The sequence below is a fragment of the Bos grunniens genome, chromosome 7 (genome assembly GCF_055505025.1).
Source record: "Bos grunniens cultivar Pamir isolate PY7600 chromosome 7, Bosgru_T2T1.0, whole genome shotgun sequence".
NCBI lineage: Eukaryota > Metazoa > Chordata > Mammalia > Artiodactyla > Bovidae > Bos > Bos grunniens.
In genome coordinates, this window is record NC_141171.1 from 101,253,522 (window position 1) to 101,397,700 (window position 144,179).

The 144,179-nt window shown below is 38.7% G+C and overlaps 1 protein-coding gene across 15 annotated transcripts; it reads right to left on the reverse strand.

Moving 5' to 3' along the window:
* Window positions 1-31,676: 31,676 nt before the first annotated feature.
* Window positions 31,677-116,680, reverse strand: SLCO4C1 (solute carrier organic anion transporter family member 4C1). Of its 15 annotated transcripts, none has more exons than XM_086413269.1 (14): window positions 116,615-116,680; window positions 116,001-116,383; window positions 110,797-111,060; window positions 62,220-62,402; window positions 56,429-56,525; window positions 54,712-54,833; window positions 53,624-53,736; window positions 50,366-50,510; window positions 49,429-49,624; window positions 43,377-43,530; window positions 38,891-39,081; window positions 37,214-37,278; window positions 34,357-34,494; window positions 31,677-31,974 (listed from the first exon to the last, which is right to left on the reverse strand). In XM_086413269.1, exons 2-14 carry the CDS (start codon window positions 116,350-116,352, stop codon window positions 31,814-31,816), a joined length of 2,181 nt encoding a protein of 726 aa, XP_086269395.1. In that variant the 5' UTR covers window positions 116,353-116,383; window positions 116,615-116,680; the 3' UTR covers window positions 31,677-31,813. The 15 variants fall into 15 exon arrangements, 12 of the variants coding, with proteins under 12 accessions (XP_086269395.1, XP_086269402.1, XP_086269396.1 ...); XM_086413276.1 differs by lacking the exon at window positions 116,615-116,680 and adding an exon at window positions 93,540-93,666 and having other exon boundaries at window positions 116,031-116,439; XR_015168346.1 differs by lacking the exon at window positions 116,615-116,680 and having other exon boundaries at window positions 50,366-50,476; window positions 116,031-116,561.
* Between the last annotated feature and the right edge of the window lie 27,499 nt (window positions 116,681-144,179).

Consider the following 144,179-nt stretch of genomic DNA (forward strand, 5'->3'; position numbering starts at 1 on the left):
GAGAGAAAGCTAAGCATAGGAACTTTGTGACTGGTGGTAAAATGTGGCAACCGTGAACCCCAATAGTAAGTTTTAGCACAGTGCCCTGTTAAATTAATTAAACAAGAGGCTGTTAGACTGAAGGGGCTTAATGCCCTGGCTTCCTGTGTAAGCAAATCAAATTCTAAACCTAGACGGACAGGGAAGCCTGGGATGCAACAATGCATGTGGTCGCAAAGAGTGGGACACAACTGAGCAACTGAACTGAACTGATAAGCACCTCAAGGTTACAAAACTGAAACTTAAGGACAACCAATCACAAACAGAAAATAGGCTTTAAGCTATAGATAATCAGTAATTTCTTTTCTTTGTGTTCACCTTTATAAAAACCTCTCCCCGAAATCCTGTCACTGGAACACTCCTAACCATTTCTGGTTTGGAGCTGCCCAGTTGGAATTGATTTTTACTCAAATAAAGTCCTGAAAATTTTCATTATGCCTCCATTTATGTTTTAACACCTGAAACATCCATGGATCAACCATGGTCACTAACTCAAGGAATATATGGGACTAGTCACCCCACAAGAGACTAGAGAAAGTCAAGAGAAAAACCACTTGATTCCACAGAACTCGTCTCCTGAATCACCATGAGGTCACATAAGCCCAACATTGTGCATATCAGAAGGCATCTTGGCAAACAGCTGAAAATGATTAAAAAAAAAAAATTGAAATATCAATTCATCTCAAAGAAAATGTTACCAGATTATATAAAGAAACTGTGGAAGAAGGTGAGGGTGGGATGATTTGAGAGAATAGCATTGAAACATGTATATTACCATATGTGAAATAAATCGCCAGTCCAGGTCCAATGCATGATACAGGGTGCTCGGGGCTGGTGCACTGGGATGACCCAGAGGGATGGGATGGGGAGAGAGGTGGGAGGTGGATTCAGGATGGGGAACACAGGTATACCCATGACTGATTCATGTCAATGTATGGCAAAAACCACCACAATATTGTAAAGTAATTAGCCTCCAATTAAAATAAATGAATTAATTTTTTTAAAAAAAGAAACTTCAAATTGCTGAATTTGAATGAATTTACTGTAAGAGCTGCCCAGGTGGCGCTAGTGGTAAAGAATCTGGCTGTCAATGCAGGAAACAAAAGAGATGTGGGTTCAGTCCCTGGGTCGGGAAGATCCCCTGGAGGAGGAAACAGCAACTCACTCCAGTGTTCTTGCCTGGGAAATCCCATGGACAGAGGAGCATGGTGAGCTACAGTCCATGGGGCCATAAGTCAAAGTGAAAACGTTAGTCACTCAGTCTTGTCCCACTCTTTGTGACCCCATAGACTGTAGCCCTCCAGGCTCCTCTGTCCATGGAATTCTCCAGACAAGAATGCTGGAGTGGGTTGTCACTTGCTCCTCCAGGGGATCTTCCTGGCCTAGGGATTGAACCTAGGTCTCCCATATTACGGGCAAGACTCTTTACCAGCTGAGCCACCAGGGGAGACCTATGGAGCCATAATAGTCAGATACAACTGAGTGACTGAGCACACAGCACACACACACAGGCACTGTTACTGTAAACAAATATAATAAGGGAGGGGAAGGCGGACCCAAGACCTCTGTTCTACCTATAGTCAAGGCATTGCAAGGAAAGTCAGGCAAATTATAGCAAGTAAAGAAACATTTTTAGTTGAGCAGATCAGTATCAAAAATAAATATTCAACCCTATTACACAATTTCATACAAGGTATTTCTTAGTCCTTGAAAATTTATTTTGTGAAAAAAGGATGTTAGTTCAATTCGTATCTTCATCCTTCCTGTGTGTGTATGTGTGTGTGTGTGTGTTTGTGTGTGTGTGGGTTTTCAGTCATGTCTGACTCTTTGCAACCCCATGGATTATAGTCTGCCAGGCTCATCTGTCCATGGGATTTTCCAGGCAAGACTACTGGAGTGGGTTGCCATTTCCTTCTCCAGGGGGTCTTCCTGACCCAGGGATTGAACCTCTGTCTCTTGTGTCTCCTGCAATTGGCAAGTGCACTCTTTACCACTGAGCCACCTGGGAAGCTCCCAAAATAGAAAAATAATCCCTATGCAAATTTTCATCCTTAGGTCAAAGACTGATCAAGGCTTAGACTCTGACAGGAGGAGAAAAATTGAACAAATAATACAGTCCCACAGAAGAAGAAAAAAATATTCAAATAGCTTGATATACTTTCAAACTTAGGGATCTGCTTTACTTTTAATACAAGCTTCTCCGTTCTAAATTTCCAATGATAAAATGCAAATTCAGGAATATTGGGAAGGTCAAAAGGATTTTTTAAGCACTTGATTCTAATCAAAGCTAGACGACAATTAAACTGAAAGAGAAAGTTTGATTTGGCAAAGTAGCTTTTCTGTTCGCAGGAGGCTGCTCCTTGCCTTTATGACACTGGTGCGCTTCCTGCTGAACTAAGAAGGCATTTGATTTCTGCTTTAGATTAAGCAACTCTCGTCCTTGTTCCTGACAGCTCTCCATGTCATTGTACCACAGTGATGTTATGGAAGAAAACACCAAGTCATATCATTCTAAAAGCAATCTTTAATTATTAACTGATGGGCCAGTTTCTAACTGAAGATAGAAATCAAGATCCAGCCCCAAGCTTCCTGTATCCTGCATCGAACCTGGACTGTCGATTCGTTTCTTATATGGTATTATACATGTTTTAATGCCATTCTGGGATGACCCAGAGGGATGGTATGGGGAGGGAGGTGGGAGCAGGGTGCAGGATGGGGAACACGTGTACACCCATGGCGGATGCATGTTGATGTATGGCAAAACCAATACAATATTGTAAAGTAAAAAAATAATTAATAAAATAAAATAAATAAATTTAAATTAATTAAAAATTAAAAAAAAAGAAATCAAGATCCATTTTCCTGATGACTTCCAAATGTCAATGATAGAGATAAGCAACAAGAAGTATGGCAATGCTTTACAGCTAGAATTTTTTATTTTTTTTAAATTTTTTCCTTATTTCTGAGGCTTCTCTATTAAGATGTTCCTTTAGGGCTTCGCTGTTGGCTCCGTGGTAAAGAATCCACCTGCCAACGCAGAAGAAACGGGTTTGATCCCTGGTCCGGGAAGATCCCATATATGATGGAGCGACGAAGCCATAAGTCTCATCTACTGAGCCTGAGCTCTAGCGCCTGGGAGCCGCAACTGTTGAGCCCACGCACCGCAGCTTCTGAAACTCAGGAGCCCTAGAGCTTGCGCTCGGCGACAAGAGGAGCCATGGCAACGGGAAGTCTGCACACCGCGGCTACAGAGCAGCCCCTGCTCATCACAACTGGAGAAAAGCCCGCACAGCAACAAAGACCAGCGCAACTAAAAATAAGTAGATAAAAGTTTGTTTTTTAAAAAGACGTTCCTTTAAAGGCTTAGTCGATGATGTCACAAACATTCCTGAAACCCCACACTCTTTTTGCAAAGACTCCTGCTATTTATTTATTTGCTATATGAAGAGAAGACCCATTCCTGAAAGCAGACATTCTGACTTGATTTTTCTAAGCCATCAGGATATTGTGAAAAATAAAAAGAATAGATCCCTGGATCCCTTAAGTGACAGATAACTAATAGTATATGAAGGAAACAGGGCCAAATATTCAAAATAAAAAAATCAATACCATATTATTATGGTAATTATTATCACAGACAAAAATTACTAGTGTATTGTTATGGTAATACCATATTTAGTTACATAAATCCATATATTTTCTCACAATTTCATTCTAACTGAAGGGTGAGTGGCATGCAAGAATATATATTCTGATCTATGGCTACTCTTAACGAACCCTTTTATATCTCACCATTAAATAAATAATAAAGAATGATTTAAGAATTCATTGTATTTAAGGGCATAGTTAATTAAAAATAAAAGAATGCCCTTAACTGAGATATCCATTTCCTAATATTTATTCCTCTTAACTACCTAATTCCACAGAAAATAATGTATCTAATCACAGGAAAAGAAAGACAAATCATCAGACCTTTTAAGTTTGGAATTTTCAATTAATTTTGTTTTCAGGCATAAGATAAAGAAAAACAGGTCCTTCTCCAGTTTCAAGGTTGTAGGATATTATTCCTAGGAGATATTTGCAGGGTAAGAAAACAGAATCTTGTTCAACTCAAGTCTTTCCTCTTTTCTTTGAAAAATGTCAGCCTATGAAGAAATTATCTTAAAGTGAGATGATTTGAGAAAAGAGCCAAATCTTCCAGAGGATTACAACCCTCAATGTTGGAAAGTGGTATACTGAGAAGCAAACCTAAGGGAAAAGAAGTCAAAATTAATGCCATTTTCTTCTCTCTGAGAAGACAACATCCTACAGAGTACCTCTAAGAATTTTCAGCATTTTCCAACACTTCATGTTTGTCTTCAGTTCAGTTCAGTTCAGTCGCTCAGTCGTGTCCGACTCTTTGCGACCCCATGAATCGCAGCACACCAGGCCTCCCTGTCCATCACCAACTCCCAGAGTTCACTCAGACTCACGTCCGTTGAGTCAGTGATGCCATCCAGCCATCTCATCCTCTGTCGTCCCCTTCTCCTCCTGCCCCCAATCCCTCGCAGCATCAGAGTCTTTTCCAATGAGTCAACTCTTCGCATGAGGTGGCCAAAGTACTGGAGTTTCAGCCTTAGCATCATTCCTTCCAAAGAACACACAGGACTGATCTCCTTCAGAATGGACTGGTTGGATCTCCTTGCAGTCCAAGGGACTCTCAAGAGTCTTCTCCAACACCACAGTTCAAAAGCATCAATTCTTCAGCGCTTATCTTTCTTCACAGTCCAACTCTCACATCCACACATGACTACTGGAAAAACCATAGCCTTGACTAGATGGACCTTTGTTGGCAAAGTAATGTCTCTGCTTTTGAATATGCTATCTAGGTTGGTCATAACTTTCCTTCCAAGGAGTAAGCGTCTTTTAATTTCATGGCTGTAGTCACCAGCTGTAGTGATTTTGGAGCCCAAAAAATAAAGTCTGACACTGTTTCCACTGTCTCCCCATCTATTTGCCATGAAGTGATGGGACCAGATGCCATGATCTTCGTTTTCTGAATGTTGAGCTTTAAGCCAACTTTTTCACTCTCCACTTTCACTTTCATCAAGAGGCTTTTGAGTTCCTCTTCACTTTCTGCCATAAGGGTGGTGTCATCTGCATAGCTGATATTACTGATATTTCTCCCAGCAATCTTGATTCCAGCTTGTGCTTCTTCCAGTCCAGTGTTTCTCATGATGTACTCTGCACATAAATTAAATAAGCAGGGTGACAATATACAGCCTTGACGGACTCCTTTTCCTATTTGGAACCAGTCTATTGTTCCATGTCCAGTTCTAACTGTTGCTTCTTGACCTGCATATAGGTTTCTCAAGAGGCAGGTCAGGTGGTCTGGTATTCCCATCTCTTTCAGAATTTTCTACAGTTTATTGTGATCCACACAGTCAAAGGCTTTGGCATAGTCAATAAAGCACAAATAGATATTTTTCTGGAACTCTCTTGCTTTTTCCATGATCCAGTGGATGTTGGCAATTTGATCTCTGGTTCCTCTGCCTTTTCTAGAACCAGCTTGAACATCTGGAAGTTCACAGTTCACGTATTGCTGAAGCCTGGCTTGGAGAATTTTGAGCATTACTTTACTAACGTGTGAGATGAGTGCAATTGTGCAGTGGTTTGAGCATTGTTTGGCATTGCCTTTCTTTGGGATTGGAATGAAAACTGACCTTTTCCAGTCCTGTGGCCACTGCTGAGTTTTCCAAATTTGCTGGCATATTGAGTACAGCACTTTCACAGCATCATCTTTCAGGATTTGAAAGAGCTCAACTGGAATTCCATCACCTCCACTAGCTTTGTTCATAGTGATGCTTTCTAAGGCCCACTTGACTTCACATTCCAGGATGTCTGGCTCTAGGTCAGTAATCACACCATCATGATTATCTGGGTCATGAAGATCTTTCTTCTGTGTATTCTTGCCACCTCTTCTTAATATCTTCTGCTTCTGTTAGGTCCATACCATTTCTGTCCTTATCGAGCCCATCTTTGCATGAAATGTTACTTTGGTATCTCTAATTTTCTTGAAGAGATCTCTCGTCTTTCCTATTCTGTTGTTTTCCTCTATTTCTTTGCTTTGATCGCTGAGGAAGGCTTTCTTATCTTTCCTTGCTATTCTTTGGAACTCTGCATTCAGATGCTTATACCTTTCCTTTTCTCCTTTGCTTTTCGTGTCTCTTCTTTTCACAGCTATTTGTAAGGCCTCCCCAGACAGTCATGTGAAGTGATAAATCAAGAGAATGGATTGAGAGGGTGGGGAGGTCAACTGGAGATTGGGGGAAGATGAAAAGGTTTCTGGCAGGGAAGCTCACATTCCTATTTCCATTCTAAGTCCCCTGACTGGGGCCATGCTGGGTTATTTATCTTCAATGACATACAACTTCATTATCGATTAGTTTTATGAAGAGAACCAAAAGTTATGACAGGCAAATAGTCGTTATAATTGATGTACTTCATGTTGCTGTTTCTTTCAGGTTATCGGGGTTGGGGGGGAGAAGCCAAATGTTGCAAAATAATCTAAATGATTTCCTATATTCTTCTACTTACCCAGGGTTTCTGTTGGTATGCAGTAAATTTTATGATGTATGCTATTATGTCTAAGTTTTGAAACTCATTTCCTGAAACATGCTTAGTTATAGAGCTGACCAGAATTATTATTTACTGGGTTTAAGGCTGCCCGGTAAAAGATACCTTTTATGTGTATTGTATGCAAGAAAGAGACAGTGAGGTCTTCATGTTACTATGCCAACATAGCTCTAGAGTGTGTTCATTCATTTCTTTTATAGTGGTTAGTTTGAATAACAGTCATTTAATCCTCTCAAATCTCCATTTCTTCATTTATTAAACCTGTCCCAAAAGGTTGCCTGGACTAAAGAAGTTCATATATGTGAAGACACTTGGTTTCAGGAACATACGGGTTCTAAATTTTTCTAAACTTTACTGATTCATGAAGTAGCAGCTATGAGATAAGTGACTTGAATCAATGCAAAGATATACATGACGTGTTCTCTACCCTAAATTTCTGAGGTACATTCATGACTAGGTCAGTAATAGAACTTAAAGCATGCGACCCCGTGCACTGCAGCCTATCAGGCTCCTCCACCCACGGGATTTTCCAGGCAAGAGTACTGGAGTGGGCGCCATCGCCTTCTCCAAATAGACTGAGCCCACAGTAGTGTTCTGTCTCTGACAGTGATTTTTAAGCGGTCTTTTATGTACTTCCTGCCGGGGTTATGGGGACACTTTCTGCCAGGAGCTCAGAACTCTTTCAGCACTGACTGCCCAGCAACAGCAGTGCTCTCTCTGCACAGGACGACCCCAGATGCCCTGGGCTGCGAGTCTGTGCAAGGCGCCGTCACTGAGTTTCCCCATGCTTCCCTTCTCTCCACTCGTGGTACTCCATCATCATTCTAGTCACCACCTGGCTTTCCTGCTTAGGAAAAGATTACTAACCGGCCATAGATAAACTCTACAGAAAACAGCAAGCTCGTAATAAAGATGTCATAGAACAAAATGATCGGCAGACAACACCCTGGTATGGGAAGCCGAAGGATAGGGGAGCTACACGCTGGATCTGTGTGATGAGAAGTGCAATTTTTATGACTGAAGGCAGAAATTTTCACATCTTCTTTAACAAGAATGGATCATATGATCCAAGACATACATATGTTATGCTAGGACTATGAGGACACTTGCACATTTCACTTTCTGACAAATGTTTTGCAAATTTCTAATATTTCCATAAATCGGTAGCTGAGTATATAAAATTGTGATTATCTAGTCTCTGCAAAATCAAATGAAAACTTCTTTAGGTGACTAACTTCAGGATTTTCAAAGTATGCATTTTTCATAAATTTTAGTTTCAATTATAAGCAATCAATCCCCGGGTACTTCCAGCCTGCTCCATAACTGAGTCAGACTTGCTCCATGATCAGCAAGGAAGACAATGGACAGTAGGTAAGCTTCTCACGGAGGCTGAAGGAAGGGGCTGGGTGCTGACTGTATCCTGGCACAGTAATGGAGTCTGTGCCTTAAGATGATTTGAATTTGTGTGATTTGAAGCAAATGACGGAATAAGTATGGTCAGAAAGAAGAGTATGTGTGGACTCTTAACCCAGTTTTAATCACACCGGGTATGTGATGGTAATGGAACATTTGAAAATGTGTGGATGGGACTTGAGAACTGATGTGGCTGAGTCTGATACAGCATAAACCAGAAGACAGGCTGAGGGGAATCCCCTGGCAGTCCAGTGGCTAGGACTCCATGCTCTCACTGCCAAGGGCCCAGGTTCTATCCCTGGTTGAAGAACTAAATATGCCAAATGCCGGGTGGCACAGCCAAAAAAAAAAACAAATGTCTGGAGCAAGAGAAAAGTTGGCATCTAGGAGGCAAGAAGAGCCACCTTCCCCCACCCCCAGAAAAAAGAGCAGGCTTAAAGGTTGAGGAGGAACCGGATACTAATGAATTGGCATTGAACTTATAGTACTATGCCAGTTTTACAATTTTAGAATTTTTTATCCAAAATAATTTGCTTCTAACATTAATTTGGAGAGGTACTGAAAGTTTTGATTCTACAATATTAAATTTCATTCATCACTGATGCAGGATTATCTATAAGAGGAAATGTACAGACTAATTTTTACAAAAGTAGACATTGTTTCCTGAGACTTCAGTTTTCGAATGCTGCTGAATAAATACTTCTTCAACTTTCAGAAACCATACCCTCAGGAAAGCCTGAGAACAATGTGAAAAACTCAAGTCAAAACTACGTTGTATTTTAGTTCATTCCAAGTGATTGTAAATATGGAATTTTGCTGAAAGCTAGTTTGTAAACTTAGTTATTGTATTCATTATCATATACCCCATGATAACAGAGTCATTTCGTCCAAATGACTTTCCCTCATTTTGGTTTAATAAAAATGCTGTTCCAGTTGCTCCTGCTGCAAAACCCGCCTGTATAACTCTGCCACTGCAAGCTCAGCCACTGCTGGAATTGCAAAGCTTGCTCTCCTGGCCAGGATCAAGCTTCAAGTCCAGATGCATCGCATTTCTGTGACTGGAAAATAGATGATGCAGTCAAAGCATGTCAGAAATGTACCAGCAGAAGGAAAGAGAAACAAGACCAGGAAGTTCTTTCAGGAAGATTCTTTAGGCTTATTATCTCTCGTGATAGTATCTTAACAGCATAATGAACTGTTTTCTTCTTATTAGTTTAATGATAAAACTTCCGATATCTAGATATTACATGAACTCAGTGGTTATTTTACTAGATTCTAATTTTCTCAGTGTTATATAGCTTAAGGGTGCTTATCAGTAACAAAGAAAAATGATTACTTTGATTTTCAGAGTATGTTAAAGTCATACACATTTCTTTTATTAACAAAGCTGTGAACACGTAACTTTAAGGCACTCAGTGGCTACAATTTACCCCATGTGAATGAATCACAGAGCTTGCCTTTCTCACCAACCCTGATTATTGTCATGCCCTAAGCTGCCAGTATTAGGTTTTCAATCAAATGAATTTAAAGTTGTGCCCGTAAGCATACAAATGAAATATTGTATTTCTGTGGACTTCTATTACTGTGGTCAAGAAGCTTTTTTAAAACTCAGGATTCGACTGTGAGTAAACATGTGTGTGTGTGTGCACGCGTGTGTGTGTGTGTGCAGTGCAAAAAAAGCTTGGAGGTCTATTTAACCATTCCATAGCAAATGTATTTAAAACATGTTAGTATAAATGATTTCAGTAGAAAGCACTGAATTGGTATCTATACAAGATGGAAAAACCCTGGCAATGAACCAAGACTTTGCACATTCCCTTGACTAAATTCTTCCCTTTTTAGCTGATTATTCTGGCATCCTGTGCAGACACAGGTGTCTATTACAAATTTTTAGACAAATAACACATTTCATAAAATCTTCGCTCCGTTTGTTTTACTTTGAGATCCATCAGTCTCTGTACATCTTTTTCATAAAAACATGGGCCAGTAGAATGAAGAAGGATATACTGTGAAAGGTCTACCGAAGTTTAGATAATTGTACAGAAGGAAAATTTTAGACCTTGCACTGAAAAACCCACAAAACTCTTTGTAAGTCCATGTTTTTGCAAAAATAATCCATTTTCCTATATGAATCAAAAGGTTTTAAACTTTAATCTTTGTATAAATAATATACACAGAGAGTTTGAAATGTCAAACAGCGCTGAAAACTTAATAAAAGCAAGTTTTTTGAAATGTCAAAGACAGAAGCTGTATGATTTCAGTTATGTGAGGAAAATAAAAAACAAATGAACAGACATAACAAAATGAAGTCATAGATACAGAAAACAATCAGGAGTTTTGCCAGAGGGGAGGAAGTTGGGAGGAGAGAAAAAGATGAGGGGAATTAACTGTAATCTAGTTCCAAAATAAATGAATCATGGGTAGGAAAAAATGCACAGTTGGGGAAGATAGTCAATAAGTATGTAATATCTTTGTATGGTGACAGATGATAACTAGCCTTATCATGGTTATTATTTTAAAATATATAGAAACATCAAATCACTGTGTATAACAGGAATGAACACAGTGTTGTAGGTCACTTATACTTCAAAAACAAACAAGCAAGCAAACTCGTAGAAAAAGAGATCAGACTTGTGGTTACCAAAGGCATGGGGTGGTAGGAGGGGGAACTGGGGAAAGGTGGTCGAAAGGTACAAGTTGTAAGATGTATCAGTTATAACTGGATAAATACCAGGGCTGTAATGTACAACAAGGTATATATAATCAACATACAGCTGCATGTTATATTTAAATATTAAGACAGGGAATTCTGAGTTCTTGACACAAAAAATTCTTTTCACACTTCTTTATTTCTGTTTCTATATGAGATGCTTGTTTACTAAACTTAGTGTGATAATCATTTTATGATGTATGTAAGTCAAATCATTATGGAGTCCCATCTATGTTATGTTTTTTAAAATGCCTTGAATTTGGCAAACACTGTCCGGCAAGAAAGTATCTTTCATGCTTTTTAAATATTAGTATGTTCTTCCATGATTACTACTGGATGATTTTCAAATGCTGCTAGTTCATCTTCATTCCATTGTAATCTCATCCTCTGAACGTTCTGCTTAAAATTTGTTATTCGTTAGAAATTTTTCTAAGATATCAATCTCAGGTCTATTAAGTTGGATGACATGGTTTCAAAACTATTAAAAATAAAACGTTTTATTTTCTTTTGATTTCCTTCATTTTCATGTTCTGAAATCACTTTATGTTCTAAAGTATCACATCTACCAGTTTAGGCTGTATTGTATATCTTCAGGTACAATTGTTTATCTCATAGTAACTGATAGACTCATCAAATTCATCTCTGATGTCCAATGCATCTTGTATTGCACTCAAACCCATTTAAAAATACTGACCTGTCATATTATTAATATTCTATATTATGGAAAGAAAGAGTAAATTAATCATGATAGTCACACATCAGAAATCTGTAACAGTGTTCAAAAAATCTAATAGGTTAGATCTATCTAGAGAGACAGTGACTTTGCCCATGATATAGTTAAAAAAAAAAAAAAAATGGGGGGAAGTTGCTTTAGAGTTTTATAAAATAAAATAAACAAATGAATAAGTAAGAAAACTCTCTGCGAATGTGTGTGTGTGTGACTACACGTAAGAAAAAATTTGAAAGCCTAATGCACTTTCACAGCAGTTAATTAAGGGAGTTGAATCACGAGATGTGGAAAGACTGAGCAAAGAATGGTGAAGGGATGAAAAAATTATTTGATTTGTGTCGATAGTCACATAAAAACGTTATAATTTAAACTATTACAGAAAATATTAAGTATAGTCTCCTGAAAAGAAAATTCCAGAAACTTTTTTGAACCTGGTATCACCAACTCAATGGACATGAGTTTGAGTAAGCTCCGGGAGTTGGTGATGGACAGGGAGGCCTGGCGTGCTGCAGTCCATGGGGTCACAAAGAGTCAGACATGACTGTGTGACTGAACTGAACTGAACTTGGACCTGAGTTCTGATGTCTTACATAGTTTAACACACAGGAAGATTTTTTTGTCATAATTTAACCATATGTCTTCTTTGCTAGTCATTAAAAAAAAAAAAACCTTCTTTCATGAAGCTGTGTAAAGTATAATGATATATTGAAATTTAGGTATTGAGTTGGACTGTTGGGCAAGCCACAAATGTGAAACGATGGTTATCATACTCATCCTAGGTACAAACCTTGTACCTTTTCTGGCAACTAATGTCATCCTTGTTAGATTCCCCTTTGTCTCTAAAATGACTTTTTTTTTTAAATAAGTGTGATATCTCCCTTCTAACTTATAGAAGGTTGTGGTAATGTATGGGATACGAATTAACTAACATATAAAACAGTGAAAATGTCTGTAAGTATAAATCAGTAATAATAACTTGTAATACTTGAATCAGGTCAAAAATGGCAGATTACAAACTTTGCATCTAACTAAGCAGAGAGAAAAACTCTTAGGGAATATAATTAAAAGCAAAATCTCCTCCATACAGGAGGAGACAGAAGGAAGTTACGAGTTCGACTTTCAAAGGCCCAGTGGAATATTTAAAGTTTTTAGGAAAACACAGCACTACTCAGTATCTGTTGTACTCTGTACAAACTGTTAGCTTGAGAAATTCAAAAAGTCTTAATATTTGATTGTACTATATTCCTTTACATGATGACATATCCTTGCAAAGCTGGGTTTTCAGCAGTCACTATTAAAGAGCAGAGATATCATTTTGCCCACAAAGTTCTGTACGGTCAAAATATGGTTTTTCCAGTAGTACAGATGTGAGAGCTGGACCATAAAGAAGGCTGAGCACCTAGGAATTGATGTTTTCAAACTGTGGTGCTGGAGAAAACTCCTGAGAGTCCTTTGGATAGCAAGGAGATCCAACCAGTCCATCCTAAAGGAAATCAACCATGAATATTCATTGGAAGGGCTGAAACAGAAGCTGAAGCTCCAATACTTTGGCCTCTTGATGCAAAGAACCAACTCATCAGAAAAGACCCTGATGCTGGGAAAGATTGAGGGCAGGAGGAGAAGGGGATGACAGAGGATGAGATGGTTGGATGGCATCACCCACTCAGTGGACATGAGTTTGAGCAAGCTCCAGGAGATGTGAAAGACAGGGAAGCCTGGCGTGCTGCAGTCCATGGGGTCCCAAAGAGTCTGAAATGACTGAGCAACCGAACAACAACAACAATGATAATAAAGCAAGTACCTGTGAAAAGCAAAGTAGGAAAGGAAACAAGAATTGCAGTTTCCAATCAAGAATTGATGCTTTTGAACTGTGGTGTTGGAGAAGACTCTTGAGAGTCCCTTGGACTGCAAGGAGATCCAACCAGTCCATTCTGAAGGAGATCAGCCCTGGGATTTCTTTGGAAGGAATGATGCTAAAGCTGAAACTCCAGTACTTTGGCCACCTCATGCGAAGAGTTGACTTATTGGAAAAGACTCTGATGCTGGGAAAGATTGAGGGCAGGAGGAAAAGGGGACGACAGAGGATGAGATGGCTGGATGGCATCATTGACTCGATGGACGTGAGTCTGAGTGAACTCTGGGAGTTGGTGATGGACAGGGAGGCCTGGTGTGCTGTGATTCATGGGGTCGCAAAGAGTCAGACACGACTGAGCGACTGAACTGAACTGAACTGAATCCAATCCTAAGCTTTAGGAAGATGTGCCCAACAGGTGTGTATATTAGTAATTCTGATTACTGAAGAATGAAATAAAAATATAATTTTTCTTTCAATTTATGTATGCTTTTTTTCAAATAACTATTTTTAAATATCTATTTATTTGGCTGTGCCGGGTCTTAGTTGCAGCACATGAAATCTTCGCTGCAGCATGCAGGATCTTTGGTTGAAGTACATGAACTCTTAGTTGCAGCGTGTGGGATCTAGTTCCTTGACTGGGGACCAAACCCAGGCCCCTTACATTTTTAGCATAGCATCTCAGCCACTGGAACACCAAGGAAGTCCCCAAAAAGCTGTTAAATTTATAGGAAATAAATATTTATTAAATTTTGTATCTGTCCAGTTAATAAACACAACTGTTAGCTGTTTCTCTGGATCTAGATGTGCCATGAAAAATTTACTGAGATGATAAGTTGGTTATGAACCATGAAAGCTCGGGACCTTCTGGATCAGCACCCAATCTCTGAAAAACTACTGTGCTATGTATAGGAGTACAGTAAAGTCACCTCAGTCTGTGCCTCTTTTCCTGACACTCAAGTGCATATTCATTAAAATGGGAATAATTCTAAGACTATCTTTTTGGGTTTTTTTTTTTTCAATATTTTTCCAGTAGTCATATATGGATGTGAAAGTTGAACTATAAAGAAAGCTGAATGCCAAAGAACTGATGCTTTTTAACTGTGGTGTTAGAGAAGACTCCTGAGAGTCCCTTGGACTGCAAGGAGATCCAACCAGTCCATCCTAAAGGAGATCAGTCCAGAATATTGATTGGAAGGACTGATGTCGAAGCTGAAACCCCAATACTTTGGCCACCTGATACAAAGAGTTGCCTCATTTGAAAAGACCCTGATGTTGGGTGCCGGGGACCAGCCCTGGCTGATCCAGGGTACTCGAAGCGGGGACGGCGTCGGCGACCTATTTATTTAAATATTTTATCAAAGATATAAAGAGTAATAGGATGAGGATACTCAGTAGGAAAATTCAGCGGAGAAAAGAGGCTGAGTAGCTTGGTTTACGCGGGAGACCAATAAAACTTCAAGACAAGAAGTTTGCACCACTTACGTAGGCCGCAGGCGTCCTTCCGTTCTCCTGAAGGAGAGGAGACACTGAGGCCTCCCCGGTCAGATCTTAGAAGCCCAGGCATAATTAGCAAGCATGGCGGGTTCCGCATTCCGGATGGAGACTCAGCCAGAATTTGGGAGACTGAGCGACATGGGGAGACCAAGTTTCGGTGAACAAGGCCCTCACTTTATTTTCCAAAGTAGTTTTTATACCTTAAGTTGTGCATAGAGGATAATGGGGGAAGGGGTGGAGTCATGCAAGGACAGCAGCTCCTGGTCCTAATCGAAGCCAGGCTTTCAAACTTATCATATGCAAAAGTTCAGGTGAATTACATCATCTTCTGGCCAGGAGGCCTGTTGACATTTTAAGAAACTTATCTTTTTCTAAAGGTGATTATTCCAAAATCAGGCACCAGCCTCCAAAAAAGCATTGGACAAAGCTGTATTCCTATAGGGCAAAGGTGAGGTGGGCTCAGTCAAGAAAAGAATTAACTCAAGGGTCCAAGGTTACAAACATTGAGGCTACTACTTACATTTCTATACACCCATTATATCAATCAATACACGGCCAAGGACACAGTAGGTAAGGAGTATGGAGACTTAGCAGCAAACATTGGCCCAATAAGTGAAAAACCCTTCACCAATACAATTTCTAATCAATCTTTTAACTACTCAAAGGAATCTGTGTTTAGACAGTTTAGAACATCTCCTGCCTCTCACAGTTGGGAGGCTCTGAACAATCACATGTGGCCAGAAAAACCTATTCAGGCAGGCTAGAGGATTTCCAAGGGAGTTTGTAGGTTGAAACACTGTCACACCCAGGAATTATTAACTGGAGCTGTAAGCTAACTCTTTTTTCAGAGAGAGGTAGTGGGGGACAGCCCCCGTAAAGTCAGAGGTGTGGGTGAAAGCACAAAGCAGAAAGTAGGCAGACTCTGGTTTTGGGGGTAGATGCTCGAGAATTTCCAGGGAGACTCCTGAGGCTTGATCCTGCCTTTGCATATGCCGAGCCTCCTTCCTCATGACCTTTGCCATGGGCAGAGCTCGCTCCCTGCAGTTGGGAAAGATTGAAGGCAGGAGGAGAAGGGGACAACAGAGGATGAGATGGCTGGATGGCATCACTGACTCGATGGATATGAGTCTGAGTGAACTCCAGGAGTTGGTGATGGACAGGGAGGCCTGGTGTGCTGCCGTCCATGGGGTCACAAAGAGCAAGACACGACTGAGCGACTGAACTGAACTGAACTGGTCTTTTTGTTTAGGACACCACATTTAAGTTTTGTTTCCCCTCTCTAATGACCAGGTCCACTGCTATCTTTTTATCTTTTTGTGCGTGTGAATTTATATATATATATATATATATATATATATATATCCTCTTTTCTGGGGCGGGGGGGAAACACTCTGCACCCACAGCATACAGGATCTTATGATCCTGTATGATCAGGGATCCTTATGATCCTGTATGATTTGAACCAGGGATCAAACCCATGCTACATGCTGTGGAAGAGTAGAGTCCTAACCACTGAACCACCAGGGAAGTGCCACCGTGTCTTTTCATAAGAATCAGATCAGATCAGATCAGTCGCTCAGTCGTGTCCGACTTTTTGCGACCCCATGAATCGCAGCACGCCAGGCCTCCCTGTCCATCACCAACTCCCGGAGTTCACTCAGACTCACGTCCATCGAGTCAGTGATGCCATCCAGCCATCTCATCCTCTGTCATCCCCTTCTCCTCCTGCCCCCAATCCCTCCCAGCATCAGAGTCTTCCAATGAGTCAACTCTTCGCCTGAGGTGGCCAAAGTACTGGAGTAAAGCATATTATTCAGATTTATATGTGCATAGGAATGAATTAATAAAAAAAAAGTTATTTTCCACCAAAACTCAGACATCTACCCAACAGAGGGCCTAACTTCCTGGGCCTGACAATTCATTGAAAATTGAGAAAACAACCCTGCTCTGACAACCCATCATTTCATTACTTCAGTTCAGTTCAGTTGCTCAGTCGTGTCCAACTCTTTGCGACCCCATAAACCACCAGGCCTCCCGGAGTCCACCCAAACTCATGTCCATGAGTCGGTGATGCCATCCAACCAGCTCATCCTCTGTCATCCCCTTCTCCTCCTGCCCTCAATCTTTCCCAGCATCCAGGTCTTTTCCAATGAGTCAGCTCTTCGCATCAGGTGGCCAAAGTATTGGAGTTTCAGCTTCAGCATCAGTCCTTCCACTGAACACTCAGGACTGATCTCCTTACTTAAATAGCTATTGATGTGCACATCCAGCAGTGTTTTGATTGATAAAGAAAGAGGACATGACATTGGGCAAGTCCTGTCTTCAGCTCACAGTGTCTCTATTCTTTGAGGCTTCACATTTACAGAATTGTATATCTGCAATGTAATTAATTATCTTAAGCATTAAAGAGAACAGAAAAATCAAAGAAACAAAGGCAAAAAAAAAAAAGCTAACCTGTATACCACCCATGTGTCTTATGTTCTATAAATACTGGATTCACGAACCATTGCCAAAGCAGGTCATTCATTTCAACTGGAATGAAACACGATAGCAATGTAATTTTCTTAATCTCCTGTACGGCTTTCCTTCCACGCATTACATTTCCATCCCTCATTTCTTTTGTCTCATTTCATGTCTTCTATTATACTGGCTTTAATATGCTTACTCCCCAATCTCTTATTGGCCCACATTCAAACCATTTTCTGTAAGTAATTAGCTTTAGTGTGTCTGAGCCTGTGTTATCTCTGCCTGCTCTGTTCACAGCAGTCTTTTATATGTAGTCTTCTCATATTAGAATTTTAAAGAGTCAGAATAGGATCAATGTTTGCTGAGGATATTATACAGTTTTGAGGAACTAATTGCTCCACAACTCTTTGAGTAAAAACACAAATCCATTGACAGATGTATCATTTAATTAAAAAAACAAAAGGTTAAATTAGACTAGAATTTATGAAAGGTTATTACTATATCACAGAGTCCCTAAATTCAAAATAAAATATCAAGTGTTGGATTTAAAAAAGAAAGGTACAATGTGAGAGCTGGGAGTAAAGTTTTATTTGGGGCAAAATGAAAAGACCCTGATGCTAGGAAAGATTGAAGGCAGGAGGAGAAGGGGACGACAGAGGATGAGATGGCTGGATGGCATCACCAACTCAATGGAGATGAGTTTGAGTGAACTCCAGGAGTTGGTGATGGACAGGGAGGCCCGGCATGCTTCAGCCCATGGAGTCGCAAAGAGTCGGACACAACTGAGCGACTGGACTGAACTGAACTGACTGAAGACTACAGCCCAGAAGACAGCACCTCAAACAACTCTGAGAAACTACTCCAAAGAGGTAGCAGGGGAAGGTCAGTTCCTATGTGACTTTGGTGAAGGTGGGAGAACGTGCAATCAAGCACGTTTATTTTTTAGAAGGTGTCCGCTGGCCTCATGAGGCCTCTGCTTGTCACGAGAAACAGTTGTCACCATGAAGGACTTCAGTGCTTTTCTAGATCTGAGGAGATTCAAGAATTGGGCTCATAAAATCAGCTCCTGAGAATACCTAACTACCTGAAGACCTGTCATGCAGGTTCCCCCCTACCCCCACCCCAATCCTGAACAGGAGGCTGCATTTCTGCTCTCCACTCTGCACTCCTTTCAGGGGGCGTTGGAGGTCACCAGCTGCAGGGCACATGATATAATCCTTGTAGAGGTAGACAGCAAGTGCCTGAAGATGGCAAGTACCAATCTGTAGTTGGCACAAGCAACCATAAAAACATCCTATATAAAAAATTGTGCTCAGACAGGGTTAAGAAAGATCGAAATAAAGTAAAAAAAAAAAAAAGAATGTGCCTCCTTTTGACTAGGACAGCTTCAACATATCCCTCAGCTTGACTGATCTTAAAAATTAAGCTTCTTCCTAATTTTAGGCCCTACCTTAGAACATTTACTTTTAGAAAATTGGTCACTGTAAATTCTTTCTCTGTTTATTTGAGATGTAAACATTTTCTTTCTTTTTTTAGTCTTTTTGCCTATTTTACAACCTAGCATTTTCTTTCTCAACGACTTGAGAAAGTCTCAACGACTTTCCCCTTAAAATGTGCTATCAAGGAAGATTCTATTCATAATGAGTTGAAGAGATGGGGTTGGTAGATAACTGTTAGAAAGGATCTCTTTCCCACTGAAATGGAATGATAAAATACGGTATTATTCATCCCTCCTTCACCCATTTCTGTGTAAGGATTGGAGCCTAACTTCAGTGGGTTCCTTGCTCTGAGTAGTAAAAGTATCTCACTCACGAAAAGACTAGAAAGTACTTTTCCTTGGGTTAAAGCCAGTTGACAAACACAGATGGCCTACAATCTCCTCCCACCCCACCTCTTACGAACCACCTTTTCTTTATGCAGAGCTGAGTTCATACTGAGTTTGGCGTCTCTTCCCTATTGCAGCAACCTTGAATAAAGTCTTCCTTCTGGTTTAACTTTGCTAGAGCAATTTTTGCTTTGATACCCTAATACCACTCCTTGATGACTCAGCTGGTAAAGAATCCGCCTGCAATGCGGGAGACCTGGCTTGATCCCTGGGTTGGGAAGATCCCCTGGAGGAGGGCACAGCTACCTACTCCAGTATTCTGGCCTGGAGAATTCCACCTTTTAAAGTTATTTTAAAATATATTTGAAATTCTCAATTTTGTTTCATATTTTTTCCCTATCTCTGGCCAATCAGCTGGGTATTGTAGAGTTGGAAAAGAGAATTCAAGAGAATAACTGTTTCCATTGATAATCTATATCAGCAAAGTAATTCATATTTCAGATATATGAATATTATATGAATAATATATAAATATTATATGAATATATATATTCATATGAATATATGAAATTATCATATATTCCTAAAAAGAAATGTTTGAGAATAAAATTAAGAAGCTAAATTTAGTATTTAACCATTCTTGGTGGTTCAAAATTCTATTGTCTCTTCACAATAACATATATTATGAAGAAATAAAATTTACTCTAGATGTAGACATGGCATTTTGTTTATTCTGCTTTCACATAGTACGATCCAACACATATTTATTGAAGAAATTTAAAACTGTTTCTAAGTTTATTATATATTTGTATGTTTCAGTTCAGTTAGGTCACTCAGTCGTGTCCGACTCTTTGCAACCCCATGGACTACAGCACGCCAGGCCTCCCTGTCCATCACCAACTCCCGGAGCTTACTCAAACCCATGTCCATTGTGTTGGTGATGCCATCCAACCATCTCATCCTCTGTCGTCCCCTTCTCCTCCCGCCTTCAATCTTTCCCAGCATCAGGGTCTTTTCAAATGAAGTCAGTCCTTCACATCAGGTGGCCAAGTATTGGAGTTTCAGCTTCAGCGTCAGTCCTTCCAATGAATATTCAGGACTGATTTCCTTTAGGATGGACTGGTTGGATCTCCTTGCAGTCCAAGGGACTCTCAGGAGTGTTCTCAGTGTTGGTGCTCAGCTGTCTTTATGGTCCAACTCTCACATCCATGCATCACTACTGGAAAAACCATAGCTTTGACTAGACATAGTCATAAGCTGTGACATACACAGCTTTGTCAGCAATGTATCTGCTTTTTAATATGCTGTCTAGGTTGGTCATAGCTTTTCTTCCAAGGAGCAAGCGTCTTTTAATTTCATGGCTGCAGTCACCACCTGCAGTAATTTTGGAGCCCAAAAATGTTTCTCACTGTTTCCATTGTTTCCCCATCTATTTGCCATGAAGTAATGGGACCAGATGCCATGATCTTAGTTTTCTGAATGTTGAGTTTTAAAGCAACTTTTTCACTTTCCTCTTTCACTTTCATCAAGAGGCTCTTTAGTTCTTCCTCAGTTTCTGCCATGAAGGTGATATCATCTGCATATCTGAGGTTATTGATATTTATATGTTTATTTCCTTGAAATTTTAGTCATTATATGCAATAGTGGTGTGTTCATAATCAATGGTAGAGATGGGAATTGTTTATGGATTTAGAATAGATGCTGAGGGGTTTAGAATGCAAAGGCAGGAGTTGTTTGGGGCTCAGCTGGATCCAGTCATTAATTAAAAAAGAGAAAACCTGACAGTTAAGAAAAGCCAGCAGGACAGGGAAGATGGTGAAATGAGCTGCTGAAAAATTAAGTTTCCAATGCCTGTGATTTAGCCCAAGGGAGGTGTCCACTAAAACTCTAAAGACTCATCAGGGCTGGACTTGGGCATTGGAAAGCATGAGGGAGACAGATAAGGTCCTATAGAAGGAGAAACACAGAACTCTTTAAATGAAAAAATGAAATGAAACAGAGAAAAATTAATATATTCCACAGAAGAGAGAGAAATAATTGAGGAATGTCCTGAGAAAGAAGATCAAGCGGTTTCAGAATGGAATGAAGTGATAGGTTAGTAGATAGGTAACTTCTAAAAAGGACCTCTTTTCCACTGAAATGGAATGAAAGAAGATAAACGTTAATTTGTAAACAGGGCATAAAGCGATGCAAATAGAAGCTGAGAACAGTCCTATTAAATAGTCTCTGTCTTCTCTGATAAGAATAAAGTACTATCACCTGTGGAAAATGAGATCGGGCTGGATAATCAGGGCTTCCAAGCGTCTGCTCCGCTATGGAGACAGCTCTAACTGAACCAGCCGGGGCACAGAGCGCTGCAGTCCGTTTGCGACTGGCATCGCTTTGCGACATAACATCAATCCGCCACCTTCCAAATCACTGATACAGCTGTCACTCCCCTGCATCAGCTACTGTGTCACTCCCATTGTGTGTTCTGGTAACAGTTTGAACACTACATTGCACTTACAGACATGTACCGACCGTAAGCTCCGGCTGGGGACTGGGGGATGTGAGGGACGGGCTATATTCCCATGTTATCAATGCTATGCCTGACACCGAACTCCCCCGCCCCACAAAACTCCTGGTAGTAAAATTGAACTGTATTTTAATATTATTGATTAAACAGTTCAATTTACAAAAGTCCACAAGCCCCTAAAGATTAAATACAGACAGAAGGGCCTGTCTCAGGAGTTCCAAGCATTGTCAATAAATGTTTCTGAAAGGTGAATATTTTGACTTTGTGTTCAAATCTTTAATTGCTTTAATGTTAACCCTTAACACACTTATTTTGCCAATTAGATTCCAACCTTTTGAGGAGAGTAACTTTAGTCACAAAACTGCATAATAAAACCTCTACTGGCTTGAAAATAAAACCTTGAGAGAGGCAGTTTTGTAAGAAAACGACATATAACATAATGCATTTCTCGGCTAGCCAAAAAGGATTTGAGAATCATAAAAACAACTGAAATCTGCTTTTCAGTTCACTTCAGTTCAGTTGCTCAGTTGTGTCCAACTCTTTGCAACCCCATGAACCGCAGAACACCAGACCTCCCTGTCCATCACCAACTCCCAGAGTTCACTCAAACCCAAGTCCATTGAGTCAGTGATGCCATTCAGCCATCTCATCCTCTGTCGTCCCCTTTTCCTCCTGCCCCCAATCCCTCCCAGCATCAGAGTCTTTTCCAATGAGTCAACTCTTCGTATGAGATGGCCAAAGTACTGGATTTTCAGCTTTAGCATCATTCCTTCCAAAGAACACACAGGACTGATCTCCTTCAGAATGGACTGGTTGGATCTCCCTGCAGTCCACAGGACTCTCAAGAGTCTTCTCCAACACCACAGTTCAAAAGCATCAATTCTACGGCACTCAGCTTTCTTTATAGTCCAACTCTCACATCCATACATGACCACAGGAAAAACCATAGCCTTGACTAGATGGACCTTTGTTGATAAAGGTCCATCTGCTTTTCAATATACTATCTAGGTTGGTCATAACTTTCCTTCCAAGGAGGAAGCGTCTTTTAATTTCATAGCTGCAATCACCATCTGCAGTGATTTTGGAGCCCAAAAAAATAAAGTCTGACACTGTTTCCACTGTTTCCCCATCTATTTCCCATGAAGTGATGGGACAAGATGCCATGATCTTAGTTTTCTGAATGTTGAGCTTTAAGCCAACTTTTTCACTCTCCTCTTTCACATTCATCAAGAGGCTTTTGAGTTCCTCTTCACTTTCTGCCATAAGGGTGGTGTCATCTGCATATCTGAGGTTATTGATATTTCTCCTGGCAATCTTGATTCCAGCTTGTGCTTCTTCCAGTCCAGCGTTTCTCATGATGTACTCTGCATATAAGTTAAATAAGCAGGGTGACAATATACCACCTTGACATAGTCCTTTTCCTATTTGGAACCAGTCTGTTGTTCCATGTCCAGTTCTAACTTGCTTCCTGACCTGCATATAGATTTCTCAAGAGGCAGGTCAGGTGGTCTGGTATTCCCATCTCTTTCAGAATTTTCTACAGTTTATTGTGATCCACACAGTCAAAGGCTTTGGCATAGTCAATAAAGCACAAATAGATGTTTTTCTGGAACTCTCTTGCTTTTTCCACAATCCAGTGGATGTTGGCAATTTGACCTCTGATTCCTCTGCCTTTTCTAGAACCAGCTTGAACATCAGGAAGTTTACAGTTCATGTATTGCTGAAGCCTGGCTTGGAGAATTTTGAGCACTACTTTACTAATGTGTGAGATGAGTGCAATTGTGCAGTGGTTTGAGCATTCTTTGGCATTGCCTTTCTTTGGGATTGGAATGAAAACTGACCTTTTCCAGTCCTGTGGCCACTGCTGAGTTTTCCAAATTTGCTGGCATATTGAGTGCAGCATTTTCACAGCATCGTATTTCAGGATTTGAAAGAGGTCAACTGGAATTCCATCACCTCCACTAGCTTTGTTTGTAGTGATGCTTCCTAAAGCCCACTTGACTTCATATTCCAGGATGTCTACCTCTAGGTGAGTGATCACACCATCATGATTATCTAGGTTGTGAAGAGCTTTTTTGTACAGTTCTTCTGTGTGTTCTTGCCACCTATTCTTAATATCTTCTGCTTCTGTTAGCTCCATACCATTTCTGTTCTTTATTGAGCCCATCTTTGCATGAATTGTTCCCTTGGTATCTCTAATTTTCTTGAAGAGATCTCTAGTCTTTCCCATTCTGTTGTTTTCCTCTATTTCTTTGCATTGTTCTCTGAGGAAGGCTTTCTTTGGAACTCTGCATTCTGATTCTTATATCTTTCCTTTTCTCTGCTTTTTGCTTCTCTTCTTTTCACAGCTATTTGTAAGGCCTCCCCAGACAGCCATTTAGCTTTTTGCATTTCTTTTCCATGGGGATGGTCTTAATCCCTGTCTCCTGTACAATGTCACGAACCTCCGTCCATAGTTGATCAGGCACTCTATCAGATCTAGTCCCTTAAATCTATTTCTCACTTGCACTGTATAATCATAAGGGATTTGAATTAGGTTTAATAGGAAATATAAAGTATGAGATCATTTTATGTTCTCATATCAGATTTGCTCTCTTTTTCATTTAATGTTGAAGAGGTCTTATCAACACTGATTGAATGAAATGTCAGCAAAAAGTAAAAAAAATGTTAATTTTAGTATGTACGGAATGCATGCTGACCAATGAAAAGACAACTTGAACAAAATTTTGAAAATTTTTTTTTATTTTGGGGTGTTTTTTCTGTTTTTAAATGATCAAATTCTTTTTATGAAAGATAATTCAGGTAGCTAGTTGGCATTTTAAAATAAAATATAGAATAATATGAAAAATTCACTCTTGGTCAGAACTTGGATAGAAAACTTATGAAATTAGAAATATGTGACATCCTATTTCTAAGCAAGTAAAATCAACACAATAAAAACTATTCTGTTGCATTCACCAAATAATTCTTGTTAGTTACTAAATAGTTTCTTTTCTAACTGGAAACCTTTCCAATGATATGTAATGAGAAAATAATTATGTAAAAATTATTAAAAGATAGGAAATGAAAAACTGTAAATGTAATTTTTATCAAAAAGTCAGAAATACTCCTCCATTAAGAAAAGATTTGAACTGTGGTGTTGGAAAAGACTATTTAGAGTCCCTTGGACTGCAAGGAGATCCAATCAGTCCATCCTAAAGGAAATCAGTCCTGAATATTCATTGGAAGGACTGATGCTCAATCTGAAACTCCAATACTTTGGCCCCTTGATGCAAAGAGCTGATTCATTTGAAAAGACCCCCATGCTGGGAAAGATTGAAGCCGGGAGGAGAGGGGGACAACAGAGGATGAGATGGTTGGATGGCATCACCGACTCAATGGACATGTAGGAGCAAACTCTGGGAGATGGTGAAGGACAGGGAAGTCTAGCGTCCTGCAATCCATGGGTTCACAGAGTTGAACAAAACTAAGCGACTGAACAGAACTGAAGGAAAGGTTCAGGACTTCCCTGCTGGGCCAGTAGTTAAGAATGTGCCTGCCAACACAGGGGGCATGGGTTCAGTCACTGGTCCAGGAAGATCCCACAGGCTGCAGAGCAACTAAGTAACTGTTCAGTTGTTACTGCAGCCCCAGCACCCTAGAACCCATGCTCTGCAACTGAAGAAAGTCCCCTGCAGCAAGGAAGACACCACAGTCAGAAATTTAAAAAAAAAAACAAAAAAAAATTCAAACAGCAAAGCACTTTTACTGCAGTAGCCAGGTCAACACTACCACCTGCTGGTCAAAACACAAATCGCAAGCCTGGAAAGGATATGAAAGGGTTTAAATTAAACACTCTCTCTGGAAAGTGAAGTGAAAGTCATCCAGTCCAGTCCGACTCTTACCAACCCCATGGACTATACGGTCCGTGGAATTTTCCAGGCCAGAATACTGGAGTTGGTAGCAGTTCCCTTCTCCACGGGATCTTCCCAAGGGATATTCCCAACACAGGGATCAAACCTGTCTCCCACATTCTTTACCCGCTGAGCCACCAGTGGAGCCCAATCCTGGAGTGGGCAGTCTATCACTTCTCCAGGGGATCTTCCCAACCCAGGAGTGCAACCGGGGTCGCCCGCACTGCAGGTGAATTCTTTACCGGCTGAGCCACCAGGGAGACCAAATTATTTTCATGTCTGTGTGCCTGAAATTTGCTTACCAACAGAAACTTCATAAAAATTTTGGAGCCAAACTTAATTCAAGTTCTAGCTCTGACCGCTTATTAGCTTTTCAGCCTTGAAAACTTAATTTCCCTCGGTGTTAGCTGTCTCACATGTGAAACAGCAGAACTGTAGTGAGTATAAACCATATGTATGTCCAGCACATACTCGAGATAATAATAACTGATATTTTCAAGCAAGAGCAGCCTCATTTTCACTAGAATTATCTGATCTCTGCTATTTTTTTAAAAAGTGTTTTCATGGGTAGTGTTATCCAATAGGTTTTGCTGCTGCTAATTTTCAGGCCTTGAAACTCCTTGTCAAAGGTCCATGATAATCATCATCATACCACTTACAGAGACAGAAAGCTAACAATAGACTTATTTAACCTAACCAAGGCAAAAGAGGGATATATATTAAACAAGGAAAAGAGAGAGAAGGGGAAAAACATTCAGACACGTTTGAATCAGTGATTCCATTTTTCCTTATCTTGGACAAGCTTCTGCTTATTTAACTTACATACAGAGTACATCATGAGAAATGCTGGGCTGGAAGAAACACAAGCTGGAATCAGAATTGCCGGGAGAAATATCAATAACCTCAGATATGTAGATGACAGCACCCTTATGGCAGAAAGTGAAGAGGAACTAAGAAGCCTCTTGATAAAAGTGAAAGAGGAGACTGAAAAAGTTGGCTTAAAGCTCAACATTCAGTAAACTAAGATCATGGCATCCAGTCCTATCACTTCATGGCAAATTGATGGGGAAACAGTGGCTGACTTTATTTTTGGGGGCTCCAAAATCACATGGATCGCAGCCATGAAATTAAAAGATGCTTATTCCTTGGAAGGAAAGTTATGACTAACCTAGACAGCATATTAAAAAGCAGAGATATTACTTTGCCAACAAAAGTCTGTCTAGTCAAAGCTATGGTTTTTCCAATAGTCATGTATGGATGTGAGAGCTGGACTATAAAGAAAGCTGAGCACTGAAGAATTGATGTTTTTGAACTGTGGTGTTGGCGAAGACTCTTGAAAATCCCTTGGACTGCAAGGAAATCCAACCAGTCCATTCTAAAGGAGATCAGTCCTGGGTGTTCTTTGGAAGGACTGATGTTGAAGCTGAAACTCCAATACTTTGGCCACCTGATGTGAAGAGCTAACTCATTGGAAAAGACCCTGAAGGTGGAAGGAGAGGGGGATGACAGAGGAGGAGATGGCTGGATGGCATCACCGACTCAATGGACATGGGTTTGAGTGAACTCCAGGAGTTGGTGATGGACAGGGAGGCCTGGTGTGCTGCAGTTCATGGGGTCGCAAAGAGTCAGACACAACTGAGCAACTGAACTGAACTGAACTGAAATGAAGCAGAGTAGGTTAAATTCCTCACTACAGACAGTCTCAAACTTAGGATGGTTCAACATAGTTTTTTCAAACCTTCGGATGGTGTAAAAGTGATGCTCGTTTAGTGGAAATTGTACTGTACATTTTGTCCTTGGATCTTTTCCTGGGTCAGTGATATGGGGCAGACATGCTCTTGCCACATGAACAGCAATGGCAACCGCTCCCAGTCAGTCACCTGGTCACAGAGGTATACCACTGATACACTTACAATCATGCTGCTGCTGCTGCTAAGTCGCTTCAGTCGTGTCCAACTCTGTGCGACCCCATAGACGGCAGCCCACCAGGCTCCGCCGTCCCTGGGATTCTCCAGGCAAGAACGCTGGAGTGGGTTGCCATTTCCTTCTCCAATGCATGAAAGTGAAAAGTGAAAGTGAAGTCGCTCAGTCGTGTCCGACCCTCAGCGACCCCACGGACTGCAGCCTACCAGGCTCCTCCGTCCATGGGGTTTTCCAGGCAAGAGGACTAGAGTGGGTGCCATTGCCTTCTCTGGCAATCATGCTAAAATACTAAAAAAAATTTTTTTTTATTTTATTTTTAAACTTTACAAATTGTTATTAGTTTTGCCAAATATCAAAATGAATCCGCCACGGAAAACGTAACCAACCTTCCCTGACCGGGAATTGAACCCGGGCCGCGGCGGTGAAAGTGCCGAATCCTAGCCACTAGACCACCAGGGAACTACTAAAATGTTTTGATCCACTTCACCAGATCTGATTCTGATTGCTTAGTTATTTTAGATCACTTACATGAAGTTCCAGTACTTTGGCCACCTGATGCAAAGAGCTGCCTCATTCATTGCGAAAGACCCTGATGCTGGGAAAGATTGAAGGCAAAAGGAGAAGGGGACGACAGAGGATGAGATGTTTGCGTGGCATCACCAACTCAGTGAACATGGGTTTGGGTGGACTCTGGGAGATAATGAAGGACAGGAAACTCTGGCATGCTGCAGTCATGACATGACTGAGTCAGACATGACTGAGTGACTGAAAAACAACACATTTAACATGTTAATGTTATTGTCTGGAGTACAAAATGCTAAAGGAACCTGAATGTGTTAAAGTGAAGGGAAAACATCATTACATCTCAAATTAATGACCAATGTGATTTCTTTAAAGATATTGTACTGAGTATTTTGATAATCCATGATGAATTAAATGTATAGCCTTTTGAAGACACATTATTTTTGGTGTCAGATACTTCAAAACAAACCATCTGTTAACACAAATCCTTATTATATCAATCGTATATATTCATCTGCCTTACATGGAAACTTTTGTGTGAAAGAATCTTAGTATATATTTCATAATGAATGGCTTATACTGAATTAAATACATCCACTGAGACAGCAGAAATCATTGCAGTGAATTACATTCGCAAGTTCAACAGGTCAGATTTTCCCTCTCCCAACCAACAAATGTGTGCGTATACATAAACAGAGATAAATCATATTTTTAAATCTGTGACTTTAATAAGATTAAACACTTAAACAAGTACAAACGTATTGATATTTTAAAATATATAGTTTTCACATAATTATTTATAATAAAAATTGAAAAAATAGAGCTAAAATTTTATTTGCATTTTCCTCCAATTTATACAGCTAAACAATTGTACAATTCCTTCCATATATAAAGGTTTTACATTTGTATTTCCTACAATTAAGAAAATTCAAATGTTAAATTTTGACATACCTTCAATTATGTACAAAAAAAATCACCAAATTACAAACTTAAAAATCATTATAAATTGTGAAAAATACATATTATAAAAAATTATGTTCTAAAAGTAGCATTATACTAATTCATATAATCTAGGTAACTTCAAAAAAATAAACAATGTTTAAAAATTATAGTAGTGTCTATATTGCCCTAGCGTAAGAGGAGGTATTCTTTGTAAATATGTATGTTATAAATGAGTCTGACTTCTTTCAGAAGTGCCAAAATTATTTTCACTTTAATCATTTTCATTACAAATTTTGTAAAATGTTTATCGTCTAATAAAATTGAGTATGCTGAACACAATGAAACCCTTTATAACTAAAAATCATTGTGAATGCCAATCATTTAGTGACTTATTCATTCAACTATTTCTATGAGTAGAGTGACTTTTTTCTTTTCTCTCAAGTGGCTTTAGACTAATACATTTTATAGTTTTTGTTTCCACTCTATAAATGAGTTCTTGAGGATTTGCCATTATTTTACATCTAGAAAATGTTTCCAATCAACTCCCAGCTTCCACATATAGGATTGCTGCTGTTTAGTCGCTAAGTAGCGCCCGACTCTTTTGTGACACCCTGGACTGTAGCCCACCAGGCTCCTCTGTCCATGGGATTTTCCAGGAAAGCATATTGGAGTGGGCTGCCATTTCCTTCTCCAGGGGATCTGCTCAACCCAGGGATCGAACCCAAGTCTCCTGCATTGGCAGGCAGATTCTTTACCACTCAGCCACTGTGGAAGCCCCACACATAGAATATAAAAAGCCTAAAATCTCCCTTTAGCCTTAGCTCTAAGAAACATTTAAAATGTGTCTGAGTGGTGCTTCCCTGGTGACTCATTGTAAAGAACCTGCCTCCCAATGCAGGTGACATGGGTTCAATCCCTGGTCCGGGAAGACCCTACATGCCACGGAGCAACTAAGCCCGCCTACCACAACTGTTGAGCCTCTGCTCTAGAGCCTAGATCTGCAGTACTTAAGTACATCCAGGTGGCCATGCTCTGCAGGAAGAGAAGCCACCCCATGAGAAGCCTGAGCACTGCCGCTGGAGAGTGGTCCCTGCCTGAGCACTGCCGCTGGAGAGTGGTCCCTGCCCCCAGCAGCTAGGGAAAAGCCTGAGCAGCAACGAAAACCCACACAGCCAAACTAAAAAAATAATCTAAAATGTGTGTGTGTGGCTGGGTAGGAGGGAGACTGCTTCTGAATTGGGAGTATCACGTGTTTGTTCCCCTGTCTACTGTGAACTGTCTCTTTGGTTGTTACGCATTTCCTGTTTCTCAAGCACCTGGGTTTTTGACCACCCATTCTGGCTTCAGCCTTTGGCGCTTACGTGTTCCTAGTTTAAGTAGATCTGTCTCTCTGATGAGTGACCCACTGCTCCTCCAATTCCCTGATATTCACGTGTGCTTGCTTGCCTCACTTCAAATTCACTCCTTGCATCTCAATCTATAAATGCTACTCAATTCTTGAATCGCCTCTGGCCACCAATTACCACAAAATATAACTCTTCAAAATTCTGTGAATTACTAGTGCTTCTGATCCTGGTCTCCTATCAGGCCTTTACCCATTTTGTTACTCAATAAAACACTGATTGTAAACAGCTAACCTAGGAAAAAGCTGATAATGAGTCTTATCAAACCAGTAACCTTATTTTATGAAATTTCAAATGGGTATGAACTTCAATAATTTTCTTAATCAGTAAAGTTCTTGACCAGGTAGAAGTTATTTCTACTGATGTTTACTGATGTATTTCCTCCACAATTCTGAGTACACAAAGTTGGCTGAAGTCTGAGCTGAAAAAATGGAATTATAATGCTATATATGTGAAATACTTAATCTTTAAATACACAGATTAGTTAAAAGTACAGTTTAATGTTTTAACCAAACAATAATACATGCCTACTATAAGCAAAGCACTGCTTATGTGCTAAGTAATGTACTAGGTGATCTGTTTTTCAAACGAGAAAAGTTGAGCTACTGAGTATATAAACACTGATCATAGTTCATGAAGAAAGCTTTTTAAAGAAAATCAATAAAATGGACATAAGCCATTTTTTTAAAAAAAAGAAATCTTTTCCTATCTAATTGGCACTTTACTGAAGCTGGCACCTTCCTCTGGAAGACATGGAACTGAATAATACTATCACAGAATAATAAAAATGTTAAAAATCAGCAATATCAACAAATCACTTCCTGGAATTCTTGAGTTAAAGTGAAGATATGTGTATAGAATGCCAATATTTCTGAATGCACTATGTACTGGGACACAAAAAAGATAAGTAACCCACACTCTAACAGTTCACTAACTGTCTATAATAAATCAAGGACAGACTAGTACATATAAATGTAAAAACAAATAATATTATTTAAATGGTTTTAAATTCATGTTCTTTCAATAATAGTTCTTGAAACTTAGACTAGATATATTTAAATTTTTACACCATGAATTTTCTTAAAAAGGCCAAACTACTGACAATGATAATTAAAATAAAACAAGTTGTAAGAGGGATAGAAACATCACTTTGGTTTTAAAATGTAAACTGTTAAGCAAACATTGGCTTTTTCTTTCTAGTATTGTTTATTAGCTGGGGATTTCATCTATGTGTGTGTGTGTGTGTGTGTGTGTGTGTTCTGACGCTTTTGATGGGCTTTGAAGGCACAGGTCTGTTTCTTATATTAAAACAAAAACAAATTCAGAGTTCATACATATAAAAGAAACACATTTAATTATAAAAAACCAGTTTCTAAAATATGATTGCCCATATTGGATAGTTAATGCTGCAGTGATAACATGAATTCTTACAAATGCAGGCCGATTTTCAATCTTCTCTTTTGCTGTTTCATCCGTCATTCCCTGCTTTGTTGAGATCACATTCTAATGAAACCGCAGTCAAAACTGCATTCTGATTTTGAAATGCCACATCTGTGACTGATGGTGGTGGTTTATACAAAAAGACTGCAAGTCCATTGAAGAAAACAGTGATAATTTTACAAATAACACCTAAATAGAAAAACAATAATTAATCATGGATTTTAGGCTTTAATTATTATAAAAATTGATCCTCATTGAAAATTCTTCATGAATAGAATCTCACTACATAAAGAAACTTTCACTTTCACGTAAAAAAAAGGCGTATACAGGCAATTAGTTTTACGTTTTTAATTTTTAAAACTTTAGTAAGAAAGGTGATAGTTTTCAATAGAACATCATCTACAAATCAATGAATGAGTATTCTTTTTTCTAAACAACGAAAATATACAATAACTATTCTATTTTTGGCTATGATTGTACATTCTTCTGGAGAAGGGCATGGCAATCCACTCCACTATTCTTGCCTGGAGAATCCATGGACAGAGGAACCTGGTGGGCTACAGTTCACAGGGTTGCAAAGAGTTGGACATGACTGAAGGGACTCAGCATAGCATAGCATACACAGTATGTACATTCTTAACCAAGGAAAGATACTGATAGCTTACATCATCATTGAACCTGAATAATCAGTTGCAACATTTTTGTGTCCATGATGAAAAGTAATTCTAAAAATAAAAAAAGCTTCAGAGTTCTTAGGAGAAAGTCTCTTTGGTAATATATAATATTCAATACTTAAAATTTACCTTTAAGCATCAACTAAAAATATGAAACATTTAGATTCACATCACAGGCTTCAATTTATTTTCAAAGAACTCTGAGAGTTCTTTGAAAGAATATCACCTTTCTTACCAAAGTTTTAAAAATTAAAAAGAGGCTCTTTCTCTTTAAAGAAACTATTTCTGGTCAGAGTACAAGCATCTAAGTGCTAACTAAATATATTAAATGACCTCACATTGTAGTTTTTGCAGTAACTAATTTGTATTAATCGTTAATATTTTACTCAAACTGGGTATTTGAGAAACAGAAATACTCATTGAGCTAAGGATTTCTAGATTTATACTAATTATAGGTACTATTATTATAATATTTTTGGAATATTTAAAGGTACATATGTTTCTGGTGGAGGAATTCTCATATTTATCACTGAGTAGAAGGCACCCCACTCCAGTACTCTTGCCTGGAAAATCCCATGGACGGAGGAGCCTGGTAGGCTGCAGTCCATGGGGTCGCTGAGGGTCGGACATGACTGAGCGACTTCACTTTCACTTTTCCTTTCATGCATTGGAGAAGGAAATGGCAACCCACTCCAGTGTTCTTGCCTGGAGAATCCCAGGGACAGGGGAGCCTGGTGGGCTGCTGTCTATGGGGTCGCAGAGACTCAGACATGACTGAAGCGACTTAGCAGCAGTAGCAGCAGGTAAAAGAAAAATTAATTATCTACATTTTTGGTCAAAAAGTATAAACATAACCACTTAAATAATTTTTTAAACATAAAAATACACTGAATAAAAAATGTTTCTTAACAGGTAAAAGTGATGGGAAGATTAATTTTGCCGATTTTAGTCAATATTTATCATCTCATTGTTTTCCTAGATTTATGTATTTATTTCTTCAGTGGATAATTTATTATTCTGTCATTATAAATTCAGACAGCATATTCTGAATTTAAACACATGTAGGAGAAATAAGGGGCTTCCCTGATAGCTCAGTTGGTAAAGAATCCACCTGCAATGCAGGAGACCCTGGTTCAATTCCTGGGCTGGGAAGTTCCCCTGGAGAATGGACAGGCTACCCATTGCAGTATTCATGGGCTTCCCTGGTGGCTCAGACAGTAAAGAATCTGCCTACAATGCAGGAGACCTGGGTTCAATCCCTGTGTTGGGAAATCCCCTTGAGGAGGGCGTGGCAACCCCCTCCAGTATTCTTGCCCTGAGAATCCCCATGGACAGAAGAGCCTGGTGGGCTACAGTCCACAGGGTCACAAAGAGTCGGACACAACTGAGCAACTAAGCACAATTTCTTAGGTTGTTTTTAAATTTTCTAATTTTATCTACTGAAGGCAAAATGGGTTAAACATCACAGCTAACCTGTTATATCATAAAAAGATCTCTTAGGAAGTACCTTAGAGCCAAGAATACATCCTGACCTAGGCTCTATGTGCTCTCCAAAGCCCAAGTGCTTAGATGACAGTCATTCCAGTTTCTCAGAATTCTCTTTTAGCTTTTTGTTATACTTTCCAAAAAAATTTGAGAAAAATTGTTAAAAGAAAATTATATAATATGTGATGCAAGGACAGCTAAAATGTTACTCCCTTCTATCTTGGACTGTGCCTCACAGACTCTAGACATGGCCTTTTAAAACATGCTTTGATAACTGTTCTCTGCTTCAAGACTAAAGGACAGTCCAACTGCATGGACCAAAACATGTCAAAACCTAAGTAAGAAACAATAAGATATCTTTTCTCTTGTCATAATCCATTTACTGCAAAGTTATCAAGAAGTCACCACTTACTTATGGCCACTAGCATATAGGCCATCCTGACGTTATTATAAATCCAGCAAGCTCCTTTATTTCCACATTCGTTAATATCCCAGAGAATACATGTGCTGTCTATTGTGCTGCCAAATATAATAGGTCCAGGTATGGTGCCTAAAATAAATCACATGTAAAATACATGAGTGAAGGTTATAGTTTACAGTAACAGGGTTTTTTACATATATTTTCTACATAAATGGGAAACAGGTATTAATCTATCCTACAAATGAATCAGTTCATGTGCATGTGATAGGAATATAAAGAAACACAGATAAAACATTCTAAAATAATTATAGATAATTATTATATATTTCTAGTCAATTCAAAATTTATTTTAATAAACATCTTATTAATCTATTTAGATTAATACATTAATAAATATTACTTTATTTATTAATTAATAAATAATAAATGATATATAATAAATAAATAATATATTATTTGCTATTAAATAAACATTAATAAATGTTAATGGGTTAATATTTAAAGAAATATTTTTGTTCATTGCTTTTCTAATAAATGTCTTTGAAATTACCTATTATATTTTTAAAAAATCAAAATAAATATCTGATGCATGGAATAAGTCTCCTAAACTTCAGCATATGTATTATGTGTATGTATATGTGTACATGTGCATGTAAAGTAATATGGGTGTGTGAGTATACATATATATATATACTGTATATACATACATACACTGACATGTATGTGCATGGGAGTGTACATGCACAAACATATTCACACTAACATGTTGAGTTCACCATTAATTGTACAACTATGGGCAAATCCCTGCATCTTTCAGGTCCTTAATTTATTCATCTAAAAAAGGGGAAAATTGGTCTAGGGGATCTCTAATGTTCCCTGCTTTTGGTTTTCATTTTTATAAACAATTGTAACATTATGTGTATCCAGGGTATTCGAAGGAGAGACAGCGTCGGCGATTTATTTAAATATTAATTGGAGATATAAAGAGTAATAGCATGAGGATAGCTCAGTAGGAAAATTCAGTGGAGAAAAGAGGCTGAGTAGCTTGGTTTACGCAGAAAATCAATATAACCTGTGACACCAGGTTAGCTCTGACCACGGAGGCCGCATAGCCTCTCGAATAGCGGAAGGTGCCCCACCTTAGACACCTTCTCGAATGGGTCTTAGGAGCCCAGGCAAATAAATGGTTGCAGAGGACCTCCACGCTCCAGTTGGAAACTTCAGACAGAAATTGAGAAAAAGAATGACATGGGGAGAACAAGCTTTGGTGAGCAAGGCCCGTAGCTTTATTTTCAACAGGGGCTTTTATACCCTAAGTTACACATAGAGGATAATAGGGGATGTGAAATAATACAAAATCAGCAGTCTTTGATCCTTATCGAAAACCAGAGTTTCTTTTCTGCAAACTTATCTTATACAAATGGTTTAGGTGATTTACATCATCTTCTGGCCAGAAGGCCTATTAACATTTTATGACTCTTGACAAAGGTTTGTCAACCATAAGACTTATTTTCTCTAAGAGTAATTATTTTAAGGTTTGGCTCCATCCTCCGAAGGTGTTAGATAAAGTTGTATTCCTATAGGGCAGAGGTGCAGTGGGTTTACAACAAAGGAAAGAATTTATTACTTTAAGGGTCTAAAGTTGCTAACACCAAGGCCACTACTTATTTTTTCTACATACCAACTATATTAATTAATACACATTCAAGGATACAATACAGGGGATGTGGAAACTTGGCAGCAAGCATTGGCTCATCAATGAAATCTTTTACTAGTTTTATTCTGACAGTTTCTATCTCTCTGAGAGGCTCTAAGCTATTTGAATATCTTAAGCTTCCCATGCCTCTCAAGGCTGGGAGATTGTAAACAATCGTATGCATAGCTGTAGGAGTCCGGGTAAACTTGTCAGGCGAGTTAGAGAACTATCTGAGGGGTTTGGATTTAAACACTCCTAATGCCCAGGAACTTATTAACTGGAGCTGTAAGTTAACTCTTTATCAGAGAGAGTGAGATGGTGGTGGGGGACAGCCCCCTGTAAAGTCAGAGGTGAGAGCACAAAGCAGTAAAGTAGGCAGACTCTGGTATTTTGGGGGTAGATGCTCGAGAATATCCAGGGGGACTCCTGAGGCTCGATTCCACCTTTGCGTATGCCGAGCCTCCTTCCTCATGACCTTTGCCATGAGTGGAGTGCCTCTCGCTGGCTCCTGGCAGTGTATAATATTATATGTAAAATTATACACACAAATAATTATGTTTCTGTCTTATTATTCTTCCTATATCTTGAATCTTACATTTTGCGGGGCTTAAGTTATTTCTTTCATCAATTTTTAACTAGACACAATATTTACAGTACAGTTTTTATTGAAACATACAAACTCATTATTTTTCACTGCTAATGCAAGAAGATTATGTCCCAAATGGAGTTAAATACAGGGAGAAAAAGGAATTACAATGGCAATAAATAAGATTTTATCATAATTTATGTTGGTAGTAGGTTTTATGTGAATAAACAAAAAATTTGTCTTTTACTGTGCTGTGTTAGAAATGTGCTGGTGATCATATGTCATATTTTAAATAAATATAATGTACTCTTTAGCATTATATTTGCAACAGAATTGGAAACAACAGGTAATCAATCAGGTAAAAAGTAAAGTCTATATCTTTTTATGTGATATATAAATACTACATCTTGAATAGTGGAAGATAGTTTTCTTCAAAGACAATTATGTAGTTGTCCACTACAAATAAACTAATTGTTTTATTGGCACATATTGTAAGTAAATAAATCAATAACAGTAAGGAATAAAAATAGTCAGCAGTTACCAATGCACTTAGAAAGATGACATACCTAATAATCGAAGCAATGTACACTGTATTCCCAATGCTAGAGATCGCTGCCTTTGATTAACACACCTGGAGATATTTAATGCATAGGAGACAAAAAATAGTTGTATAGTATATTTACTCTTTGAGAAAATTCGTTTTTATATGAGCTCAACATTTCTAGATTAAAGCAAACATTATACATAGGAAGTAAACAATTATTTATAACAGCTTATATACAGTTCAACCTTTCTGGAATTGTAAGAGAAGAAAAATTTTATCTAAACTAAAATAGTGCAAATAATACCAAAGAGAGTCAAATGAGTTTTAACAAATACACAGAATATGTAGGAATAACACCAAACATAAAGGAGAAAGGACATTCATTAACCAGACTATTTCTTCTTGACTATTTGATTATTCTGTATGTTACAAGTTACATGACTTAAGTTGCAAGCAAATAATTCTTACTCTCTTACTAACATTGAGACAGAAATTACACCTGTGAGTTAAAATTACAAATTAGAGTCAGTGTAAAACAGTTTCTGATATTTGATTTGATTCCACAATCAGTCTTTTCAGTAATAACTCTCAAAGATGGATGAGACATGATGTTGGCACACAAGAGAGTTAGACAGGAGATAAAGGAGATCAGTCTTTAAAAAACAAATATGTAGGTAAATGGTGATGTAGATAAAATAGGTGTAATATTAACAGACTACTTCATGTTTTTAGACAAAATCTCTAAAGTTTCCACTTGTCAAAAAGTATGTGGAAAGGTAGTGACTGAGTATCAAGAAACAGAGACTGAAGAGGGAAAAAAACTAGTTTGTTAGCAAATATAAAAGAAAGGCTGATGAGCTTATAAAAGGGCAAATAGGAAATATTTTATAGCTCAGATGATAAAGAATCCATGTCCCAATGCAGGAGACCTGGGTTCAATCCCTGGGTTGGGAAGATACCCTGGAGAAGGGAAAGGCAACACACTCCAGTACTCTTGCCTGGAAAATCCCATGAACAGAGGAGCCTGGGGGGCTATAGATCGTGGGGTTGCAAAGAGGAGGTTCAAGATGGAGAGGATATGTACACCTATGGCTGATTCATGTTGATGTTCAACAGAAAACAACAAAATTCTGTAAAGCAATTATCCTTTAATTAAAAAAATAAATTAATTAAAATAAAAGAGTCGGACACAACTGAATGACTAACACACACACACACACACACACAAGAAGGAAGAGGCAATGAAACTATGAAACACTGTGAAGAGCCTGGTGACAGGCAGCATTTTTACTGTTTATGGGAAGGTTTACTATAACAGCACCTACTGTATAAGGCAGAATGCCCGTCAGTCTGATTCTGACATGTGGAATGCACTGCCATTTCCATCATACTCAAATCAACTGATCATAACCACAGCTTACAACTGAAGCCTCATTACAGGAGCAGAGAAAATAGCATTGAACAGATGTCAAGTAGGTAATGTTAAGACACTTTCACAACCATGATCTCATTAAAGCCTCAAACATCTCAGGTTCAATGAGGTAGCTCTTCCAATGCCATAGAACTAATGATCTAGTGAGCGCTGAATTAGTAATGGAACCAACAGTCAATATAAACCCCAAACGCATCCCTGAGTCCATTTTCTTTTTCATTCAACATGTTGCCTTAGGGATAGCAAATTTCACAATGTAACACATACCTTAGGATGGACACAGTTATAGGAGTACCAGCCATGAAGGTAAAAACAATTGCAGCAAAGAAAACGCCAAGGAATGGGGGCAAGTTTTTACATTGACTTGAACACTTTCCAGCTTGAGCTTCAAGACTAACACTTGATGGAGTAGGTGTTATATGAATTTCCCCTTCAATACATGAACAGTTATAATATACCTAGAAATATTAGACATAAACATATGGAAAGTGCTTATCTTGAAAACATATTTTATCATTGCAAATTAAGTGATTTCTAGACATGGCAAACACTCTTACACAATCTTAATTCAAACACAACAAACAATGATAACCCTTAAGAAATTAAGCAACTGAAAACAAAGGGCCATATTTACAAAGTAGAATACTCTGTATTTGACTTATGTGTCTATGATTTTAACTTGTAACCTGTTACTGATTCATGTCTTATAAGACAAATTGACAAGAATATAACTATTAGATGATCTAGGGGGCTTCCCTGGTGGCTCAGATGGTAAAGAATCTGCCTGCAATGCTGGAGACCCAGATTCAATCCCTGGGTCAGGAAGATCCTCTGGAGAGAGAATGGCAACCCACTCCAGTATCTTTCCCTGGAGAATCCCATGGACAGAGGAGCCTGGTTGGTTACAGTCCAAGGGGTCACAAAGAGTCAGACACAGTGGAGTGCACACACACACACACACTCTAGACTGCTTTCAATAGAACTATTCAATTGCTCAAACAGTTTTCCTGCTAGTTTTCTTCTTTTCCATTATTATGATACAAAGAAAAGCATGCATTGTGACAATCTCACTATCTATGCTAGCTTGAAAGAACATTTTAAGTGTTTGCCACAGTAAAATTAAATAATACAAGAGTTTGGGGGAAAAAAATACTGCTTTCAACTGAACTTTTTACTTTAATTTTCTAAAAAAGGAAACTGTATCCATCTTAAGATGACATATTTACCATAAACAAAAAACAGAAGTTATTACATTATCCTAAAGGTTATTTTACATATAAAAATTAACTATTTAATATATGTATACACATATACAAGTATATATATACATGTATACTATAATAGCATGATATGTTGGAAAGTAAAAATGGTGGGAATGCAAACTAGTACAGCCACTATGGAGAACAGTGTGGAGATTCCTTAAAAAACTGGAAATAGAACTGCCTTATGATCCAGCAATCCCACTGCTGGGCATACACACTGTGGAAACCAGAAGGGAAAGAGACACATGTACCCCAATGTTCATCGCAGCACTGTTTATAATAGCCAGGACATGGAAGCAACCTAGATGTCCATCAGCAGATGAATGGATAAGAAAACTATGGTACATATACACAATGGAGTATTACTCAGCCATTAAAAAGAATACATTTGAATCAGTTTTAATGAGGTGGATGAAACTGGAGCCTATTATACAGAGTGAAGTAAGCCAGAAAGAAAAACACCAATACAGTATACTAACACATATATATGGAATTTTGAAACATGGTAACAATAACCCTGTGTACGAGACAGCAAAAGAGACACTGATGTATAGAACAGTCTTATGGACTCTGTGGGAGAGGGAGAGGGTGGGAAGATTTGGGAGAATGGCATTGAAACATGTAAAATATCATGTATGAAACGAGTCGCCAGTCCAGTTTGGATGCACGATACTGGATGCTTGGGGCTAGTGCACTGGGATGACCCAGAGGGATGGTATGGGGAGGGAGGAGGGAGGAGGGAGGAGGGTTCAGGATGGGGAACACATGTATACCTGTGGCGGATTCATTTTGATATTTGACAAAACTAATACAATCATGTAAAGTTTAAAAATAAAATAAAATTAAAAATTAAAAAAAAATCACAAGTATTACTTTTGTAGGAAAATAATTCAGGTGTATGAAAAGTGAGGCATAATCATTTTGCAAAGGCTTTTTACATCTCAACTTTATCCTCACTACAAATCTTTGTCTATGTTTTAGGCCACAGTAAAGTCAGAGCAGAGCTAGAGAAGTCAAGGTGAATCAGTGCTTTCATTGCCCCGAAGGCCAGAAACCACTGGGACTGATTCAGGAAACCCAGATGTGGAGGTGACACTCCTAAAATGACTGTTATGGACTCAGCAACCAGATACATCAAATAATGAAATAATGGAGCCTTTAGAAATATTAAGAAGAAAAACTGAAAGCAGTATTTTCTATCCTAATGAAATTTTACAACTCCCTTACATAAAAAATTATACAGTTGCCTATAATATAGATAGCTGTTAGTTAGCATCTGTTTCTGTCGTTTAGACCACTGGTATGAAATATATTCTATTTCTGTGAACAAATGTGTACAGTTCTTTATTACATTATTATTAATGCATTTTTGCCTATCTAAAATATTTCATTTAAAAAATCCAGTGAAAAAATGAGTTGTTACATGGATTAGCTGGGCATAAAAAAAAACCAGAACAAATAGAAAATTTGGAAGTCAAACTAACTTGCTTTTCTAAAACAATCCCTAGAAGACAATTTTACTGTTTAAAACGGTAATGATAATATATGGTGACAAATACAAATATTGAATTAACCATGTCAAAATGACCAATACCATTTCAGGTGTGCTCTGGGTATTAGAATTTTTTATTTATTTACTTATTTATTTATTCATTTATTTTGGTGTCCTTGTGCAGGATGTTATTTGTGTCTATACATTTTGATATGTGGATAAAACCCTTCCAACAATTTAATTCCTTATCATAATCTTCTAACTGAAGTTAATTAGTAGCATTTACTGATATTTTTTTGATTATTTTAATATACAGGAAAAAGCTACCTACTTATCTGCTTCTCAAAGAAACAGTTTACCTTCTAGATAGTTCTGAATCTGTGATATGCACCATGCTCACTTGTGGAATTTGATTCCTTATAACTGACACAAATACCTAATTTTTTCAACCTGTTTTGAAACTAAAGCCTCCCCAAATGTCCACAGATTTGAAGGTATGGTAAACCTCAGTTCTGGGGCTTTAAAAATCTTCCTGATGTCTTTCCTAAGTTTTTATAGGAACTTTATGGTAGTGATCTAATTAATTGGTTTTATTCCAAGGATTAAAACTGCACATGTCAATGAAGTCTATTAAACCTGCTATGATTTATCACATTTTTTTCTGCCATATTTTCAATATTCTTATACCACTATTTTTAAATCTAATAAGCAAAATTTAAACTATTTTTAAATCTAGTAAGCTCCAGGAGTTGGTGATGGACAGGGAAGCCTGTCGTGCTGCAGTTCATGGGGTTGCAGTCGGACACGACTGAGCAACTGAACTGAACTGAATTGAAGCTAGATAATATGAAAAAAATGTATACTCTTTCCCACATTCTGGTTTACCCCCAGCAGAAAAATGAAATCCTACATCTCTGCTGAGATAAATGTTCAATGTATTTATCACACACAAAATCATTAGATAGGTACACATATGCACAGACATATTTGTGTGTGTATATATGAACATATAAATATGTATAACCACACACACACAGATATCCATGTTAGTTCTAAAAGAAATATGAAGTAATTTTGTGATCTTAAACTTATCTTCATATAGGGAAAAAAAAATGCCATATCACTAATCCATATTTCAAATAACCAAGATTGTGCTGTTTTGTCATATAATTCTTATGTATCTTATTCATTGTAGTCTTTTATATCATATATTTCCCTCAGATCTTTTCAAAGTTATCACATTATCTGTTAACATATAACATAACCTATTATGTACTACTAGTAATGTGAATATTATTTTTCCCAAGGCTTTTAAATTTAATGAAGATAGAATTTTTAGATTGTAGATGTAGTACAACAAAATTCTATGGGATTTTTTTAAACGATTTAATTGAATTTAAAATAAATAATATTCAGGTAAGCTAATATGCATTCTAATCCACTACCAAAAGTAACTTTGCACTTGAGAATGGGTTAGTGATTTGTATATTTTTTAATGTGTCCATCATTTATCAATTAAAAACAAATATTTATTCAGTTTTTATTATATACAATGTACTTAGTAAGAATAAGAGAAGTTTCTTGACTTCAAGGGACATACAGTATAGTTGAAAAAAAATTTAAAAATGTAAACAGGTAAATAATATTTTGGAAGTGATGTTTAAAGATATATGTGAAGAACTGCCATGACAGTAATTGAATCTGAGGCATAAAAAATGGGAGAGGTTGGGGCCTTTTTAAAAAATTAAAGCAAGAACAACAATGAATTTTAAGTGTATAATGCATTATTATTGACTGTAGGTACAATGCTGTACAGCAGAGCTCTAGAGCTGACTCATTTCACTCAACTGAAACTTTATGCCTGGCTTCTGAATGGAGGCGGTAGGCCAGGGAAAAGAGACTGGTCATAGCATAACTCCACTGGAGGAAGACAGAAGGGCATCCAGAAATACATAAACATATTGCCTCGTACAGTAGTAAAGGAGCAAACACAAGTTACCTTTGGATGTATTTTGGAAACAGATTGTGTACAACCTGCATAGCAGGGAGAAAAATACTGGACTCCATTTCCTCCACACACGGGATAATAATACGATCGCAGGCAGTTACAGTGGGCATTACAAGGAGCCGTCAAGTTTCCCAGTTCTCCTGTCCTGTCAGCATGAAATAAAAGATGGATAAATTATCTACGTTATAACTTTTAACGAACAGATCAGAAGCAAGAATTGCTGTATTTTGCCATTCAGTCATTTATTCATTCACTTAATGCTTATTTAATTAGCAAACAAACAAAATGTCTGCCTTTTCACATAGAGCTTAACTTCTTGTGGAAGAGATGGGCAGTAGAAACGACAGCTATATAATAGAATGTCTGTCAACGTTTTAAAAAACATAGGCAGAGTAAGCAAAGCAGTTTCTCATTTGGTACCAGATAATTTTTTTTTTTTTTTTTTTGGTGGGGGTTGGGGAGGGCTGGTTCTGGGGATTTTAAGACATTCAACAGCATCCCTAACCTCTACCCACTGGATGTCAGTAGCATCCCCATAGCTATGACAACCAAAATGTTTCCAGACACTACCCTATTTCCCTAACATGAAAGACAATGAAGTCACTCGGACGTGTCCGACTCTTCGTGACCCCATAGACGGTAGCCTGCCACACTGCTCTGTCCATGGGATTTTCCAGGCAAGAATACTGGAGTGGGTTGCCATTTCCTTCTGCAGGGTATTTCCCTAGGGAACGGGTAAAATGTTGAACCTGGAAGGATGAATACAGTTATAATATTGAGCATACTCATTTTATCAATGGGAAAACTGAGGCCTAGAGAAATTAATTCCAACCTTCTCTGCCATTTAATATCCCTGGTTCCCAGGTTCACTGTTACTCCATCCAGCCTCTTAATAGGAGGCAACCTCTTTTAAAGTATAAAGGGTTACCCTCGGCAAAGATGAGCTTCCCATGTGGTGCAGTGGTAAAGACGCCGTCTGCAATGCAGGAGACACAAGAAACTGCAGGTTTGATCCCTGGGTCAGGAAGATCCCCTGGAGAAGGAAATGGCAACCCAATCCGGTATTCTTGCCTGGAAAATTCCACGGACAGAGGAGCCTGGTGGGCTACAATCTGCAGGGTTGCTAAGAGTTGGAGATGACTGAGCACACATGCATAGACAAAGGTATTTCTCCAATCCCTCATCTATTTATTCACTCAATCAATATATATTGAGCAAGTGCAAGCCGCTATCCTAGGAACTGGGACCACAGCGCTGAAAAGGTGGTTGTCATCCTCAAAGATTTCACAGTCCAGGAGCAGAGATGGACCAAATGTATACAATAATATGGTTATAGACTGTGGTTACAGGTATCAACAACATGCATTTTAGATACCTGCACTGAGGAGTGATGCTTAAAACAAGCCACAGTTTAGGTAAGAGAGTTGAAGGGCTGCTACTCGAGTCGTAAACAATGAGTCAGTTAGCTGGGTAAATGGGGAAGGCGAAAGGCACTTCAGAGAAGCTGATAAAAGGTACAAGGACGGGAAATAGCATTCTACATTCTACATTCTATATGGAGAAATATGAATGACGTCTAAGGCAGAGAGTAATAGGAAATCTAGTTGGAAAATAGTCATGGATCAGATTATTGAGTGCCTCATGAGCCTTGTTGAAAACAAAGGGCTTTAACTTATTTTGAAAAGGTAATCAAGTATTTTAGACTGAGAAATGACATTGTTAAAAGTACATTTTTAAAGAAATAACCCTAGGAGTTATACAAAGTTTCCAGTTACAATACCCCAGGCAATAAGTTATGACAATGTGTAGTAGAGAAATAGAATACTGATGAAAGAAAACAGATTTGAAAAATATTTTGGATGTAGAATCAGTAATATTCGGTGTTTGGCTGACTGGAGATAGGAACCGAATGGAAGAGTTAAGAATGACTCCTAGTGTCTAACCCGGCATTTTGGCAGAAAAGAGCTAGTTTTGGGGAAGAGACGATGGGTGTGGTTTTATAAACGCATATTGAGATTAAGAGTCCCAAATTCGGTGAAGAAATTTGGTCTGGAGCCAGGTATCTTAATATCCATCTGCATATGGATGTAGCTGAAACTATGAGAATGATAAGATCAACCATGTAAAGAGTGGGAAGAGTACAGAGAGGTCCTGGGAGTTCATGTATTTCATGAATACATAACGAGCTCCAATTATGTGCTTTAGTGGATATAGACCCAAAATAAATAAAGAGACAGAAATAAAGATAGAGAAAGAGAGAAAGGAAGGAAGGAAAAAGAATGGAAGTCAGGGTGGAATAAAATTTCCTGCAACCATGAAGCAATGTTTCTTGTACTGGGGATGAAAGACATAAATGAGTGATTTATCTAACTATTAGAAGATAGTAACTGCTATATTGCAAAAAGGTGACACTTAAAGAGTAGGTGGAAAACAAGAAGTTCATACAGGAAACAGATTAAAGAGAAGGATACAAACAGGAAGATAACCAGTGGGGAATTTGAAGGAAAGGGTGATCAAAGAGTTAATTTTAAGTAATTCATCTCCTGCTTGGAGCCTCTCCTTCAAATCTATTCTACCAGCTGCTGCTAAATTTCTTTATCAAGCATGATTCCATTCATGAAATCAAGCATTACAGTCTCTGCTCTCATCTAGTTTATAATATATATGTAGAAATAAGGTGACAGAAAAACTATCCCTGCAACTCTAGAAATAGTCTCTGCACAGTAACTTTTAAATTAAAATATTCTTATAATTCCCATATTATTGATAAATGATTACTAAGAACATCAAAGTTTAAGACAGTCATGTAAACTACCACAGAAACAAAGAAATGTAGAATATATTCCTTATTATCAAGGATTAGTCACTGTAGCCTATATATTTGTAAAGTTTTATTTCATGAAGTGAAGGGGGAACTATTATCAGGAAAACAGCCAATGTTTGTTAAGTTTATGAATTTTTTTAAATTTTTAAAATATGTAAAATATTTTATTTTAAAAAATTGAATACTTTTTAAAACCTGAATATTAAAATTTTAATATTATATTTAATATACACAAAAATACACATAACTGTGTGTTTATACATATACATATGTAGATATAAGAAACATGTTTAATCACAAATAGCTGAATTTAATCATTAATGTTTTATTTGAATCCAAAATATTATTCTATAAATATGCTTCTACAAAAAGCAAAGATTTCCCTAAATCTACTGCAACTCCTTGATGGATATGCTTCTTTAAGGTGCTGTTTCAGATAAGCAATGAAATCACAGCTTTAGGCCCTAGAAGGAAAAAATATTGTGTGTGCTTACTAAGTATAAAGTAAAATGCAAATCACCATAACCAACACTGATTACCAAAACAGACCCAAAGATCTTACAGATAGATTACCAAGTGATATAGGACAATGGCAAATTTTAATACCTACTAGAGTTCTGGAAATATCCTTTGACAATCTCCTTTCAACTGAATTTAGTGTTGTACTCATGTGTGTGTGTACTTAGTCGTGTCTGACTCTTTGAGATCCCAAGAACTCTGTCCATGGAATTTTCCAGGCAAGAAAACTACAGTGGGTTGCCCTTTCCTCCTCCAGGGGATCTTCCTGACCCAGGGATCAAACCTGCATCTCCTGTGTCTCCTGCATTGGCAGGCAGATTCTTTATCACTGCATCTCCTGGGAAGCCCAGTGTAGTGCTCATATCAAACATTTAAAAACACATTTATTTCAAATATTATGAATATTACAAATATCCCCTGAAATGATCAGTATTACTGATCTTAAGCTTTGGATATACTGTTATATAGGACTTTGAATGAACCTAACAATAAGCCTAATTCATTAATTCAGAGTTATAAAAGCTTTTTAATCATCTATGGTTACACAGCAAAGGGCAAAGATTCTTGGCATCACTCTACTAGAAATCCTGCATCTTGACAACCTCTCTTTCTCCCACTCACTAAGGAGGTATTTCTTAAGCTTCCAAGTCTGTTCTATCCATATACTTTTTCTTACGAGTGAGTTTCTTGCATAAGGTTATTATAACTAAGCTGTCCATGATATGGACATTTTAATATGCAGGGTACAGAGGTAAATTAAGAATGCAGGGCCACAGAGAAAAATGATCTGACGCTGTCACACCTCTGTTGTGGCTTGGCTTTATCTCTATATGTATGTGTGTATGTGTGTATGGGTTTTTCCAGGTGGCTCAGTGGTAAAGAACCCACCTGCCAATGCAGGAGATGCAAGAGACATGGGTTCTATCCCTGGGTTGGGAAGACCTCCTGGAGTAGGAAATGACAACCCACTCCAGTACTCTTGCCTGGAAAATTCCATGGACAGAGGAGCCTGGTGGGCTACTATCCCTGCTCTCACAAAAAGTCAGACATGACTGAGCACACATACACACACACACACACACACACGTGTATGTGTATACTCACTTTTAGTCTTTTCATCACTAAGAATGTGTATGTAATTAAGCACGATCTCTATGTCCCAGATCTTGATCTCTCTCCATGACCAGTCCCCACAGACACCTCAAACTGATACCACCTCACTTGCCCTCCCTTCTGAGTAAGCTAAGGATAACTCATTGGGTAGTGACTCTTGTTTAAGGTAGAAAACACCAGATGGACTCACATCCACATCATTTGCCAAGGTGATAGAGTAGTAAGTTTCTGTACTTCTAAAAGGAACATACAAAAAACTGTGGTTTCTTGGAGCACATCTGGGTGAAGTTTATGGGTGTCAATCACATCTGTACAACTTACCCTCTATCTACCTTTCAACCTTTCCAGGTATTCCCCTCCTATGTCCAGACACATGACTTAAGTCCCATTCAAACCAGTACCTGAACCGAGCCTTCACTTTCTAGAATGTATGCTTTGGCTTAACATATTCCTCTGCATTCCCTCTCTCCAAATCTTTCTCTCTCAAACTTTTTGTATATTTAAGAGGATATATTAGCCCTATTTCTCTATTGTGCCATGAAGCCTTACCTAAATCTAAATTAAAGAAACTGAAAAGCTCTCTTCTGAATTCCATAGCCCTTTATATTGCTCAACACCTAACACACTTTTCATTCACTGTTCTGTCTCCCAATCTATGCAGCTACCCAGGAAAATCCTTTAGAGTAGGAATTTTGCTGTAAAAGTCTACCAGAGGAAGCAGTCAATAAATGCTGAATAATGGTAATAAAGCTGAACCAAACACTGCTTTAGAAGATTCACCATTTTTCATTAATAGAATGACAGACATAAACATTAGCTACAAATCATGATAAATGTTATTGACAAATTTTTCTCTATATTTATGTTATCTGAATCTATATTAATACAGAATTATAGAGTTCCTGACCTGGTGCACCATCCCCTTCAACAGTCTCAAACACATATATTCAAACAATTAAAGCAGTATTGTGGGCTATAAAACACTCTGCTGAACAATGCCCTGATCCTCTACTTGTGGATTACAATTTCAAAGCAGAATAAACCAGGCAAAGAAAGATAAAATAGTCAAACCAGTTAAAGGCAGAAACATGTTTATAGGTCAGAAAAACGAGAACTTATTTCTTTAAAACAAACTTCTAAAGTAAATACAACAATGATTACCATCACCTAGTTCTAGCTTCATTTTAATTTCTCTCCTGCTCTATGTTAAATCTACCTAATGAAAGAATTTCATCGTAAGGAGTTTCAAAATTTAAATCAACAGGAACATATAACATGAAATTCTCCCTAGGATGTTGAATCCACTATGGACAAAGATTCTGTAATATTGATCTTTGTATCCCTGAGCATAGTACTCAGTACAGAACAGTTGTTCCTTAAGTTCTTCCTGAAAATATCCAACTTTTAATATGATATCAATTACTGAAACTAAATAGAAAAACTACATATTCTTACATAGGAAAAGCAGCCTTCCAATTTTTTTTAAGCCAATTACTCATCATTTTCTTTAAGAAAGCATACACTTGGAAATACACACACGGTTTATTACTCTGATATTGATATCAAAAAGCAATGAAATATATTTACCCATTATATGATTCAGACACACCCGCAAATGGCTCATTTTCACAGTTGGCATAAGCAAACACAAAAGTCAGTACAAGTGAAATTACAGATGTGAGCAAAGCAAACTTCATTATGTTTTTACACGTCATTTTGAATTTCGAAACAAGAACACCACCTAAAATCTGACCAAGAGCAGCTCCAGGAATTAAAACAGTCCCTAATGAGAAAAAAGATACAGACAGTGAGAAAACATACAAGTATACTCAGTAATTTATACCAAAAATTATACTATTTTAAAACTATAATTTTTATATGTGTGTGTGTTAGTCACTCAGTCGATTTTTATATAATTTTAATAAAATTTATACCATTTTAACCCAATAGAAAATGGCACCTTCTACTTCCCTCATACCAAAAATTGGAAAACATCAAAAACAAGTACTACTCTGGTTCTAACATATGAAGCATTCATGTCATTTAGAAATAATAATAGTCATATTAAAATGAGAAGTTAATAAAATTAATGCTTTGAATATTAAGATTAATATGTATATAGCCTCTGTAGCTCTCAAATTCATACAACAAATTGTCTCATATCAGAAAATCGGAAACATATCAAAGTCAGTATAAACTTCAACAAGTGGCTATCCAAAATTTTGTGCTTCCCTGGTGGCTCAGTGGTAAAGAATCTGCCTGCAATGCAGGAGACCAGGGTTCAATCCCTGTGCTGGGAAGATTCTCTGGAGAAGACATGGCAACCCACTCCAGTCTTCTTGCCTGGAGAATTCCTTGAACAGAGGAGTCTGGAGGCCTACAGTCCACAGGGTCGCACAGAGTCAGACACGACTGAAGCGACTAAGCAGCAGCAGCATCCAAAATTTTACACACGTAAAATTTAATACACATCTAATGTGGTAAAATAAAATTATTAAAGTTACAACAAAAGAAAATGTTTTACCTGCAAGAGTAGCTGCAGAGCTAGAAGACAATCCAAACTGATTTTCTATAAATTTAGGTAAAAAGGTAGCAAATCCAGTAGTAATTAAGGCTTCTGAACAAGTTGATAGAACTAAACACATAAAGACAGTATTCCTCATCAAATTCTAAAGAAAAAATACAGTTCACCAAATGAATAACTATGATTATACTGCAAAATGTAGCACTAGAATGGTAAGTTCCCTGATGAAATAGCACATTTTAAATAAATACAATTATTTCTAAAATTTCAGCATTTCCTTTAGCACAAAAATACAAATATTGATTATTGATAGCCTTGTATATAAATGTTGATAAAATTTATACATAGAGCACCTAGAAAACTGACACATAATTAATCAGTAGGGTGAATGTGCGCTGATCACAAGCAAGGGACCAGGGAAAGGAGGTGAAAGCTGGTTTGGAAAGTTCCCTTCCCCAGTCTTATTATAAATCTCCACATAATAAATCTAGGTCTTACTCAATTTTTTTATTGTGTTCTGAATTCCTATAGTCAATAAATGAACAATTGACTGTGAGCAGAGATGAGAGTGGTTCCTAAGTATCATACTTGTAGTTTCGCTCCACAAGTGAAGCAATTAGTAGTTAAGAACCTTAGTTGGGTATTTCCTTATCGCTTCAGTCGTGTCCGACTCTGTGCGACCCCATAGACGGCAGCCTACCAGGCTCCCCCATCCCTGGAATTCTCCAGGCAAGAACACTGGAGTGGGTTGCCATTTCCTTCTCCAATGCATGAAAGTGAAAAGTGAAAGTGAAGTCGCTCAGTCGTCTCTGACTCTTCGCAACCCCATGGACTTCAGCCTACCAGGCTCCTCCACCCATGGGATTTTCCAGGCAAGAGTACTGGAGTGGGTTGCCATTGCCTTCTCCATAGTTGGGTATAGAGTTAAGCAATTTTAAACAAGGGTCTATATTGCTGGTGTTCTCAGAATCTATTAATCTACCGGAGGAGAGTAGAGAGATTCACTTATTTCACCATATGTAACTATAAAGTGAAAAACTACAAAGTATAGTTCTGGAATATTCAATGCAAAAAAAAAAAAAATCCATAACTAAGCAACACACACACACAGAGGAGGCACAATAAGGCAGGATAAAAGATTCAGAAGTCAGAGCCAGATGATGCAACACAAAAATAACAAGAATGACAAAAGGGAAAAAGCACCTGAATGAAGAAATGCAATAGTTTTTTAGAATAGTAACTAGAAAATATTTAAGCTTTCAGATTGAAAAAGGTAATGGACTCCTAGTAAGCATTAATGAAAAATGATAGACTCATAGGACCTAGTAAAGTTCCTGAAATCAAAGAGAAATTCACAAATTGGCAGATGGAAAGGATAATTAAGTATCACATAAACTTGAAACTTCTCAACTCCATCATATTTAACTCGAAAGAAGCCAAACACTATCAACATACAATGAAAATTAAAGAAGTATGATCTAAAAGTATTCATACAGTTAGAAATATCATTCTGATATTCAAGGATACTTAGATGGCATCCTATCTGAGAAAACAGTGATAAAATGCTGTATCTATAGAGATTTGAATCAGAATTGAGATATTCAAGCATGAGAACATAAGGATTAAAAAAAGCATTGGTGAGTAATGAGTCTTGAGGTAATACATGTGAGAATTAATAAAAATAAATTTAAATAGAAACATATGAAATAAAACAAAACTACTATAAAAGAAAATAACAGTAGTTGGAATTTAAAATTATAAACAACCACAGCAAAACACAAGAATGTGCCTATATGGGAGGGGAGGAAGGAGAGTTAACAGGTAGGATGAATGAAGTAAAAATATTTTAAGGCTTTCATTTGAGGAAGAAAAAAAAATAATGAAAAGTAAATAACTTCAAATCTTGAAAAGGTAAAATTATAAACTCCCTTATGTACAAAACTTTTATGATGCTAAACAGAATACTCTGCCAAGTTTAATAAAATAGACCATATAACACTATTGTTTCTTTAACCTCAAATTCAAAAGAAGTAACCTCTAACTGCCACTTTTTCCACAAAGGAAAAAATACTGGTTTGGCATTCTCAAGAACAGTTACAATTCATTGGTAATTGGTCCACCCATTACATATGATATATGGGATAATGGACTACATGCTAAGGAGTAACTACTGAATATTGATATTGCCAATAAGATAACTCATGTTCTTCCAACCATTCTACTGAGGAATACTTTTCATTTACTCAAAGCACAATACAATTAAATCTGGAGAAGGCTGTATAAGAGCTAGAACTACAGTAAATAAGCAAGCAAGAATGCTTTGTGATAATACTTGTGTGTATGGGTATACTGTTTATTAACATTTGTTTTACATTTTTATCAATAACCTCAGATATGCAGATGACACCACCTTTATGGCAGAAAGTGAAGAAGAACTAAAGAGCCTCTTGATAAAAGTGAAAGAGGAGAGTGAAAAAGTTGGCTTAAAGCTCAACATTCAGAAAACTAAGATCGTGGCATGCAGTCCCATCACTTCATGGCAAATAGATGGGGAAACAGTGGAAACAGTGGCTGACTTTATTTGTCTGGACTCCAAAATCACTGCAGATGGTGATTGCAGCCATGAAATTAAAAGACGCTTACTCCTTGGAAGGAAAGTTATGACCAATCTAGACAGCATATTCAAAAGCAGAGACATTACTTTGCCAACAAAGGTCCGTCTTGTCAAGGCTATGGTTTTTCCAGTAGTCATATATGGATGTGAGACTTGGACTATAATAAAAGCTGAGTGCCGTAGAATTGATGCTTTTGAACTGTGTTGTTGGAGAAGACTCTTGAGAGTTCCTTGGACTGCAAGGAGATCAAACCAGTCCATCCTAAAGAAGATCGGTCCTGGGTGTTCATTGGTAGGACTGATGTTAAAGCTGAAACTCCAATACTTTGGCCACCAGATGTGAAGAGCTGACTCATTTGAAAAGACCCTGATGCTGGGAAAGATTGAAGGCAGGAGGAGAAGAGGACAACAGAGGATGAGATGGTTGGATGACATCACCGACTCAATGGACATGGGTTTGGGTAAACTCCAGGAGTTGGTGATGGACAGGGAGGCCTGGAGTGCTGTGGTTCATGGGGTCACAGAGAGTCGGACATGACTGAGTGACTGAACTGATACTGATACTGATATATATACACATATGTATTTGTGTGTGGAGTACGCGTGTGTGTATGAGTGTGTGTGTGTGTGTGTACACACTGTACCTTTAGAGCAGCTGGAAAATCTTTAAAACTTTGTCCAAAATTACCATCTGTAGCTTGTAAGGAACCACTCTGATGAGTTTGGGAAACTTTTCCTTCTTGAATTTTTGCTGTACCTAAAAAAGTAGTGAATATACTCACTCTATCTTCTTGCTTTCAAATGATTCTGTCTCATCATTTACACATTAAACAAAGTGAGTTAAAAGCTTTTTTCTTTTACTCTAATTCTAACACAGTTTCTAGATGAAATAATATTTACTATTATCATGTCCTTTAATTTTTAATAACAGTACTGTGAATAAAGTTGAGAAAAGTCACTATGTGGAAACAGAAGCTGAATGGCCCAGGGTAGAAAAAAATCAATGAGTCCATCAACTGCTACTCTTCCTACTTTTCTTTTGCCTGTTTCCAAACGTTAATCATCTATTCTTGTACATATAACAATAGAAACAATGAAATGTCTTCAGCCTAGAGAAAAATACTTCTATAGATATGTTTATGAACCACACAATTATAAAGAAGTAAAATCTCACAGAGAAAGGAATGGATATTTTTTCCATTAATCTTTTATTTTTGTACAAATTTTTAGTATTGAAATTTGGTGGGAAATAAGTATACTACAGCATAACTTTGGTGACAACTGAAAAAAAAAAAAGTATTTGTATTATCCTTAACCAATAACTAACATCAATAATTTAACGCAGATTGGGTCCTGAAGTAACTAACTAAATACAAACTAACAGTTTAAAAGATATTATATCTTGCATAAACATAAAACAAGATTCCTATAACACATAAGTTACAAATTTAGCAAGTATTTAATAAAAAGGTGAATATGTACAGTTTTACTAGATATTAATGAAAAAACAACAAAAGCCATGAATATTAAGATTGTTACCCAATATCTCCTAAAACAGAGGCATATTCAAAAGTTTGCATAAGCAGACAACTGACATTCTATGTGAAAAAAAAAAAACATTGAATTTTCCAGAGTTCTTACTAATTCCCAGGGTTCTTATTAATCATTTAGGAAGCACCACTTGGCCTAGCATTGGAATAAAACTCTCTGATTTTAAAGAAGACATTTTTACCTGGTAAATGTTTTGGAAAGCAAGAAAAAGGTATTATCAAAGACCAAGCAAGCAGCCAAGATATAAGAAATCCAATCCACCATGCCCCCAGCCATCGAGGGTCATCCTCAGTGATATCAATGCTGTGTGACAGAAAAACAAGAGGCAGATGTCAATTCTCTCTTGTTAATTAGAACTCAGCCCTGATAACTACATAATTTATAATTCAAATGCATATACAAAGAAACTATATTATTCAAAATTTCAAGTGGAACCATTTTGAAGAATCCCAATGGATAGCAGGCATAAATGGCCTACAAGTATTTCACATGACAAATACAACATAAAAGTTTTAGCTATTTAATAGTAAATGTAAGTATGTTAACTATTTGAAGGCATACATTGAATTTCTGAACATTCTTCAATCTTGGTTAACTTTTTCTTCTTTAAATATTATAATACGTAGATATTATAATATAGATATAGATAATATAGTACAGAACACTAAATACATCTCACAGCAAATCACCAATTTTTGTTAAAAGCCAATATACTGTGCTTCAATTGTGGCATTCATTTGAATGTAAAAATTCTGCTTAAAGTGATATACATTAACAGTTTCTTAAAATGGTTGTCACATTTTTATATCAACAGGCTTTCCCCTAAAACACACTATTCCGATAACTCATTTCACCCCACCAAAATGAAAGCCCAGCTCTCTACTCCAGGACTTCCTCTCCAAACCTTTTAGATAGTCTCTAAAAGATTAACCTAGGACTGCATACAACAGTATCGTTACATAGTACAACCTCTGAATGTTTTTATTAACCTACAGTCTCTAAAAGATTAACCTTGTCTCTAAAAGATTAACCTGGGACTAATAGCTAAAGAACAGATCATATGCTGTGACTATATTTTCTTATTCATTGTTCACAGTCACGCAAAGGACTGTGTAGTTACAGTAAAATGAGATAACATGCCCTCATCAAAGGTTACTAATTTCTCTATTCAAGAAAAGGAGAAGGTAACTCAGTGGGTAAGAAGGGGGTTTCAGAGTCAAAAAGACCTACTTCATTTCATGCCTTGGCCACTTACCCAGTTCTGTATATCAACTACCTTATAAGATAAGTAAGAGGATTAAATAAAATGGCATGTAAAACAAAGTTTTATATATATATATATTTTTATATACACAAAACCTATATTATACATATCTTATATACACAAAAATACCTATATTGTCTGAAACATAGTATGGGATAAATAAACATTATCTATTCTTATCCTCCACTGTCACAATTGTTAAAGCTGAACAACTGTTATCTCTATGGTATTATCAGAGCTACTACAGCACTTTGTCTGAGAACCATAAACTATTAAGACTCTTTCAGGCTATCTACCCACAGCAACATCTACTGAAAGCACAACTAATTTTAATTATTATTTTTGAACAATGCATAGCATCTTGGTTGTATATTTTGAAAAATAAGACCAGCTAACTATTAGTCATCCTTATTTATCATCACTTAGTCATCACTTACCAAGTGATGATGTGGCATTAATTCATGAAGCAACACAGCCAAAATACTACATAAAAATTGTGTGTATTCAGTTTTTTTCCCAGAAAAATCCCTCATGATAGTCTGAAGAAATACTATAAAAATGCTCTGTCTGTGGTACTAACATGATTAAAATAATAATATAAATCTAAATAAAAGAAAAATAGATATCGCCTTGCCTGTGTTTCAAATCAACATCAATGTACAGGGTTAGCAATTGTCCTCCCAGCACATAGCCAACAGCAGGGCCTAAAATTGACATGGCATAGCCAATTCCTAGAAAAAAGCAAAGACACTGAACATGATCATTGGGGCAATTTTGCTTTGAATGTCTGACAAGTTAAGAAAGACAAATATTTTACTATAGAAAAACAAAATGATTCAAATTATATCAAAATTACACATTTAACTAAAAAAACGCCATTTGAGTGGTATCACTGTCAAGGAGCTTCAAATACATGAATCTATATAAAATTTTTTAGACTACAATAATGACTGCAACAAATCCAATAATTATAAATATATGGAAAGCTCTATTATGTGAACTCACAGCAGGGGTAGTCTCCATCTACCATTACCCTCTGTGAACAGTGATGGTAATTATTGTCTACAATGCTCATGGAAGAAAGCAATGTGAAATGAGAAGCCTTTTATCTTCTGTGCATACATGCATGCTAAGTTGCTTCAGTCGTGTCTGACTCTTTGCGGCCCTATGGACTGTAGCCTGCTGTACACATTCCAAAAGCATTCTTTATTTTGGACTATGGCAGCTGATTTAAAACCTGGATTTGGTCATTAGTCTGCTTCTTAAAAGTAAACCAGTAAACTCTTGCTCTTAGTGAATCTCCCATTTTAACTGATATTTAAAATTTTGCCATACACAACTTATTACTTTTTATTAAAAAATTGTTCATACAAAAAATTATATCCTCATATGGCACCACCTTCTGAAATGATTAACTACTGAAATTCTCATTCCTATACATGAAAGGAAAGGAATATACCAAACACAAAGTGAAGCAGACATCAGTGGCAAAAATGATTTATGTACTAGATTAAGGCTCCAAAGTAGAGGTCATGCAAGATGATCTGAAAACATATAAGACTTTTATTTATCTATGGGCTCTCCTGGTGGCTCAGTGGTAAAGAATCCATGTGCCAATGCAGGAGATGTGGGTTCAGTCCCTGTGTAGGAAAGATCCCCTGGAGAAGGAAATGGCAACCCACTCCAGTGTTCTTGCCCAGGAAATCCCATGAATAGGGGAGCCTGGCAGGCTACAGTCCATTGGGTCACCAAAAGAGTTCAGCACGACTTAGTGACTAATATATATTTTTAAATGTAAAAAATGTGTTAGTAGAAAATTTTAAGTATATGTAAGATTCATGTTCACAAAACTTTTATGGATAGAAATACATGATTTAAAATGTTGGAAATTGATGATTCCCAAATTATCTTTAGTGATAGATCTTTTTTATAAATTAAATCCAATTGGGTTTAGATAGATACATTTATAAGAATGGTAGATGGACTAGGTAGACTAGTGTTTCCAACCAAATTGCCCACTAAGAAAAACTTTTAAAAATTATAAACATTATTTTTAAATATATACTTGAAGGCAAAGAGATAAAAATAGTGAAGGATCACTGTGTTAAGATTCTGAAGAAAAGAGATATTTAACAAAAATCAAGGCTGATTTTTTTTTTTTTTTCCTGAGTACACTGGTTGATTCTACAAGAGGCACTGGAAGGGGAAACTGTCCCTTGCTAGGCTTTAGGAAGTAGGGATACAAATGATGCAGCTCAAAGTGTATCTTGTAAAGTTTCCCTGCCCTACATTTTAAGTTGGCCCCAAGGAGGTTATACTCTAAAAGCGAGGATCAGTTAGAGGTAGACTGGTTCACAGCATAAGTGCAGCTTAGCTTCAAATAAATGCAATCCCTGAAATTAGATAAAGGGCATCGCATTTCAGTGTTCTGGCATATGAGAGAGCAGGCAATGGCACCCCACTCCAGTACTCTTGCCTGGAAAATCCCATGGATGGAGGAGCCTAAGGAAATGGCAACCCACTCCAGTGTTCTTGCCTGGAGAATCCCAGGGACAGGGGAGCCTGGTAGGCTACCGTCTATGGGGTCACACAGAGTTGGACACAACTGAAGTGACTTAGCATAGCATAGTAGGCTGCGGTCCATGGGGTCGCTAAGAATCGGACATGACTGAGCGACTTCACTTTCACTTTTCACTTTCATGCACTGAAGAAGGAAATGGCAACCCACTCCAGTGTTCTTGCCTGGAGAATCCCAGGAACGGGGGAGCCTGGTGGGCTGCTGTCTATGGGGTCGCACAGAGTCGAACACGACTGAATTGACTTAACAGCAGCAGCAGCAAGTTATTAAAAGACATGTGTAGTGATTCTCAAAAAAATTCTAGAACTATAGAGTACATCTGTCAAAACAAACATGAAAAGGATCTACAGTAGATTACTTAGAACTAAACTTGTTATTATGAAACTGGAAAATATATTATTAAATCAGTAAATATTTATCAAGACACAAGAAAAAATAAAGATAGAAAGTATAGAAAGGACATTAAAGGACAAATAATACATTAAAAAAAAAAAAAAAAGGCCTAGCATACATGTAACTGGAATAGGAGAGGAGATAATAAAGCTGAAGTTAATATATTGGAACAGTCTGCTTGTGCTGAATTCTCTTATTTTTCCATCTAAGAATGAGTATTTTCACTGGAAACAGAAGATTAACTGCCCATTAATGTTCTCTCAGTACTTTAAAAGCACTATTCTACTGTGTTCACTTCTACTCCTTTCCTATGATTATTAATATAATTTCTAACTTACTGACTTAAATTGTTCTTCAAGTTAAAGGAAAATGATTTTTAAATAAAGCACTGCTGATGCTGCTGTTGCTAAGTTGCTTCAGTTCGTGTCTGACTCTGCGACCCTATGGGCCATGACTTGCCAGGCTCCTTTGTCCATGGGATGCTCCTGGAAAGAATACTGGAGTAGGGTGCCAGGTCCTCCTCAAGCGGGTCTCCCCAACACAGGGATCGAACCCACATCTCTTACATCTCCTGCATTGGCAGGCAGGTTCTTTACCACTGGTGCCACCTAGGAATCCCAAATAAATCATTAATAATACTTATTTCAGGAGCTTAAATATAGAAGGGATCACAGGACACAGAAAGAACTGACTAAATGCTGGGACAAGAATAAAGTTCAAAGGTTTTAAGATTATGTGATGATCAGGAATGTGATAAAAGTATCAATTAACATTAGAATTTCATAAAATCAAGTTTGCATATAAGGTAATTAGTAGATGAACAATAAAAGAGCATATACCTAGGAAGTTAATAGAGCGGAGAAATAAAATATGATTTTAACACAAAATAAGATTTAATGAACTTAAAAGTTTAATTAAAGGACAAAAATTGTAAACTCCAAAAAGCATTTAAAGACAAAGACATAATGAGTGAATGGCATGGAGATGGCTGTGAGGTTAAACATGCTGTGTGACTACAATTTTCCCATCATTCTAATAGGTACCAAATTTTGACTGTTTTCATTTTCCCCATTTTTGCCTTGCTGCCTAAAACTGTTTCACATAGAGGGAGGCATCCTATCAGTAACAGATACTATTGTAAAACAAAGAAAGAATGGGGGAAGATTTTGGAAATGGGGAAATGTATAAACATTAAAAAGCTTAAGAAAGGATTTCACTCAACAAAACCTAATTATCCAATGAAAAGAATCAGTTACCTGACATTGAAAACAAATTAAATGAGTTTCCCAGTTTTATTACTTTTGTTTTTTTTTTTTTTTCTTTACTCTCAAGAATTACCATTCAGTGAATTCCTACAGTACTGAAAAGAGTTACAGTAGCAGGCTTTATGGCTGTAATCTTTAGAAAGACCGTGCTTGTGAGGTTGACCCTGGATTTGCATCTGGGATCTTAAGTGTCCAGAGGGATGCCACCATTCCCATATAAAGGTGGATCATTGTGCTGAAACTGTTTGTACAAACAATGAGGTTTTTCCAAACACATATATTCCTTCTGAGAGTCTAGAACTTTCTTATGTGCAAGGCAGAGGGTTCCTATACGGCCAATTCCCAGTAAAATCCTTGAGCATTGAATCTCTAATTAACGTAGCTGGCAGAAAACATTTCATATATGCTCTTACAACTCCTGGCTGAAGGAGTTAGTTTTGGCCTCTGTGGCTCCACTAGGGGCAAGTGGGTGCTTGAAGCTTGTGCATGGTTGTGTATGTACTTTACCTTAGGCACCTTTTCCCTTTGCTGATTCTCCTTTGTATCCTTCTGCTGTAATACACTGTAGCCCTGAAAACTGTCAGTCCCAGGGAATATAAAATCTGGGATGGTCTCTTGGGCCTTCACCCCACCCTTCCACTCTTAAACAATCTTTGAAAAACTTCGTATTTTGTGTGTTACTAAAATATAAAGATTGAAATTGTTTTATGAGAAGCACTGATTAGAAGAGGACCTCAGAGAGAAAATCTGTGAACTGGAAGACTGAAAAGCAGCACTGGTAGCTAGCTGAAATAAAAGCACTGTTAAATTAGTTAAGTGGAGTTGTACAGATCAGCCAGAATGTGTGAGAGAGCATCAGATCTTGTGCAAAGACCAAAGCAAAGCAAGCGAACAGGTAGAAGTGTAGTGGTTTCTGTATCAGAGATTCAGGGCTACACTGAACACAAGTGACTTCCAGTGACTATGGCAACAGGTCTCTTTAAACATTGAAAGTTGATGTCGCCCCAAAATTCATATGTTGAAACCCAATTCCCAATGCAGTTGCATTTGGAGGTGGGGCCTCTGGGAAGGGATTAGGTCATAAGAGTTAAGCCCTCAGAACAGGATTAGTGCCCTTAAAAGAAGGCCTCAGAGACCTCACTTGTCCCCTCTGCCACAGCTAAAAGGCAGCTGCCCACGAATCAAGAAATGGACCCTCACCAGATACTAAATCTCTGGACACCATGATCTTGTACTTGCCAACCTCCAGGACTGTGAGAAATAAATTTTTATTGTTTGTAAGCCAACTAGTCTATAGTATTCTCTTTGAGCAGTCCAAGTGGACAAAGTCCCCTACATTTGAGTATACAGATAAAGTGAAAGTGAAAGTGTCAGTCGCTCAGTTGTGTCTGACTCTTTGAGACCCCATGGACTATAGCCCGCTGGCTCCTTTGTCCCTGGAATTCTCCAGGCAAGAATACTGGAGCCATTCCAGTAAGAGAATAAGGAGTCATTCCCTTCTCCAGGGGCTCTTCCTGACCAGGAATTGTACCCAGGTCTCCTGCACTGCAGGCAGATTCTTTACCACCTGAGCCACTAGGGAAACCTCGATAAAGTGAAAACTCACATGTAAATATATTACACATTAATTTGGATGTAGGCCATGCATGGTTTAGTCAGCTCTACCTTCCAGGAACTCCAGGGATGGAATTTAAGAGAAACTTGTGCTGTCAAGAATTAGATCACAAAGGGAAAATACTGAGTCATATGTAAAAAGCATTAATCTGAAATGGACAACTCCACAGAAGTTTCTGAGTACCATTGTGTGGTTTCTTTTGTTGCTTTAGTCAATTCCATGTAGGATGAAGTAAGTCACACAGAACAGCAGAACTCTACCCCCACACCTGTGTACATTAGCCTGGGAAGCATTCCAGCAATCAAGATGACCTACTTCTTGGATGGCACTTCCAGGAAGGCTTGAAATGCCCAGCACAGGAGAGAAAGGAGGATGCCGATAAAAATCAACCACATTCAACTGAAGGACATGGTACTTCAGCAAATAGTTAAACAAAAAAAAGTAATATTGCATTTACCTAGTGTAAATACTTATGAAATCACAACTAACTTCTTAAAAAGTGTATGCTGTACATTACTTATAAATTAAATAAGCAATAACATGAAATGACACTGAGTATTAGCAGCAAACTTACCTATATAGAGAGAAGATTTGTGGATGGGCACAGAGTCATCAATAAAGGCTGTTCCCAGGGTATACAGAGGAGTTCCTCCTGTTCCCAGGAACAGTTGTCCCAAAATAAAGACATACAAGTAGTAGAAAAGTGGAGAACTTGAAGTGCTACAGCTGCCTTTATTCTTTGCTGTTAAGCAAGTATCTTTAGGGAAAAAATAAAATAAGATGGTGAATTTATCAAAATGTTAGCTAATAATATAAATTTCATAAGTTATATTTGCCTAAAGAGACTCTGATGCTGGGAGGGATTGGGGGCAGGAGGAGAAGGGGACAACAGAGGATGAAATGGCTGGATGGCATCACTGACTCGATGGACATGAATCTGAGTGAACTCCGGGAGATGGTGATGGACTGGGAGGCCTGGCGTGCTGCGATTCATGGGGTTGCAAAGAGTTGGACATGACTGAGTGACTGAACCGAACTGAACGTAACCTTCCTTCTTCACTTTATTATACTTAAAAATACTTAGAATATAATTAAGATATTTAAAAGACATATACTATTAAAGAAAATACATGAACCATTGGATGCCTGCTCAATCACTCAGGTGTGCCTGACTCCTTTGCAATCCCATGGACTGGCCTGCCAGGCTCCTCTGTCTGTGGGAGTTTTCAGGTAACAATATTAGAGTGGGTTGCCATTTCTTCCTCCAGGAGATCTTCCCAACCCAGGGATAGATCTTGGGTCTTCTGCATCTCCTGCACTGGCAAGTGGATCCTTTACCACTGAGCCACCTAGGATGCCCATATGAAACATTACAGCTTCAAAACATGACAGCATCAAAATATGTGGTCCATATATGCAATGACATATTACTCAGCCATTAAAAAGAAGGACATAATGTCATTTGTAGGCAACACAGATGGACCTAGAGACTGTGGCACTGCGTGATGTCAGACAGAGAAGAGTATCCTATGACATCCCACACATGTGGGATCTAAAAAGAAACAATACAAATGAACTTACTTACAAAACAGAAAGACACTCACAGACTTAGAAAATGAATTATGGTTGCTGGAGGGAAGGATTGAGGGAAGGTATAGTTGGGGCATTCGCGATGGACATGTACAATATTGCTATATTTAAAATGGATAACCAAAAAGGGCCTACTATATAGCACAGGGAACTCTGCTCAGTGTTACATGGCAGCCTGGATGGGACAGGAGTTTGGGGGAGAATGGTTACATGTGTATGCATGGCTGAATCCCTTCTCTGTTCAACTGAAACTTATCATAGCATTGTTAATCAGCTATACTCCAACACAAAATAAAGTTTAATATATATATATATATATATATACCTTTTTTTTTACCACAATATTGATTTTATCAATCAATATATGGTCATATGGCATTTGTCTTTCTCTGAGTTACTTCACTTAGTGCGATACTCTCTAGGTTCATCCATGTTACTACTACAGCTAACCATTGTTTCTTTCTTTTAATGGCTGAATATTATTCCATTGCATGTACGTGTGTATATGTATATTCACACACACATACACACACACCCTGCATCCTCTTTATCTTATTCACCTATTGATAGACATTTAAGTTGCTTCCCTGTCTTGGCTATTGTAAATAATGTAGATATCAACATTGGGGAGCAAGTATCTTTTCAAGTTAGAGTCTTCTCTGAATAAATGCTCAGGAGTAGACTCTGGATCAATTTAGTTTTTTAAAGAACCTCCAAACTGTCTCCACCAATTTACACTGGCTGTACCAATTTACATTCCTTCCAGCAGTGCAGGAGGGTTTCTTCTTCTCCACACTCTCTCCAGCATTTGATACTTGTAGTTCTTTTTTTTTTTTTAATGATGGCCATTTTGACCAGTATGAGGGGATACTTCATTGTAGTTTTGACTTGTATTTCTCTAATAATCAGTGATGTTGAGCATATTTCATGTGCCTATTGAACATTTATATGTTTTCTTTGGAGAAATTTAGGTCTTCTGCCCATTTTTTGATTGGGTTGTTTTCTGTTATTGAGTTGTATGAGCTATTGGTATATTTTGGAAATTAAGCCCTTGTTGTTCACATCATTTGCAACTATTTTCTCTCGGTCTATAGTTGTCTGTTTGTCTTCTTTATGGTCTTCTTTGCTATGTAAAATTTTATATGCTTGATTAGGCACCATTTGTTTATTTTCACCTTTATTTTGACTGACTTGGAGACTGACCTAAGAAAACATTGCTACACCTTATGTTAAAGAATGTCTTATCTATGTTGTCTTCTAGAAATTTTATAGTGTCATGTCTTATATTTAACTCCTTAAGCCACTAAGTTTATTTTTGTGTCAGATGTGAGGGAATGTTCTAATTTCATTGATTTACATGCAACTGTTCAGCTTTCCCAACATCTCCTACTGAAAAGATTGTCTTTTTTCCATTATATACTCTTGCCTCCTTTGTCAAAGATTAACTAACCCTATGTGTGTGTGTTTCCAAGCTCTCCATTCTGTCCATTAATCCACATCTGCTTTTCTGCCAATACCACACTGTATTGACCACTGTAGCTTTGCAATATTGTCTGAAATCTGAGAAGGTTATACCTTCAGCTTTGTTCTTTTTTGTCAAGACTGCTTTGGAAACTCTGGATCTTTTATAAAGATCCAGATCTTTTATCTCCATATAAATTTTAGAATTATTTGTTCTAGTTCTGTGAAAAATGTAATAGGGAATTTGATAGGTATCTGCATTAAATTTATAGATTGCTTTGGGTAGTATGGCCATTTTAACAATATTAATTCTTCCAATCCAAGACCATAGGATATCTTTCCATTTCTTTAAATTATCTTCTGTTTTCTTTATCAATGTTTTATAGTTCTCAAAATACAAGTCTTTTACTTCCTTTGTCAGGTTTATTTTACTTTCGCAATGAAATTTTAAAAGGGATTGTCTTTTTACTTTTCCTTTCTGATACTTCATTGTTAGTGCAAAGAAATACAACAGATTTCTGTGTGTTAAACTTGTATCCTGCTACCTTGCTGAATTCATTTATCAATTTTGGAAGTTTTTGTGTGGACTCTTTTAAGGTTTTCTACATATCATAATATATCATCTGCATAAAATGATAATTTTACCTCTTTCTTTCCAATTTGGATACCTGAAAATGGTTACCTTGAAGTTTGATTAAATAAAACCTTTTATAAAAATATTACATTTAAAGGCTAGGCATAATAAATCCATCTTTTCTAACTTCATCATGGGCTTCCCTGGTGGCCCAAACAGTAAAGAACCCACTTACAATGCAGGAGACCTGAGTTCAATTCCTGAGTCAGAAAGATCCCCTGGAGGAGAGGGAATGGCTACCCACTCCAGTATTTTTGCCTGAAAGTCCCATGGACAGAGGAGCCTGACAGGCTACGGTGCACAGGGTCACAAAGAGTCAAATATGACTGAGTGACTAACATACACACACAAACAAACTCATCATATTATATTAATGAACTAAGAGACTTGTTAAAAATATATCCCTAAACCTCTCACTTTAAATCTAGTGTAGCATCCAGGAATTTGTATTTTAACAATGACTTCAGCTAATTCTATTTTCATTTTCTTGATGTCAGATCAAGGTTTATTATTTCCAGATTGATGAGACGTACTCTTGCCTAGAAAATCCCATGGACGGAGGAGCCTGGTGGGCTGCAGTCCATGGGGTCGCTAAGAGTCGGACACGACTGAGAGATTTCACTTTCACTTTTCACTTTCATGCATTGGAGAAGGAAACGGCAACCCACTCCAGTGTTCTTGCCTAGAGAATCCCAGGGACGGGGGAGCCTGGTGGGCTGCCGTCTATGGGGTCGCACAGAGGCGGACATGACTGAAGTGACTTAGCAACAGCAGCAGCAGCAGCAGCAGGGCCCCGAAAACACCAATTCTGAATATTCTTTAACTGGTTGATAGTCATCAAATTTTCAGATGCAAATTCAATGCGTAAAAATAATTCTTAAAATTTTGTATTTAAAATATTCTCTACAATAATATTGTATATATTCATGCTATAAGAGGTTGGCGGATATTTTGGCAGGTAATCCGTATTTATAACGGGACTAACTCTGCATTATTTGTGGTATTTCCCTGGCCATGTCAAACCTTTGAATTATAATTCCTGATTTCAATATTCACTTTCCTGGAAGTAGTAGCTTAGACTATCGATCTCTTATTACCTGATACACTGCAAAATTGAACACATGTATATGCATTATTGTTTTACTGTTTTCTCCTACTTCCTTTTTTATAATAGATAAATTGCCTTTAGGAAAATATTTTGTTGTAATAATCCGGTAGACATTTTGATTATATGAGTATTCTATGGGGTTTGGTGTTTTTTTGTTTTTCCCAGAGGAAGTAATCAATGAGCTTCAACTTGCTTGTTTAAATAAATTTTCAACATGCTTGAAGAACATCAAGAAAAATATACAGGGTTAGGAGAGAAGATGGCTGAGAAATAAAAAGGCGAGATCACCTTCCTCCCCACAAATACATCAAAAATTCATCAGTATGTGGAACAATACCTACAGAATAAGTTCTGAATGCTGGCAGAACCAGCCAAGCTTTCAAAAAGGCAAGCCAATCTCCTTAGAACAAGACAAGGCAAAAGATAAAGATAATAAAAGAGACAAAGGATTTCGGGACAGGGACCTGAAGGAGGAAAAGTTTCCTCATACTAGGAAACTCTCTTGCGGGTGGGGTCAGGGGAAGCTTCAGAACCACAGAGGGGAGCACAGTGGTGGGCGCTCAGAAGGCACAACGGATGGAATCCACCACATGGACGTCACGACCAAGAAGCGGCTTGGATGTCTCCGCCTGCAGCAGAGGTTAGAGCAGGGTGTCATGGCTCAGGTGCGGGTGTTGGGCCTCAGGGAGAGGACCTGGGTTGGCTTCCACTCTCTGAGGGAGCTGGGATGACACAGTGCAGGGAGTCAGGGAAAAGACTGGGCATCTCAGAGGGGCAAGAGGTCCTTGTCACTGGGACACCCTAACTCTGCAGTCACAGACAGTGAGAGCTGAGTGAGCGCCTGCCAGCGGCCACCAAAACCAACCAAACCAGTCAGAGCCCCAAGCAGAATTACACGTGACTGCAATTTACAATTCCACAGCAGGAAATGCAAGCTACCAGACTATGGCATCTGGTGTCATCACTTCACTTCAGGGCAAAGAGTTGTGAAAAAAATGAAAACATTGACAAACTTTATTTTCTTGGGCTCCAAAATTACTGTAGATGGTGAATGCAGCCATGAAATTAAAAGATGCTTGCTCCTTGGAAAAAAATTAATAATAAACCTAGACAGTCTATTAAAAAGCAGAGACATCACTTTGCTGACAAAGGTCCTTATAGTCAAAGCTATGGTCTTTCCAGGAGTTATGTACAGATGTGAGAGTTGGACCATAAAGAAGGCTGAGCACTGAAGAACTGATGGTTTTAAATTGTGGTGCTGAAGAAGGCTCTTGAGAGTCCCTTGGACTGCAAGGAGATCAAACCAGTCCATCCTAAAGGAAATCAACCCTGAATATTCACAGGAAGGATGGATGCTGACACCGAAGCCCCAACACTTTGGCCACCTGATATGAAGAGTCGACTCATCAGAAAAGACCCTGATGCTGAGAAAGACTGAAGGCAAGAGGAGAAGGGGATGACAGAGGATGAGATGGTTGGATGGCATCACTGACTCAATAGACATGAGTTTGAGCAAACTCTGGGAGATGGTGAAGGACAGGGAAGCCTGGCGTGCCACAGTCCATGGGTCTCAAAGAGTCAGACATGACTGAGTGACAACAAGCCACTACCAAACCCAGGGAAAGTGCCTGAAACAGCAGACAAACCAGCACTGATGCTGCCCAGACCCCAGAGGTGGTGATCACCACCAGGTTGTGAGCAGACATGGGTTGCTGCCTGCACCCTGCGGAGAGGCTAAGCAGCTTGGTTCTTCCCAGGGTCCCACGGTCTGGGGCCAATTGCTCTGAGTATGCATGACCCATATCAGGCTGTAAGAACATCCAGCAGGTCTCCACTGCCACAGGCAGCCCCTAGAACTTCCCTGGTGGCTCAGACAGTAAGAAGACCTGGGTTCAATCTCTGGGTCAAGAAGATCCCCTGGAAAAGGAAATGGCAACCCACTGCAGTACTCTTGCTTGGAAAATCCCATGGGCAGAGGAGCCTGGTAGGCTACAGTCCATGGGGTCGCAAAGAATAGGACACAACTGAGCGACTTCACTTTCACTTTCACATCCCAATTGTGGCTGCCATACCCACTCCCTCTCCCCAGCCAGAGTGAGCAAGTGAGTCCTAAAAAGTCTCAGCCTTTGCCTCCTCGTGTCTAGGCAGGGAAGAGTCATGAGAGGACAACCTACAAGCAGTGCATGCGTGCGTCCTCAGTCACTTCAGTTGTGGCTGACTCTTTGCAACCCAGTGATCTGCTGTCCACCAGGTTCGTCTGTCTATGGGATTTCCCAGACAAAAAACTGGAGTGAGTTGCCATGCCTTCCTCCAGGGGATCTTCCCGACCCAGGGATCAAACCAGTGTCTCCTGCACTGCAGGATTCTTACCCACGGAGTCACCTGGGAAGCCCACCTCCAAGCCAAGGCAGACCTAAAACCAAAGCAGAACACCAGGGGCTGTGTGACCAAAGAAGAAAAAGAGACTTAGCAGCCACAGGTGCAGCAGATCAAATACCCACAATTAGCCTAAGACTGTGGACTCTAGAGACTGTGGACTTTGGGACAAAGTACAAGCCAGAGTAAGGCCAGATCTGAGACTGGGCGGACCCCACACAGCCCACAACAGGTTTAGAGAACTTGCTAGAAATATTGGAGGACTTTGGTGTGTGTTTCTCTGAGTGTTCTGGGCTGTTGAGTATTGCTTTTACCAACAGTCTTGGGGTTTTTATCTTCTATGCTGTGTGGTTTGTGAGGTTTTAGTGCCACAGTAAAGGGTTGGACTTGAACCCCTGAGGTGGGAGACCTGAGTCCAGGACTTTGAACAACCAGAGAACTCCCAACCCCATGGAATATTAATTGATGAGAGCTCTCCCAAAGGTCTCCATCTCAACACTAAGATCAAACCCTACCCTAAGGTCAGCAAGCTCCAGGGACAGATGCTCCATGGCAATCCTTCAACAAGACAGGAGCACAACCCTGCACATTAGCAGAACGGCAGCTCAAAGCATACCAAACCCACAGACACATCAAAAAGCACTGCTGGACATGGCACTGCCCTTCAGAGAGACAAGATCCAACTCCATCCACCAACCAGAAAACCTTCACAAGGCACTGGTCCAACCCCACCCACGGGGGGCAGACTCCACAATAAGAGGAACCTGACCTTCCAGCCTGCAGAAAGGAGACCCTAAACATAGCAAATTAAACAAAATGAAAAGCCAGAGAAACATGTAGCAGATAAAGGAGCATGGTAAAAACCCAAAAGACAAAACAAATGAAGAAGAAAAGGGCAGTCTACCTGGAAGAGAATTCAGAGTAATAATACTAAAGATAATCCAAAATCTTGAAAATAAAATGGAGGCATGGATAAATAGACTGTAGGCACAGATAGAGCAGATGAAAGAAATGATCAATAAGGATCTAGAAGAATTAAAGAATAGACAATCGGCAATGAACAACACAATAACTGAGATGAAAAATACACTGGAGTAAACCAATAGCAGAGTAACTAAGGCAGAGGAATGGATAAATGAGCTGGAAGATATAATGGTGGAAGTGACTGAGGCAGAGCAGACTAAAGAACAAGGACTAAAAAGAAATGAGGACAGTCTCAGAGACCTCTGGGGGGCAATATTAATCATAAAAACATTTGAATCATAGGGGTCCCAGAAGACAAAAGGAAAGGGCATGAGAAAATATGTGAGGAGATTATAGCCAAAAACTTCCCTAAAATGAGAAAGGAAATAGCCACCCAGGTCCAGAAGGCTCAGAGATTTTCATACAGGATAAACCCAAGGAAAAACATGCCAAGACACACATTAATCAATCTAACACAAAGAACAAATATTAAAAGCAGCAAGGCAAAAGCAACAAGTAACATAAAAGGGGATCCCCATAAGACTAACAGCTGATCTTTCAACAGAAACTCTGCAGATCAGAAGGGAATGATGGGATATACTTAAAAGTAATGAAAGGAAAAAACCTACAACCAAGATCACTCTATCCAGCAAGGATCTCATTCACATTCAAAGGCGCAATGAAAAGCTTTACAGATAAGCATAAGTTAAGAGAAATCAGTACCACCAAACCAGCTTAACAACAAATGTTACAGGGACTTCTCTAGACAGAAAACACAAGAGAAGGAAAAGGCCTACAAAAGCAAACCAAAAACAATAAATGATAATAGTATCATGCTACTGCTACCGCTAAGTCGCTTCAGTCATGTCGGACTCTGTGCAACCCCATAGACGGCAGCCCACCAGGCTCCCCCATCCCTGGGATTCTCCAGGCAAAAACACTGGAGTGGGTTGCCATTTCCTTCTCCAATGCATGAAAGTGAAACGTGAAAATGAAGTCGCTCAGTCGTATCCGACTCTTCGTGACTCCATGGACCGCAGCCTACCAGGCTCCTCCATCCGTGGGATTTTCCAGGCAAGAGTACTGGATTGGGGTGCCATTGCCTTCTCCGATGTATCATACATATCAATAATTACCTTAAATGTAAATGGATGAAATGCTTTAACCAAAACACACAGATTGGCTGAATACCTACAAAAACAAGACTTCTGTATATGCTGCCTACAAGAGATATGCCCGAGACCTGGGGACACATACAACTGAAAGTGAGGGAACTAGAAAAAGACATTCCATGCAAACAGAAATCAAAGAAAGCAGGAGTAGCAATACTCATATCAGATAAAATAGACTTTTAAAAAAAGACCATGACAAGAGACAAAGAAGGACACTGCATAATGATCAAGGGATCAATCCAAAAAGAAGATACGATGATTATAAATGCACCCAATATAGGAGCACCTCAATACATAAGGCAAATGCTAACAACTATTCAAGGGGAAATCAACAGTAATAACTGTGGGATATTGTAATACCCTACTCACACCAATAGACAGGTCATCCAGACAGAAAATTAATAATGAAACACAAGCTTTAAAAGATACATTGGACCAGTTGGACCTAATTCATATCTACAGGGCAATTCATCCCGAAACAGTAGATTTCACTCTTTTTCTCAAGTGCACATGGAACATTATGCAGGATAGATCACATCTTGGGTCACAAATCAAGCCTTAGCAAATTGTAGAAGACTGAAATCATTCCAAGCATCTTTTCTGACCACAACATTTTAAGATTAGCTATCAACTACAGGGGAAAAAAACAACTGTAAAATAACACAAACACATGGAGGCTAAACAATATGCTTCTGAACAGCCAAGAGATCACTGAAGAAATAAAAAAAGAATTAAAAATATACCTATAAACAAATTACAATAAAAACACAACAATTCAAGGCCTATGGGATGTGCTAAAAGCAATGCTAAGAGGGAAGTTTATAGTAATACAAACCTACCTCAAAAAGCAAGAAAAACATTGAATAAACAACCTAACCTCACACCTGAAGCAACTAGAAAAAGAATAAGAACAACAACAAAAACACCAAAGTTAGTAGAAAAAAAGAAATCATAAAGATCAAAGAAAAAATAAATTAAAAAGAAACGAATGGGACTATAGCAAAGATCAATAAAACCAAAATCTGGTTCTTTGAGAAGATAAACAAACTTGACAAACCATTATCCAGACTGACTCAAATCAATAAAATGAGAAATGAAAAAGAAGTTACAACAGACAATGCAGAAATACAAAGGATTATAAGAGACTACTATGAGCAACTATATTACATGCCAATAAAATGGACAATCTCGAAGAAATAGACAAATTCTTAGAAAAGTATAACCTTCTAAAACTGAACTAGGAAGAAACAGAAAATATGAACAGACCAATCACAAGCATAGAAATCAAAACTGTAATAAAAAAATCTTCCAACAAACAAAAGCCCAGGGCCAGATGGCTTCACAGGTGAATTCTACCAAAAGTTTAGAGGAGAGCTAACACCTATACCACTCAAACTCTTCCATAAAATTGCAGAGGAAGGACAACTCCCAAACTCAGTTTACAAAGCCACCATCACCCTGATACCAAAACCAAAGATGCCACAAAAAGAAAATTACAGCCCAATAACACTGATGAACATAGATACAAAAATCATCAACAAAATTCTAGCAAACAGAATCCAACAACACATTAAAAGGACAACAACACATCATGAACAAGTGGGCTTTTTTCCATAAATGCAAGGATTCTTCAGTATATGCAAAATAATCAATGTAACACACCATATTAACAAATCAAAAGACAAAAGCCTATGATCATCTAAATAGATTCAGAGAAAGATTTCAATAAAATTCAACACTCATTTATAATAAAAACTCTCCAAAGAGTAGACAAAGAAGGATCAAATTCAACACTCATTTATAATAAAAGACTCTCCAAAGAGTAGACATAGAAGGATCATATGTGCATGTGTATTTAGTTGCTCAGTTGTGTCTGACTTTTTGCAACCCCATGGACTATAGCCTGCCAGGATTCTCTGTCCATGGAACTCATCAGGCAAGAATACTGGAGTGAATATCCATTACCTTCTCCAAGGGATCTTTCAGACCCAGGGATCAAACTCGGGTCTCCTGCATTGCAGGCAGATTCTTTACAAACTGAGCCACCAGGGAAGTCTCTCATAGGGATCATACCTCAACATTATAAAAGCCATATACCACAAACTCACAGCAAACATTATTTTCAGTGCAGAAAAACTGAAAGCATTTCCTCTAAGATCAAGGAAATACAAGGAATAAGACAAGGGTGCCCACTCTCACCACTATTATTAAACATAGTTTTGGAAGTCCTAGACACAATAATCAGAGAAGAAAAAGAAATAAAAGGAATCCAGATTGGAAAAGAAGTAAAACTCTCACTGTTTGCATATGACATGATACTATATTTAAAACCCTAAAGATGCCACCAGAAAATTACTAGAGCTGCCCAATGAATAAAGTCACAGGTATAAAATTGATACACAGAAATCCCTTGCATTCCTACACAGTAACAATGAAAAATCAAAGCGCAATTAAGGAAACAGTCCCATTAAATACCTAAGAATAAACCTATCTAAAGAGACAAAAGATTTTTATGCAGAAAAGTACAAGACATTGATGAAAGAAATCAAAGATATACAAACAGATGGACACACATACCATGTTCTTGTATTGGAAGAATCATTTTTGTGAAAATCACTATACCACCCAAAGCAACTGACTGATTCAATTCCTATCAACTACCAATGATATTTTTCATAGAACTACAACAAAAAATTTCATAATTTTCATGGAAACACAAAGACATCAAATAGCCAAAGTAATCTTGACAAATGAAAATGGAACTGGAAGAATCAACATTCTTGACTTCAGACTAAACTACAAAACTATAGTCATCAAGACACTATGGTACTGGCACAGAAACAGAAATGCAGATGAATGGAAAAAGACAGAAAGCTCAGAGGTAAATCCACAAACCTATGTGCACCTTATGTGACAAAGGAGACAAAGTTATACAATGGAGAAAAGATAGCCTCTTCAATAAGTTGTGCTGGGAAAACTGGACAGCTATATGTAAATGGACGAAACTATAACACCTCCTAATATCATACACAAAAATAAACCAAAGTGGATTAAAGACTTAAATGTAAAGCCAGAAACTATAAAGCTTCTATAGGATAACAAAGGCAGCATACTCCTTGACATAAATCACAGCAAGATCCTCCATAACCCACCTCCTAGAATAATGGAAATAAAAACAAAAATAAACAAGTGGGACCTAATTAAACTTAAAAGCTTTTGCACAGCATAGAAAACTATAAACCAGGTGAAAAGACAAAATTCAGAATGGGAGAAAATGACAGCAAAGGAAACAACTCACAAAGCATCCATCTCCAAAACATACAAGCAGCTCATACAGCTCAATAACAAAAATACAAACAATCCAATCAAAAAACTGGCAGAAGATCTAAACAGACATTTCTCCAAAGAAGAATACAGACAGCTGATAAACATGAAAAGATGGTCAACATCTCTCATTATTCAGTTCAGTTCAGTTCAGTTGCTCAGTAGTATCCGACTCTTTGTGACCCCATGAATCGCAGCACGCCAGGCCTCCCTGTCCATCACCAACTCCCAGAGTTCACTCAAACTCATGTTCATCGAGTTGCTGATGCCATCCAGCCATCTCATCCTCTGTTGTCCTCTTCTCCTCCTGCCCCCAATCCCTCCCAGCATCAGACTTTTTCCAATGAGTCAACTCTTCACATGAGGTAGCCAAAGTATTGGAGTTTCAGCTTCAACATCAGTCCTTCCAAAGAACACTCAGGACTGATCTCCTTTAGAATGGACTGGTTGGATCTCCTTGCAGTCCAAGGGACTCTCAAGAGTCTTCTCCAACACCACAGTTCAAAAGCATCAATTCTTTGGTGCTCAGCTTTCTTCACAGTCCAAGTCTCACATCCATACATGACCACTGGAAAATCTCTCATTATTAGAGAAATTCAAATTAAAACTACAGTGAGGTATCTCCTCCTAGGGTCAGAATGGCCATCATCAAAAAAGAAAAATCTACAAACAATAAGTGCTGGAGAGGGTATGGAGAAGAGAACCCTCTTGCATTGTTGGTAGGAATGTAAATTGATATAGCCTTTAAGGAGCATAGTATGGAGATTTCCTTAAAAATCCAGGAACAGAATTACCATACGACCCAAGAGTCCCACTACTGGGCATACACTCTGAGAAAACCATAACTGAAAGAGATGCATGTATCCCAATGATAGTTGTCGCACTATTTACAATAACTAGGACATGGAAGCAACCCAGATATCCATCTACAGATGAATGGATAAAGAAGATGTGGTACATGCATACAATGGAATATTACTCAGCCATAAAAAAGAACCCATTTGAGTCAGTCCCAATGAGGTGCATGAACCTAGAGCCTATTACACAGAGTGAAGTAAGTCAGAAACAGAAAACAAATATCATTTATCAGTGCATATATATGGAATCTAAAAGATGGGACTGATGAGTCTACCTGCAGGGCAGCAATGGAGACCCAGACATAGAGAACAAACTTGTGGACACAGTGGGGGAAGAAGAGGGAGGGATGAATTGAGAGAGTGACACTGAAATGTATACATCACCATGCATAAGACAGATAACCAGTGGGAATTTGCTGTATGATGCAGGGAGCTAAAACCTGATGGCCTGTGACAACCCAGAAGGTTGGGATGGGTAGGAGGTGGGAAGGAGGTTCAAAAGGTGGGGACATATGTATACCCATGGCTGATGCTGCTGTACAGCAGATACTAACACAGTAGTGTAAAGCAATTATCCTGCAATCAAATTTCTTTTTTAAAAAAGGCAATGGAGAAAATGTTAACAATGCAAAAAAAAGAAACTCTCCCATACCTCTACTTTCCTCCACCTTATGCTCTCCCATGTCACTTAGATGGAGGCAATAGCCCCTGTCAACAGTTTCTTTGATCATTTTTCAGACATTTTCTCAGACATTCACAAGCCATATCCATTTATATTTTTATACATGATCATATTAAACATACTATTCTTGTATTCAACAACCTCCAGTTTCTACTTCTTATGTCCTAGATATCCTTGATATTAAAACTCAAAGCTATAGTTAAATTTCTTTGTTGGCAGTGTTATAATATTCCACAGAATAAATGTCTTGTGATTTATTTACCAAGTCCACAACTACTATTTAATAACTAATAATATAACATATATGGCTTCACATGTTGTTCAGCGGTAAAGAATCCACCACCTGCAAAGCAGGAGACATGGGTTTGATCCCTGGGTTGAGAAGATCCCCTGGAAAAGGAAATAGCAACACATTCCAGTATTCTTGCCTGGGAAATCCCATGGACAATTAGTCTGGCAGGCTAGTCCATGGGGGTGCAAAAGAGTTGGACACAATTTAGTGACTAGACAACAACAATATAACACAATTATTAATGTTATCATATTATGCATACATTTAGGTCAAACTAATGCCATGATGAATATTTTTAAAATTTATTTTGGCATATCTGTGCAAGCCTATCTATAGGACAAGTTACAGAAGTGGAATTTCTAGATCAGCATGTGTAAATCTTTATATTTGATTTGTCAAACTGCCTTATCAAAAAGTTATAAAAATATGCAATCCCATTAGCAATGAAGGAACACTTTACATAAAAAAAGCTTGAGTCACTACCAACCTCACATAAATAAAATATATATGGACACACACAATTTTAAAATTTCATTTGAAAAAATCAGCAAAGTAAGCATTTTTCCATATGCCTCTTGGCCACCTTCATGTTTTTCGGTGAACTAACTTTTCAAATTCACTTCAGAGCTTTTAATTTTGATATCTAGTTTATAAAAGTCTTCCTTTCTCCTTGATTATATATAAATTCATTTATGCTAGGTTTTATCCTATCATTTTTACTACTTTAATTTTTAATTCATACATGTAATATATTTTAGTGGGAAAATACAAGGGTACAGCATTCTGTCAATTAATCAAAGAATAGATCTCATTAAATTTCTTATGCGTGGTTTATTTCTTGACAATCAGTTTTATCACTGATCTTTGCAGCCCCTCTCCCCAGATCTCTTGTAAGTACTTCATCAGTCCAAGGCTTGTGGGTATTAGAAGCTCAGCCCAGCTACAAACCATTTTACATTACTACATTTAAGGCTCTGTAACAGATATTATTTTATCATTTTTCCCAAATAAACAAGGTCTATGAGTTATTTATAAAACTACTGTATCCAATATACTGGATTACTTTCTGCATTACTTCTGAATATTTCCTTCTACTACTTTTCCTAAAATTGATAAAAATTGACAGTGACATTTCAAGCCACAGAAAGGCAAAGAATCTTAAAGTGCATATTTCTAAGTGCAAGAATCCAGTTCACAAAGGATATACACGTTATAATTTTAAACATATGACAATCTGGAAAAGCAAAAGCATGACAATAGTTGCCAAGGGAAGAGGGGAGGGAAGGTTGAATATATGAAGCACCCCAGGATTTTTTAGGGTAGTGAAACTACTGGATATGTTGGCTTGATTGTGGATACAAGGCACTATGCATTTGAACATCATAGTACAAAGAGTAAAATCATTTAAAAGGCCAAAAGGCGTCAGGAGGAAATACAGAATGTGACAACAGGATCTAACTAATACAAATGCATGAAACGCCCTCACTACAAGGATGGGTCCTGAGTAACTGTGGAAATGAGTGGAGTCTTCAAGACTAAAGGCAAAAGGATCTATATATAATCTCTATACTCTCAATGATAAAGTTATTTCCCATCCTGTAATAAAGAAACCAGGGCCCATGAGAGAAACAGTTAATCCTAGAACTGGAGCAGGAAATACACAGGATGAGCCTGAAGCATCTCAGAGTGCCAGGACATAAGGAAGTTCTCAAAACAAACAAAAACATCTACAGTAATGAAGGTAAATGGAAAGGAGCCAAATGGAAAAACTCCAGGTAGACAAAGCTAGAATAATTTGAACAACAAAATAAAGTAGCATCGGATTATAACCAAAAGTATAAGATATATATCCATGTATCCACACTGAAAAGAAGTGGATTTTTACATTTTTATTTTACTTAAATAAATAAATAAATAAAAGTGGAAGAAGAGACAAATCCTAATACAGAATAATTCCAAGTAATTTATGCAGTTACTCCATCCTCAAAGAGATGGAACATAACACTCCATTTCTGAAATGCAGGGTACATTTAGTGACTTTCTTCTAAATTGTATACTATAGAAAGTAGGAAAAGAGCAACTTCACCACAAATTAACCTCAAAAATACTACCTGAGCCAAGTAATCAAGGTTATCATCAAGAGTGATAAGTGATGCTTATATCATATCCTTGATATGATGTGATGAAAATGGCATTTTGCTGTGTGGTCCTCCCCCTGGAAATCCCATTAGCCTAGTCTAATCACAGGAAAAACATCAGACAAATCCTAATTGACGGACAGTTTACAAAATATCTGCCTCAAAACTGCTAAGATTATCAAAAGAAAAGAAAGAAAAAGAAAAATCTGGGAAATTATCAAAGCCAAGAGGAGCCAGAGGGATAATGACAACTAAATGTAAAAGGCATACTGGATCAGATCATAGAACAGAAAAAGGAAGCTAGGTAGAACTAAGTTCAGTTCAGTTCATTTCAGTTACTCAGTTGTGTCTGACTCTTTCCAACCCCATGAACCGCAGCACACCAGGCCTCCCTGTCCATCATCAACTCCCAGAGTCCACCCAAACCCATATCCATTGAGTCGATGATGCCATCCAACCATCTCATCCTCTGTCATCCCCTTCTCCTCCTGCCCTCAATCTTTCCGAGCATCAGGGTCTTTTCAAATGAGTCAGCTCTTCACATCAGGTGGCCGAAGTATTGGAGTTTGAACATCCGTCCTACCAATGAACACCCAGGACTGATCTCCTTTAGGATGGACTGGTTGGATCTCCTTGCAGTCCAAGGGACTAAATCTACATAAAGTTGGGACTTCAGTTAACAAGCAGAAACATTAATAAATGATGTATCAATATGAGTTCATTAATCATAAGAAATGTAGCATACAAAGCAAGATTTTAATAACAGGAATAAATGGTTGTGGTATAAATGCAAACTATACTATCTTCACAATATTTCTGTAAATCTACACCCACATCCAAATTTATAGGCTATAACTAAAGTAGTACCATAGCAAAGCATCTCATTCAAACAAAAAAGACACTCCCCAAAGAAAGAAGTCAAAATAAGAGACATGTTAAAATAAATCACATATTAATATCAGTGAATTGCCCCAGCACTAACACTACTGGCACTAGATGAGTTTATTGTAGAATATCAATGGAGAAAATAACATACAAAAGAATATCCAGGAAAAAGAAATACGGAAAAAATCAAGCAATTAAGAAGCATCTCTAACAAAAAGCAATAAAGAATTAACAAATGAATAGACATCTGATTAATAAAATACAAAATAAGAAAAGTCACACAAAAAAATCATCTGAAATAACCAGCAAAATATATTTACTAACATAATGAAAAAGGAGAAATAACATACATACAAATAATACATGAAAAGAAGGAAATAAACTATAAAGAGAAGAAATCTTTTAAAATTCACAAGAGACTACTTAGATAAAAATTCTAGCAAATTAATTCGATCACCTAAAATGGCTAATTCCCAACCCAGTTAGTTTCAGAGATGAATTTTATCAGAACTTTATATATTAATAATAATAAGTCTAATGCTACTTAAAGTACTCCAATACATAAAACAGGACTAAAACTTACCAAAATATTTTTGACTACAAATTGATAACATGAAAAAGATTAATAATACCAAAGAAAACCATAGACCAATCTCATATGTGAATATCAATACAAAAAAGTCATAAACAAAATATTAGCAACAAAATCCAATAACATGTATAAAAAATACAGCATGACTCTATAAAGAAGTACATTCAGTTCAGTTCAGTCACTCAGTCGTGTCTTACTCTTTACAACCCCATGAATCGCAGCACGCCAGGCCTCCCTGTCCATCACCAACTCCCAGAGTTCACTCAAACTCATGTCCATAGAGTCGCTGATGCCATCCAGCCATCTGATCCTCTGTTGTCTCCTTCTCCTCCTGCCCCCAATCCCTCCCAGAATCAGAATCTTTTCCAATGAGTCAACTTTTCACATGTGGCCAAAGTACTGGAGTTTCAGCTTTAGCATCAGTCCTTCCAAAGAAATCCCAGGACTGATCTTTAGAATGGACTGGTTGGATCTCCTTGCAGTCCAAGGGACTCTCAAGAGTCTTCTCCAACACCACAGTTCAAAAGCATCATTTCTTCGGCGCTTAGCCTTCTTCACAGTCCAACTCTCACATCCATACATGACCACTGGAAAAACCATAGCCTTGACTAGACGGACCTTTGTTGGCAAAGTAATGTCTCTGCTTTTGAATATGCTATCTAGGTTGGTCATAACTTTCCTTCCAAGAAGTAAGCATCTTTTAATTTCATGGCTGCAATCACCATCTGCAGTGATTTTGGAGCCCCCCAAAATAAAGTCTGACACTGTTTCCACTGTTCCCCATCTATTTTCCATGAAGTGATGGGACCAGATGCCATGATCTTAGTTTTAGGAAGTCTATTAAAATTTAACATATTAGACCTAATTAGAAAAATCAAATGACCAGTTTCATAGATTTTAAATAGACAATTGACAAATGTCAACTAAATCATATTATTCAACATAAAACAGGAATAGGTATTTAACATAATTAAATATATAAGTGTGTATACACACACAGGTATATATACACACACATACAGACTGCTAAAATCAGGAGCTAAGACAAGGATACACACTAACTCTGCAAATTTTCATATTATACTAGAGGGAAAGAGAAAAGAACTAGAAGCCTATGAATAGGAAATCAAGAGGTAAAGCCACTCATATTTGCAGAAATTATAACTTCTTTTTGGGACACTGAATTCATTCCAGAACCAATGGAAAAACTACTAAAAACAATAAGGGAATTTAGTAAAGCAGTAAGATACAAAATTAATTAAAATAAAAAGAATATACAAAACAAAGTAAGCTTCACATGCATAAGTTAGATGACAAGAGAAAAAAAATGTATAGAAAGAAAAACACCAAGTACACTTAGAAATAAATGTGAACATCTTACAGGAAGAATACTTGTCTACCTAGCATCACTGAGAAGTCATAAAGGTGGAACAAAATAAGGAAGAATGTGTCATAAAGCTGAGGAGCCAGACAAAAATTCTAAATTTAAGCAGCAATCTTTCCGTGTGGGAAAGAAAGAAACGCTCCATGACTTATTCAGGAGGAACATCCATCTCAGCCAGAAAACAATTACCGTTTGTCCAGAACAGAGCTGCAGGCCCTCTCCTGAGTGCATGTGAAGTGAGGCAGGGCCCTAAAACGGTGCCCAGCGCTCCCAATCCTAATTCCCGGGCCTGACTATGACAACATCACACCTCTGATTATGTAACAGTGGCAAAGGGAAATCTCAGAGTAAATCCATCTTACTAATTAACTAACTTAAGGTACTAAGTTGATTTTGAATTAGTCTGAGAGATCCAAAATCACTACAGATGGTGACTGCAGCCATGAAATTAAAAGACGCTTACTTCTTGGAAGGAAAGTTATGACCAACCTAGATAGCATATTCAAAAGCAGAGACATTACTTTGCCAACAAAGGTCCGTCTAGTCAAGGCTATGGTATTTCCAGTGGTCATGTATGGATGTGAGAGTTGGACTGTGAAGAAAGCTGAGCGCCGAAGAAATGATGCTTTTGAACTGTGGTGTTGGAGAAGACTCTTGAGAGTCCCTTGGACTGCAAGGAGATCCAACCAGTCCATTCTAAAGATCAGTCCTGGGATTTCTTTGGAAGGACTGATGCTAAATCTGAAACTCCAGTACTTTGGCCACCTCATGTGAAAAGTTGACTCATTGGAAAAGACTCTGATTCTGGGAGGGATTGGGGTCAGGAGGAAAAGGGGACGACAGAGGATGAGATGGCTGGATGGCATCACCGACTCGATGGACGTGAGTTTGAGTGAACTCCGGGAGTTGGTGATGGACAGAGAGGCCTGGTGTGCTGCGATTCATGGGGTCGCAAAGAGTAAGACACGACTGAACGACTGAACTGAACTGAGAGATTAACTGACTGTGTTCAACAATCTAATCACAAAAGCAGAAGCTTTCTCTGGCGGGCAGAAGATTTAAATTAGCAAAAAGATTCTGTGAACTTTCGCTGGTTTTAAAGATGGAGAGGACCATGTGCCAAGAAAGGTGAGGAACTTCTAGAAGCTGAGAGAAACCCCCATTGACAATCATCAAGGAAATGGAAGATCATAGTTCAACAATTCTGAGAAATGGATACTTCACGACAGTTTAATAGGTTTGCAAAAGAATTCTTGTCTAGAGCCTCAAATGAGAACACAGCCAGCGGACACCCTGAGATGGAGATTCTGGGCAGAGAACTCAGAGCTGTGCCAGACTCTTGAACTATGGAGATGGTAAGATAATATATTTGTGTGTTTTCAAGTTGGTAAATTTGTGTAATACGCTATACAGCAAAAGAAAGTTAATACAAACGTCATACAAAAAGCTCTCCAAGGTAATAATTCACCTCATTCAAAATAATTTCCTCATAACCCAAAAGGAAAAGCAAATACATAACAGAACAATTACCATATTGCTAGCCTTTAAGTGATGAAAACAATTGGTTCTTAAAATCAAGAGCTGAAAACAGGGATTTAAAAAGCTCATTCATAAATGTGGTGAGATAAGGGATTTTAAAAAGAGAAAAAGTAGGCTGAAAGCTCTGGAAACACATGAAATACAAATGAAAACTACCACAGAAATAAAAGTCACACTGCAATGGGCAAGAGAGAGAAGAGAGATTGTGAGAATTACAAGGACAGAGAGAAAACACTTGAGGAAAAAAAAAAATTAAATGAACAAAAACCAAGACTTAAAAGATTAGAGAGAAAATTACAGAAATGATATCTAGACAAAGAAAATCAAACATATGCAGAATCAATCAGAAGATAAAAAAATACATATATTCAAGTAGGAAGCTTTCCTGAAATAAAGACTAATCTATAATTTTAAAAGACGTTGAACAGCCCTAGTGATTTTGATGTAGAACTTTCAACAAGACATTCCCTTATAAAGCTACTAGATTTCAATGATGAAGAAAGACTTCTTTGAACAGTCAGGAAAAAAGATAGTCACTTAGGCAGAGGGAAATTTTAAAAAAGGATTTAGCTGGACTCAGACTACTTTAAACCAAAGTTAATCCCATAAAGGCAGTAAAGGAATGACATAGAAAATCAGTGAAAGATAATGTGACTCAGAAAATTTACGCTGAGCCAAACTGTTATTCAAACAAAGATAAAAGACAAATATTTAACATATTTAAAATCTCATGGAATTAACCTTTCCTTAAAACAAACAAACAAAAATCTACTAGAGGATACATTTCAGCCTACCGTGAAACATAAGTATTTCGTTCAGAGATGCACTTTGCTGCTGCTGCTGCTAAGTCACTTCAGTCGTGTCCGACTCTGTACGACCCCATAGACACCAGCCCACCAGGGTCCCCCATCCCTAGGATTTTCCAGGCAAGAGTACTGGAGTGGGTCGGCATTGCCTTCTCCAATGCATGAAAGTGAAAAGTGAAAGTGAAGTCACTCAGTCGTGTCAAACTCTTAGCAACCCCATGGACTGCACCCTGCCAGGCTCCTCCATCCCTGGGATTTTAGGGCCCTAAAGAATACACTGACATCGTACAGGAGACAGGGATCAAGACCATCCCCATGGAAAAGACATGCAAAAAAGCAAAATGGCTGTCTGGGGAAGCCTTACAAATAGCTGTGAAAAGAAGAGAAGCGAAAAGCAAAGGAGAAAAGGAAAGATATAAACATCTGAATGCAGAGTTCCAAAGAATAGCAAGAAGAGATAAGAAAGCCTTCTTCAGCGATCAATGCAAAGAAATAGAGGAAAACAACAGAATGGGAAAGACTAGAGATCTCTTCAAGAAAATCAGAGATACCAAAGGAACATTTCATGCAAAGATGGGCTCGATCAAGGACAGCAATGGCATGGACCTAACAGAGGCAGAAGATATTAAGAAGAGATGGCAAGAATACACAGAAGAACTGTAAAAAAAAAGATCTTCACGATCCAGATAATCACAATGGTGTGATCACTGACCTAGAGCCAGACATCCTGGAATTAAGTCAAGTGGGCCTTAGAAACCATCACCACGAACAAAGCTAGTGGAGGTGATGGAATTCCAGTTGAGCTCTTCCAAATCCTGAAAGATGATGCTGTGAAAGTGCTGCATTCAATATGCCAGCAAATTTGGAAAACTCAGCAGTGGCCACAGGACTGGAAAAGGTCAGTTTTCATTCTAATCCCAAAGAAAGGCAATGCCAAAGAATGCTCAAACTACCGCACAATTGCACTCATCTCACACACTAGTAAAGTAATGCTCAAAATTCTCCAAGCCAGGCTTCAGCAATATGTGAACATGAACTTCCTGATGTTCAACCTAGTTTTAGAAAAGGCAGAGGAATCAGAGGTCAAATTGCCAACAACTGCTGGATCATGGAAAAAGCAAGAGAGTTCCAGAAAAACATCTATTTCTGCTTTATTGATGATGCCAAAGCCTTTGACTGTGTGGATCACAATAAACTGTGGAAAATTCTGAAAGAGATGAGAATACCAGACCACTTGATCTGCCTCTTGAGAAATTTGTATGCAGGTCAGGAAGCAACAGTTAGAACTGGACATGGAACAATAGACTGGTTCCAAATAGGAAAAGGAGTACGTCAAGGCTGTATATTGTCACCCTGTTTATTTAACTTCTATGCAGAGTACATCATGAGAAACGCTGGACTGGAAGAAGCACAAGCTGGAATCAAGATTGCCGGGAGAAATATCAATAACCTCAGATATGCAGATGACACCACCCTTATGGCAGAAAGTGAAGAAGAACTAAAGAACATCTTGATGAAAGTGAAAGAGGAGAGTGAAAAAGTTGGCTTAAAGCTCAACATTCAGAAAACGAAGATCATGGCATCCGGTCCCATCACTTCATGGGAAATAGATGGGGAAACAGTGGAACAGTGTCAGACTTTATTTTTTTGGGCTCCAAAGTCACTGCAGATAGTGACTGCAGCCATGAAATTAAAAGACGCTTACTTCTTGGAAGGAAAGTTATGACCAACCTAGATAGCATATTCAAAAGCAGAGACATTACTTTGCCAACAAAGGTCCGTCTAGTCAAGGCTATGGTTTTTCCAGTGGTCATGTATAGATATGAGAGTTGGACTGTGAAGAAGGCTGAGCACTGAAGAATTGATGCCTTTGAACTGTGGTGTTGGAGAAGACTCTTGAGAGTCCCTTGGACTGCAAGGAGATCCAACCAGTCCATTCTGAAGGAGATCAGTCCTGGGATTTCTTTGGAAGGAATGATGCTAAAGCTGAAACTCCAGTACTTTGGCAACCTCATGCAAAGAGTTGACTCATTGGAAAAGACTCTGATGCTGGGAGGGATTGGGGGCAAGAGGAGAAGGGGACGACAGAGAATGAGTGGCTGGATGGCATCACTGACTCGATGGCCGTGGTCTCACTGAACTCTGGGAGTTGGTGATGGACAGGGAGGCCTGGCGTGCTGCAATTCATGGGGTCGCAAAGAGTCGGACACGACTGAGCGACTGATCTGATCTGATCTGATCTGAAAGAAGACCATTCATGTTAAGTAATATCAATTTATTAAATTGCATATGTTATAATACAGCTTTACAAGATAGCTAGATTTATCTATTACATGACTTCTGTGGTATTAATAATTGAGGGAACTATCTGAACCTTGAATTTCAACTTCTGATATGAAATAAAAAAGTTTCTGACAAAATACTTTCAACGCTAAATTAAAGGTATGTGATTTGACAAAACACCACAAGAGGGAGCTTCTATGTCATTTAAGAACATAAGAGGCGTGTTGTCAAAAAAAACTTAAGGCTCAAATTTTCTTTAATGAACAAACTGGTGCCGAACTCTGCCCAGCAACACGTGCAGGAACTAAAGGCCAAAGGGCAAAAGGAAATCCATAATCCAGAATATTCAGAACTTAAATATAAAGCTCAAAGCAACCCTCAGCCTTGTCCAGAGGGCCCCAGCCTGCTCCACCCCACCACCCCACCTCCACCCTGGCGGGCATTCACCTTCAACACCTGTTAAAGGTAAAGAGGCCACCTTTTCCTCTGGCCTATCCTGCTGTCGAGCATTGGGAAGGAGTGCAATCCATTCCCCCAACCACACTTTTCTGACAGTATTTCCAGGAAGTGCCTGAAACTCCCAAGAAGCAGTTTTATGGGGAACCCCGTCTGCTTCATTTACCTGTACTCTGAGGTAGCTGACTTGGATGAAAAGCAACCTCTCTTTCTCCCCAGGGAGTGACTTTTTTTCCCAAGGCTCCACATCCCATCACCTTAGCCCTTGCCCTGAAGAAGGAGAACGAGCTGCTGCTTTTGTTTGAACTTGACCATCCCCAAGTCAAATTCCCAACATTCACTGAATCACAGAGAAAGCAAGAAAATTTAAATATATATATATATATATATACTTCTGCTTCATTGACTATGCTAAAGCCTTTTACTGTGTAGATCAAAACAAACTGTGGAAAATTCTTAAAGAGATGGAAATACCAGATCATCTTATCTGTCTCCTGAGAAACCTGTATGCAGGTCAAGAAGCAACAGTTAGAACCAGACATGAAACAACTGATGGCTCCAAACTGGGAAAGGAGTATGACAAAGCTATATCCCATCACTCTGCTTATTTAACTTACATGTAGATTATTTCCTGAGAAATGCCGGGCTGGATGAAGCACAAGCTGAAATCAAGACTGCCTGGAGAAACATCAACAACCTCAGATGTGCAGATGACACCACCCTTATGGCAGAAGAAGAACTAAAGAGCCTCTTGCTGAGGGTCAAAGAGGAGAGTGAAACAGCCGGCTTGAAACTCAACATTTCAAAAAATTAAGATCATAGCATTTAGTCCCATTGCTATGTTATGCTAAGTCACTTCAGTCGTGTCCGACTCTGTGTGACCCCATAGACGGCAGCCCACCAGGCTCCCCCGTCTTTGGAATTCTCCAAGCAAGAACACTGGAGTGGGTTGCCATTTCCTTCTCCAATGCATGAAAGTGAAAAGTCAAAGTGAAGTCGCTCAGTTGTGTCCAACTCTTAGCAACCCCATGGACTGTAGCCCACCAGGCTCCTCCGTCCATGGGATTTTCCAAGCAAGAGTACTGGAGAGGGGTGCCATTGCCTTCTCCGTTGGTCCCATTACTCCATGGCAAATAGAAAGTGAAAAAGTGGAAGCAGTGGCAGATTTTATTTTCTTGGGCTCCAAAATCACTGCAGACAGTGACTAAAGCCATGAAATTAAAAGATGTGTGCACCCTGAAAGGAAAGCTATGACCAACCTAAGACAGTGTATTAAAAAGCAGAGACATCACTGTGCCGACAAAGGTATGTGTAAGTCTAAGCTATAGTTTTTCCAGTAGCCATGTACGGATGTGAGAGTTGGACCATAAAGAAGCCTGAGCGCTGAAGAACTGATGCTTTTGAATTGTGGTGCAGAAGACTTCACAGTCCCTTGGACAGCAAGGTGTTCAAACCAGTCCATCCTAAAGAAGATCGACCCTGAATATTTACTGGAAGGACTGACGCTGAAGCAGAAGCTCCAATACTTTGCCCACCTGATGCAAAGAACTGACTCCTTGGAAAAGACCCTGATGCTGGGAAAGATTGAGGGCAGGAGGAGAAGGGGACGACAGAGGATGAGATGGTTGGATGGCATCACTGACTCAATGAACATGAGTCTGAGAAAACTCCTGGAGATAGTGAAGGACAGGGGAGCCTGGTGTGCTGCAGTTCATGGGGTTGCAAAGAGTCAGACATAACTTAGCGAATGAACAAGTCTACACAGCATCTTCTGACCTGGAGATGGTAGCTCATCCCTATCTCCCTCTTCTATAACCTCTGTTCACTTATCTTATTATCACTCTTTCAAAAATCTTTCTTACAAAACTTTAAAGGGAAGAAAAAATTATCTCTGAGTTTCACTATCTGCAATATGCATCCCTGTGAGCACAGGGATCAGGGGAGGACCCTTCTTACCCAGGCCCAATGGCAGGCAGCTGGCGGCATATTTGTGTAAGAGGAGGGGGGAAAAAATACTCTTTCTGGAGGTGGGCAGTGACACTCTGAAGTCCAAGCTTCCCGAGAGTTCCTGAAACAACTGATGGAGAAACACATGATAAGTCAGGTTGCAGCAGGGTATTCTCGGGCTGCTTTGGTTCATAAAAATAGAGCGAGTGGGTGAGGAAAGGCAGCACAGGGAATCTCACAGATGATTTAGGGCTCTGTATTTGTGGGAGCTGAAGACCTGGAGAGCCTCTGCCTGTTTGTCAACTAACCCACCTGGGATGCTGAGCTGATCACTCATCTCCCATGAGAACCTAGCTCAACCAATAAAATGATTTAAAAAAAAAAAACAAAACTATCACAGCACCTATACAAAGATGCTGTTAAGAAAAAACAGCAACATACTTTCATTCAAATTAAGATTCAGACACTGACTAAAAAACATATTTTTATGGAGCAGATGAAAACTGTGAGCACATCGTAATGGCAAAGCAGAAATGAAATAACTCAGAAAAGAAGTAGTGAGAGAAAGAGGAGATGAAGTTTGCACTGTAAAACTCCAAGAAAAAAGTAAAAGGGAATAGCCACAACTGTGTGGAAAGGAAGGTAAACCACAAGGATGAACAGGTTGAGAAAACACAGTTATGGACACATAATACAGACATTACAAAAGGGAGTAAAATGAAAGATAAAGAAAAAGGCAGAGAAAATGCAAAGGATATAAGGTGGCCAAAGAAGATTATATATACACATAATTGAAGTATCTGAGGGGGAAAAAAAAAACAACCAACTAACATCAAAGAAGAAAATACTCAGATATGTAGTTTAAGAAAATGTCCCTAAAATGTGAAAATATGCATTTAAACCTATATGTTTCAATCTGCGTAAATGGGTGCTAGGGAACCATGAAATCAATAGTCATCCTAAGACATAGCTTCAACTGGACTTTGAAGAGACTCCAAAGTGCACAGACATATGGACTCTTGAGAATATTCTTGGTAGAAAATATGAGCATTTATATTGTATATCTGGGGCTTCCTTAGTGACTCAGCTGATAAAGAATCTGCCTGCAATGCGGGAGACCTGGGTTCGATCCCTCGATTGGGAAGCTCCCTTGGAGAAGGGAATGGCAACCCACTCCAGTATTCTTGCCTGGAGAATTCCATGGACAGAGGAGCCTGACGGGCAACAGACCAGGGGATTGCAGAGTTGGACATGACTGAGTGACTAACACTATACTGGACATCCAGCGTCACACGCAGTTCTAAATGATTTCAGAATACACAGGTGGAAAAAGGCCATTAATAACTTAAATATAAGGATGAGTAAGAACTCAGGGAGTTGGTGACGGACAGGGAGGCCTGGCATGCTGCGATTCGTGGGGTCACAAAGAGTCGGACACAACTGAGCGACTGAACTGAACTGAATAAAGTCCCAAAAAGGCAAAGATCAAATTATGAACATTTTAAAAAAAAGAGAAACATTGAAATTACAAATCTGAATTACACCTTGTGCCAAATAACACTCACCTTTAACTACAATGAAATCTATCCTATTTTACTCATAATGTATTATTCCAAAGGAAAAAACTATAAGCTTTCACATACATTTCTAGCCTAATCTTTACAACATTCTGCAATCATTCTACAAATGAAGAAATTGAAGATCAAAGTCACATGCTATGAGGAGTCAGATTTTGCAACATAGCCTAATAATTGGATTCCTAGTCTTCTGATCCTCCAATACATTCTCCGTGATCTTTGGGAGCTATAATTAAATGAGCTGAGCCATTACCTAAAGAGATACAAAGCAAGATTTCCTCAAATATAATTTATGGAATCCTAGGCTTCTGAGAATTTCCATGAATGGAAGGGTGCTATGGTCAAATCAGTGTGGGAAATATTGTATTATAGTACCTCTCCTCTTAGATTAATAAGCATGCATTTATAAGTAATATGAAAGTTTTATACATTATCTGTCATACATTCAAGTGGCTTTTTTCTCCATTAATGTCTAACATCTCACAGAACTAGTGTTCCATAAAACATACTTTGGTTTGAAGTATAACGAAGGTGTCAGGTAAAACAAAACAACCCTAGGTAATTAAAAGTTTTAAATTAACTCTTGTATTGACAGACATAATTCTGAAAGGATTAGTGTTATCAGTAATCATTAGTGATTCCTAGTGCCAAGACTCTATTATTTTGGGGGGCTCCAAAATCACTGCAGATGGTGACTGCAGCCACGAAATTTTAAAAGACACTTGCTCCTTGGAAGAAAAGTTGTGACCAACCTAGACAGCTTATTGAAAAGCAGAGATATTACTTTGCCAACAAAGGTCCGTCTAGTAAAAGCTATGGTTTTTCCAGTAGTAATGTATGGATATGAGAGTTGGACTATAAAGAAAGCTGAGCACCAAAGAATTGATGCTTTTGAACTGTGGTGTTGGATAAGACTCTTGAGTCTTGGAGTCTTGCAGTTCATGGAGTCGCAAAGAGTTGGACACAACTGAGTGACTGAACTGAGTGCCAAGGCTCAAATTTTGCTTCCCATCTTTTGTCTTACAACACATCTCCTTTGAAATGAACATACAGATGTAGAAACTGTGAGGATGACTCCAAATCTCAATTTGAACTTCCAGTGTTTTATGTTCTAGAATTACACTTTTCTAAAAAAAGGAAATCTATATTTTATTTATTTAGAGTTATACTTCTAATGCCAAGCTTGTACCTCTAAATCTAAAACAAAATTCTTCACCACAAACCGAACTTCCCCACCTGATATTCCAATATCTGTTCATAACATCCATTTTCTAGTCATCAAGTCTGAAACATGAAAAGCATTCATAATATAGTCCTTGGCTATAATGACCATGTCAAGTGCTTTTTCTCCTGACACCACACCCATTGTTCAAGTCTAGTCATCTGAGTTGCCCTAAGGAGATTTTCATTTACTATTTTTTCTTTATTCAGTGACTAGGCCTGTATGACTCACTGGGCTCTTAATTACCATGCATTACTTTTATCTTATCCTCATTTATGTTAACAGCAATAAAAATAATACACACTGGGTGCTTATCTTAAGCAAGGTCCTTCAATGGCAAACATTTTCTTATCTAATCCCCAGAAAAATCCTATGAAAGTGATACTATTGCTTTCCTCATTTACAGATAAGTAAAGTCTGGTTACATTAACTTCAAAATTTCTTAAGATTTAAGAGCCTATCCTATGTATTTAAGAGATTCATCTCATGGTTAATGGTGACATAAAGTAAAATTAATGTTTCTTGAATAGTTTGGGATGTGAATTCAAAACATTTCTATAAGAGCTCCTGACTGTAAGATAAAGAGACAAAAACTTCTTAATAATAAGATTTAAAAGTTGATCTCCTGATCATCTCTAAAGTACAATAGAAACTCTGGACCTAACAGGCCATTAACCCATTAAAAGATAAGAAAACTGGAATTGCATATCATGAATATAACAGGAATGACCATAAATGCATAAAAGATTTTTTTAGCATTAGAAAAGTATATGTATAAGCATATACCAATAAATTTAAAATCTCTTAAAATAAAAATATTGACGACAAATGATATAAAATTTGAATGAACCTATTGTGGCTCAGCTGATAAAGAATCCGCCTGCAATGCGGGAGACCTGGGTTTGATCCCTGGGTTGGGAACTCACTCCAGTATTCTGGCCTAGAGAATTCCATGGACTGTATAGTCCATGGGGTCACAAAGAGTTGGACACAACTGAGTGACTTTCACTTTCACATGATTCAGGAATAAATTAAAATAGGAATCAAAAGTGTACTTCTAAAATCAACCTATCCACAATGGTTTCTCTAGAGAATGTATATCAAAGCTCCATCAACAACAATCAATCGGTATATGGTATTTAAACTGTTCCAATATAGGGAAGAAAATAAAAAGTTTCTCACTTTGTATGAAGTATTAGCACAATTGGGCTTCCCAAGTGGCTCAGCAGTAAAGAATCCACCTGTCAGTGCAGGAGACCTGGGTTCAGTCCCTGGGCGGGGAAGATCCCCTGGAGAAGGAAATGGCAACCCACTCCAGTATGCTTGCCTGGGAAATCCCATGGACAGAGAAGCTTGGCAGGCTACAGTCCATGGGATTGCAAAAGATTCCAATGTGACTTAGCGACTAAATGGCACCAACATTAGCACAATCTCACTTCAAAACAACAGCCAGTTGCAAGGATGAGCTTAAATCAAAATATTTGTTGTTAAGAGTCAAGTTAGAATACGTGTATATTTTTATATATGAGTTAAGGTTGCAGTAGGGCACAGATAAAAGAGATAACAAGCAAATTTAAGATTTTTGTATGGATGCTTTACGAGTGAATTTTTTTTTTTACAGAGGCAGTTAAAGGAAGAAACACTGGGTGCAACTGGGCAGTTACTGAAATTGCAGCAATGTGGCCTTAGGCAGAGACACATAGCAACTTTCAACCGGGAAAATAAGCAGGAGAACCCCTCCTTCCCCACATGCAAACTCCCAGTGGCTGAATCCAACTAGAAGCCACATGACAATATAGTCCATGTGGCTTATTCTAATAAATCAGACAGCTGACAAGCTTGGTAATTCTCCTTTCTGTAATCACTTCTATCATCCAGGCTGTTTCCTTACCACCTGCCTGTCTCTCAGTTGATGAGGGATTTTACAGTCTTTATAAGTCTTCAGCTGTTCTGTCTCGATTAGGTTGCCACAGGGCTCCTTTTTTTTTTTAATGAAAAGTATCAGTATATTTTTATTTATTATTTTATTATAATTAATGTAAGCATCTGATGCCAAAGAAGTGAAAGTGATTTAACAAACTCAGAATTTTGGCACATCCATGAAATTTCCATTTTATTTATAGCTTTAAATCACATTAGTTCAAATGCATTTCTCTACAACTATTCCAACATAGCTACTTCAGAACTATTTCAGTCATCCTTATCAGTTGACTTTACCAAAGACTTTGAATCTAAAATAAACATAAAATTTCCAATCGGTAACGTTTCATTACAAATGGGGTAAGTCACAAGTTGATGGCTGGGGCTGTTAATTTCCAATAAGACATTCTTTTGACATGTTTCTTCTGATACCCCTAGTATAAATGAGAACCTTCAGAAAACCAAAGGGCAGAACCAAGGTACATTAAAGAAGCCTCTGCAGCTTAAGCTTCCCACAGTCCTAGACCCCTGAGAGACACAAGGCAAAGCATCTTTCCAGCACAGTAAGTGGGTTTCCAATATTTCCATGTGGTCAGGCTTTCAGAGACAGACACTTGGGCATATCATGAGGATATACTGTCTTGGCTCTGGTTTCCTTATCTATGCCAGAAGAGGTTAATACCCACCCAAGTCCAAAGGTGGAAGAAGACATGAACAGATACGGTAATCGGCTACAGCTGACTGTAAAAGCACAGGCTGGTGCCAGCGCAGCCCCATGGCAAGCTTTCCTCCACACAGCCCAAGTAAAACATCCTGCTGAAGATAAACGGAACAAGGTCAGTCAGTGCACAGAGAGACAGAAACCTTCCACTCTGACCTTTTAAAAGGTAGATGGTACTTAGCATATTGACTTGTGTGTGCTGCTTTTAAATATGATCTAATGCTGCTCCACTTCTTCTTGCTTCTATTCTGATGTGTCATCCCAGTTGCCTATGGTATCATATTAGGAACCCCATCAGTAATTGCATAGGCTATTCCTAACTCTTCATTCATCAATTCATTAATGCTTCATTGAGCGGCTTATTGGAGAGAGGACACAACAGGAACTGCAGCAATGCCTGGTCCAAGATGCAGGGCTGTTTCTCCATCCTCTCGCTCCTGTCTGTGGAGGGCCAGACCCCTAAGCGAGCAGACACTTTGGGGAGACCACCGCGGATAGCGGCACATGTCCCTCAGCAGGGCTGCAGCGGCCAGCCGGCCACACATTATTCTCAGCAAGGTCTGGCAGCCCGCAAGTGGGCTCTGTGCACAGTCGGCCACATTCCACGGGTTTTCTTTTAACAAGTACTATTGGGTATATGAGAGTTGCACTATAAAGAAAGCTGAGACCGAAGAATTGATGCTTTTGAACTGTGGTGTTGGAGAAGACTCTTGAGAGTCCCTCGGACTGCAAGGAGATCCAACCAATCCATCCTAAAGGAGATCAGTCCTGGGTGTTCATTGGAAGGACTGATGTTGAAGCTGAAACTCCAATACTTTGGCCACCTGGTGCAAAGAGCTGACTCATTTGAAAAGACCCTGATGCTGAGAAAGGTTGAAGGTGGGAGGAGAAGGGGACAACAGAGGATGAGATGGCTGGATGGCATCACCAACTCGATGGACGTGAGTTTGAGTAAGCCCCATGAGTTGGTGATGGGCAGGGAGGCCTGGCGTGCTGCACTCCATGGGGTTGCAAAGAGTAGGACACAACAGAGCGACTGAACTGACTGGGTATGGGTATATTAACAGGAACCCTCAGTCCAAAATACACTCTGCCTTGCCAGTGATTAAAAACAACCCAATTTCCCTTCTTAACAAGGATCCATCACTTCTGCAAATTCAGTGGTCATCTTCTCTACCTGTTGATTATTTAGTATGAAGACTAAGGCTGGAAACAAATTCTGTAAGTGGATATTTAGGTACAGAACTAAAAGGCTCCAACCCACTGCCACTCCCTAGTCCAGTACCCTATGTATGCTGGCTATGGAGGTCCCAGCAACACAGAATGCATTCTGCCTCACTTAATGAATATACCATGTTCTGTAGAGAAGGAAATTTTATTCTGCAAGTTATAAGAAAACAGACACTATTCTACCAAGTCAGAGACTTCTGGGTGTTGGGGTACATAGTAAGACACACAAGTGAATTTCATGAGCAGAAGTCTGTTACTGTAATTCTGCTGCAAATGAATTTCTTCATCAGAAGTGATGCAACTTCTTCAGAAGTTAGCTATAATAATGAATTGAGTAAGTTCTAACAACATTGAGTGTTGCTAGAAGCATCACAAGTGGTAAAAATAAATTCATGTCTAGAATATGTATTTGTCTTAGGAGGACAAACTGCAACCAGGATAGATATACTCTGGCTCTCCTGGGGTATATTGGTTGCCCTAGGGAATGTTACCAAATCACTGCTCTCAGGACTAGATCCTGAAGTTGGTAAATTGGGTAATGCATCTGCAATACAGGAGTTAGACCAGTCTATGAGGAGGGAAAAATCATTTTGAACCCATGTTTAGCTTCCTTCTATACTATGTGGTCATTTTTAATATGGGTCAATTCCACAAAAAGCACAGTGACTGGGGAAAAACACTGATTGACACTCACTGGACAGACCATATTTTCTTCCTGATTGAGAGTGTCTTCTACAAAGGATGCCCTCAAGTTAACAAGTGGCAAAAAAACACCTTTACATTCTAGGCTTCAGATTCAGCATCAGTCCTTCCAATGAATATTCAGCATTGATTTCCTTTAGGACTGACTGGTTTGAACTCCCTGCTGTCCAAGGGACTCTCAAGAGTCTCCCCCAACCCCACAGTTCGAAAGCATCAATTCTTGGGCACTCAGCCTTCTATTTGATCCAACTCTCACATCTGTACATGATTACCGGAAAAACAATAGCTTTGACTAAAGATACCTTTGCCATCAAAGTAATGTCTCTGATCTTTATTAATAATATGCTGTCTAGGTTTGTCATAGCTTTCCTTCCAAGGAGCAAGCATCTTTTAACTTCATGGCTGCAGTCTACTATACATGTGTATTAACTCATAGCATACTATTAAAATTACCTTGTTAACAACTTTCATTTTTGTTTTGTTTTGTTTTCAAGCTTCTGACTGGCCAGCTTATCTATTAGAGTGTTGTGCATGGAAGAGTTAGTTGCTCAGTCATGTCCAACTCTTTTGTGACCCCATGGACTGTAGCCCACCAGACTCCTCTGTCCATGGGATTTTCCAGGCAAAAATACTGGAGTGGGTTGCCATTTTCTTCTCCAGGGGATCCTCCTGACCCAGGGATTAAACCTGGGTCTCCCACACTGCAGGAAGATTCTTTACTGTCTGAGCCACAAGGGAAGCCCAGACTGTTGTGTGTGAATCAATGAAAATCTGTACCTCAGGCCTTCTCTCCTATCAAAACAGAATTTCCACAGACGATTGGCTTTTAGGGACATGCCTGAGTGGGATTTCTCTACAAAATGTTCACCTTTGGTAGGTGCCAGCAAAAACCCTTTGTAAGCCAGGCTACACCTTTTCCTGCTCTGTTAGCCAGTCACCAGGAACTCTGTGAGATCCTTGTAATGAGGACATCTGGGGTTTTGTAGTAAAACCATGCTAACTCCTGCCTATAACAACCTTTCTCCATTGGAAAAGAGGGAAGTGCAAGTCAATAAAAAACAAGTAGGCCAGTAGTATGAGATATATGCCTATAGTTACTTGCACCTTTCAAATTTATTTTCATCTACCATTTCATTTAAAAACAAAATGTCCAACTTTCACATGTCTAATTTTATGATTTGTTCCCTTGTAGCTCAGCTAGTAAAGAATCTGCCTGCAACGGTGGAAACCCAAGTTCAATCCTGGGTCTGGAAGATCCCCTGGAGAAGGAAATGGCAACCCACCGCAGTATTCTTGCCTGGAGAATCCCCTGGACACAGGGGCCTGGTAGGCTACAGTCCACAGGGTCACAGAGTCAGACACGTCTGAGCAACTAAACCACCACCACCACAGTAGTAACATACTTTATGATGAGGAGTTCAGGTTGCACAGTGATCCTAATCCTGTTTATGTCTAATATACCAGCACTGAGGAGCAAACCAATGGTTGCTTTTCAAAAGAATAATGTAGGCAAAAAAGCTTAGCCTTACTAAAAAAAACCCAGGGGTCCTCCCTATGAAGACTTGCCAGAGGCTTCCTATATCTTCCCAGTCTGCCATCAGTTCAGTTCAGTCACTCTGTCGTATCTGACTCTTTACGACCCCATGGACTGCAACACACCAGGCCTCCCTGCCCATCACCAAATGCTGAAGCTTACTCAAACTCAGGCCCATCGCATCAGTGATGCCATCCAATCATCTCATCCTCTGTCGCCCCTTCTCCTCCTGCCTTCAATCTTTCTCAGCATCAGGGTCTTTTCTAAGGAATCAGTTCTTCCCATCAGGTGGCCAAAGTATTTGGAGCTTCAGCTTCAGGTATGGCCAACAGGTATGGACAATATTTATGACAGTGTTCTTTGGACAGTCTGCCATAAACAGTCATAAACATTGTCCATACCTGCTGCAAGAACTTTATCACGTTCCAGAACTCAGAAGGCCTTTGAGCAATACAGGTCAATTAAAATAGACTGTGGAGTAGATAAAACCATGGCCCCACTCGCTGTTAATAGCACTGAATGGATTAAGGTGACCCCAAGCAAAATACATCCCATGCCATTTGTTTTAAAACCTACTTGTTTTAATGACCTGAACTTCAAGCAAATACTTTTAATTGGAAAATAAGGCTCAGGGAAAAGTGCCAAAGGGTTTGACTCTTCCTTACTCTGATAAGCCTAACTAAGTCCAAAGAGACAAGACACAATGCAAAACTTAGAGTGTGATTATTGGCACATAAACCTGAATCATGTGAAATGATTTTCTTGGGCTCCAAAATCACTGCAGATGGTGACTGAAGCCATGAAATTAAAAGACACTTGCTCCTTGGAAGAAAAGCCATGACAAAACTAGAAACCATATTAAAAAGCAGAGACATTATTTTGCCGACAAAGGTCTGTATAGTCAAAACTATGGTTTTTCCAGTAGTCATATATGGATGTGAGTTGGACCATAAACAAGGCTGAGCGCTGAAGAATTGATGCTTTTGAACCGTGGTGCTGGAGAAGACTTTTGAGAGTCACCTGGACTGCAAGGAGATCAAACCAGTCAATCCTGAAGGAAATCAATCCTGAATAATCATTGAAGGGCCTGATGCTGAAGCTGAAGCTCCAATACTTTGGCCACCTGATCCAAGAGCTGACTCACTGGAAAAGACCCTGATGCTGGGAAAGATTGAAGGCAGGAGGAGAAGGGGACGACAGAGAACAAGATGGTTGGATGGCATCACCGACTCAATGGACATGAGTTTGAGAAAGCTCTGGGAGATGGTGAAGGACAGGAAAGCCTGGCGTGCTGCAGTCCATGGGGTCACAGAGAGTTGGACACGACTGAGGGACTAAACAATAACAATACCTGAATCAATTAGTTTCTGAACCATCTACACTATTAAATGAACCATTAGCCTCTTCTAGGAGAGATTGTGACTGAATAAATATTAAAATGACCCTCAGTTCCCTAATTTTTATAGGCAAGAAACAGGCTAATACAACTTTTAAGCATCCAAATATAGCCAGGGATAATTATAAAACAGGACCAACAGAGAAAAATGAATTGTAAAGCCCCTCCCAAGAAGCTGGAGGAGAGTTTACTCAAGGAACAAGCATGACAGCTTCCCAGTGGGATTTCAGGATTTCTCTGAAACAGTGACTCCTGGCGTGCAGTCAACATTGCAGTCTATGGGGTTGCAAAGAATCAGACAGGTCTGAACAACTAAACAATGAACAACAAATTTCTGTTTTTAAAATGTAAACAGAATGTTAACTGCAAATACAAAGAAGAGCCAAATAAATAATACAAATATAAAGAGTCATATCAACTCAAGATGTATCACAGATTTAAATGGAAAATGGAAAACTATAAACAGACTGGCTCCAAATTGGGAAAGGAGGACGTCAAGGCTGTATACTGCCACCCTGTTTATTTAACTTATACGCAGAGTATATCATGTGAAATGCCAGGCTGGATGAAGCTCAAGCTGGAATCAAGACTGCCAGGAGAAGTATCAATAACATCAGATATGCAGATGATACCACCCTAATGGCAGAAAGCAAAGAGGAACTAAAGAGTCTTTTGATGAAAGTGAAAGAGGAGAGTGAAAAAGGTGGAATAAAATTCAACATTCAAAAAAATAAGATCATGACATCTGGTCCCATTACTTCATGGCAAATAGAAGGGGAAGCAATGGAAACAGAGACAGACTATTTTCTTGGGCTCCAAAAGCACTGCAGTTGGTGACTGCAGCCATGAAATTAAGACAGTTGCTCCTTAGAAGAAAAATTATGACCAACCTAGACAGCATATTAAAAACCACAGACATTACTTTGCTGACAAAGGTCCCTCTAGTCAAAGCTATGGTTTTTACAGTAGTCACGGATGGATGTGAGAGCTGGACTATATAAACAGCTGAGCACCAAAGAATTGATGCTTCAGAACTGTGGTGTTGGAGAAGACTCCTGAGAGTCCCTTATACTGCAAGGAGATCCAACCAGTCCATCCTAAAAGAAATAAGTCCTGAATATTCATTGGAAGGACTGATGAAGCTTCAGTACTTTGGCCACCTGATGCAAAGAACTGACTCCTTAGAAAAGACCCTGATGCTGGGAAAGATTGAAGGCAGGAGGAGAAGGGGATGACAGAGGATGAGATGGTTGGATGGCATCACCAACTCAATGGACATGAGTTTGAGTGAACTCCGAGAGTTGGCGATGTACAGGGAAGCCTGACGTGCTGCAGTCCATGGGGTTGCAGAGTCAGACACAACTGAGCAACTGAACTGAACTGAACTGATAAACTTTTTGAAGAAAAGAAATAGAAAACCTTTGAGATCAAGGACTAGGAAACGAGTTCTTAGGCTTGACAACAAAAGGAAAAAGAGAGACACTGAATTTCACTCAAATTAAAATTTTTTGCTCTGTGAAAATCTCTGTTAACGATGTTGAAAAGGATAAGCTACAGACAAGATGAGAATATTTGCAACCTACCTATGTGACAAAGATCTAGTACTTGAAATACATAAGTAACTTTCAAAACTCTACAGTAAAAAAAAAAAAAAAAACAATCTAGTTAGAACATGGGCAAAAAATAAAAAAGATATTACATGAAGGACAAACAGATGGCAAAAGAGCACAAGCAAAGATGCTCAACATCATTAGCCATTAGGGAAAGGCAGATTACAAGCATAACAAGATTTCACTACAACCTATCAAAATGGGTAAAATAAAAAATACTGAGGGGGAATTCCCTAGTGGTCCAGTGGCTAGGACTCCATGCTCCCAATTCAGGGGGCCTGGTTTCCATCTTTTTTCAGGAACTAGATCCCACATGCCCCAATTAAAGAGCTCACATGCTGCAACTAAAAATTACCGCATGTCACAACAAAGATTGAATATCTCATGTGCAGCAAATAAGATCCAGCACAGCCAAATAAATAAAAATAAATACTAAAAAAAAAAAAACTTTTAAAGTAATGACAGCAAGAAATGTTGGCAAGGACGTAGATAAACTGGATCATTCATACATTGCCAATGGTACTGTCACTCTGGAAAACAGTAATAAACTAAGCAGAGAACTATCATACGACGCATCAGATTTACTCCGAGGTGTCCATCCCAGAGAATGAAAAGTATGTTCATCCGTATACAAATGCTTATAACTTAACTTGGGATAGCCAAAAAACTAAGATCAACTCAAATGCCCTTTAGCAGATAAATGGTTGAACAAAACATGGTAAATCCATACCATGAAAAACTTATTAATTAGCAATAAAAAGGAAAGAGTAATTAATAAACTCAACCCTGATGAGTCTTTACAGAATTATTCTGAATGAAAAAAGTCAATTTCAAAATGTTAAGAACTGTATAACTACCAAAGTATAGTACAATTTTTAAACATAAAAATGTTATGAGATGCTTTATTATGGAAAAGTTTTAAAATGTAATTATTTAGCTCTGTGAGAATGGTTAATATATATAATTGAATATGGTACAAGAACAAGAATGCTCATACATTGTAAACTATGAAAAATATTATACTAACTCTATAAGAGACATACACAATAAAAATATTAAGACAATCCCAAAGTTGCTCTCTTGAGGAAAGAATAATAATGAATTTTCTTCCCCTCTTTCTACTGTCTAGTTTTACTCAAACTGTCTGCCATGACCAATAGAACTTTTCTAACCAGAAAAATAAAATGCATTAATAAAAATCACAACAAAGGAGGGTCAGTTAAATAGATTATCTATAAAATGAAACAATATAAAAGCATAAATATTCTTCGTTTTGTCTTTTTAATATTTACAATATCCCACATATATTCTAAGTTAAAGAATAGATACCCATAAGTTCAAAATATTGTTTCCTTAGAATGTGCATTGGTATATATATGTGAAAATGTGATAAAAAGATATATGAATATGTATAAAGGTTAGTAAGAAGGTATGAGAATATATTAATGACTCAGTTCAGTTCAGTTGCTCAGTAGTGTCTGACTCTTTGCCACCCCATGGACTGCAGCACACCAGGCTTCCCTGTCCATCACCAACTCCTGGAGCTTACTCAAATTCATGTCCATCGAGTCAGTGATACCATCCAGCCATCCAATGACTATGGATGGATCCAATGACTATGGTATTAATGACTATGTACTGTAAAAGTGCAATTCTGCATAACTACTTGTGAATACACATATGAATATGTATATACATTAAAAGGCTGAACTACTGATAGTGTGCTATCTAGGATGTGTTATCATGCAGACTTACTTCCTTTTATTCCATATATTCTAGTTTTTCCCCTTTTATATCATTTTTTTTAAATTTTTCTATCTTCTGATTGGCTGCCAAAGGGACATATCATATTCAAAATTAGGAAAAATTTAAAACTATTTAGAAAGAGGTACCTTGGCTATTTAAAAGGCAATATTTTAGTATGTTATACTGAGTAGCCCCAATTAATTTAGCTACGGCAAATCAAGTTTCACCAGACTTTTGGATATGCTGATATCAAATGGCACTTACAAAAACATATGTATCAGACTGAAAGATTTTTAGTTGTCCATATTGTAACTACCATTGATAATAACTAAAACAAACCAAGAAAGGCAGTTTTTTACATTAAAATAGCTGTTAATTAGCATGAACAGAATTTTTATTCATTACTATTATTTGATGAGAACTTACCAATACCAGGCACTGCCTTAGCACTGTGTGTAATTTCCTATGAAGTAGCAGTTACTACTACCATCATGATTTATAGTTGAAAAAAACCTGTGCAGGATCACACAGCTCTATCATCCAGTGCTCGAGCAAAAATTTAAACTGTTTTGTCTGACCTTAATATCCCTGTTATACTACTGATACTTTCATTCAATGTAATGTGCTAATACCACTAAAATAAAAGAAAAAATACAGTAAAACACACTGGCTAATTTGTGCATTTTTAAGAACTAGTGACCAAGAAAATTGAATTTCCTCATTTTTTTCTCACCACAATTTTTACCAACCATTCTGAGGAAGCTACAAAAAGCATTGCTTAATCATTACCTCCCATATATTACATCTGGTTAGACACAACTATGCCTATGGTCCGCTTGAATGCCCTACCAGACATTTCCTTTTATTTCACACATGAAGATAACTAAGGGTAATCACTATTACAGTCTATCCAAAAACATCTGACATTTTGGTATCACTTTAGAAGTACAGTAGATAGTGAAATCAATATTTTAGCAAGCAATTTAAGATGAAAGCCAAAAATTTAATATCAATGCATTTCGCTTCTATTTCTGAATATGCTTCTCATTTTAGCTTCCTTTTTCATGTTGCAAATTTTTAAGATACCAAATCTTACCCATAAAAGTCATTTATGGCAAATAATCTTTGATAACTTATAATTCTTTCCAACTCAGTGGCCAAAAGAAGGGAAAATTATTCTTTATGGAGTAATTTCGGGTTCCATAAGGCCAAGCTAATAGAAAATGTGAACAGAGAATCCCAGACTGCCTTTATCTGCCGTAACCTACTCTTACTGCCTTCTGTGAAAGGACAAGGCATCAGACTCCTAACATGCCTCTTCTGAAGGGGTCCAGTCATTCATTTATATGTCTGATAACAAACATTTCTCGGGTACCTACTATGCATCATATGCTGTTATAGGTGCTGGCCATAATGAAGTTTCTAAATCCAATAATCTGGAGGAGAAAATGTAAAGTGAATAGTGGAAGCAGGGTAAAAGGGACAAGCATATCCATGGAGTTCTTTGGTCAATAAGTTTAGAACCATACATTTCATATACCCTAACCAAAGAGTCACACAATGCATTCACTTTTACAGTGATACAATAAGGCACGTCTTCAGCATTCATCTTTTCTCAAACTCATTGAACTAGAGGAATCCATGCTTAACATATCCCTGATACCATCAGAAACTCGGCTTGGCAGATCATATTTTGGTAAATGTAGCAACATTACTGTCTCTTGTTCAAGACCACGAACTTTAAAATTTGTATCTGTCTGCAAACTATAACTGTGGGCAGAATTGAGTTTGTGCTAACATCTCATTGACACATGCCTCCCTACTTATTTTTCTCTGTGAGTTTCCTCTATTTCAGAAGTTAGGTCATGTGAATTTCAACAAAACTGGCTACATTAAAGTAGGTAGTATTTCCTTATGCTTGTGAAACTCCTGTTTTAAAGGAAAATATAAAGCAATAATCCTGAAATGAAAAGAAACATTTATTTCTATGTCCACAGTTGATACTACTAAATAAGGAAATTCTAAACTGGACACGTATTTCCCAAAATGGACTTCTAAAATAACCAGGGTAATTTTTAAAAACATAAATTCCTGAGTTTCACTTCTTGAATTAGAATTAGGATCTCCACAGGGCATTAAATAAGGGTACCAACCGTCTAGGATAATTCATATTATCAAGACCGTGAACTTTAAAATGTGTATATGTCTGCAAACTATAACTGTGAGCAGAATTGAGTTTGTGCTATTATCTCATTGACACATGCCTCCCTACTTATTTTTCTCTGTGAGTTTCTTCTATTTCAGAAGTGAGGTCATGTGAATTTCAACAAAACTGGCTACATTAAGGTAGGTAATCTGGGAAACAGTAAAAACAGTGATGTTAAAAACAATGATAGGTTCTTCTACAGCACTGAATACCCCTAAAGTTAGCTCTAGCTCTTTTACTGTTGTATATTAAATTTAAAGATCATTTTAAATAATTCACTTTATTACACTACTATATATTTTAACCTGAGAAACCACCTGCCCTCTTTATTGCATTATAGTAAAATTTAAATCTAAGAAAAATCAAAGTGATTTTCATAAGAAAGAAGCAATATAAAGAAGGAGGAACACCCAGAGACCAAGCAAAATTAAAGCGTCCTGTATTTCACTGAAAAACTCTAAGATTTTTGGCCCTCTGTCTTTTCCATTCTAGGCAAGAATTCCATATTCAAAAAAAAAAAAAAGCTTTAAGAACACAAGACAAAGACAAAACAGTAATTAAAAATTAAGTCCAATCTTGAGTCCTGCTCTAATCATTTTCCTAATTTAACGTTTTTAGTTAGTCAGCCTGTGCAACTAAAGTCCTTTGATGCAAAATGCTCCCTGAAATACCATTTCTAAAACATTAGAAATTTAGTGATTAAGCAAATGGGAAGTGTTGAGAGCTATATATATATATATATATATTTTTTAGAGAAAAGGATATGAAAGAGAAACAAGAAAACAATACAACTTAAGAAAATGTATCCAACTATTGATCAATAGAGAAAAACAGCTTTACTGGATTTAGTAATTAGTTCTCTATAATTCTTAAGTGTTTACAAATGACTCCTGTCACAAAGTCTCAAAGACAAGAAAAGATTATTTTATTTACCAGCATTAAATTAACACTCATCCAAAGGAAATTAAAAAGTGTTTGGATGAAGACAAAATGTTATGTGGCAAAGTTTTGATTATTTATTGCATTTTAACAATATTTAAAAGCTATATTAAAATATGTTATGTTGTGTTGTTGGTCTGACCCAGGTCTTGTGCACAGCAGGCAGACACTTTACTGTCTGAGCCACCAGGGAAGCCAAAAATACAGCAAAAATGAGTGGCGAATATGATTTACTTGAAAATGGTTTATGACATTATTCTATTCTCAGGTTAACATATAAAGAAATTAGCCCTTAGAAGCATTTATTTCCCTAAAATTAATTCTTCCTTTTTTGTGTGTTTGTCTTTCCTTTTTTTTTGAAATTAATTCTTCTTTTTTTCTTGTGTTTGTCCAATAACAACAAGTAAAACTTCTCTTTGATAAATGTTATTTTTTCCATTCAAAGTTAGATAATTGCCTCTAACCCTTCAGTTCAGTTCAGTTCTAACCCTTATGTCTCCACTAAAATTTTCTTTAAGAAAATAATTTCCCAAACCTACTTAAATTTATTTTTTATAGAATAGAAAATTCAAGCTGTTTCCAAACACTTTTCTTCCTTTTTTGCTAATTCTTAACCTCCTTTTGTGTTATTCTCACACCTGTGGAAATTATACATGCTTATCATATTTCATATTTTGTTTTCTTCTACTTACCAATTATATTACATTACTTTAATCTCCTCTTACAGAGAGTATTTCATCCAAACTGCTGTTTGGTTTCCCTCAAGTTCAAAACAATACCAACAAAAAAAGCATACAAAGGAATATATTCATTTTCTCAATGTTGGTTTCAAATTAACTTAAAATGACATGTATGATTCAAATAATATGATTTCTTAATGGTATACTCTTTAGGTTATTTATTTAAAATTACCTAAGAGGATTATACATTTCCTTCTAATTTATTTCCAAAAGCTTTCAAATTCATTTGTTTTCCTTTTCTCACTTAAATCTCCAGTTTTTTTTCAACATTCTCCTTAGAGTTGGATAAATAACTCAGATTTGTGGTTACACGATCCTGTATTTACAAAAGTGGATTAATTCACTTGAGCAGACAAGTTAGTGCAGACCATTAAAACTGGCTATCTGTTACAGATGGCCCAAAAGCACACAAAAGGATGGTCAACAACACTAACTAGTATACAGATGCAAATTAAATCTACAATGAGGTATTACCACTCGCAGTTCAGAATAGTCATCATCAACAAATTTACAAACAATAAATACTGGAGAGGGTGTGGAGAAAAGGGAACCCTCCTACACTGTTCACGGCAATGTAAATTGGTAAAGCCACTATGGAGAACATGGAGGTTCCTTAAGAAACTAACAACAGAACTACCATATAATCCAGCAATCCTACTTCTGGACGTATCTATGGAGAAAACTATAATTCAAAAATAGACATCTACTCCAATGGTCATAGCAACACTGTTTACAATAGAAAGGACATGGAAGCAACCTAAATGTCCATTGACAGAGGAATGGATAAAGATGTGGTACGTGTGTACAATGGAATATTACTCAGCCACAAAAAAGAACAAAATAACACCATTTGCAACAACATGGATGGACCTAGATACTGTCATACTGAGTGAAGTAAGTCAGAGAAAGAAATATCATTTGATATTACTTACTTGTGGAATCTAAAAAAGATGAGCCTATTTACAAAACAGAAATAGTCACAGATGTAGAAAACAAACTTATGGTTACCAAGGGGCTTCTCTGACAAATCAGTTGGTAAAGAATCCACCCGCAATGAGGGAGAACTGGATTAGATCCCTGGGTTGGGAAGATCCCCTGGAGAAGGGAAAGGCTACCCACTCCAGTATTCTGGCCTGGAGAATTCCATGGGCTGTATAGTTCATGGGGTTGCAAAGAGTCAGACACAACTGAGCAACTTTCACAAGGGAGAAGGGGGAAGGGATAAGTTTGGAGACTGGAACCGACATATACACACTGCTAAATATAAAATAGGTAACTAATAAGGACCTACTGTATAGCACAGGAAACTCTATTCAATATTCTGTAATGACCTATGTGGTAAAAGAATCTAAAAAAGAGTGGATATATGTAGATGTGGGATTCTCTGGTGGCTCAGACAGTGAAGAATCTGCTGACAGGAGACCTGGGTTCAATCCCTGGGTCAGAAAGACCCCCAGAGAAGGGAATGGCAACCCACTCCAGTATTCTTGCTTGGAGAATTCCATGGGTAAAGGAGCCTGGCGGGCTATAGTCCATGGGGTCGCAAAGAGTCAGACACACTGAAAACTCACACACACACATACATGCTCCACTTGGCTGTACAGCAGAAACTAACACAACATTGCAAATCAACTTTAATAAAAATTAAAATAAAACTGGCTATATGAACTTAGGGAAGAAATGGCATAATTTCTTAAAAATGTTGTAATTATTTTATATACTTAATTAACCACCAGTAATAAATAAAAAATTTTAAAAACCTAAACAAAGCATAAAAACTAGTATTAATTTTAGCTGTTATTGACCACCTATGAAATCACCAGAAATTCACTTCACCTATTTTCCTAGGGGGTGTGTATGTGTGTGTGTGTGTGTGTGTGTGCGTGTTAGTCACTCAGTTGTATCTGACTTTTTGCAACCCCATGGATTGTAGCCCGCCAGGCTCCTCTGTCCATGGAATTCTTCAGGCAAGAATACTCCAGTGGGTTGCCATTTCCTTCTCCAGGGGATCTTCTCATTCCAGGGATAGAATCCAGGTCTTCTGAATTGCAGGTGGATTCTTTACCATCTGAGACACAAGGGAAGCCCTGTCCTAAGGTTCTTCATGGTAAAAGAAGGGATTCACAACTTCTAACATTCTTTCTATTTGCAAGTGTCCAGTTTCCTTTACATATATAATGTAATTTCAACCCTGAGTTTTTTATCTGTTACATTGTAAACACCTCCACTTACACACAAACACAGCCCAGTGACATTTCTATTAAGGAAAAGTTTCAGGAAAAAAAGAATGTAAAAATTTCAAAATAGCAACCAGGCATTTTTCATATATTGACTGCGGAAGAGTAACTGGTATATTCTTTCCTAAAAGTCAGTGTGACATTACCTATCAAAAATTAGAATAAGGAAGCCCTTCTGACCAGTGTTTTCATTTCTAGGAATGAAGACTAAAGAATGACTTGAACATTTACATAAACATTCATGTCTAGAGAGATATATTGCAACACTGGATATATAGTATGCAGTTCATACTTAAGTCCAAACCTGAATTCTTGATTTGCACTCCCAATTCTGTTCTACCCAGTCTTCCACAAGAGAGTAAATGGCTCTAGTTGGCCAAACCAAATATGAAGGAGTCATTATCCATTCTTTCTTCACAATCAATCCACTATAAAGACCCATCTCTTTTTCCTCCAAAGCAGATTGAAAATCAATCACTCCTCTAAATTTCTACTGTTACCAATCCCACCCCAACCACCTTTATTGCTCACCTGACCTATAGTGAAAATCTCCTGGGTGATTTTCTCACAAATACTCTTGTCCCTCAGAACAACAGACGCCAAATGATCATTTAAAAACATAAATAAGATCATGTAATCCCCTGTGTAAAACTCTCTCATGAATTCCCATTGCATTTAAAGACAAATCCAAATGACTCACGCTGTGGTCTGCCTGCCTCTCAAGTTTATCTCAGCTACTTTCTCCCTACCTTTGAGAATGCTGGCCAAAATTGACACTTCCTAAAATCTACCAAGCTGTCTCCTGCTCCAAAGCCTGCAATCATTTTTTCTCCTGCCTGGAAATCATCTTTCAGGACTGGCTCCTCATTATCCAGTTTTTATCACAATAGCCTTCCCTTGCCCATGTATTTTCCCTTGTGTGCACTATTACTTCATACTATTTCTTCCCTTATACACTCACCTCAATAGTGTTTGTTGCTTTATTTTGTATTTCCTCCCACTAGTATATACAATCCAGAGGGCATGAAACTGTTTCACTGCTATTATTTCGGCATCAGGTAGAGTCCATATCAATAAATATTCATCATACCAATGGCAGAATAAGGGCAAACTGAATTTTTATTTTTATTTTCCATAGAGAAATTGTTATTTAAATTATTAGTAAATTTAGAGTAAAAAATTTACAGCTCCTCCAATTCCTCTACCTAATCTACTTCAACTAAAATCATGGAAAACATCAACATGAATGTGGTGAAAACTTGCATGATATACAATAATGTACTGAAAGTTTATAATCTGGTTTCAAGAACCTTTTTGGCTTCATCTCTGGCCACACACTTCTTAATTTGTGGCAATTTCCCTTTGGGAAATAGAAATTATTCAAACTGGCTGCGACACAACGGGTGTATGGAAGAGAGGAAGCAAAGAAGATGGCTGAGGACAGATCAGGCTTTTGCACTTGGAGCAGGTGTTTATATTTTAGTTCAAAGAGTTAAAGTTGTATTTTTTTTTTTTAACAAAGTCTGTATACTTTAAGAACAGTAGGGTATCTGATCAACTGGAAAAATGAGGGATTAAAATCCGGACAAAGATCACCACCTAAAGGCTATCAATACAATACTGTTTTTGCTATCACAGAATCAGTTTTGTATTTCTTGTGACAGACAAAAATTCAGCTTTTCCCTTACCATTAGGATATCAAAGATACTATGCGAAATCCTGCATGTCTTATTTATAAAACTACTCCCAGAGAAAGTATGTGCAGTTGAGCTAATAAAATTTTATGGAATCTTAGATAATATACTAGAACCCAGTAACTGTTCTTTCTATAGATAACACATTCACCTTATCTCATTCATTTCAAGCTTTATCACCTTTTTAATATATCTTCTCTTGATCCATATACTTGCAAATTCTATTTTTACTTCTAAAATGAAGTTTGCTTACTTAGTATGTACATCCCTAAAACCACACTGTATGATATATATACTTTGTTATTGAAAATACTGTCCTATTGTCAGTCTACAACTGGGAAATAGATCTTGGGAAATGTTAACACCTTAATATGAATCTTCAATATAATACAAATATAAAAATCTTAACTTTTTGAAAATAATGACTGTCATGCAGCAGGCCCCAGTTCCCCTTTCTTCTTACTATAAGCCTTTTTTTCATTTACCTAACCTCTGAAAGCTTCTGATTTTGTGGCTCTCTGATTTTATTTCAATATTTGCTATTAAAAGTCTCAGGAAGGACAAAAATGTCTACTTTCATTTGTACATTTCTCGGGTTCTCCCATAATTGGTTTTCCATTAAAAAAAGATACTTTGGGGGAAAAAAGGAGAAGGAATATAAATAATCAAACTTCCTTTTTCTGAGCCTTTAAATAATGTACTGAGCAGAGCAACACTTTAGGTAACTAAGTTCTGCGTCTCTAAATCAGAGTCAAAAGTGAAACTGGTTTCAGTACTCAGAAAAGGCCCTACTCCTGTAAGTTTCACCTCTCATTCTCAAATCAGGAGTCAACAGGTCCAGGGTGCAGAGCTGTAAGCACAGCAAACAGAACTAAGGGGAAAAACTAGATCTTAAAGCCCCAGCGAAGCCACACCACCAGCAAAGCAAAAAGGTCATGTTTTTTTTTAAGAAAGATTGTGTATAATATGGGGAATGAGTATTAGAAGATTAAAAGCTTGGAGATCCACTGAAGCAATGAACAATGCACAATCTGTCTCAATAATCTCCTACTCCACACAAATCACATCGTAACAAAGCAGTGAACACTGGAAGACAGCTAAGCCCTTACCCTAAATACCATACAAGTGAGGTGCAGTACAGAGCCAATACAACTTCTTAAAACAAGCAAGAAGGGAACAGAAACTTACCTTCATAAAGAGACCCAAATTGGTATTTTCCACTAAAAAATTTGGGCAGTGAAAACACAAGCGCTCCCAGCCCTAACATAAAGGATGCAAACGCAAGCCATCTGGGTTTGTGTCCTCTTTCACCAATGAACGATACAAATAAAGACAGCAAACAGAAGGCAATGTCATAGCTTGATGATATCAAGCCGGTCAGGGAACTCTGCAGTTCATAGCGCTTCTCGATAGTGGAAATGCTAATATTTACTAGGCCATTCACCACAATACCTAAAAGAGAAAAGAGTAAATTTATGTGCATTATTACAACTTTACCATATAGAGTATGATAATTAACATGACATTACTAAAGTTTGTTCCTTTCTATTGATATTTTTAAATGTCCAATTTTAAAAATCTCAACGTTTCAAAACTAAGCAAGCCAAACATATTTCCTTTACAAATCAATTCTCTTTTAAATTATACATTTGTAAATTTTCAGTCATTAAGTAAAGTTGATGTTTATCACATACTGAATTACAGCTAACCATGTTTCTTTAAATACAAAAGAGACTGGTAAAGTCTCATGAAGCTGATTCATTAGAGAGTTTCCAGGTATAGTATATTCCCATGGGCCTCACTTGGAAGACTACAAAACATATAGGTGATTGAGAGGTTAAAAGCTAAAACTGTTCAAATTACTCAATCCTTGACTTAGTCTTATGAAAGGTGCAATTGAGTTCTCAAACCTCTGTCTTCTTCTAGCACTCTTAGAGTCATTAACGTCATCATTTAAAAGTTTCTGGGACAAAAACAAACAAACTAAAAGTCTATTTCAATTACTAGCATTCTAAATCATAGGCAACGTGACAGAAAATAACAACTTACACTTCATCTGCTCATTATAACTGTGATTAAAGAATATAAGATAAACAAGAAAAAGCTGAAAATTCAAATCTGACTAACAACAAAAATGTCTAATTAGGATACTGATTATACAGAAGTTTAGATATTACTATGTTGCTGCTGCTGCTAAGAAGCTTCAGTTGTGTCCGACTCTGTGCAACCCCATAGACGGCAGCCCACCAGGCTCCCCCGTCCCTGGGATTCTCCAGGCAAGAACACTGGAGTGAGTTGCCATTTCCTTCTCCAATGCATGAAAGTAAAAAAATTACTCAGCCATTAAAAAGAATACATTTGAATCAGTTCTAATGAGGTGGATGAAACTGGAGCCTATTATACAGAGTGAAGTAAGCCAGAAGGAAAAACACCAATACAGTATACTAACGCATATATATGGAATTTAGAAAGATGGTAACAATAACCCGGTGTACGAGACAGCAAAAGAGACACTGATGTATAGAACAGTCTTATGGACTCTGTGGGAGAGGGAGAGGGTGGAAAGATTTGGGAGAATGGCATTGAAACATGTAAAATATCATGTAAGAAACGAGTTGCCAATCCAGGTTCGATGCATGATACTGGATGCTTGGGGCTAGTGCACTGGGATGACCCAGAGGGATGGTATGGGGAGGGAGGAGGGAGGAGGGTTCAGGATGGGGAACACATGCATACCTGTGGCGGATTCATTTTGATATTTGGCAAAACTAATACAATTATGTAAAGTTTAAAAATAAAATAAAATTTTTTTTAAAAAGTGAAAGTGAAGTCTCAGTCATGTCCGACTCTTAGTGACCCCATGGACTGCAGTCCACCAGACTCCTCCATCCATGGGATTTTCCAGGCAAGAGTACTGGAGTGGGGTGCCATTGCCTTCTCCAAGATATTACTATAAAGTGAAAATAAAAAACCATCTAATCAAATTACAAAGTTTCAAACTGATTATTCTTTTTACTTAAGAGGCTACCATGAATTGTTTTCAATCATTAATTAATATAAAGAGTACATCCAAGATATTATCTCTGTAATCTCTTCAAATTTTGCTTTATCAAGACTGTAACTGGGAATATATTGCAAGAAACTTCTTAAAAATTTTAAAAGTCCTAACATGATTTTTACTTTCATATCAATTTAATAAATCTATACAGCAATTTATAGCTCTTGATGTTTTAAGATATAATTTCTAAATAGCTAGGAATGACAGATTTATAAGGGGGATAGCTTAGTCGGTAAAGAATCTGCCTGCATGGCAGGAGACCTGGGTTCGATTCCTGGGTCAGGAAGATCCCCTGGAGAAGGAAATGGCAATCCACTCCAGTATTCTTGCCTGGAAAATCCCAAGGATAGACGAGCCTGGCAGGCTATAGTCAATGGGGTCACAAGAATCAACAAGACTTGGTGACTAAACCACCACCACCAAGGTTGTCTGAGAATCTGAAAAGTTCCCATCTAAAATCAACTTCCCAACACCCTTGCCATACTGATTAAAAATCAGTCATTAGAATTATTGTTTTTACAGTAAAAAAAAATTTCTGAGAAAGTAAATTTGTAGACTCTTACGGAAAGACAGCATTTTAAGCCTAGGATCCCAAAGTAAATTCTACACTACATAAACTCCAAGAACTTTGCTTTTTTAAAAAAAGAAATCTCATGAAAGGCTGCATACTATGTCCACTGTAAATGCAAGAAGCTAGGAGGTACATTAGGAAATTAAGTGCTAAGAGACAGTGAGTAAATGAGTGAAGTCGCTCAGTCGTGTCCGACTCTACGACCCCATGGACTGTGGCCTACAAGGCTCCTCTGTCCATGGAATTTTCCAGGCAAGAGTACTGGAGTGGGTTGCCATTTCCTTCTCCAGGGGATCTTCCCAGACCAAGGATAGAACCTGGGTCTCCCGCACTGCAGGAAGACACTTTATAGTCTGAGCCACCAGGAAAGCCAGTGCTAAGAGAAATACTGTTTATTTTTGATAAGTGGCTGGGTTAAGTAAATTCATTTGACAAGCTTTGGGTCTTTTTTCACCGATCACCTATTATAATACTGTATCTTGGAAATGGTATTCCCAAGAATCAAGATTGAGAAACATGATAATGTTTTCAGTCATTCAAACTTAAGCTGAAATAAGAATTTATGGAATCATTTTCATCTCAGATTACACTTCTGAAGTTGGAGATTTCTAGATAGGGTAACTCCAGGCTAAACTTGACACATTTCTCTAAGAATTTCAATTACATTTGATAATAATTTTAAACAATATTTTATATTAAACATAAAATGATATATTCTGGAATAATATTGCAGTTTCAGAATATGTCTTAAAACACAAGATAAATTTTTACTTGTGAATGAGTCGGACACGGCTGAGCAACTGAACTAATTTCTTTGAACTTTACATTTGACCTTAAGACACTTGGTAATCACTGATTTTGGACAATTAAGGTTAAGATGCTGAGAGAGGGCCAACTTTGGTTGGGACAAGAAAGGTGGAAAAGGAAGCAACTCAAGCACAAAACTGTCCTTCCGAGAAGAGCTGCAGCTGCTTCGCAATCAACAAATATTTACTCAGCACCTAACCTGTGCAAGCAACACTGAGCTGCTTTAAGACAGTGGGGCAGGAATAGGAACAGGTAGAATATATTTCGATTCAGTCTTCTGTTAATCTTAAAAAAGAGCTATTTCAAACCCATTTTTTTTTCCGATTACATTTCTTTACATCAGTACTTAATTGCCTTTACAAAAGTTTTAAACTGTGACTCCCCCCCAGAAAAAATCTACATACTATCAAATCCCAGCTAACTTATTGCATGTCCTTGAAGATGTGCCATTTCAATGTCGCCCTAGCATAAGTTCCATTTCTTTCATTCTCTGCATGCCTTCCTTCGTGAGAATCACTGTCTCTCTGCCTCACTACCTACCCCTCCAATAGAGACTTAGATTGCAACTTCCTGAGGGTATAAACCTGGGCTTTTATCAGTAACTCCTGCTGCTGCTGCTGCTGCTAAGTCGCTTCAGTCGTGTCCGACTCTGTGCGACCCCATAGACGCCAGCCCACCAGGCTCCACCATCCCTGGGATTCTCCAGGCAAGAGTACTGGAGTGGGTTACCATTTCCTTCTTCAATGCATGAAAGTGAAAAGTGAAAGTGAAGTCGCTCAGTCGTGTCCGACTCTTAGCGACCCCATGGACTGCAGCCTACCAGGCTCCTCCGTCCATGGGATTCTCCAGGCAAGAGAATCCAACCCACTCCAGGAGTGGGTTGCCAGTGCCTTCTCCATCAGTAACTCCTAAGAGAATCTAAGAGAGATCCGTGAACAAACAGATACGGGGTTTGAAGTGCCTTAACAGTTCCCTTGTGGCTCAGCTGGTAAAGAATCTGCCAGCAATGCGGGAAACCTGGGTTCAATTTCTGGGTTGGGAAGATCCCTGGAGAAGGGAAAGGCTACCCACTCCAGTATTCTGATATGAAGAATTCCACGGACTTCGACTTCTCAGTCCATGGGGGTCGCAAAGACCGAGTGCCTTTCTCTTCACTTACAGGACTTCCCTGATGGCTCAGACGGTAAGGCGTGTGTCTACAATGTGGGAGACCCAGGTTCGATCCCTGGGTCGGGAAGATCCACTGGAGAAGGAAATGGCACTCCAGTAGCACTCCAGTACTACTGCCTGGAAAACCCCATGGACAGAGGAGCCTGGTAGACTACAGTCCATGGGAAAGAGTTGGACACGACTGAGTGACTTGACTTACACTTACCAGTTAATAACGCCTGAAGCCTCTGCAGGTTTATATTCCCTAGACTCACGAGAACATCCAATGCTCTCCAATTACACTCACAAAAACCTGAATGCATAGATCTGACCAATCCTATGTATGTCCAAAAAGTTTCTCCTTGGCGAACCGCCCTACCTTCAGGTGCACATTTATCCACTCTCTTCCAGAAGCGATGTAAAGACAAATCCCTTTAATAAGTTGTTTTGTTTGTTTGTGTGTTTGTTTTTTGTTGTTGTTTTTTAGCAAAATGCATGCTTTTTGCACCCAGTTCCCGAAGGAGGGCTCCCCTCATTTCCACCTTCTCTGCAGGAAATTGCTAGGCTGGAGGTAGAACACTTAGAAGAGAAAGAGCTTGCCTGGCAAGTTTTCAATGTTTCGCTGTAAGAGAAGCTAAAAATGCAGAAGCGTGAACCTGGTTGGGTGGCGTCTGTGCGAGCGCTTGCCAGCCCCGAGCCCGGGGACCACCCGCCTCAGGCGCGCAGACCCCCTCATCCCCGGGGCTGGCGGCGCACCTGCCCCCCCTCCTCCTCGCCGGCGCCCCTCGACGCCCCCGGCTCTCCCACCTCCTTCCCGAAGCCGGCGCCGGTCCTCACCTTGCGTGAGGGCCAGGAGGCAGTAGTGAAACAGAAAGCCCCCGGGCGTGTTGCAGCGCTGGAGAGCCCGGGGTTGGAAGCTGCCCCAGCCGCAGGGCCCCTCCTCATACTCAGACAGCGACTCGAGCTCAGAGGCGCCGGGAACCCCCGAGAGCTGAGGCGGCTCCAGGGGCTCCTGAGGCGCGGGCGGCGGCGGCGAGCCCGCGGCCGGGGTGGGCAGGACGGAGATGTCGATGGAAGGCGACGACGCACAGACGCGGCGCGGGGTGTCTGGGCTGGAGGAGACGAAAGCCGGGTTCTCGATGCCTTTGCAGCTCTTCATGATCCGGGCGCGTCCTCCCGACTCCCCGGGGCTGCCGGAGCCGCAAAAAAAAAAAAAATAATAATAATAATAATAAAAATAAATAAAAAATACACCAAGGTTCCGCTGGGGCTCCTCCTCCGGGCAGGTGGCAGCGCCCCCGCGCGGGGCGAGTCCCCGCCTCCCCGGCGTCCCTCTCAGGGGCTCTGTCTCCGCCGCCGCCGCCGCCGTCGTCGTCGCCGGGAGCTTCCTCAGCTAGCTGGCGGCCGTCGGCCTCGCCCACCTGTGGCCGCCCGCGCGGAGGGACTCCACGCCTCCCGGGCGTCCCTCTCAAGGGCTCCCGGGCGTCCCTCTCAAGGGCTCCCCGGCGTCGTCACCCGGAGCCTCCTCCGCGAGCTGGCGGCCGCCGATCGCGGGCGTCCGGCCCCGCGGCGGTGCGGTCGGCCCTCGGCCTCGCCCGCCCGCGGGGAGAGAGTCCCCGCCTCCCGGGCGTCCGCCTCAGGGGCTCTCTCGTCGTCGTCGTCGACGGGAGCCTCCTCAGCGAGCTGGCGGCCGCCGGCCCCGCGGCGGTGCGGTCGGCCCTCGGCCTCGCCCGCCTGTGGCCGCCCGCGCGGGGCGAGTCCCCGCCTCCCCGGCGTCCCCCTCAGGGGCTCTCTCGTCGCGCGGCCCGTCAGCCTCCTCAGGAGCCTGAGAGGGGGCCCCCGGTTCCCCCCGCGCCCCTTCCCAGGGACTGGGAACCAACAAGAAACACACCTGCTTCAGGAGAAAATTCCAGAAACTCTTCAGCGGCCTTCTACCCTTGAACCAGTCGCTCAGTCGTGTCCCCCTCTTTGCGACCCCATGGACTGTATAGCCCACCAGGTTTCTCTGTCCATGGAATTTTCCAGGCAAGACTTCGGGAATGGGTCTCCATTCTCCAGGGCATCTTCCCGACCCAGGGATCGAACCCGGGTCTCTTGCTTTGCGGGCAGACACTTTACCTGCTGAGCCACCCGGGAAGCCTGCCTTTGCCGCTTAGCGAATCAGGCTTTGGCCTGGACTCCCAAGGATCTGAGCCGCCACAGGTACAGTATTTTGGATTCCGTGAGCATCCTGCTAAAAGACTTTGTACCTGTCATCCTCCCTAGAAACGGAAATACCTACCAGCCCTCACCACTACAGCCATTGGCATGATAACCACCTTTTTTGTAGCTTTCACTTCCCCCAAAGTGAAGGAATACAAATTAGGAAACTTTAAAGCCATGTATATATATAATATTCTTTCTGCTGTACATTGCATACCTTCAGATGAACAATGCTGATAGCACTGTAAATAATTTCTATCTGTGGAATAAATAAGAATAACACCTTGAACAACCGAATACCATTATGCTAATTGTAGTTACAATTCATTCATTCATCCTTTCATTCATTCAACAAAACACATTTATTTTCCGGACTCCAAATACTGTTTTAAGCCCTGGTGGTGAAAAAGTGCGCAAAAACGGACAAATACCCCTAGGCTTACTGTGCTTACATTCTGATAGAAGACGGACAATAAGTAATAAATATGCAGTGCGTGTGTTCTCAGACATATGTGACTGTCATCCTGTGGACTGTGGGATTGACCCTATGGACTGTAAGATTTTCCTCGACAAGAATATTGGAGTGGGTTGCCATTTCCTTGGCCAGAGGATCTTCCTGACTCAAGGATGGAACCTGCAGCCCCTGTCTCCTGCACTGTAAGTGGGTTCTTTACTACTGAGCCCACCTGGGAAACCCCTACATATGTAGTGCCTGGGCGTGCTCAGTCCTGTTTAACTCTGAGATCCTCTGGACTTTAGCCCACCAGTCTCTGTCCATGGACTTTTCTAGGCAAGAATAATGGAGTACATCTCTACAAATGCTATGGAGAAAAAATGCTATGGACAGGCTGGGAAGGGTGTTTTGGGGAAGGGGGAGAATTTGATGCAATTTTAAATAGGGTGGACAGGAAAGGCCTCAGGTTTTTAAGCAAAAACCTGAAGAAAGTAAAGGAGGGAGTCTGGTATGTTGGGGAAGTAGAGTGGGCTCAAATGAGATGGTTGGAGAGCACTAGAAGCCACAGCAGGGGTGTAAAGGGGTACAGGCGGGGTGGGAGAGAAGTGGCAGGGGCCAGACCCTGTAGGCCATTATAAGGACTTTGGCTTTATTGTGATTAAAACAGGAAGGTTTGGAGTTGAGGCATGACTTGATCATGGTATGATTAGGTTTTCAAAGAACCCATTCTCTCTCCCCTTCCGAAGGTAAACTAATGCATCTGAAAGTAATGTATTTTAAACAAAGACATTATGATCTTGGAATGTTCATCTTTCCCTAAATGAAATGCTTATTCCAAAAAGGAACATAATAAAAAACCACAAATACTGTCTATTTGCTACATAATCAGGGCTATGTACACAAAGCTGTTAGGCTTCATAAGACTGCAGACTGTTAAGGAACCAGCTTCTTCAGATCTGACTATTGGTTATGCTGTGCTGTGCTGTGCTGTGCTTAGTCACTCAGTCGTGTCTGAGTCTTTGAGACCCCATGGACTGTAGCCCACCAGGCTTCTCTGTCCATGGGGATTCTGCAGGCAAGAATACTGGAGTGGGTTGCCATGCCCTCCTCCAGGGGATCTTTCCAACCCAGGGATGGAACCCAGGTCTCCCCCGTGACAAGCGGATTCTTTACCGTCTGAGCCACCAGGGAAACCCAAGAATACTGGAGTGGGTAGCCTATTCCTTCTCCAGGGGATCTTCCCGACACAGGAATCAAATTGGGGTCTCCTGAGTTGCAGGTGGATTCTTTACCATCTGAGCTACCAGGGAAACCCCAGTTGTTGGTTATAAAAATTCTCAATATGTCTGAACTACGTTTAGCAAAGTTAATAGAGGTCTCAGATATTACTGGATACTATACTGCTGTCATTGTTGTTCAGTCTCTCAGTCATGTCAGACCCTCTGTGACCCCATGGACTGCAGCATGCCAGGCTTCCCTGTCCTTCACTGTCTCCCTGAGTTGGCTCAGATTCATGTCGATTGAGTTGGTGATGCTATCTAACCATCTTATCCTCTGCCACCCACTTCTCCTTCCTCTGCCACCACCCCCTGTTCAATCTTTGCCAGCATCAGGATCTTTCCCAATGAGTCTTTTCCACTGCACTGCTATATGATATCATTTTCAGTACATTAGTACTATTATTCATTTGTAAGGGCCCTTTTATCGAAAGTTGGAGTACTTCACTAAATATTAATTAATCATGCTATTAAGTTCTGGACTTCCCCTGTGGCTCAGCTGGTAAAGAATCCACCCATAATAGAGATCTGGGTTCAATCCCTGGGTTCGTAAGATCCCCTGGAAAAGGAAAAGGCTACATACTCCAGTATTCTGACCTGGAGAATTCCACAGACTGTATAGTCCATGGGGTTGCAAAGAGTCGGACATGATTGAGAGACTGAACAACAATGACAGCAGTATAGTATCCAGTAATATCTGAGACCTCTATTAACTTTGCTAAAAGTAGTTCAGACATATTGTTTGAGAATTTTTATAACAAATTCTAGAGACAGTTTTCAAGTCTTCCTATCCTCATTTAGGCTAATTGCCCGCCCAAGAAGCTACCTCTAGATTCAGTGCTAGTGCCTCTCAAACGGCAGTAATTCAGTAGCGCGTGCTGCCAAATTGGTTATAAAAAAGTTAGCGCGTGCTAACCATAAAAAGTGCATGCTTTTTATAACCAATTCTAGAGACAGTTTTCAAGTCTTCCTATCCTCATTCAGGTTAATTGCCTACCAAAGAAGCTACTTCTAGATTCAGTGCTGCTGCTGCTAAGTCGCTTCAGTCGTGTCCAACGCTGTGCGACCCCATAGATGGCAGCCCACCAGGCTCCCCTGTCCCTGGGATTCTCCAGGCAAGGACACTGGAGTGGGTTGCCATTTCCTTCTCCAATGCATCAAAGTGAAAAGTGAAAGTGAAGTCACTCAGTCGTGTCCGACTCCTAGTGACCCCATGGACTGTAGCCCACCAGGCTCCTCCGTCCATGGGATGTGCTAATGCCTCTCAAACAGCTATAATTCGGTAGCGCATGCTGGTCCTATCCAAGTGTATCCTTACATCCAGAAATGAGAGTATGGTGATGGAAAGATTATCATTCATCCTGAAACAAGACGTTTTATTTATTGTAACCATAGACAGTAGGCTCACTTAATGTAGCATGGAGGAATGTTTGTCAAACACTATTACTTCTTAATAAAATAAACTAGAATTTAGAAGAAAATTCACAGTGAATGACACGTAAGTACTATTTTGTAAAACTTTTCTCACTTATATATATACTAAGCCTATTTTACTGATGAGGGATTGAGATATAAAACATTTATCTTATTTTGAACAGACACACATTTGTGGCTCAGTGGGTAAAGAACCCACCTGCCAATGCAAGAGACATAAGAGACGAATGTTCAACCCCTGGGTCAGGAGGATCCCCTGGAGGAGGACATATCAACCCACTCCAATATTCCTGCCTGGGGAATTCCATGGACAGAGGAGCCTGGTGGGCTACAGTCCATGGGGTCACAAAGAGTTCAACACGACTGAAGCAACTGAGCACAAACACACGTACATTCTGTTTTTTATCCTCTCACAGTCAAAAAAAGTCTACCCTGGCCTAAAACCCAAGGAAAGAGTAGAAGTAGAAACTAGGATTTTTTAAATGTCCAATCATTTTGAGTTCAGTCCCTCAGTCGTGTCTGACTCTTTGTGATCCCATGAATCGCAGCACGCCAGGCCTCCCTGTCCATCACCAACTCCCGGAGTTCACTCAGACTCACATCCATCGAGTCGGTGATACCATCCAGCCATCTCATCCTCTGTCATCCCCTTCTCCTCCTGCCCCCAGTCTCTCCCAGAATCAGAGTCTTTTCCAATGAGTCAACTCTTCGCATGAGGTGGCCAAAGTACTGGAGTTTCAGCTTCAGAATCATTCCCGCCAAAGAAATCCCAGGGCTGATCTCCTTCAGAATGGACTTGTTGGATCTCCTTGCAGCCCAAGGGACTCTCAAGAGTCTTCTCCAACACCACAGTTCAAAAGCATCAATTCTTTGGCACTCAGCTTTCTTCACAGTCCAACTCTCACATCCATACATGACCACTGGAAAAACCATAGCCTTGACGAGATGGATCTTTGTTAGCAAAGTAATGTCTCTGCTTTTGAATATGCAATCTAGGTTGGTCATAACTTTGCTTCCAAGGAGTAAGCGTCTTTTAATTTCATGGCTGCAGTCACCATCTGCAGTGATTTTGGAGCCCAGAAAAATAAAGTCTGACACTGTTTCCACTGTTTCCCCATCTATTTCCCATGAAGTGATGGGACCAGATACCATGATCTTCATTTTCTGAATGTTGAGCTTTAAGCCAACTTTTTCACTCTCCACTTTCACTTTCATCAAGAGGCTTTTGAGTTCCTCTTCACTTTCTGCCATAAGGGTGGTGTCATCTGCATATCTGAGGTTATTGATATTTCTCCCGGCAATCTTGATTCCAGCTTGTGCTTCATCCAGCCCAGCGTTTCTCATGATATACTCTGCATATAAGTTAAATAAGCAGGATGACAATATACAGCCTTGACATACTCCTTTTCCTATTTGGAACCAGTCTGTTGTTCAGTGTCCAGTTAAGAGCAGTATCTACTATCATCTTCATTTTACATATTAAAGAAACTACACTCCAGAAAGGATTAGCAACTCTTCCAAAGTCATACAACTAATAAATAGTCAACCACTTATTAAGGATTTGAATGAATTTTCTCAGTTAGATCTCTTCTCTGGCCTCTGCATTTTCTCTCTTGTAATGGCTATAGCTTGTATTTGTGGTTACAATTATTGCATAGCAATTCTGAGAGATCAAAACTCATATTTACTTCATATTGATGAGGTCTAGAAGACTAATGCTGCTCTGAATTCCCCAGATTTTGCAAATATTCAAATTAGAATTGATATGTAATCATTCTAGACTCATTGAAAAAGAATTTCGACAAAAATAAGTGGTATTTAAATGTATAAATAGATATGGTCACCATTTTATCTCTGAAATACAAATTAACTTAACCAATCAGCAAAGTTTGCTTGATGAGATTTAAGTACATTCGTAGTTTAAGACTATTTTGCAGCTTTGAATGAACAAATTCGAACTATCAAAATCAAAGAAGCATAATCTTCATGCACTTAAATCCATGCTGGCTAAGGAGAATTTGCCACTCTTGCTGTGAGGAAGAGTAGAATTTTGCTGAAAGATTAGCAAAAGTACCATTGCTTCATCTTAAGTTCTTGCTCTTCATGAAAATGCAAGAAGTACTTTCCTGTTCCCTCACATCCTTTATGCTGCAATTTTAAAACGAAGGGGGTTGAAGTTTGCAAAAACCAAACAATTTCATAGATTTTTGTCTCTGATAATTGTGTGGAAAATTGTCATTTGAAAATTCTTTGTTCAACCTAGGGTAAATCTAGTGAGCATATTCAAAATGCCATCTTAATTTTTAAGGAAGTAATTAATAAATTGCTATTCTTTTGGCAGATTTTATTTGCTATATTTTTTAACTGTGGAGAATGAGAGAAAGAACAGCATCTAGATTTTAAAGTAGAAACCGCCCCCCAGTGTACATAGGAGCAGAAGTCCCTGCCTGCAAGTTCCATTTTCTGGCATGTGCAGTAGCGGATCTTCCATATCAGGAGCTGGGTGAACCCAGGGGAACTGGACCAGTGACAGAAGCTTTCGAGATGATCCCACCAACTCCCCTTGCTCTGATCCCATGCTTAAAAGCATTCTAATGATTATATTTTTGTGTTCTATGTAGATACGCTTATAGGGTGAAAATGTACTTATCTGCCTATCTAGAGTATTTTATATTCCTTCATTTGATTGTAATACTCCATCAGTTCCCTTCCACTTTCAGACAGGACGTGAAATCTTTGGCAGTATAACATTATAAGACTTATAGAATGTTAAAATTGGAGGGATCCTGAGGAAGCCTGAAGAGAAAGATGGTCAGATGCAGATATTTTTGAAATAACTTAAAATCCTAGCGTTCACATACATACCACTATATAAAATGGGTAACTAGTAGGGACCTACTGTATAGCACAGAAAACGCTTCTCAATATTCTGTAATGACCTTATGGGAAAAGAGTGGGTATATGTATATGTAAAACTGATTCACTTTGCTCTACAGCAGAAACTAACACAACATTGTAAATCAACTATACTCCAATAAACTTTTTTAAAAGGACAGAACAAAACAGAGTGAAGCAACACCAGAAAAAATTAAGAAAAATTCCCAGCATTAAAGATTTATACCACTAGATCTTATATTAACTAAACAAAAGCAGAAAAGATTGTTTCATTGCCTCATTCAAGAAGAGTAGTGATTCTCCTAGTATTCTTCACTTTAAACTCTCTCCAAAATGTATAATTAAAAATTATATCCAAGAAAAAATTTAATGCTGACTAGATTTGTAAAATACTGCTTTGAATTGCAGTTTCACAGGAAAATATGTTTATATTAATAAGGAAGACAGCTATATTTTTCATTCAGTAATACAAATCATAAATCACAATGAGAGTATCTATAAACAGGATTGATCATAATTTTTAAAATAAAAAAGGTAAACATTTAATACAATAATTCTCATAAGAAAGTAAACTCAGTAGGGAGTGAAAAATGAACTATTAGCATAAAATTTACTATATAGTATCAAGTTAAGCCTTTCATTGATAAGTGATTGTTATTATAATTCATTCAAAACACTGAATTCCTTAAAAGCATACTTATGGCCAAGTATCACAACATTCAGTTCAGTTCAGTCACTCCGATCATGGAGAAAGCAAGGGAATTCCAGAAAAACATCTACTTCTGCTTCATTGACTATTCTAAAGCCTTTGACTGTGTGGATCACAACAAACTGGAAAATTCTTAAAGAGATGGGACTATTAGACTACTTTAATTCTCTCCTGAGAAAGCTGTATGCTGGTCAAGAAGTAACAGTTAGAACCAGACATGGAACAATGGACTAGTTCCAAATTAGGAAAGGAGTACAACAAGGCTGTATATTGTCTTATATATTGTATTATTTAACTTCTATGCAGAGTGCATTATGTGAAATGTTGGGCTGGATGAACCATAAACTGGAATCAAGATTGCCAGGAGAAATATCAACAACCTCAGACTGTACCATACCAAATTAGTAATTATGATATTATTTCTATAACACATTGTTTTTATACTCAAGGTCTGGTTTCGATCCCTGGAAGCAGTCTTCAACATGCTGTGATTCTATCAGTCAATTCAGTTGCTCAGTCGTGTCTGACTCTTTGTGACCCCATGGACTGCAGCACACCAGGCCTCCCTGTCCATCACCAACTCCCGAAGCTTGTTCAAACTCATGTCCATTGAGTCGGTGATGCCATCCAGTCATCTCACCCTCTGTCATCCCCTTCTCCTCCTGCCTTCAATCTTTCCCAGCATCAGGGTCTTTTCAAATAAGTCAGTTTTTCACATCAGGTGGCCAAAGTATTAGAGTTTCAGCTTTCGCATCAACCTTCCAATGAATATTCAGGACTGATTTCCTTTAGGATGGACTGGTTTGATCTCCTTGCACTCCAAGGAACCCTCAAGAATCTTCTCCAACACCACAGTTCAAAAGCATCAATTCTTCGGTGCTCAGCTTTCTTTATAGTGCAACTCTCACATCCATACATGACTACTGGAAAAACCATAGCTTTTACTAGACAGGCCTTCATTAGCAAAGTAATGTCCCTGCCTTTTAATATGCTGTCTAGGTGGGTCATAGCTTTTCTTCCAAGGAGCAAGCGTCTTTTAATTTCATGGCTGCAGTCACCATCTGCAGGGATTTTGGAGCCCAAAAAAATAAAGTCTGACACTGCTTCCATTGTTTCCCCATCTATGAAGTGCTGGGACCAGATGCCATGATCTTAGTTTTTTGAATGTTGAGTTTTAAACCAACTTTTTCACTCTCCACTTTCACTTTCATCAAGAGGCTCTTTAGTTCCTCTTTGCTTTCAGCCATAAGGGTGGTGTCATCTGCATATCTGAGGTTATTGATATTTCTCTCAACAATCTTGAATCCAGCTTGTGCTTCATCCAGCCCTGCATTTCTCATGATGTACTCTGCATATAAGTTAAATAATCAGGGTGACAATATACAGCCTTGACTCTCTTTCCAATTTTGAACCAATCTGTTGTTCCATGTCCAGTTCTATAGGATTTACACAACCAGTGTCATAATCATTACAAAATACCTTCTTTACTGAATAGAAAAATGGCCATCCTACCACTCTTGATAGTCCCCATGACACCCACGATTTAACCACTCTCCACTTCTTAACAAAAGGAGATAATGAAAGTTACTAGAATTTAGATTTATAAAACTATATGAGACATGAAGGTTTTAGTTCTAGCAGCCTGCTTCTATCAAGATTAAGGTCCAATACACCCAAAATCTCAGTGCATTCAGAGGCAGAAATAGGCCAGTAACAGAAAAAGTGACAGTGGTGAGTGAGGAATTTTCATATATTCTTTCACAATAATCTTTTTAGAATTCACTGGGAGTTAGGAAACGTCTAGTGTGAGATGAAGGGAGCTAGCAAGATGCTATTAGCATAATAATTTACTTGTAAATAAAGTAAGAGCTTTAATAAACAAAGTTCAAGGCAGTAGACACAGGTAAAATAAAACCCTTACATTTCCACTCTACAACTTGTGAGCTCTTAGAGTATGGTCCTATAGGGCAAGGACAAAATGTACACTCTGCAAAAGAGATATGAAAATAGAGAATTGCTTGAGTATCCAAAGAAATACACAGAATCAACTGTCAATTGATTGACAGTTTAACTGTCAGTTTAACACAATTTAACAGACAGTTTAACACAATTTATCTGTCTCTTCAGTTAAAGAGAAGGTACAAGCCTCTCCATACTCCAACTTATCAGGGGAGATGAAAATTTGCTAGACCAGAAGAAGAAAAAAAATGCAGAAGAACTATAAGAAGTAAAAACTTCTGAGGCAGTCATGAAACAAAAACATTTTTTTTAAATATGAAAAATGGAATACAAAAACTGGCATTAAAAGAACAGTCAGTAAAGGGACTTCCACTTCTAGGCAGGATGGGGTAACAGAGACTAGATTTAATCTCTTCTTGAAATACCCAAAAGAAGAAGACAAAAAGAAAGACTCTAAGGGGGAAAAAAATGTTTTCAAGACACCTGATACCAAATTATGAAGGGGAGTAATCTCAAAGAGATGGGAAACAAACTAGGTGAGCAGTTTGCTGCCTTGAGAGAGTTTTCAAGTGATGGTGTGTGTGGGTAGGGTGGGACAAGATGTGAAATCCATAGAAAACCCAGCAGACTCTCTCGAGTTGAGAAGACAAAGCTGAAGGTCCAAGACAGCTAGAATGTGCAAGACAAAACACTGGAATGGGAAGCTGGACTGGGTTGATGGGCAGAGGATTCCCTCTAGTATTTAGCAGAGCCCAGAGAGATGTGTAAAGAAATGGTGCTAGTCCAGGAAAAGAACCATCTTAACAGATTAGAAGGACAGTGGCCAGTAAGGCAACATGAATGTGAAACAAGTTTTCAGACATTAAAAAAGGAAATATTAATAATTTATCTTCCAGAGCACCTGCAGCTATGTTATAGAAGTCCTTCAGGCTAAAGGAAAATGATAACAAGTGAAAATAATGATTTGTGCAAAGCCATAAAGAGCACCAGAAATGAGGAGATGGAGCTTAAGACCCATGGAGAAATATGTGTGATTTTATTATGTCAGTCTCTGTAAAAGACAGTTCATTGTTTAAACAAAAATAAAGAAGTATTGTGGGATTCATAGTTGTGTAGAGGCAAAACATATGCCAACAATAATGCAAAGACCAGATAAAAAGAAATGGAAGTATGCTATTGTAAATGTCATATATGTGAAGTGAAAACATGTCAAAGGTTTAATATGATGATTTACACCATGAGGCATAGAGCAGCCTCTAAAATAGCAACAATAATAAAAAAGCCAAGGGAAAAAAATAAAGTGGAAATACATTCAATTAATCTAAAGGAATGCAGAATAAGAGATGAAAGGGGACAGAATGGATAAGACAGAAAGAGAACAAGTAACAAGGTGATGATTTACACCTAAATATATTTATAATCAAGGAGATCCAACCAGTCCATTCTGAAGGAGATCAGCCCTGGGATTTCTTTGGAAGGAATGATGCTAAAGCTGAAAATCCAGTACTTTGGCCACCTCATGCGAAGAGTTGACTCATTGGAAAAGACTCTGATGCTGGGAGGGATTGGGGGCAGGAGGAGAAGGGGACGACAGAGGATGAGATGGCTGGATGGCATCACTGACTCAGTGGACGTGAGTCTGGGTGAACTCTGGGAGTTGGTGATAGACAGGGAGGCTTGGCGAGCTGCGATTCATCGGGTCGCAAAGAGTTGGACATGACTGAGCGACTGAACTGAACTGAACTGATATTAATAATCACACTAAATGTAAATAAAGATTACAATTTAAAGGAAAAGATGATCAGGTCTGATACAAAACACAAGCACCAATTAAATACTGCCCACAAGTAACATACTTTAAATATAAATGCTAAAAGTAGAAGATTGAAAATGATATATTATGCTTCTACTAATCAAAAGAAAGCTGGAATGGATACATGAATAACAGTCCAAATAGACTTCACAGAGAAGAATATTATCTGAGATAAATTTATTTCTTAGTGATAAAGGGGTAAATTCCTCAATAGCACTTCATCTCAAATAATTATGCACTTAAAATAGTGTCAAAATGCATGAAAATTAAAACTGATAGAACTGCAAGGAAAAATACACAAATCTACAATCATGCTCAGAATAATTAATATGCTCTCAATGATTAATCCAACAAATAGAAAACTCAAGAGTATACCAGATTCAAACAACACTATAAGCAATCTTGATCTAATTAACATTTATAGAACTTCTCACCAATAACAGTAGGATACATATTCTTTCAAAGTGCACATGGAATGTTTATCAAGATAGACTTTGAGCCATGAAAAAAGTCTCAGTAATTTTTAAAAGATTCAAGCCACACAAAATATGTTCTCTCATCACAATGGAATCAAATCAGAAATCTGTAACAAAGAGAGGTAGAAAATCTCCAAATGTGTGAAAACCAAATAACACAGCTCAAACAACCCACAGGTCAAAAACAAAATCAAAATGAAAATAACTGAATGAAAAAATAAAAAGCATCAGAATTTGCAGGATGCTAGTAAAACAATGCTTATAACATGCCTATAAGAAGAAAGGACTTGAGTCAGTGACTTCAGTTCTACCATAAGAAACTGAAAAATAAAGAACAATTTAAATGTAAAGTATCAAATAAAAAACAACAGGAATAATAAAGGCTGGAGAGGAAATTAATGGCATAGATAACAGGAAAACAATAGAGAACTTAACAAGACTAAAACCGATTTTTTAAGAAGACAAAATTGAAAAATTTCTAGTCCGACTGACCAGAAGGGCACAAATCACCAATATCTGGAACAAGAGAGGTGATATCATTACAGACTCTACATGTATAAAAGGATATAGTTATAAATAACCTATGCCTACAAATTTGACAGTTTGGGTGAAATGAACAGAAGTCCATTAAGACAAATTACAAAAGAACTCTTAAGGGGTAACAGATCATCTGAACAAGTCTAGGTCTGTTAAAGAAATTGAATTTGTAATTAGAAATCTTCCCACAAAGAAAACTTCAGTCCCATTGACTTTTTTTTAATTAAAAGATAATTGCTTTACAGTATTACATTGGTTTCTACCAAACATCAACATGAATCAGCCATAGGTTTACCTATGTCCCCTCCCACTTGAACATCCCTCCCACCTTCCTCCTGATCCCATCCCTCTAGGTTGTTATCAAGCCCTGGTTTGAGTTCACTGAGAGTAACATGGAACATACATTACCATATGTAAAACAGGTAGCCAATAGGAATTTGCTATTTGACCCATCGACTTCTGTAAGGAATTCCACTGAGCATTTAAGGAAGAACTTGTATCAATTCTAGACTTCCCTGGTGGCTCAGCAGTAAAGAATCCTCCTGCAACATAGGAGACACAGGTTCAATCCCTGGGTCAGGAAGACCCCCCTGGAGGAGGAAATGGCAACCCACTCCAGTACTCTTGCCTGGGAAATCCCATGGATAGAGGAGCCTGGTGGGCTACAGTCCATGGAGTTGCAAGAGTCAGACACAACTTAGCAACTAAACAGCAAAGCAATTCTACATAAACCCTTTCAGAAAATCAAAGATAAGGGAACACAACCCAACTTACTCTGAGGCCAGTGTCACTTATCATTTATCTAAATTTCACTATAGCATCTACCAACAGTTATCTTATGTGGATTCGATAAATAACTGTGAGGCAAATGACAGCACTGTTAGTCTCCTCAGTATTGTTGAGGTATTAGGGCCGTTTTTGGTTGAATGACTCTGGCAAAACAGTGTTTGAATAACAGACAAATGTCAACCATAGAGAATTTTAATAGAAGCTGAAAATATGTATTGGGATAGGCTGCCAAATAATTCCATGAACTTAAAGCAGATTCTTTCTGGTTCATAAATAACAGATTTTTTCTAGTTCATGAAAGGTTCAGTGTGACTTTTCCTCTTTAGGAGGCTCTCCTGAATGTTCTCCTTCCAATGAAGAACTCAGGGATCCATGTTCCTCCCACTTTCTCGTTCCCTCTGAAGTCTTTCCTGGCAGTCAGTCAGTTGGAGAGAGAGTACACCTCCGTACTGCGTGTTCCTGGCTAGCACTGAAACAGATCATAGGGAACGTCTGTCCATATGTCACTGATCAAACTCAGACCTATGCTTTAATGCCAAAGGAGCTCAGTATATAAAACAGTTCGGTGAACATATTGCATTATATCTGCCATTAATATTATAAAAACTTTGTATAGCAGCATCAAGATTCACAAACTAAAACCATGATCCATATCTAACAAGATGACATAGGTTTAAAAAAATTCTATAAATCAACTTAAAACTGGAAAATAAACATTTGACTAAATATCAGCTAGTTAAAATATGGATCAAATGTGTGTTTTAAGAAACATTAATTGAAGTATGAAATCCAGGTTAAGATTTTCTCTCTGCATCATTCAGACTGACCTGAAATATTGTTTACTACCCTGATTCATGCACCAAAGAAAGAAATGACTAATGGGAGCAGGCCCAATGATGTTATAAATAAGATGGAATGAAAAACTGTAAATTTTCACATGATAATTAGTTGAAAAAAGTATGAGAGTTTATCCTGAAGGAAAGATACAGGGATAATTAGCTGTTATACAATATTTCAATGAGGGGACCATTTGAAACAGAGATCACGTTTATTCTTTATGGTTCTTAAGATTAGTAAAAGGACCTTTCATGTTGAAGGAAAACATGAGTTCAAAATAAAGAAAATCCTTTATAAGTAATTGGAACAGTGATTCTCAAAATGTGATCCAGGAACCCCAGGAAAATCTGAGAGCTTTTCAAGGGGTCTGCAAGTTCACAGCTATATTTAAATAATACTAGGATGTTTTTTGTCTTTTAGATTCCCATTGTATTATAAAGGAACAGTGAAGTTTTCTTGAGGCTGTTTGACATATCACAAAAAAGAAGACATAAGAACCCCTTGTTAAGCTAGACATTAAAGAGATTTGAAAAGAGATAAAACCATTTCATTCTCCTCACTATCATTGCTTTAAATGTATTTTTTAAACTTTATTGAGATAGTAGTAACAAAAGTGGTATATATTTAAGTTGTGGTGGTGGTAGTTTAGTCTCTAAGTTGTATCCGAATCTTGCAACCCCATGGACTGTAGCCTGCTGTGCTCCTCTGTCCACGATATTTCCTAAGGAATAGTTCTTGAGTGGGTTGCCATTTCCTTCCCCAGAGGATCTTCCCAACCCAAGGATCAAACCCAGGTCTCCTGCATTGCAGGCAGATTCTTTACCATCTGGGCCACCAAGGAAGCCCCAAGCTAACATGCTGCTGCTGCTGCTGAGTCGCTTCAGTCGTGTCCGACTCTGTGCGACCCCACAGACAGTAGCCCACCAGGGTCCCCCGTCCCTGGGATTCTCCAGGCAAGAACACTGGAGTGGGTTGCCATTTCCTTCTCCAATGCATCAAAGTGAAAAGTGAAAGTGAAGTCGCTCAGTCGTGTCCGACTCTTAGCAACCCCATGGACTGCAGCCCACCAGGCTCCTCCGTCCCTGGGATTCTCCAGGCAAGAGTACTGGAGTGGGGTGCCATTGCCTTCTTTGCAAGCTAACATACCCATCAATTTATATAGTTACCTTAGTGTGTGTGTGTGTGTGTGTGTGTGTGTGTGTGTGTTGTGTATGAGAACACTTTAGATCTATTCTCTTAGCAAATTTCAAGTATACAATGCATTAACTGTAGTCACTGTGGTGTACATTAGGTCACCAGAATTTCTTCATCTTATAACTGAAAGCTTGTACTCTGACCAACACCTCTCCTATTCCTCCAGGTCTTCCAGTCCCTGGTCCCACTCTTTTCTCTCTCTCCATGAATTCAACTTTTAAAAAAATGCCGCATGTAAGTGAGATCATGCAGTAGTTGCCTTCCTGTGTCTAGCTTATAATTATTAAAATTTAAAAACGTTTATGCTAATATTTAATGGGTGTATTGTCACTATTTTATATGAACTAATTCTTTAAAAGCTTCATTTTAATTTCTAACATGATAACTATCAATAGATGCATCCCATATAAACAAAAAGCTGTTTATGATATTCTATTCAGTAAGTTCTAACAGAATAAATGGACCTGAGACAAAAAAAAATTTGACCCATTGAATTAGAGGTATACAAAATGGGACAGATTGCCTCAGTAGGTAAAAAATTCTCTTTCACTGAAGGGGCTAGCTGGTTAGTTAATAGGGATATTGTGGGAATGTATTAGCATTCATACTATAGAGATTTGGGTTAGATAACCACTGAACCCCTTTCCAGCCATCCATTCATTTCATAAAATACTGATAAAAATATAAACTTAATTAAAATTTTTCATCTAACATCTATTTCGTGTCAGAGCCATACTTAGAATTTTGTCTTTCTACTAGGCCGCTTTTTTCCCGTGATCCTATTCCCATAGCTAGCAACCTTATATTTACTTCCAGGCCTTGGCCAGGCAAATAAATGTTCTATTCTAACTAGAACCATTCATGAGCTCACCAGCTAAGATGTTTGTTTATTGTGACCACCTTCCTTTCTTAGCACTCCTTGACTGAATAGACAATAGACTTCTTGATTTCTGGTGTACTGTTTACTGTTTATTCTATTTATGTCTAAGGCATTCAAGGTACATGTTAGCCAAGAAAGAAAGATTCAGTTCTGAGATGTGGGTGAGAAGAAAACAAGAAAGAAGCCAGATGAAATACTACCTAGTTTCGAGGTCATCCATGGAGTGGAATGAGTCATGAAACAGTAAAGCAGGTTCAATTGTATGCCCACAAATGCTTGCCCAAACAATGAACCTGAGTATAAAAGATGTATTCAATGAATGTCATGTAGTACTTTCTAAAGTAAGTGTAAAAAATCAGTAAGTATGGTATGGTGTAAGCATGGAGATACTGTAGGTGCAAATATTAATTAGGTACTATCATATATGTGTCAAAATATTCAAGTATTGCTGGTACCAAAGTTTTGGATCAATTACACATTCCTTTAAAATGGCCATGGCTCAGAAACTTGTGCCTATTATTTCCTTGCCCCCCCCCAAAAAAAATGTTAAGTGTTAAGGCAAAAATCCTAAGGTGAAATTCAAGCAGTAAAATAAAATTGCCCATAGGATACCTGCAATGACACCAGACTGATCTGAAATATAATTTCCTACCGGTCAACAGGTGTCATTTTATGACTCTCCCAAATTTAAACACTTGAGATAATTTCAATTGTCCCCAAATATTTTTGCATTTACTATCTGAATATTTGAAAAGTGACCTATTCTGATGGTGCCTGGTATATAGAAATCTTGTCTTCTCTGAATCCTAGAAAAGGAAAAGCCAGTATACCGTCTTAGATGTTTTGAAGACAATAGATTTCATCAGAGACAACTGACACTGTTGTATTCTTCACCTCTCATATATGAACTTCCTTACACTATTCTTGCAAGTTGTCTATAATTTGTAGAAATAGAAATTAGAATAAAAATTTAAAAAATAAGATCTTTCATAAAACAGTCCAATCCTTTCCATCATACTTAGAATAAAATAGCATCCTTCCCACAGCCTATGAGGTCCTATATACTTTAGTCCCTGACTACCTCACCAACATTATGACACTACCTCTTGCTCAGTATACTTTGGGCTTCCCAGGTGGTGCTAATGGTAAAGAACCCACCTGTCAATGCAGGAGACGTAAGAGATGCTGGTTTGATCCGTAGGTCGGGAAAATCCCCCGGAGGAGGACATGGCAACCCACTCCAGTATTCTTGTCTGGACAATCCACATCAAAGGAGCCTGGTGTGCTACAGTCCATTGGGTCACAAAGAGTCAGACACAACTGAAGCGATTTAGCACACATACACGTAGTGTACTTTATTCTTAAGTTTCTTCTATATCCTTAACATGCCAAACTCTCCTCTGCCTCATTGTCCTGGAACTTGCTAATCTCTCTGCCTACAAGATTACTTTCCAGAATCTTATAAAGCTGATATTTTCTCCATGTTCAATCTCTGCATAAGTATTATATCAAGTAGGCTTTCCCTGTCTGAATTGAAACAGTCATCACACGCGTGTGCACACACACACACACACACACACAATCACCTGCTCTGATATCTTTCTTTATATTATTCATCAAAATTCACAAATATTTTATTTACCTTTTTATTATCAATGCTATCCTAAACCAAATAATTTTGTATTTCCCGTTCTAGCATTATAAGAGTTGAATAAACTTTTGTCAAGTAAATCAATTTGAAAGAAAGCCACAAAGTAATTATTATAACGATCATTATTGACAGGGATGTGCTAAGTCCTTTATGGGCATTTTTGTGACCTTATTTTACCAACCACTGTATCCTTATCTTTCTTTTTTATTATTTAACAAAAGTTTTATTTTATATTGGATTATAGTTAATTACCAATGATGCATTAGTTATAGGTGTACAGCAAAGTAATTCAATTATACCCATACAAGTATGTATTCTTCAAATTCTTTCCCCATTTAATTTATTACAGAATAGAGCTGAGTTCTTTGAGCTATGCAATAGGGTCTTGTTGGTTATTTATTTTAAATATAATAGAGTGTTCACATCAATCCCAAATTCCCAATTTTTCTCTCCTCATCCCTTTCCCCCTGGTAATCATAAGTTTGTTCTCCAAGTCTGTGAGTGTTTCTGTTTTGTAAATAAGTTTATTTGTATCATTTTTTTTTTTAGATTCTGCATATAAGCATATTATGTGATATTTGTCTTTCTCCAACTTCACTTAGTATGATAATCTGCAGGTCCATCTATATTGCTGCAAATGGCATTATTTCATTCTTTTAAATGGTAGATAATATTCCATTGTGTGTATATACACATACACACATATACCACATCTTCTTTACCCATGCATCTGTTGATGGACACTTACCTATAGTAGTATCGTGGGCAATTTCTGAAATGACTCCCAATGACTCTTACCTCCTGATACTTATTCCATTATGTCATCTCCTTCCTTGTGTGTCCTGGCTAGACTTAGTGACTTATCTCTAACAAACAGAATATGTCAAAATTGGTGGTAGTGGCAGGTTGATATTAAAAAAAATAGTAACTTCACTGAAGTGAAGCCTGATGCATACAACCTTGACCAAACCATCAGACTTATGGATACTGGCAATATATATTGACATCTTGTTCCCATGTTATGATAAAATGGAAAGGGATATCACTTTTGTGTTATCCTTCTAATAATACAAAACCTCAACAAAATCATGAGAAAATATCAACAATTCAAAATTAAGGGGCAATCCTACAAAATAACTAGCTCTTCTGAAAAAGTCAAGATTACAAAACCCAAAGAAAGACTGAGGAATGGTTACTAAGAGATGAAGGGTTACAAAGAGACTAAGGAGACATGACTACTCTGAATTGGACCCCAGGTGGAGGAACTGTTGAAATCTGAATAAAGTTGTAGTTTAGTTTGTTTTTTGTTTTTTTTTTAAGGGACGAGCTATCAATTCTGAGACTATGCTACAGAAGACCCTGACTTCCATCTAGTTTGTACTTACTCTTGGGCTCTTCCTGCTTGCTGCTCTGATGAAGCAACTTTCATGGCATAAGCCACATGGAGAGGTCCACATGGCAAAGGACTTCTGGTCAAAAGCCGGTGGAGTCACTGAGGCCATTGGTCCAACATACTTTGAGAAGCTGAATCTTACAAACAAAAACAGTATAATTATCATGGTTAAGTTTGGAAGAAGGTTCTTCTCTATGTAAGACATGAGTTGACTGCAGTCACAACTGACACACTGATACCACCCCCCTGAGACCCTGAGCCACAGAACCCAGGATTGTGTGCTGTGCACTTAGTCGCTCAGTCATGTCCAGTTCTCTGTGCCCTCATGGACTGTAGGCCACCAGCCTCTTCTGTCCATGGGGATTCTCCAGGCAAGAATACTGGAGGGGGTTGCCATCCAGGGCATCTTCCCAAACCAGGGATTGAACCCAGGTCTCCCACATTGCAGAGGAATTCTTTACCATCTGAGCCACCAGGGAAGCCCACCCAAGCGAACTGCTCCCAGATTCCTGACCCACAGAAACTGGGTGATAAATGTTTAAAATCACTAAATTTTAGATTAATGTATTACACAATAATAGATAAGTAAGACCCATGGTTCTATACAATTACTATTCCTGCTTTCTGCAGGAAAGAGAAAAGTTGCTTAAAGAACTTAGGTAACTTGCCCAAATTTACATAATTAAGTGACAAAACTGGAATTCAAACACTGGTCTATCAGAGACAAAGACTATGGTCTTAGTCACTGCATTAAAATGTGCTCACAAGGTCCCTTACAGTTACATATAAATATAACAGCAGTTATATTTCTGTTAATGAAATTGATCTAAAACAAAGTAAAGTTTTAAAAGCATCTGAACCTATTACCAAATAAATTTCAGAAAAAAATAGACTTTAACATCTAAACAATGTCAAAGCAAAACCATGAGTTTTTGAGAATGATCGACTGAACTGAACTGAAGCCCAGCAATGATAGACAAAATCAGACATTCTATAAGATTCCATAGTGAGTTCGAGGGATTTCAGGGATGAAAAAGTGCCGGGAGCCGGCATATTGCATATTGAGTGCATATTGCGTATTGCATATTGAGTGCAGCACTTTCCACAGCATCATCTTTCAGGATCTGGAATAGCTCAACTGGAATTCTATCACTGCCGGTAGCCAGCGTGAGGAGCTCCGCCCATGACAAAGGTCATGAGGAAGGAGGCTCGGCACATGCAAAGGCGGGATCAAGCCTCAGGAGTCCCCCTGGAAATTCTCGAGCATTTACACCCAAAACCAGAGTCTGCCTACTTTCTGCTTTGTGCCTTCACCTACACCTCTGACTTTACGGGGGGCTGTCCCCCACTACCTCTTTGAAAATAGAGTTAGCTTACAGCTCCAGTTAATAGTTCCTGGGTGTGACAGTGTTTCAACCTACAAACTCCTTTGGAAATCCTCTAGCCTGCCTGAATAGGTTTTTCAGGCCACATGTGATTGTTCAGAGCCTCCCAACTGTGAGAGGCAGGAGATGTTCTAAACTGTCTAAACATAGATTCTTTTGAGTAGTTAAAAGATTGATTAGAAATTGTATTGGTGAAGGGATTTTCACTTGCTGGGCCAATGTTTGCTGCTAAGTTTCCATATCCCTTACCTGCTGTGTCCCTGGCAGTGTATTGATTAATATAATTGGTGTAAGTAGTAGCTTTAATGTTTGTAACCTGGGACCCTTGAGTTAATTCTTTTTCTTGTTATAGCCCACCACACCTTTGCCCTGTAGGAATGCAACTTTATCTAATGCTTTTGGAGGGTGGCGCTTGACTTATCACCTTTAGAGAAAAATAAGTTTTCTGAAGAAAGGGTCTTAAAATGTTAACAGGCCTCCAGGCCAGAAGATGATGCAAATCACCTAAGCTTTTGCATATGATAAGTTTGCAGGAAGAAAGCCTGGCTTGCTGCATGACTCTACCCCTTCCCCCATTATCCTCTATACATAACTTAAGGTATAAAAACTACTTTGAAAAATAAAGTGCGGGCCTTGTTCACTGAAACTTGGTCTCCCCATGTCGTTCTTTCTCTTACCTTCTGGCTGAATTATTCAGCCTCTTTTCTCCACTGAATTTCCTCACTGAGCTATCCTTATTTCAGCCTCTTTTCTCCACTGAATTTCTTCACTGAGCTATCCTCATTCTATTACTCTTTATATCCTTAATTAACGTTTAATTAAGCAATTGTTTCCTGATCTTCGCCTAGCAGTCTCTCCTTCGAATACCCTGGATCAGCCGGGGCTGGTCCCCGGCAAAAAAGGGGAAAGATATGACCATGAGATGGCAGTAGTACTATGAGCCTTATCTCAGCAAGACAGGTTTTCTTGTGGGGGAAGTCCTCACCGCATGATAGTTCAGTTTAGCCAGTCAGTCCTGTCTAACTCTTTGCTCCCCCATGGACTGCAGCACGCTGGCCTCCCTGTCCATCCCCAACTCCCAGAGCTTACCCAAACTCACGTCCATCAAGTCGGTGATGCCATCCAAACATCTTATCCCCTTCTCCTGCCTTCAATCTTTTCCAGCATTAGGGTCTTTTCCAATGAGTCAGTTCTTCACATCAGGTGGCCAGAGTATTGGAGTTTTGGCTTCAGCATCAGCCCTTCCAATGAATATTCAGGACTGATTTCCTTTAGGATGGACTGGTTGGATCTCCTTGCAGTCCAAGGGACTTTTAAGAGTCTTCTCCAACACCACAGTTCAAAAGCATCAGTTCTTTGGTGCTCAGCTTTCTTTATAGTCCAGCTCTCACATTGTACATGGCTACTGGAAAAACCATAGCTTTGACTAGATGGGCCTTTGTTGGCAAAGTAATATCTCTGCTTTTTACTATGCTGTCTAGGTTGGTCATAGCTTTTCTTCCAAGGAGCAAGCGTCTTTTAATTTCATGACTGCAGTCACCATCTGCAGTGATTTTGGAGCCCAGGAAAATAAAGTGATAGTGATAGTATTGCAGCCTAAAGCCCTGGGGTAAGGGGTGAGAAGACTAATCTAGAGAAAGGGAGGCAAGTGAACTCCCAAGGGAGAGGAGACTCACGGAGGAGACTTATATGTCTCAGAGATGTCTCGCTGGAGCCCAGCAGGGAGTCGAGGTCAGAGAGCTCCAAAGGGCAGCAGCAGCTCTGGTTTTGTAGCTCTGTGTGTGTGTGTGTGTGTGTGTGTGTGCTCAGTCCTTTCAGCCTTTGCGACTCCAGGGACTGTAGCCTGCCAGCCCTCTCTGTCCATGGGATCATCCTGGCAAGAATTCTGGAGTGGGTCTCCATTTCTTCCTCCAGGCTTTTGAAGCTACAGGGTTTATTTTATCCATGGCTGGCAGATGTTGGGCATAGTTTCCTGTGATACAGAAAGCAGTCCAACTCAAACTGACTAAAAATCTATTATGTTGAAAACTATTAATGTGTAAAAATTTTAGTTTGACACCAGTGACCTTTAGGGCAACAGGACCCAGTCTTCTGTGAATAAACAACCTAGGGGGCATCTTTGATTACTTTATAAAACAGATTCACACTAAAGTTTTTCTGCTATTAACTGGGTCAAATGGGAACAACTTGCCTTTAAAGATCTCTAGGCTAAGGTGAAACCAAACTTTTAGTTCACAGGAAACGACTGCCACAGAAGTATTATTCAGGCATAAAGTGAAGTCGCTCAGTCATGTCCGACTCCGTGCGACCCCACAGACTACAGCCCACCAGGCTCCCCCGTCCCTGGGATTCTCCAGGCAAGAACACTGGAGTGGGTTGCCATTTCCTTCTCCAGTGCAGGAAAGTGAAAAGTGAAAGTGAAGTCGCTCAGTCATGTCCGACTCTTTGCGATCGCATAGACTGTAGCCCACCAGGCTCCTCCATCCATGGAATTTTCCAGACAAGAGTACTGGACTGGGTTGCCATTTCCTTCTCCAGGGGATCTTCCTGACCCAGGGATTGAACCCAGGTCTCCCACGTTGCAGGCAGACGCTTTACTGTCTGAGCCACCAGGGAAGCCCATTCAGGCATATGAGAGGCTCAAAATTCTTTGAGAAAAATATTGGCTCCTCTCCTAGCATTACTGCAGACTCTGTCCCAGGCACCTCCATGAGATGTGGGATTACCTCCAAGCAAAAATAAAACCACCTCTTTAATTTGTGTAACTGCATCTTATTCTGCCTATTGACCATCATCCATAAGGAACATATGAATCTTTTCAATAAGATACACAGTCCTTATTCCAGTCACTAGCCAGAGAGCACAAGTTAGATCTGGAAATTTTATGTGCTAAAAGTGTAGATGAGAGGTTACAGTCTAAGGGCAGTGTTACCATAAAGTCTTTGGAAATTCTGTAATTTCTATCTTTAAGCCAGAACTCTAGAAATTACAGAAACTTAGTTCCTGACAGAACTATTTTTACTAAGTTATATTTAGTATCTGCATTTTTTTTTATAATAAACTATGTCAAATGGCAGTAACAAATGACCACTCCAACTGTGGTGGCTAAAAATTATTTCTAGCTCCACTACATGTTCAAAGAGGATTTGAGAATGTTTTCTCGGTTATACGTAGGTCCTCGGGGGTGCACATTGACTGAGAAGCTGCTGTCTTAGGGCTGTACCACATAAACCACACAGTGATGGCGCTAGAAAATAATCTGATCCCAACGAGACCCATTTCACTTCTGCTTACATGTCACTGGCCAGAATGACTAACATCTGACTTCGAGGGGACTGGAAAATGTAAGTGAGGGGAGGGAATGTTTGATGAATATTATCTCTGTGACAGTATCATTCCTGTAAATTTTTGAGAACTCAATATGATAGATACACTTATTTGCTATTGCTGTTTTAACAAATGACCACAAACTAGTGACTAAAACAACAAGCAATACAATTCCTTACAATGTTTGACAATCAGAAATCCAGAATGGTCTCACTGGATTAAAATCAAAGTGCTGGCATTCCTTGGCCCATAGTCGCCTTCCGTCTCCCATCTTCGAAGCAAGATGTGGGCAGTTTGGATTTTCTCACATCTCTTCATTCTGACACTGACTCTTCTGCTTCCCTCTTCCACAATCCAGGGTTCTCATGATGACATTTAACCTGGAAAAGCCAGGATACTCTCCCTATTTTTAAGGTCAGCTGATTAGAACCTTAATTCCATCTGCAACCTTAGTTCCCCTTTGCCATATTCTGAAACATACTGACAGGCCCCAGTTAAGAATATGGACATTTTTGAGGGGCTATCATTCTGCCTATCAAAGTAGGATATGAAAAATTATGTACAGCTTTGTCATATTTGCTATTAAAGACCTACTCCAGTATTCTTGCCTGGGAAACACCATGGACATAGGAGCCTGGTGGGCTACAGTCCACGGTGTTGCAAGAATCAGACACAACTTAGCAACCCCACCATCACCACCACTAAGGTAAGTACCATTCTTTTTGGGCTTCCCTGGTGGCAAGGTGGTAAAGAATACACCTGCAATGCAGAAGATGTAGGAGACATGGATTCAATCCCTGGGTCAGGAAGATCCCCTGGAGAAGGAAACAGCAGTATTTGTTTCCACTCCATTATTCATGCCTGGAGAATCCCATGTACAGAGGAGCTTGGAAAGCTACATTTCATAGGGTTACCAAGAGTTGGACACGACTGAACTGACTGAGCATGCACAATATTTATTATGTTAAGTAGTGAATTTTATATAAAATTTTCATTTAAAAAACTATGAAAACTTCCTTTTTATCAATTCATAGGAACAAAGTAACACAACCTCTTTTCTTTGTAGTCTTAGAGACAAGGAAGAAAACTAAATTCAGTAATGCATTGCCATATGAATTTGTGTCACTTTTTTTAAGCAAGCAAATCCTGCATTCTTAGGTAGTCTTATAATTTATTTCTCCTTAAAATAAATGCTTCCTGTTGCTCCCAATGTTTTTAAATCAAAAAATATAGTGTATTAATAATAATAATGTCAGCATTGTTGAATTAAAAAATTATAAAATACGGATGCAAAGTGAAAAGAAAAACACATTTTGAATATTTTCTACAGAATAAAGTTGTTCTTATATTTTATTTTCAGTAATATAGAGATCAAGGCATGCATATTCTCAGGAAAGAGAATATTCAGAGAAATGAAGAAAAATCCCTTCTCTCAAGGAGCATAACATTTATTTGGAGTGATAAAATCATACACATAAAGGTATAACTAGCTACACCTAGCATGAAATAAACAGAAAAGTGCCTTCTAGTTAAATGCTATGAGAGCCATATCAGAAGGAAAAATGAGTAATTATGTGGAAAAGAAATGTCTGATTGGAGAAGAGTAAGTATTTTTTTTTTAATAATAGACTTTATTTTTTAGAGCTCTGTTTTCGGTGCACAGCAAAAATAAGAGAAGGTACGGAGATTTCCCATATAAACCCTGTCCTCTGTCCTATACATGCAGAGCCTCCTCCATTATCAACTTCCCCCACCGGAGTGGTAGATGGGTTACAACTGGTGAAACTATCTTGGCAAATCATTACCACTTAAAGTTCATCATTTCCTTTAGATCTCTCTTTTGATGTACATTCTATGGATTTGGACAAACTTATTGCCTGGAAAATTCCATAGACGGAGAAGCCTGGTAGGCTGCAGTCCATGGGGTCGCTAAGAGTCGGACTTGACTGAGCGACTTCACTTTCACTTTCACTTTCATGCATTGAAGGAAATGGCAACCCACTCCAGTGTTCTTGTCTGGAGAATCCCAGGGACGAGGGAGCCTGGTGGGCTGCAGTCTATGGGGTCGCACAGTCAAACACGACTGAAGCGACTTAGCAGCAGCAGCAGCATAATGACATATATCCACCATTATAGTATCATACAGAGTAGGTTCATTGTCCTTAGAATTAATCTGTGTTCTGCCTGGGGGTCCTCCTCTCCCCTGGCAACTACTGATCTTTTTACTGTTTCCAAATTTTACCCTTTTCCAAATGTTATGTAACCTGGAATTATATAGTATGTAGCTTCTTCAGATCGACTTCTTTCACTTGAAATATGAATTTAAGTTTCCTCCAGTCGTTTCACACAGCTTGAAGGCTCATTTCTTTTTAGTGCTGCATAATATAACTGTCTGGATATGCCACACTTTATTTATCCACTCACCTACTGAGGGGCATATTGTTTGCTTTCAGGTTTAAGCAATTATGAATAAATCTGCTATAAATATCCAGTGCAGATTTTTATGTGGATGTAAGCTTTCAACTCATTTGGGTTAAATACTAAGAAGTGTAATTGCAGAATCTCATGGTAAGAGTATCATTAGTTTTGTAAGAAATTGCCACTCTGTCTTCCAAAGTGGCTGCACCTTTCAGAATTCCCATCGACAATGAATGAGCATTCCTGCTGTTCCACATTCTTTCCAGGACTTCTTGCTGTTGGTATTCCAGATTTCAGCCATTCTAACAGGCTGTAGTAGTATCTCCTTTTTTTAAATGTATTTTATGGCATCATGGTTGATTTACAATGTTACGTGAATTCTGTTGAACAGCAAAGTGATTTAGTTACGCATGTCTATATATGTTATTTTTCATATACTCTTCCATTAACGATTTATTATAGGGTAGTAATTGCAGTTCCCTGTGCTGTACAGTAGGACATTGTTTATCCATTTTCTGTATAATAATTGCATCTACTAATCCCAAACTACCAACCCACACTTCCTCAACCATCACCCGCTTCCCCTGGAAACCACAGGTTTGTTCTCTATCTCCATGATTCTCTTTCATTGTTGTTTTCATTTGCATTTTCTTGATGACGTATGATATTGAGCATCTTTTCACATGCTTATTTGTTGATTGTATATCTTTTTGGGTTACATATCTGTTAAGGTCTTTGACTCATTTTTAAATCAGTTTGTTTTCTACTGTATAGCACATGGAACTCTGCTCCATGTTAAAATGTGCCAGCCTGGATGGGAGGGAGGTTTGGGGGAGAATGGAATCAAATATATGTATGGCTGAGTCCCTTAGCTATACACCTGAAACTACCACAACATTGTTAATCAGGTATATCCTAATACAAAATAAAAAGTTTAAAACGTTTGGGAAGAAATTAGTTTGCTTTCTCATTGAGTTTTAAGAATTCTCTTATATTTTGGAGAACAGCCATTTATCAGATGTGTTTCAAATATTTTCCTCCAGTTTGTGGCTTGTCTTTTCCTGTTCTTTTGCAAAGCAGAAGTTCTTTATTTTAATGTTTTAGATTTTACTAAATTTAAAAAGATAAAGACCCAGAAAAAGGGCTCCTGCCACTTTTATGGACCAGGGGTTTGCAGGGGAGGATGGGGCTTCACTTGTAGCTCAGCTGGTCTTCCAAAGAATCCGCCTGCAATGCAGGAGACCTGGGTTCAATCCCTGGGTTGGGAAGGTCCCTTGGAGAAAAGGGAACAGCTACCCACTCCAGTATTTTGGCTTGGAGAATTCCATGGACTATATACATATCCATGGGATATAT

Bases quoted from the DNA above. Each gene is read 5' to 3' on its own strand.
- SLCO4C1 (XM_086413269.1), bottom strand. From the start codon at position 116,352: ATGAAGAGCTGCAAAGGCATCGAGAACCCGGCTTTCGTCTCCTCCAGC. The intron at 49,625-50,365 runs GTAAAACATTTT...TTTTCTCATTAG, and splicing joins CTCTGCAGCTACTCTTGCAG to GGACTGTTTTAATTCCTGGA. The intron at 34,495-37,213 runs GTATGTCATCTT...GATTTATTTTAG, and splicing joins TACATTGCTTCGATTATTAG to GCACCATACCTGGACCTATT.